This window comes from Dermacentor variabilis, chromosome 5 (genome assembly GCF_050947875.1).
Source record: "Dermacentor variabilis isolate Ectoservices chromosome 5, ASM5094787v1, whole genome shotgun sequence".
Classification (NCBI taxonomy): domain Eukaryota; kingdom Metazoa; phylum Arthropoda; class Arachnida; order Ixodida; family Ixodidae; genus Dermacentor; species Dermacentor variabilis.
Genome location: NC_134572.1, coordinates 63759169 through 63881064, shown reverse-complemented (window position 1 = coordinate 63881064; position 121896 = coordinate 63759169). Strand labels below are relative to the sequence as shown.

Here is a 121896-nt window from a genome sequence, read left to right as displayed (position 1 = left end):
GTTGGCAACAAAATGTGGCAGGGATTGCAAAGGAATGAAGGAAAGAACAAGTCACCTTTTTAGAGGCAATGCTTGTCATATGCCAAATGCAGGTGTAATCTTTGTAATGAGCAGGCTGGCTTACTTAACCTCAATAGGGTGTTGGCGGGCCCCTTTAAGAGATGCATACCTAAAACTTTTTTTTTTAATTGAAAGGCTTTTGGCAAAGTGAACCTGTAAATAGTGATCATCACTTGCAGATAAATATTTAATGTGTGCCCGTAGGCTTGATGCAAGTATGCCATGGTGTGCAGCAAAATAGTTTTTGTAAAGTTCGGGGATTTTGCATGTCAAAGCCACAATCTGATTATGAGGCACACTGTAGTATGTGTGGGAGGGGTGCTCCAGATTAATTTTGACCACTCGGGGTACTCCAACACGCACCCAACGCATGGTACATGGGCGTTTTCACATTCTGCCCCTATCGGTATACGGTCACCAGAGCCGAAACCACCACATTGAGCTCAGCAGCACAACCCCACAGCCACTGGGCTATTACAGAAGGGACTGGAAAAAAAAGAGCCATATACAACAAAATCCACAAATGTGTGATAAGGCATGTCACCATAACTCCTTTATTAAAATAAGGAGGCATTCGAACAAACGCATACAAAAAAGCTACACAATAGGTCAGATCTCTTTGTAAATGCACCAAGATGAGGCTTTCAATGCATGATAACTAAAACAAGTGTGTGAGGAATCTCACATCCAATAAAGCATGTTACATTTCACAACTGTGCTGTCCCCTGGTAATGGTGGTGCTGGAGTTGTGAGGAAAATGAGTTTACGTGCTACGTAAGGCCAACAAGGCATCAAAATCTCAAAAGCCTGCACCTCCAAGACAATACAACATAGACAAGCATTAAGCAAATACGATAAACCCAACACGACTGCTTTAAATGCCGCACTAACATTTAAAAGACACCAATTATGCGAAAAAATGAATAAATTAGTAATACATTTAGCACACGTGCTTGAAAAGGCCAGCCAACACCTTGTTCCCACTAGACGCACCATAAAAGGAAAAATATAGCATAGCAACTGCAGTAGAACCTCTCTAACATGCTTTTCACAGGCAATAGCACCCAGATAACACTATGCAAGCATGCTGCTATACTTAAAGGCATCAGCAAGATCATAACCATAAGAACCTATCAGTAAAGAATGTGCTAGCAGGCTTCTACTGTACAAGTCTAATGGTGACTTCAAGTAACTTTAAGTGCAAGGATATACTAAGAGAGCAGCATTTTTTCAGTGATGAGGCTTGCCCAGTAGGCTACCTTGCTTATGTTAAACCAACCTGCTTTACTATGTAGCCTCAACAATGAAGCATCATCTTTAGTTCCGCAAGGTTTCTCATGTAAACTGGAAGACCATACGATCACAATCAGCCTGTATAAGTCCACTGCAGGACAAATACCCTCTATTATGAATATCCAATCACCCTTGCAATTTTTTAGCAAGCAAAGATAAAAAGGAAAGAAAGCGCTATTAATTCAGGGCATAGAAAGTATCACACAGCTCACTGCAAAATGTATATAGCCACCTAAAGTTACAATGTCATGATTTCAAAATTAAAAAGCATGGCAGGTTTACATTACAGTACTCGCATGTCAACAATGACACCATAAATAAACAATGAAAATTTGTAGTTTGCATTTTTTTTAATGTGATTCTTTACAGCATGAAGAAGGAATGCTTCCACTAACTTCAATATCTTGAGTAAACGTGAAATAAAAGTGCACTGCAGGTGATGAACATTTCTGATTTTGCCTTTTCTAAGGTATTTGCAATAGCATTGGACCCTTGTCAAATGTTTTACAAAATCTCAGTGGTTCACTGTTTCCTCAGTGCACATGAAGCCTCATCACGATTTAGATCATGCCAGTGATAAGCTACATACATTTATGGTAAGACGTTTAACAGAAACACACTGGCAAACTACACTTGTTTCTTAATTGCTTTGCAAGTTCCTTCACAACATGGAAATTACAGTTCTTTCGTTCAGTCAAATTCTGCAAAATCAGTTTTCTCTAACATTTTGTTGACTGTGACAACAGTGGTACATAAAAAAAAATAGATGACAATATTAATACACTTTCACCTGTTTCTTTCAATATGAAACAAGTTAACACCATTGTTTGTAAAAAAGATGTGCTAACACATCAATCTAGGTGCAAAATACTGTTTTAAATAATCACCCTCAAAAGAAAGAAATACTAAAGCTAAAGATGTCTTGCTGAAAGAAGAAAACTTCTTGCAAATGCGCTACGCTGGGGTACTGGAAATGAGCTTCCAATTTGGACAAATAATGAAGGAGAATGATACAAATAATTTAGTTTTTGTGGAGGTAATGGACACAAGAAGATGGTGATTAATTGCAAGGCTGCCGTAAGCCTTCCATTAGTGTGCCTTCTCGGGGAAAATTCCTTCACGAGGCCATGCTTGAAGAATCACGCGAAATTAAACCACTCTCCTCTGCAACAAATGCATCCTCATAAACTTTCTACACCTGGGACAAGGAATGTGCTTCAGTTTGGAAAGGTGATGGAACAGAAATGATAGAAATAAGTTAGCATATGTCACAGTAAGTAACATACAAAATAGTGGTGGGGACAATTGTAATATTGCTCTAAAAATTCCAGGATCACGTCTCTTGGCGCACGATGTCGGTGCCATTTGCAATCTTCTCCGTGAAAAACCTGTGATTCTTGAACAGCCGCCACTCTTCACGGTTGAGACTTTCATCGGCATTCTGCATGTCTGCTTTGATCGCTGAAACTAGCTCATCTGGGCAAGACAAGTCACAGGTGGCAAGACAGTGGAAAAAGGAGAGATGAATGTCACCAAAGAGCAATGAAAATTTCATGACAAGACATATAGCTAAGCATTTTCCTCTCTTCAGCCTTTCAGCCTTTAATTAGTGCAAGTGCAACCATAAGAGCAAAGGAACTTAGGCACAAATAAATTTACATTGCTCTACAGCATCACAGAATCTGATTTCAGAATGACCCAAGTCAACACAATGTCTATGATACCCCAGAATTTATATGTATGATTACACTAATGCACGCTGACTACCAGGCATTTCAGGGAAGACCTTAAAGGCACACAGAGACTAATCAGTTCAAATTTGGAAATGATACCTATGTAAGGTAAATTGTGATTCAGACAGTGATGACATATATCACATGTGCGGCTAGTAAGCAAATTCTGCAAATAGCAGCTGAACTGGTGCACACCCTCGCATTGCTGGTTTGTGAGCACACATGATCAGCTGTGAAGCCACCCAACTATCAGCTTCATGACATAGCAAGGAAGCGCAAACATGTCACAAAAGAAAAGAGGGCAACCAGGCACTGCCCCTTGCCTACTTGTTTTCTTATGTAGTGTGAATGTGGTTTTCTACTATGTAGAGTATGCACCAACTAGGCCCACGGCAAGTACATGTACTTTTACATAAGTTGCAACAGCTGCCGCGTCTTTTGCGGCAGTCATTGTGAAGCAAAGCTAGAACTAGCCACAAATAACTATGTTATTGTGCATTATTAGTAGTCACATCCAGTGGTGCAGCGGGGGGGGGGGGGGGGGGGCTGACTGGGCTTCAGCCCCCTACCCCAAAATTTTTCTGACCGACTCTCCCTGCTCCCTTTTATGCCTGGCATGTCGCCTATGAACAAAGGTGCATATCCTTCGAACGCCTGCCCCAGTCAAGTACAGGATGACACATGCCTGCAGGTAGACCAGGGGCCTGCTGAGGGTAATGGTTGTATCATTATGCACTAAGCTTCGGAAACCTGACGGAGAATAATCGAACCTTAGCCTCCCTGAAAAGTCCTGGCGAAGCGCCTGGTTGCATCGTAGCATTTATAGCTTCATTCCCTAATTACAGTTAAACCTCGATATAATGAACTTCAATATCACAAAATTCTCAATATAATGAAGTATTTAACTTTTCATAACCTCTTGTCCATATAACACATATTTATAACTTAAGTATAACAAAGTGTGTTTGTATGTGATTTTAATATAACGAAATTTCGCTTCCGCCGCAAACGAATGCCGAGACAATAAATGGCAACTTCCGGGACGCAGACGGTCAAATGATTGAATTACAGGCAGCTGCTTGCTAACCCACCTCTCAAATCGCGCATGGCCTGACAAGAGCGACCGCCGAAGTGGAGCCGCATCATGTTCGGTATAAACAAGTGTGATAAGATCCTATCGCGGCCCGCGCACTTTGTGCTTTAGGTGCGAGTGAAAGTGTGCGAGGGGGAGACGAGAAAGATGGTGGCTTCATGAGTGCCGCCTTTCCGCGCGAGAAAAGGGAAAGAGGGGAGCGGAGCTCGCTCGCGGTGACGCGATGAAGCGCGCGGCTGGGGGTGGAGTGGGGGAATAAGTTGGCACTTCGCGATTTCTGGCGCGAGTCTCGGCCGCGGTTGCGCATGGCTGTAAGCACGGCTGAAAGCATACGCAGCCGTGCACCCTGCTATAGAGGTAATCTGCCGCGCGTGCAAAGAGTGAGCGCGCCGAGACGGTGTGGCATCATGTTAGCTGTCTTCCTGCGCGTTTAGTATTGGAGGCTGCGCAATCTCGAGTTTCGGTGACTCGTTGGAGCGAAAGGCCGACGAAGCATTCGCCATCAGCTGCAGGGGCGGAGTGCATGCGAAAGTGTGGTTGGCTTCGTTGCCGATTACCAAATTCATCAAAATAAACTGCTTTCTCATTAAAATTAGCTTTTTCTTTTTTCAATTGGCCGATAATTCCGAAAGTTCTGCGGCTGCTTTCCTTGTAAGAAAAATCGATTGGCGACTGTACTTATTTGCATTAAAGGTCGAATTTCAATACAACGAAATTTCGATATAATAAAGCAAATTGCTGATTTTACCTACTTTTTTACCTATTTTGTTATATCGAGGTTTAACTGTATTATGTGCACAGCGACTAATCAAAGCATAAAAGTCGGGAAACAAAAAGCATGTGTCATACCCCTTTAACTTAATATCTTTCCATTACTATTTCTGAATGTGATTATTCAACACTGGACAGCAACGATTAACCCTTTATCACATGGTGTATCATAAATGGTACACACGTTCTAGAACATCCTCTATCATAACAGAATTGAAAAGAAAAAAAATTATGTATTCACAAAGAATCTTTCTCCTCTCTAGCAATGAAATACATAGCAACTTCAGTACTGGAAATAATTTTTGAGTTACTTTTCTTTTAAAATATGTATGGTGAAGCACAGTTACATACAAATGTAGTTCACACAATGTGTAAAAAGGTCATTGTTTAAATAAACAAGATATTTTCACAAAAGTATGGATAGCTGGGCTAGTTGGTAATGCAATATTAGAAAAACTTAGAGCGCTATAAACACACGAGACATAGAAAAGGAACACACACCACACGGTTTCTGCTAAGCGCATGTGGTGTGTGTTCCTTTTCTGTGTTCCGTGTGTTTCTAGCGCTATAAGTTTTTCGAATAACACATTTTCAGTCTAAGCACTTTAAAGCAGCACGCAAAAAATATCAAGGTGTTTATTTGCCGATTTTTAGCCTACCGAGATGTTTTGATAGAGAAATACATTCGGGTGGTTTTGTGAGGCTAGCATTATTGAAGCTATCATATATGATACAGCATGCAGTTAGAGGTTGTTTTGAGGAGCAGAGTAGAGATTTGAGTAGAGTAGGCCTAAACAAAAGCTTGTATAGCCTTTTCTTTTTAAAGAGAAAATAAGAATTAATGCAGTAAGGGTTCAAGAGATGACTTTTCGGCAACATATAATCACATTAAAGGGACCCTGAAACGCTTTTGACGATTTTATACAAACGTACTGAGTCGTCAGAGTAGGTCCTTCTGATCATTAATTGACACATCTAAGTGCTCTGCGTAAAGCGTGTAATTTATTATAAGGTTTTAAAAATGCACATCGCTGCCGATCGTAGCGCACTGCTCGGCGGAATTTTAAGCCGCCCCTACCCATATGACCGAAATCACCCATATGACGTCAGTGGGGCGAGCTATCCGATTGGCTGACCAGGGCACGTGATCGATAATTTTTCCAACTTTATGGTAAACAAATGATCTTCGTAATAGTTGGAATGTTAGTTAATTTGTTCTTATAAAAAGAAAGTAGCATAAAGAGAATGCACAAGAACAATTTTTCAGTACACTTAAGCACTTCCGGCACACAGCAAGTGTCGTCTGCTTGTGTTACAACGTACAACGACGAGAGCTCCGCGTTTAGAGTTGGTCTCAGTCTTTTCGCGAGCACTATGATTCGACTTTGTTGCCTTGTGGACTGCAAACGTAGCGACTGGCAATATGTCAAGCTGCGACATCGTGTCCCTCTGCAAGGCAGCGTACGAGCGCACTGGCTGCTGCGCATCGGACTGCCGCTATACGATCGGTGCCAGGATTTGCGCGTTTGTGGCCGTCACTTTACACCGGAAGATTACTAACGCAATAGCGTTTCGCGAGTCCCGTATTAGGGCAAATATAAGCGCAAGGGGACAGGGTCTGGCCGCTTGACTGTGCCGTAACGGGATGAGCCGAGATGAGCAGAAGGGCAAATGTGAATGGTCTGCACGGTGCAGCCACCTGGTGGCATAGAGCTCAACCATACACAGTAGCAGCAACGAAGCGTATTCTTCTTTGCTGCTGGTGCGTATTTTTCGCAGGAGTGTAATCATCAACACGTTGTTTTTATAAATGTTTAAAATGTTTTACACTTGGTTACAACAATATTAGCGCTTTGTTTGGCTGGTTAAGCGCTGCGCCAACAAGTGTCTGGACCGTGCAGACCGATCAGGCCGCTCACGTACGTCTACGCCAAAGTTCCTTCAACAGCTTGAGTTCATGCCTCCAGTCATTTGCCGAAATGACCAGCTTGCCTGTGGTTAACGAAATACCAGACACGTTCGGCGCTACGACAGAATGCTCGCAACGCACGCTGCTTCGATAGCTCTCGCTTGGGGTCGACAGCCAAGCGGCTAGCGGAGAGGTTTCGCGCGGGCGGGGGCGGGCTCCAAAACAACCGGAAGTGGACGATGTGACGTCGCATCGTGACGCAGGACCAGTGAAGGCGGAGCTTAGCTCCGCTCGCTCGGTGAACGAGTTGAGGAGGAAAAGCGTGGCTGGGGAGGAGGGTAACTTCTAATCGCTTGTAGCTCCATTAATACGTAACGCTTCACTTAAATTGTGGTGCGAATGTTCTACTTAAGCTGTACCCTACGCGTCTACAAAATTTGTCCGAACCGTTTCAGGGGCCCTTTAATGGATCAGGACGTAAGTCTAATTGAAAGTCTAATTAAAGCATGAGCTAAAATTCATTAATATTTTAGTTCACCCATGAAGGTCCAAGAAGAATGTGCCAGCCAGATTTTATTGTGACAGAGCTTTACGAGCTTCCTGAATTGTGCTTTATTCTTTCTAACGCTAAAACTAATGCTAATGCTTTATAGAGTACACTGGGCACTTATGGGAGCAAAACACAATGCAGTTCTTTGAAGGAACGTTATACCTTGGAGCCTTCTTTAAAGAAATGCTTACAATAGACGAGTCAACACAAACCTTAAACAGGCCTAATTTTCTTTCCAATTTCGTAATTACCATTTTAGTTTTTTATTCTTTGTTACAGAGGTGTTTTGCACCCATTTCAGTGGATGCCAAGTGATCCAGTAAATTAAAGCACCAATATGTGCCCACAGGAAGTCTAAATCAGTTAAGAGACAGGAGGAGAGCAGTGTGGATCAGATGTGGGTAGCCAATATTCTAGCTGACATTAAGAGAAAGAAATGAAGCTGGGCAGGCAATGTAACGTGTAGGGTAGGTAACAAGTGGATTAATAGAGTTACAGAATGAGTGCCAAGGGAAGGGAAGCGCATTCGGGGACAGCATAAAACTAGGTGGGGTGATGAAATTAAGAAATCTGCATGCACAAGTTGGGTTCAACTAGCGCAAGGCAGGGGCAATTAGAGATTGCAGGGACATGCCTTCGTCCTGCAGTGGACATAAAGATAGGCTAATGATGATGATGTGCCTACAAAACACATCTAAAGGCTACAAAACATAGAAATCAGTTAGAACAGGAAAGAAGGCTGTGCTGAAAGCAATAAACCACAGATGCTCACCTAGAGAGCTGAAGTTCTTTTCGGGCCTCAGATAGCCCAGCACTACAACCTTGAGCATTGCCCCATAGAAGTCTTGGTCGAACTTGTGCATGATGTGAGTTTCCTACACCAATGAAATGAGATTAAGAATAAGTGACATTTATTTAACATGCAGATTTGTTTCGCTTGTTTTAAGCAGTGAATTGTGCACACCAAAGTTAAATGGACCTAATGTTATAACTCTGCAAGCGAAATCAAACAAGTGACATATGACATATAACTATGACATGTAACCACAGCACTCATTTAAGAAAAAGAAGAAAAAAAAAGAACGGTGCTTGAAACATATGCCCTCAGATGCTCTATAATTATTTTTGGAGTAACTTACATGATATTTAACGAAAGTAGCATGCTTAACAGAAAATTAGAGTTCAACCCAATTTAAACTTGAAAACGTGTTGGTTAGGTTTCTAAAATTTTGTAAGCTTGGCACAACACCTGTGATACAAGTCGTGGGTGAAAACGACTGGGAGCTATGCGAGTCAGTAAATTTATGTTGTTGTGTTGTTATAAGCTTTGCTCATGAATCTATATGCACCAGTTAGCAGCATCCACTGTGGACTCTCATTACAGTGCTTCCAAGGTAGACTCGATAGCCCCATTTTTTCTTGTTCACAGGCAACAAATAAGACTACTATATAACATCAGAGTAACAAGACTGATGATGACTTAGCTAAATTTTAGCTCATATTTCGCTGCAAAATTCTCAAACACTGCAATACCTGCAGCAGCTTCTTTGATTTCTCATTCAAGGTCCAACCGATTCTAAGCTGAAATCTCACTTTCATATATGAGCAAGGCAATACAGCAAAATAACCAAGATGTGGCCAATACTGGTTTCCCTTCCTACAAGATCAGTTACACAATGAAAAATGTAAATTTGATCCAGTGGCGCTCACATGTTTCGAAATGGCTGTTCAAAGTTGGCTGCTTTGTTGGTAAAAGGTCCTAATACAAAAGTTTTATATGGGCTATGGATTATTATGCAATGCTCTGTGACATTTAAAATTTTTTAAGAGGTGGTAGGAGGAGGAAGCGCGGGCACCAAAGCGCATTTGTTTTGATACTGCTTTCTTCAGGGAATCATAAGGTTTACATTATACAACACTTAAGCTATAACTAATGCTTGAAGTAATCACGGGCTGCCAGCCAAAATAAAACAAAAGAGGTTTTAATTAACTGCAGCTGCAAACCACCCAAGTTCAAATTAACATGTGCCAAAGGCATGCCACACTTAAGGACATTACCTCAGGTCACCATCAACATGGCAAAGTATGCTCGCCTCAATCCTAGACAAAAAAAGGAATAACACTACCCCTGTATATTCCAGAAGGATGTGCAGAAACACTAAAAAGCAGCAGATGGCAGCACCATTTGCCGAGAACAAGGCACAACTGCCGTTGAAAGTTATTGGCATCAACACAAATAGCAGCTGCAGCCTGCAGCTGCAAGCGAAACAAAGTAAGTCACATATGTCACAGTTACTGCAGCCTGTCTAGCAAGTTTTCGTGCCACAGCAGCTGTGAAAAGCTCATTTATTTTCAGTCTGAGGTGATGTATCGTGTGGCTGAAAAGAGCTTGAGAGTCTGCAATTCTATGGACGAGTGTGTCATGAATGTGTTAATGCCACTTCACTTGTGCTGCAATATTTCTTCAGTTGCAAGGAAGCGAAATGAAATAAGAGCAACAGGAACAAAATGTAATATCATTGTATCGCATAATCTTCAGCTGATAAGTCAATCATGTTTGTCACTATATATGCATGATATTTTGGCAGTACATAACAGTAATCATTGGCAATTATCTTTCATATTCTAAATCTAACTTTTTTGCTTGTATCTTGAATACTGCTGAATGTTGCAAAGTAGACACCAAATAAGAATAATTATCGGGAGTGTCATAGCTTGTAAATTACCCAGTGTATCACTAAATATAAGTGATATGTGTGGGCAGAACACTACACTATGGACAACATTTTTTTCAAAATTCTAGATAATTTCTTTCATTTGTAGTAGCCTTATTACAGCTGAATGGTGTAAAGCAGAGGCTGAATGGGAACATTTGCCACGTAACGATTATACAATGACAAACTAGCTTTAATAACCTTAATATAGGAATCCGCATGGATGTTCGAAGCCAGAAAAAGAAAGCCGAGACAAATTGATGCTCGAGCCATTATCCACACACTGGCATGGCCACCACACCACCAGTATTGACGCTAGTAGAATTGTTAATGTTTTTTGCCCCAGCACTCACCACAGACTTTTTCTCATTCTTGTAGTATGGGTTCCAGCCAACGCTCATCACCATCTTGTTGACAGGGCCATCATTGACAGAAGCCCAACCGTAGTAGACTCCACAATCCAGTTCCGCAGGAATTTTTGACACCAGCTCTTGCGAGAAGTTGGCTGTTATGAGAAATCGTATGTGATACCTGTTATTGATTTCGCAGCTTCCTTATATATTTCAGTGAAATATTGCAGAATAAAGCAGAGTAGCTAACAACTTCAGATGACTGCAGTCTTGTTTACAAAAAGAAAGCTCTGCAACAAACAGCAAACTGCTAATGGGCTGATGCAACAGATGCCACATAATAGAAGTCAAGAGCTGTTCTATACCATGTGAGCCCCGACAAAGCACAAGCTGTAGTAATATTTAAACAACACAAACACAATGCCTATTGTCTTGTCTACAAATGTACAATATAAAAGCTGACATATATATACTTCAGAAAACAAAGGTGCATTTTTTTTTTCTTAAGCAAGAAAACAAGAGACAGTCACGTTAAGTGATATCTACTCATATAAATCATAGCAAGTGGTGAAACTGATAAAGATAAGGAATTCAAAATAATCTCCTTAGAGCAGTTCAGTGAAAACAAAAGATAAGGTGTTACAAGAGAAGACCACACCACGAAATGCTTGTGCACCAAAGATACTCAAAACAAACTTAGTAGTAGTGATCAACAGGCAAGGCCAATCATCTACATAATATTCATCAGTCAAATGTGCTTGGGTGAATTACAGCCCCAAAAAAAAGTCCTTCAACAAGTGCTCAAAGTTACGTATCCAGGGAAAACATGGGGAGGGCGGGAGATGGAAATTCAAGACTATGAGCAAAATGAGAACAAGGTGACAGCAGGAGCCAATGTTTCGACAAGTGGACTTGTCTTCTTCAAGGCAAGTCCACTTGAAGAAGAGGAGTCCACTTGTCGAAACGGTGGGTTTTGCTTTCACCTTGTTCTTGTTTTGCTCAGAGTTATGTATGTGACACCGAGTTCACATTCAGTGGACATAGACAATTTTAGCAATTATAGCTTAATTATAAGATTTCAAAATAATTACTGCCTTCCTGTTGTTTCCAAATTTGCATGCATTATATGAAGCACCAAGGCTGTCCTCGGCAAACTAGGCACGTTCTCTTAGTTTTTGCAGGTGGCTATAATCCGCGACTATAGCCAATGAGTTTTTAAGACTTGATTGTGCGTATATTTTCCTAGCTACTTGCCTTTCTTTTTTCTTGCTTAACCCCCCCCCCCGAACGCCTGCACTACTGCCTCACTTCACTCTGGCACAGAGACTGTGGGCGGCTGGTAGGGAGGCAACATGATGCCCCAATGCAATGCACTACCACATTGATGTGGTGATATAAAGGAAAAGTTCAAAAATTGTGTAGGTTAATTACAGCCTTTGCACTATATTACTGATCCCGGTGACCAGGGTAGTTGGAGAAGTATGGGAGAGGCCTTTGCCCTGCAGTGGGCGTAACCAGGCTGATGACGATGACTGATCCAAATGCTCCACAGCATTATAACTGTATTAAGTGCAGGTTAAGTATGACTTTTGGTGAAAATTCAGCAGGTGCTCAAAAGCATCATATATGGGCAACATATTAAGGTGTGTAGTTTAATTAGACAACTGAAATTCTTAGTGCATCTGCACGAAACCTACAGCTTCATTGGAAATTGGCCTATGATTCTGCAAGGTCCCATGACTCTGCTGTCATTTTTTTAAATGCATGCAAACAATGACAAAAATTGCATCATATTATTGAAAATACAGTATTTTGATGACACTGAGATTGCGCAATTGCTCACAATGAAGGAAAACAATAGAACTAAGGGGCTTGCCACAGGTTCTGTGCTGCCCGAGTCCTACATGCATGTAGAGCAAAATGTGGGTAGAGCAAAATGTGGGGAAACGTAAGGACACTGTGTTCCCATATAATTACATGTAAGAGTGACATGTAATCACTCTGCAGACATTTTATAAACATGGAGTAGTGCCAAGAGTATATTTTTGAACCTGGATTAAGCAGCTGTTACTTTGGATATTGTCAAATTATGCTGTCTAATCAAATTTTGTAATGGTGGCATATTCAGCCAGCCAGAGAGGCTGTAGCAGTTCTGTGAGCCAATCAAAGCTGAAGATATGGTGAAATTGTCCAAAGTGGAGTACATGTAGGAAGGAATTCCTTGCTCCATGCCAGAATATCACCTCAGATTAAAGTAGAAAACAAGATGCGCTGGAGTAATTTCAGAACTGGTTGCATTTGAACTTATGCTGATAGTACTCCACTCCTCCGTTTTGGTGCTAGCACAGCCTTTGCCTAGCCAAGCTTTCATTAAATTGCAGTGTTTCCTGTGCTCTTGAGCTTATTGCTTGTATGACAACTGGTGCAGGTCTAAATGCCCCCAAGTTGACAGGCATTTGATAATGCATATGTTGATGAGGCCGCACAAATGGATAGTTACTTATGCAAATGCTCCACAGCATTATAAGTGCGTTTCAAGAACAGCGTAATTGCACAAATTTACTCAGTTTTCCCAGTGAGGAGTAGCAGGCTAGAGACATGCTCTCCGACCTCTCCTTCTTTTCTTCATTAACATTTCCTTCTCAATTTCTTGAAATAACAAAGGTCAAATGAGCACCCATTTACTGATGGCTTATTAGTCTGCTTTTTCCTGTTGGTAACATAATTGCAATGTTGCGATGTGTTATAATAAAGAAACTTAGTAATAAATGCATCTGCATATTATTGTTCAATATTCGTATTAGAAAATTTTGATATTCACACATTCATAGTGTGCGCTGACTTCAACCGACAGTAATCTTCAGCAACATGAGGGAATGTCGATACGATAAATCAAAAAATTTTAAAAAAGACATATTTAGGTTTTAGTGTCATAAAATTATGCACAGTCTGAGGAGTAAAACAGAGCAACGGCAAGTGTGAACAAGCAGTCTAAAGTATTTAAATACGTTGCTAAGTGTTTGATGTAATTGTTCTGCGGAAACCTGCAAGGTAGAGAGAAGTAATTAATAAAGGGAGAATTCGACATTCACCCAATTGTAGCAATTGCTACAAAGGAAACCTATGCGGGTTCCTTGAAAGAAAAGCCTGGTAAGGCAGCTGCCCTAAAAAGGCAGTAGTCCCGGGATAGAGTCTCAGACGAGGACGAATTATTCTTCAACTACGCAGCTTTTCTTTCGAGGAACCAGTATGGGTTTCCTTTGTAGCAATTGCTACGACTGGGTGGATGTCTCATTTTCCCTTAATAATTACTTCTCTCCACCTTGCAGGTTTCCGCAGAACTGTTACGTCACACTCTTGCCTTTGCTTCGAGTTGTTGATAAATTCGACTTCGCCCAGCCATCTGCTAGCCGCCTAGTTAGCTCTGATGGTAGGGCAACTGCCCCAGAAAGGCAGTGGTCCCGGGTTTGAGCCCTGGACCTAGACAAATTTTTATTTAACTATGAGGTGTTTCTTTCGAGGAATCTGTATGGGTTTTCTTTGTAGTGATTGCTAAGATAGAGTGGATGTCTAATTTACCCTTTATTAATGCTGCTTAGTGCAGTACACCATGCCATACGACCTTGTATTTCAAACTATGCAGTTTGTGTTCACATGTCATCTTTGCGGTTTTGGTTTCCTGTATGTGTTGATTTTATTGAATAATGTGGTTGATATGCAAAACAGATTCATTATATCATACATTCCTTAGTTGTGAGCGCAAATTTTTCATTTAGGCGGGCTACAATGTTGTGTATTAGCATGGCTGTTTCACAGATGTCTGTCTAACTTCACTTGTGTATTTTGCTATGCTGTTGTGTTCCAAATGCCAAATGTGTATGCAAGGATAATAATGAAAGTGCAGCAGGAATTGCTGTTTTAAGTACACTTGGAATCAAACCAGGTGCATCCCATAAGTTTGCTCTGACCAGGTTTAATAAGGAGTGGGATCACAAAGCACAGTTTTGCAGCTCAACAGAGAGCAAAGAATGATGGAGACTGAAAAAAAGAAACATGAAAGGCTTTTGCGATGATGGAAAGAAAGTAAAAAAAGGTGTATGCACTCTTAGAGCTTTTCTAACCTTTGTGGTACATGTGCAAACAAAAAACTTGAACAGCCTCAATAAAATCCTGAATTTCTCCTCTTCTAAGTGTGAGTAGTATATTATTTCTTACATCCTGGTAGTATAAACGAAAGTTTCTTAGGCTCCAGTAAATGGCAGTAATATGTCTGTCAGCTTAATTGGTCATCCTGCTATTTGCTTTTCAAAAAAAGACAAATGGAAATCTGAAACTATGGCTAATATTTGGTACATAATTACAAAGAGATTCCATCGAAAAATCTTCAGAAATTTCAGCACCATGTTCAGCATCCCCATTTTGCAGACATTTCAGCATTCCCAATTCAGCGTGCAAAATTTTGCCTAACATACAATAGCTTTTAACACAGAATGCCAGAACCACAGCAACCCTTTCACCCTCCCATATGAAAAAAACTGCAGCTGCCATCTCCGCTTAGAGGCAACAGGGACGCATTAGCCTCTATATGTACTTGTTTACTTGTGCCCATGTGGGTATTATTACTTGCCACTGTGGTTAAAATTACATTCTGGGGTTTTACGTGCCAAAGCTGTGATTTGATGATGAGTCATGTGATAGTGAGACTGCAGATTAATTTTGACCACTTGAAGTTCTCTAATGTGCACCCAATGCACGGTACACAGGCATTTTTGTATTTCACTCCCACTGAAATGTGACCACCACGAACAGGATTCGGTCCCACACCCTTAGGCTTAGTAGCACAATGGCATAACACAATGGCATAGCCACTACACCACCATGGCATGTCGCTGTGGTTCAGCTGCTTTGGCATTCTGTTGCTGATTACAAGGAGAATCCGATCCCCTGCCTCCATGGTCACATTCCAATGGGACAGAAAGCAAAAACACTCATGCACTCAGATTTACGTTTATCCCTCCACTACACCATCCTTCGTAGCCCCCCATATGTGTCTATATAAATCTAGACTGATAAAATATTTTTCAAAGCTCCAGTTTCGGTAATTTCACAGTATTACCTGAGAAAATGAAGGTCAAAGTTCCACATATTGAATTTTGCGTTGTAACCTTGGAGCTAGTACGTCAGTGTGACGTCACAAATTCCAAAGCATGTTTTCGTATTTTGTCCGCTGTGGCTGAGTAGTAGTCTTTGAAGCTTGGTAAACATAATATTCGGCTTGTTTAGAATATTATATAGTCAATTTTTACTGATAGAACGTTATCTATGCATGAGCAAACATTGTCAAAATTTATGACGGTGAGCTGTTGCAGGAACTTCAAGGTGACTTCTCCATATGTCTCGTATTTGAACAAATTCTGGCTTATCAAGCCCTTTTTCATGGCAAGAGTGTCCTTTTTTGATACTTCAGATGGGTAATTTGCTAATACAGCTCAAATGATTTCTCTATATTGACTCTCTAAATCTCATAATTTGATATTGATTTTTGTCTTAGTTATTAATAGAACTCAGCCCCAGAAACCAAATGCAGTAACTTTTGTTTGTCCCACTTTTGTTTTGGAATGTAGAAACATATGAGCTACTGTGGATGAATGAAATGCAAGTAAGTTGTACCTAATTGGAATGCATTCTTTTTGTTCCCACCATCCCCAGTTCCTGTGATGTTGGTATGGTTTTGCCTTGCATGCTTAGTTTTAGGCTTACATAATTACTGGTGAATCGATTTGTTTAGTGATGTGAAATTGTAACATTGGATTGGTTTAGATTCAGAAAGTGCTTTACTTCATAATTTCTCATTCATACTTCATTTGTCCACGGCAGTGCAAGCAAACATGAGCACTCAAAATATTTTGGAACAGTTGGCATTTAAAATGGCCTTCTTGTATCGCCCGAAAGGCGAAGCAGTCGATTGCGAGAGCAAATTATAGATAGCTATAAGATGTAAGGATAGTAGTTTTACCAGCCGTATAAGCTTGTAAACATTCCCTTACTAACTAAATTAACAAGCACGGTGTCACGCACGCACAGGTAAACATGAACACATCTCGCTCGATGACCGCGGAATCTTGCCGTCAATACGCTGGAGCGGCGAATCGAGGAAGCAGCAGCGAGCGAATTTACCTTCGTACATGTCTCGCTTCAACGCCACCGAAACGTCGAAGGCACAGCGCATATGAAGCTACCGGCACTAACGCGCACCCAGCAAACATCGCAGGCCCGCGCGGGCGCGCACTTTGGCTGGCCACATCGCAGATCACTTTCAAGATACGGCGCTCCCGTGGCCGCAGCAGCCGCCACACCCCGTGCCTAGCGCGCGACAGGAGAGGGCGCGCTTTCGGCCCGCCTTCCTCGCTCGCGCACGCGAGATTGAGCCGCGTCGCCGGCTCACCCTCGCACTCAGAATACGGCGCGCGGCGACGATTTTATCAGCCTTGGCGGAAATGCGGCTGGAGTGTCCATCCCAATAAAAAAATTAAAAGAAAAGGTATTTTCATGGGAGAGTCTCGTGGCTAAGTACAGCTGGATGGATCTTGTACATGAGCTGCCTACGGGACTTCCGACTCGGTGTTGAGAAAATAAAATGCCCGCAACGGTAAAGATCGTGCAGGCACTTGTGATTAAAACTATTGTGCAAGATGAGTCAGCTGGAAACAGATGCACCTTCCTATGCTTAATTAAGAAATTAAAACAGTGCAGCAGCAGAACAGCTGCACCCATTGCATGATCGATTTAATTTATTGTGACGTGACACAGCCACAGCAGGGGTTTATTACGTCAGTACAGCCGGAAGGAACAAGCAAACAATGACGAAAGGAACTAGAAATAAATTGACACTTCTACCATGAAAATCAAACACGGCAATGTACAGCATGTGCTGTGGTATTTGATCAGAGGGAGACCTAACTCAAGTAAAGAGAATTAAAGCATTTTATGAAACTTTGTCTTAAACGGCCCCTCACCAGGCGTGGACATTTTGAGCTGACAAGCGCCGTGCATACAATGCGCGCAAACGATCGTGTCTGCTAAGTATTACATCGCTACGCGCCGCGGAGAAATGATGGCTTAGTGGCCTAAGCAGGCGTGCGAATCAATGGTGGGGATCATAAAACAAAGAAAAAAAAGTGGAAAAAATCAAGAATAAAAAACAAAACACCACATGTTCATAACATTCCGGCCAAGCCGGCCTCGCGCATAAACTCCCGCGTAAGAGCCGGGCGCCGTTTGCCCTTCTCCTCGCGGGCGCCGCGCTCCAAGCAGGAGGGATGACGTAGTGCGCCTACGTACATGTGTCCTTGCTGTGACGTCGCTCTCAGTGACTTGTGACTTCGAGAATTATTCTTTGCCTCTTCCTTCGACTTTCCCACTGCTGCTGCTATGGCTGCATGCTGCTGTCGCGCACACCGCTTCGGGGAGGGGGGTTCAGAGATGGCAGGCGCGAGTAAGAGGGGAAACACGACGGGAGAAACTCGTTTTCACCCCACCGCGTCCAATGCGCACAATACCCTCTGGAGCTCCCTGGCCGACGCCACTTTAGCAGCTGTACAGCTTTAATTATCCGTGACTCCCCTCAGAAGCATTGCAGAAACTACAGGCCAGAGGCGACGCAGATGGAACTGTAGAGAGAAGAGGGAGGAGAGGCAGTTCACATACAAGAGAAGGGGGGAGGTGCAGTGAGAAGGCAAGGAAACGCCACTGCTATACGACAGCGGTTGCGGGGACACAGGATAAGCTTAAGTTCAAGGTACGGTACAGTACGTTGCTGCTATTTCTGAAAAATAAACGCCACGAGAATGTCAAGCGGGCATGAGTATATTGCGCTTAGGTGTTACACTGACGAACGCAAGGGACAGAACGCGGACGTACGTAGCGCAAGTACGTCCGCGTCCTGTCCCTTACGTTCGTCAGTATAACACTAAGAGCAATATAATCATGAACCTCCACCAAATAGCCCCGTTCAGTGCTTTACTAAATGTCAAGAGTGCAACTTATGCAGGGCGCGCAGAAGCAGAGCCACATTATCAAAGCGCACCGCAGGGTTCAGGAGACACTACGGAAGCGGTCGACCGTCAAGTCAACACTCCTGTGCCCGCCGCGTAAGCTTTGTGGCTATGGCATTGCTAGAGGTCGTGGATTTGATCCCAATCGCGGCAGCCGTATTTCGACGGGGACGAAATAGAAAACGCACGTGCACTTAGATTTTGGGACACGTTAAATGACATCACGGTGTCAAAATTAATCCGGAGTCCGCCACTACGGCGTGCCTCGATAATCCGAGTGTGGTTTTCGCATGTACAACCCCACAATCCAATTCAAGTTTAATACTTCTGCCACAATGCGATGTGCCATGTTAGGCAATGACAACGCTCAACGGCTCAACCCTCTCAGGGGTTATAAAATATGGCGCACAACAACGCCTCAAGCAAACACCTCTCCCCGTGTGTTCTGTGTACTACGCAGACAAACAGCAGTGGTGCACGCAAGGTAACGTTTAACATCAACTCACCGATCTCTTGTTAGCCTTAACGTTGAATAAATTAAGCTTTAGCCGTCAACATCACTACTAATTATCGTCAATCAAACCATCCAGCACGGAAAGCTTCGCTTACATCGATTGCCACAGTGCGTGGGATCAGAATAATTTTGGTGTAATCTGTTGCATCGATAGACGAATTAAGGTTTAGAGAAATAATAAAACACACAAACCGGATGTCTGCGTGTATTTGTTTTACTTCGTACCGCAGCAAGAGAGATGTACTTCCGTTTCGTCTGCTTGTTCCCACGTCGTGGAGTCGCGCATGCTGATACCGAAACTATGCAATTTCCTACCGTGTTCCAGCGCGCGATCATGCTCTGTGATCAGTTTGTGTCTGCCTCAATGTTCGTGTAGCACTGACTTATACCGCTAGTCAGGTGTTCTAGAGCACAGCGTGCACAATCGCGCGCCACGCGAAACGAGACAAACACAACAGCTCGCGCGCGACACCATCAGCGGAAGACCGCCGCGCAACAAACCGAGGGGGAAAAAAAGATAGAGAGAGAGAGAGGTTCGTGACGTATGCGTCACGCGATCCATGGAGGTCCGTTAGGGAGAACGCAGGGAAGGAATTTCGCTTGCGCAGGCTAGACGTGGCAAATGGAGAGAGCAGTATACTGAGTAGTAGTAGTAGTAATAGTAGTAGTGTCTCGTGGCAGTGGCACTCACCTCCTGAAATGAGTTTGCGCCACTGAAATGTTCCAGTTTGTTCTCCATTCAATAACCATGAGTATGTAACAAATAGTATGCAGACAAGGGTCCCAAAGTCAATGACTGTAACGGGTCCCTCGGTTCTAATATATATATATATATATATATATATATATATATATATATATATATATATATATATATATATATATAACATATTCAATATGAAAAATTCCTGCGGCTGGACGCTCATTAGAGGGCACGTAACAACTTCCAGCGTATAACAAGAATTGGGGCCTGGTGAGGGGCCCTTTAAACACTATAGTGATTAAGTATCAGCACAGCACTGATAGAAATAAGTTCTGCAAGCAGAGCAACATGCAAAATTTTCCCTCTGACATTTAAAAAGGTCAACTAACGCCTCGCACGTTGTGAATTTCATCGGCATGTTGAAACGTACGAGAGCAACGTAGCACTTGAGATTGATGGACGAAGTGCCACGTACTAACTGCTGTGTTTAGTTCAGATATATACCCCCCCCCCCCCCCAAAAAAAAAGAATAATAAACTGCATAATACTCAATAACTATATAGGGGCTCGCTTGACAATCGGGAAGGAAATTTGAGCCTTTTTTGCTGTTATTCTATAACATATATCATGCAATAGAGCCTTAGGGCAATACCTGGCATCCATTTCTCCCTTTAAAAATTTTAACAGTTCACGAGTGCCAGATATGTTTATGATAAAATGTCATTACAATGTTCTCAAATAGGCTGCAAAACAGCAAGGCAATGCCAGGAATACTCCACAAAGGTTCAGCTGCTGTATAATAGCTACTGAAATACACAGAAAGGAAGAGCTATGTATATATTAAAAGATCTATAGTTTTCTGAACTACGTACGCTATATCCTAGTGATACTTATGAATTTAGTGTCAGGACAGAAATCAACTACTGAAGTGGAGTCTACTCAGATGAAAATAATTTGACCAGAGCTCAGTTGTGCGATTTGTAGCTTGTGCCTCTCTCTTTTCGTTGTTGGCTTGTAGTGGCAAATTTAGCTTCAATTATAGATAAATTGAAACTGTGAAATGATATCGTGGTGAAAGTTTTCTCTGCGGCCGACTCATGAAGGAAAAAAAAAAGGGGGGGGGGGCAGTCAGGACCGGCAGGAATTAACCGTTTTCCAGTTTGTAATCTTGCAGAAGTTTAGCCAATATATGTATTACTGAACATTAACAACGGGCCCCATACGCACGTATGTTGCAGTTTTCGCATCTTAAGTAGTTTTGCTAGCATATAAAACTAGTTTCCTTTATCAGAGTTTAAAATTCTGAGAATGTAATGATAGAAGTGCCTCCATGGTGGAGCTAGGTGAAATGAAGAAAAAAAATATATTTTTACGCCGCGCAAGGTAAAGCATCATAAGACGACCTGTTTATTCCGTTTATTTCGTCCATTCAGACCACAGAGTTGATTTTCTATCTTCAATGAGCTCGATTATCAGATCTACATTAAAGATGTTGAGCACACCCGAAGAAAGATCAAGCAGAGCAGCAAGATCTAGGTCAAGTGTGTTTGAAAACGACCATGTGCCAGCAGCGCTCGACGTGCGACGCGAGTTCTTAGTATTAAACTCTACTCGGGAAACGTAATCCACGCGCTATACACGGTACGATCCAGCCACGCAGAAATATCCAGAAAGATTAAAGGAAAGCAGGAAAAAGACATTAAACCGAGGTTTACTCACCTGACGCAATAAATGTTTAATCAACAGGCCCGCGGCGAGAGGCGCACGAATCAATCGAAGCCGAAAGCGATTAACCTTACGCACCATTCCATATCTTACGCAAGCTGCTGAAAGGCCCTACTCCATCGTCTCAAAACGCCGGAAATCTTGTAAGGAAAAACCGCCGGCACAAAGGTTTCGGCTAGCGGAACCAGCGACAACAAAATGCCATACAGGTACAGGGCGCTATCAGATTGCCGGCTTCGAGGAGTGCGCTGGTAATCAGTGCCGGTGGCTTGTAGTACGCGATACTTATATAAGAAACAAGTACGCACGAGGGAGCGCCGGTAAACGCATTTTTCCAGGTGCTTGCCTTGCCCGCACCTTGACATCCATTGAAGCAGGGACGGATAAGAAGCGGAATTAAATCACTCACCGGTGGGTATACCCAACTGCTTGCTGCCTCGGCCGAACCCTTTCACTACGGTGCCACGAAGAAACAGCGGCAAACACTTGACGCCGTTAGGAGACAGCTTGGACGGAAATACTGGCATTGGAGATTTATAGGGTGCAACTCGACAATTGCAGAACCGGAGTACAACTTGGCAGCCAAACGCGAGGCTGGTGCGGTTAGCGAGTGTGTAGTGTGCCGTGTGTCCACAGAACGCGCAGACGACTTGTTTTTGTTCTGTCTTTTAACGGATCGAGTCGATATCTAGTCGGTCATAACCTCCGAAACCGAAACCGAAAACAACTTCATGCTCGCGGAACCTACTGGAATACCGCTCTGATAGAGTACTTGCGAATAAGTTGACATTTTACTTTATTTCGTCCACAGAGTCCAAAAGAAAAGAAGCTAGCACCGCTAGCACTTTCATAGCGCGTGTGCAGTCTCTTGGTAGATGGTTTCACTGGTCACATTTTTTAAAGGTCTCGATGAATTCGCTGCAGTCAGCCACTCTCGGGAGAGGGTGTGTTGAAAAAGCTGATAACGGATCAGTTAAGTGCAGAAATTCAATTTTATTCTGCGTCTCTCGAAAGTGTACAAAGGCCGCTCCTCTCTTCTGCAGCATCAGGGTTCAATGTGGCACATACCATGTATGGACAGCACAGCGTAACTCCAATGCGGCACTGAAAATGAAGGGCAGCTTGTTATTGCGATGAAGGTGACCGTTAACAGTACTTACCGGGTCTCCTTCCAGACTGCAAGGCTTCGACCCAAATGAGTAATCGTAAAACATAGGGTACAAACTTGGATCGTATTCAAAGTCGGTAGGAGATACTTTTGGAGAGCTTTTCGACTTTGTCTCCTGGTCTTCCGCTTCAGAGAATGTGTTAAAGAGCATCAGGATGATAACTGTAAAGACAAGTGCGACGCATACCACGGTGATTTGTATGCTTGTCATAGGGTTTCATTGTAGGAAACTCGTCTATGCGTTTGGCCATTGCTTGGCATAGAGTTGCTTGGCACGCTTAGATAGAGTGCTCTTAGCAATGCTCCCGATGGCATCAGCATCAGCATCATTGTTTAGTTTCGTTTATCGTTTGAGTTTTCGCCTTTACAAGTTCATGCGACTTTTCGGACGCTTAATTTCAAACCCCCAGCCGCTTCGCAGAGAAAAAAACAACACAAGATGACAAATGCATTAAGTTTTGTACGCCGATCGCTCACTTGCCACATGCTTGACGTTAGGTTGTCGATGCAGAGGCGGCTACATGGCGACGCACGCAGCAGTCGATTCCGCATTGTGCGCAAAGCTTCGGCGATTTGCGGTGGTGCCATCTGTCTCGGAATTGGAGGCTACGTAGCGTGGACTCGTGAACCTGCATATTTCCAAAAGGTTCTCGCCTCTTCTCCCAATACCGTGGAATCTCTGAGTGTGAGTGATTACTCGAAATTTTCAAGGCGGCAAGCGCAACTGGAAAACGCGATCAACTATGCTCACGAACTACTCACACGAAAGAAGGTATGTGACCAGCGTTGTGGTCAGACAGATCATGGAACGACAATAATTCTGAGCCGTGTTTCCCACGAATGAAGTGTGATTTTTTTTTTTTCATGCGCTTACATTCCAGGATGAATGGGGTGTACCTGGCATCGTCGTGGCCGTGAGTGTTGACGGCAAGACGGTTTGGACCGAAGGTGTGCTCTTTATAATAAACTCGGCTTCATACCATCACCAGCGCGCGTACGCGCATACACCTCCGAAATATGAAAATGTGCAAATTTTGATATCAATAATTAATTGCAAAAGCGATTGCTTTTGCAAAGCAAGCAAAGTAGTTACAAAAGAAATTTGCCGACGTACCGCGTAGGTTACTTTCGGGGACTTCCCTTTACGTTTAGACAAGTGTTAAAAAAAAAAAAATGAGAAGAAGTTGGCTTCCATTAATTTGACTCCAGCGGGCAGTGCACACCTGGTTCGAATTATCCGAAAATGCGAATGAAGACTGCTCAGTCACCTTTTTGCACTCTTGAACATGGCCAATTAGAAGATATGTCGAGCTAATGGAAGTGTAAAAGTAAATGAAGTTGTGTGACTGGTACTGCCCACAGTTTAAAACAGGTCTTGTGTGCTCTAATTCAGGCGAGTTTGTTGTGGATGGTACGGGTATTGTTTGTAACAGACGTGTGCTGCAACTCTGCTCCTTCTAGGTCTCGGCTACGCTGATGTTGAAAATAGAGTGCCATGTGGTAGCCAAACAGTGATGCGTATAGGCAGCATCAGCAAGCCAATTGCCATGATGACTGTTGCAAAGCTGTGGGAAGAAGGGAAAATTGATCTGGACAAGCCTATTGAAGATTATGTGCCAAGTTTTCCCAAGAAAACATTCGATGGCAAGCCAGTGAGTTGATGTTGCAATCTTGCATATCCAAGGATGCCTGTAGATGAACTTGTTGGGCAAGTTGGTCAACCATTGTGGTGTAAGAAAGTGAGTCCATGCACGCAAGAGAGAAGATGAAGCATTACTTTAGAAGTGGCACTTCGTCTGCCTTTGTATTTCCATACTTGGGTATATTTGCGTGCAGGCCAGTTATGTTGCTATTTAAGTTGCTGGTGTCCATGGTATGTCAGATGGCTAGCTGTAGCAGCTGCTAAAGGAAAGGACTTATTGCCTCGAAACCCTAGCTATATTCTGGTTCATGTAAAATGTGGGTTTTAATGTTTTCTTGCAATGGTGCCTTTGTTGTTTGCTTAGTAATTTACTCAAAGTTAGGGCACAGAAACTATAACTCAGACTAAACTGACTGCAATGTCTTTGCAAGCATTGATTGACAAAGTCAAAGGAACCTATGTCTGAATATATATAGGGAAATAATGAAGGATTCTTAGGATATTTCTTGCCATTAACTGTCTTCAACTATTATGCTGATCTTGCCTCACAATGAACTGAAAAGCCTGTTAGGCTCTATTCAGTCTACTGTATGACATACAAATTAAAGTTGCTATTGAAATGCCCCCATTAAGAGAGACGGATTCCCTCTATGGAAAGTGAAAATTATGCTTTTTTTTATTTTCATTTCATTTAAAAACTTATCAAGTATTACTCTCTTAACAGACTGCCACAGCACAGATAAATGGATCTATATGTGCGCACTTTGTGATTAATACATTCAAAATGATTGCAGGTTGTAATCACCTTGAGAGATCTGGTTTCTCATGTTGCTGGGATACGTCACTATGCCACTTCCAAGAACAGCCCACCTACAAAAGATGCAAGCAGCGTAAGTAGGGCTAAAATGAGGAACTTGTACATCACATGTGGCCTGTAGCCGAGCTGCAACTAATGCTCTCTGACAAATACAAAAGGAGGATGGATGTAAGTGGCCATGGTGATTTATTTGCACACATTTTCAGCCTGTCTTTGTTATGGTGTATTGTAGCTTAACTATACTGCACTTCACACTTGGCAGAGAATGCTGCAGAAGTAGTGCTGTCATAGGAGTCTCACTCTGCGTATTTTGTAGTGTGGTTGTCCTCTATCTGAGGTGATTTCTATGGACTAACTGTTTCATTTATTGCAACTACAGCTTGTGGATGTAAGGTTATGCCAGATCATATTTGCGCACCTTTGCGCTTCCAGTGTGCAACTTGCTATGTTCTGGCCATGGCTGTGGCTGCTGGTCACAGAAAAGTGTTGCTCTGCGTATTTGGTGGTAAATACATTCAGATCTACAATGTCTTCCACATAATAATTACGTCATCTTTGAGATACATGTCAATATTTTTCTTTCATATGTGATGCACTGTTCCTTGGTTGTGAACGTCAGTAGTGAAAGAAATCTTTCTAGCCTTTGTGGCAATTCCTGCTATGTATGAAACAGAGCACCAGCTGAAGACCCTTACCTTGTTCATTTGTCTATTCACTATAAAACAACCTTGAACACAATTGAACTAGTTGCCCGGATCGCCATTGGTATTTTCTGTCGAATGAGTTTCAAATGGCGCACGCTGGCTCACCTCTGAATCATAACTAGCCAATATCTATCTTGTGCATGCCATAAATGAGCTTTACTTAATTTTAGAGAGGGAGCCCTCAGTGATAGATTTAAAGGGATACTAAAGGTAAATATTAAGTCAAACTAAAGTGATAGATTAATGCTTGAGAATCGCTAAGGCGTCAGTATTATTGCGAACAGGGCCTTAATAATTGAGAAACTGAGGTAAATGCAGGACGTGACTAGAGGCCCCCGGGACATTCAATCACTTTCCCAATGACGAAAACACTCTTCCGTTAAATTATGTCACTAGTACTCAACCACTTGTTGCAAACAACATCATTGTATTGTATTAGAAGATAGGTACTTATCCAGTCCTATTTCATTCTTAGAAAAAAAGAACTAATTGAAATTACCCTTGACAATGACACAGGTGGTCGAAAGGTTTCGTTTTCGCTCGACTCTGCGCCACTCCCACTTTCGCATCGTTATCGCGCAGTGCTGCGCTGGTTTTGCTGGCTCGCGAAACTTGCACAAACTGCAAGTAGCAGAGAATTCAACTTCCATGTTATGCCGCGGGATGCCCGAATGGTCTATGCCACTTTACCAAAAAGCAGCTGCAGCAGTGAATCCACCCCTCTGTCTTGGCTCGGTGCCACCGTCTGTTGGGCACTGTTTTGTTCATCGATGGCAGCAAAGGGCAGTGATGGCATATTGACTGGGGGAGTGATGGGGGAGTGATGACGCAATGTCATCACTCCCCCAGTTGGGTGGCAGGAGATTTGAATTTAAAAAAAGGTATTCGGACCCTTCAGATGCAGTTTTCTCATAAACTAAGTCCTTTCTTGGCATGAAACAAGCGTTGCGAGGCTTCTGGAATGGTATTTAGACAGTCCGTGTCGACTTATTATTCGCCTTTAGTGTCCCTTTAAGAGACATGCCTATAAGTCGACTCAACATAAAGGTCTAGCACAGTCTTTCTGAGTGCTATAGACTCTTCTAAAATTTATATACACAGGTCCCAAAAGACCTTTCTTGCCTTCCGGAACAACCTGCTAGATTTAGTGGGCAACGAAAAGAATACAAGTTGCAGTAAGCTGCTAAAAAGTAGGACCCTCCAGCTGGTCAAGTTTGTTATGCAGTTAAAGTGTTGTTTGGCAGATTAATTTTGCTCCTGAACCCACAGGAAAGATATTTAGAACTGAGATTGAACAGAGTGAATAAGACAAGGACATGAGGAAACAAATACCTCAGACAAGCACTGACTGCCAACTGAATGCTTGTCTGTGGTATTTGTTTCCTCGTGTCCTTGTCTTATTCGTGCTGTTCAACCTCAGTTCTAAATATCTTTCCTGTGGTTCCTCAAGATCTTACTAAAGGAAAGATACGTACATGATATTGATGCATGAGAAATGTTTATTATATTCAGCACATCGAAAATTTGTATCTGTAGTCAAAGGTACAAACTGCTTTCTTTTCTTTGGCAAACTTAGGTGCCAAAAAACTTGTGGCCAGAAGTTTTCTGGGATCACAAACACACTGCTACAGCATAGATAATGGATCTATATGTGCGCATTGCTGGAACTATTCCAGAGAGACTCAGAGTGCCCGGAGTTTTATAGCAACAAGAAGTTTAGTACTACTGAAGAGGCTTTGGAGATATTCAAGAATGATCCTCTCCTGTTTGAGCCGGGTAAGTGCCATTGCTTGCAACTGACTTGAATCTATTAGCAAAAAGCGGTACTTGCATGGAGCCATCTACATGCAATTTGGCACTATGTCTTTGGCAAACAGGTACAAAGTACCATTACAGCACGTATGGCTGGACGCTGATTAGTGCAGCGGTTGAAAATGCAAGCAAGGAGTCCTTTGCAAGCCACCTGAGAAGGCTGCTGAAGACGCTTGGCATGAAAAATACATTCCTGGATCAGAATGAGCCTATTATCTACAACCGTTCAAGGTGAGCAGAGAGGGTAGACTGCTAAGAGAGCATCAGAGTGAGCACGTAAAGTTGTCAAGTTAGCACCGTTATCTACTGGTAGAAAGAAAAATACAAACTTTTGTGCCTGCCTGCCTTTGTGCTTACTACATATGATTGAGTACATATGCTGTATAATCTCATCATCATTCAAAGCATTACAACGAAGTGCACTTACTGTGTGTTCTGTCGACTGGTTTGTTTAATGAGGCACTGCAACGATGGTACTTCTTCTTTAATATAAATTTATAGCACCTTAATATAAATTTATAGCACCTTCTATGGTCAGAGAAAGAGTGAGATAAAACAGGGAATCGCAAGGACCTGTTTGAGACCCTGCTCAACTGGCTTAGTGGCAAGAGCCTAAATGAAGGAGAAGGTTCTCCAGCGTCATTTGTTCTTGCAAGCAACCACTTTCTGTTGCTCAGGGCATGCATAAAGCGGAGTGACGAACTGTGGATTAAACAAAATGTGCTGCAATATGAATTTACGACTTTCTTTTATGTCAGCATAAGCTGCAGAAATCCTTTCAGTGGCCACCACATGCCGAGCTTGTATTTAAGCTGAGCATTTGTGCTTCCATCAAAAGGCATACGATGCAAGCTGTGTGTGGTCAAGCAACACAGGCAGTGTTTCACATGCCTTTAGTAGCAGCGAGGCGTTAGATTTAAGTTCAGAATAATATACCTTGTATTTACTCACACTTAAAAACACACGCACATGCACACGCATGCATGCAGGCAGCCATCTTGTTCTGGTTTACATTTTAGCTTCCTTTTTCAAGACTTCTAGGTGCACACTTCTACCGTGCTTTTCTTTTTTATATAATTTTAACAGGTTCTCACACAAGTAGTTAATAAAATAGTACAAGCCTGCTTTATCTAGGAACAGTAGGTAAGGGTAACAGTACCAGTCTTAAGTCATTGCAGCCTTGTTCCCAAGGCTAACCTTTCTGGCTTTTGTCATTCAAACTTCCATCCCCTATTTTACCTGTCTGGACAACTAAAAGCTTGCTCTCGGCAACATTGCTTGCTAATGCAGGTTCTACACCCGCGACAAATCGGGCAGCCTTGTGAACACGCCCAGCGTGGACTGCTCATACAAGTGGGCCGGTGGCGGCCTCCTCTCCACTGTGAATGATCTCGTATGCTTTGGTAATGCCATGCTGTACTGCGCCCAGGCTGATGGGAACAAGCACAAAATCGGCTACCTGCGGCCAGAAACCGTACGCATGCTGTGGACCCCACATGCCAAGGTGCACAACAACTGGGAGAAAACATTCTTCCAGAGCTATGGCATGGGATGGACACTGACGGAAACGGGCGAAAATCCCGGAGGCTGCGTTGAGTGGCCCGCTTTCGCGGCGTACCACACAGGAGGATCTGTTGGCGGCACATCGGCACTTGTGCTGTTGCCTTCTGCCTGGAATCCCGAGGAAACCAACAGCACAACTGGGGTGAACTCTCCAAGCCCTCCTAGAGGTGTAGTTGTTGCCGTGATTGGTAACATCTCTAATGCTGGTTACGGAAACATGGCTGTTGGAATTGCCAGGGAGTTTGCACAACTCTGCTCTTAGAGGGATGCAGTGTTGGGGTGCTGGTGTGACGTGCTCCAAGGATCAATAGGTGATGGGAATGTTCGAGTGGCTGCCTTCATCTCCAGGCTGTCTTTTTTTTATTTGTTATTATTGTCATCATTGTTTGTCAGCCATTTGAAACTAGGCTGTACCCTTTACTTATGAACATCCATAGCAAACGTCACTTTTTTACAAAGGAAGCTTTTCCTTCATTCCATGTGCAGTCTTAGCTTTATAAAGTTCTAATGTCCTAACACCTTTTAAAACACATGAACAAATAACCAAAGTTTTACAAATGTGCATTTGAACATGCTTCGTGCTTGCGAATTTTTATATGCATGTAGTAGGTTCTAAGTATTGCATGCAATATATATTATCAGTAGCTGTTTTATTGCCTTTTGGTTATTTCGTGTGGGCCAATTTATATGCACCACCAACCTGAATACTTGTCAATTGAGTGGCAAAATATTGGCCAACAGTTCTCTCTTAAAGAACTTGAAAGGCAATGTTTCAATGACAATTTCTGACAATTTACGACAATTTATGACAATTACAACAATTTCTTGTCTTATTTCTGCATGCGCTGTTTTCTCACAGTTGCTTGTTTTTGTTCTTTTTTTTACACATGCATGTAGTAATGTCACTGTCTTGTGTGTGACATTATGAGTGGCATTATGACATTCACTTTTGTTATTTTCTGCACGCCAAATTTACACATAGTGGTAATAAAAAAACCTGAGGACACCTAAGCACTGCTTATGAGTTGTGAATGCAAAAGCATTAATGTCCACTTGTATGCAACTGAGCAGTCCTTTGAGTTTTGCACTGTAATTTACCATAGTGGTATGTGCAGCGCTAGCCAGCAACCTGCAATGCCAGCGCCATATGACATCGACATCCTGTGCGATGAGAGACCAAGGAAGCTGCAGCGGCCACCAAAAGCCAGCAGGCAATAGCAGTATGTGGTGCCCAAGCCAGCAAACAGCAGTAGCCTGTTGTGCTGGCTCGGGCACTGCACGCTGGCTTCTGAGAGCGGGGCTGACATGGCATTGCAGCAAGGGCCTCTGCCCTTACGCAACACCTGGCACGCTACCATGGCAGCAGGCGTTTCCTTTCACCTGCTCTGCTTCGTCGAGGTGTGCTCGTGACGTGGCATCACAGCCAGTGGGAATTTTTTTAGGGCCACTGGCTGTGAGCCACTGGCATCACAGCCAGTGGCTCTTTAGGCGCCATTCTGCTGCTGCAGACGCCGGCTTTTTTGATCAATGGGCCATTTGGCGCTTTCGCATCAGAAAGGTAGGACCACTGAGACACATTGAAAGGTGACTTCTTCTCATGGGATTCCATGCTCAGAGGTGCCATCTTTTCACAGTTGCTTTTCCTGGTTGCAAACTAAGCTTGAATGCAAGAGTGCCACGGTAAGTGCACTTGTTAAGTGGTTAAGTGCATTTTCAAGAAGACTTAAAGAGATGCATTCTTAAAAGGCATGAGCGATAACTAAAGCCGGAGCAGGGTACACCATGATGGACAATATCACTTTAGGGAACTCATTACAGCAACATAAAAACGCCTGCTTGCATGCATGCCAGAAGCACGACAGAAGCATGCATGCGATTGTGGCCCAATGGTTTGAGCGCTCGGCTGCTGTGCTTGACGGCGGAGGTTCGATTCCCACATCGGTGAGGCAAGAACTTACCTACTGCAAAGTGCCAAGAATGAAGCAAGGAATGCTTCGCATTAAAACACAGCCTTACTGAAGCCAGTGTTTGTGGTGTGAGCGTCTTCTTGCTTTGGACCATCTTATTTTGTGCTCGCAGCTATAATTCGGCAACCGCCTTCACAGATTTTTGTGCTACTGTAATGTGGCCAGTGACATGAAAAACGAAGGTTCAAGACACAAAACGGTATCTGAACGCATTTATTTTTGCACCGTTAATGCTCTCTGCACTTGTATTATCCCACGACACAGATTAACTATTCAATCAATGTTATTTACAAAGCAAGAAAAAAAAGGGGGGGCAAAAAAAAAAAAGGCCCGTTATGTTCAGGACACTGCTCTCCCTAGAACACAGTGCTATGGAATGGTTGCATTGCGGGCCACACAAATACAGTACAGTCTGCCTCTAATGACTCAACGGCAAGATAGACACAAAGGGTCGACACCAGTTTCTCCCTTGTTTCTTCTAATCACAGAGAAAAATTACAAACATCCTAACTATATCCACTGTATACACTATTCACAGTTGCTCTGTTATCATGTAAGTCACAGTTCTGCCTAAGTTGATACGCCACATTTGAAGAAGTAGCTCTTGGTAATAGCTGCTGTTGCTAACAGGCCTTTGGCCTGCACACTATACCATACGCACACAAGCCTGTGGGCTCTGTTGGTCCGTGCAGGAAGGTGTCAACATGCTGGAACAAGCCTCGTTTCAATGAAAGTACTCCAGTGCCATCGAGTGGTTAGAGGGGCTAAGAGTGCGTCTAGTGCAAATCACAAATTTCACCGCTTAGCACTATTACACTCTAACAACAGGGAAGACAATGAAAAGGCAGTCTACCAATAATTCCAGCTGCCTTTTCGAGAGTGAGCATTTGCACACGTCTGTCGCTAGTGCTAAACAGTCTTGCATCACTGGTACAGGTTCCATTAGGGGTCGCCCTTCTATGTATAAAATAAAGGCATCTATATTTAAAGCTAAACATAATAGATAAAACTAAAGAAAATAAGACTAAAACCTCCCAGCTCATCGAAAAATTTCACCGTAGTAAAGTAGGTTTTGGCAGTTCGTATATGCAACTTGCCTTAAGCTTCCCCTTGCCAATTATGGCCGGCTTGATGGTCATAATATATCAATGCCTGGCAACTTAATGGTCACAAATGTGAACAAGAGTTCAACAACACCGGAACTGCATAACATAGAAATAATTTATAAAATCTATTTGACAATAATATCTTTTGGTACATTGCGGCACCCTATCTTGCAAAGGAAAGTATGGAATCAAACAACGTGAAATGACGTAAATGGGTAGAAAATAAATAGGACTGTCGGGACAATATTTAAGGCCAAACGAAAGGGAGAAAGAACAATAGCACTCAATAAAACTAGACACAGGTCCAGATGTGACGAAAGTAGACCGGGGAAGATTTGAGCATTGAATGACCAGTGCAGACCGAGCACTTGCTGTTGCACGTACCATTGCTGAAACATTTGTTTTGCTTAACAGCAAACGTGAAGTAATAACGGCATGTCTGTCAACTTGCCCCACAGAACACGCATGCAGTGGTGGTCAGTTTTGGCCATTCCTAAGCGAAGGGAGCAGATTCCTCCGCACACCTTTCTTTCTTTTTGGCAAGTAGATGATGTAAAAAGGGAATGGTTGTCCAGAGAGGGGCGGGGTATTCACCGCCGCTGAAGTTTGTATGCAGCCATCTCGGCAGGCGAAGGCAAGTTCAGACGAGATGTCTTGGTGGAAGTTGACGAGATCGTTCGCAGGAGTGAGAGTGTGGTTTCCTCCACGCTTGGTCCAAAGTAGTCGGGAAACATATCGGCAAGCGTTGCCTGAAAAGTACAATACAGATCATAAAAGGCGCAGTCATTTTTACCAAGGCATGCTATGACAGTAGCCACCTTCACAAAAGAAAGGAAGCAGCGACTGAGAAAAAGCAGTGACACTAGACATGTTCTTGCTGAAAGGTACCGCACTTATATTAAGCAAAAGGAAAACAACAAAGCTGTGATGGATCCAGAAAATATATTTTTCTATGATTCTTTTATTTAGAATCAGAAATTTGGAAACAAATACAGTCAAACCCTGATTTGTCAAACACTAATGGGATCTAAAAATGCTGAAAATTCGACACAGAGAACTTGATAACATGGAATGTAATGGAATAGAATTTACCCGTTTGATATATATAGTTATGGAAATAATCCAGCATATCTCTAAACATTATTGACAGACATATATAAAAAACAGCAGGAAATGAATATGTGAGACATCTCTTATCATTCCCATTGTGCAAACAATGATTATTTCTGTGATGCCGATTATCTCAATGCAAGGTCGGTATTTATAACTAAATAATGAAATGATCTTTAAAACCATATCCATATATGTCATGCAACAGATGACTTAAGTGCAAAGAGGAAAGCACAAATAAAGACAAGGAAAATGAATGCAGATACAAAATAAAGCTCAAGCTCTCTTACTGCATCCATTCTCGCAAAATTGGTATAGATAATGACTTTTACCTTTTGCCACCCTAATTTGCATCCAACCATCATGAATGCGCACTTAAGGTCTCTGAAGTAAGGTGCAGGAGCTATGTTTTAACTGCCTTTTCTCTCCCGGCATCATTTCAAAGTGGAACGAGATTCCAGACGCTCTGGTGTCGAAGGTTGCTGGTTGGATGCAGAGTTCTAGTCATTATTAAATACCACTGTTATTGACAGTGTTGTGTTATTTCCTTGCTACATATGTTCCTTGTTTCTTTGCCTATCATTATACTGTTCCACACACAATAGAACCTCGTTCACCGCAACTATATTTAAACTGTAATTACTTATTAAGTGGGTACATATTAACGAGGTTTTACGGTACTAGAATAGCAAACTGAATGCACGCTGGCATTCTGACGCGAGACGGGCAGGCGAGTATTGCGGGGAAGCTGCTGCAACGGGCAGCTACTGTTCTTGATTGCATATGGCTGACAATGACAACACGTTGGCCTTCATATGAAAATAGCAGCCAGAAAACATAGTATGCAATCGTAATTTGGCAATGTACTGGACTTTAGTGCCGAAAGGTTGTGTTTTCTGGGAACATACGAATAGATGAAAAAAGCATAACTGTATTGGGTCATTACTGTGTTCTCGATGATCCAAACGTTGGTGCCAGGAGATCGTACATAATGGGATTGTATCAACAAGGTTCTACTGTATATAAAATAGTTTTATTTTTTATGTTGCATTATCCCCTCTGTAATACAGTCAAACCTCATTAAGTTGCATCTGCAATAAAAATACCTTCGTTATATCCAATATTTGTTGAACACATATTCATTACATGTTTATATCCATGAAAAATAATTTGGATTTGCTTCATTATATCAGACAATTCATTATATCCATGTTCATTATAGCAAGGTTAGGCTGTATAACACCTTCATGGTGAAGAAGGTGTTTCAAATGAAGAGCCAAAGAAAAACATGGTAATGCTGCACATACCATAGAATCAGTCTGCAGGGTACACCTCATGGCATATGACCGCAGCCGACAGTCATGGGGGAGGCGGTGCAAGAACATGGCTGTTGTGTTGCTGGGGGTCCAGGATATCTCCGGTCTGTTGGATACACAAAAAGTAAAGAGAGAAAGAAAAGGTGTTCAACGAATTAAAGAAAGCAGTGCAGCACAAAGAAACCATTGAGACAGAAATTGGACTACCCTGCGTAAGCAATTTCTGAGAGGACAAGAATTCTAGACAATGTTTAGAAAAGCCAGCTTCTATGCTACTCCTTGCACACAGCCTCCTTTTACTCTGTTACAAGCTAATGCTATGGTAGAGATGACCTAGAAATGTCTCTGCTACTTTTTCTCTTTTTTATATACCCTAAAGGCCCCTTATGGCACTTGTAGCAGACATATGCACAGGTGCCACATAGGATTCCATTACTACAAATATTACCAGCATTTTTATTACTATGATTATAAAATTTAATGATGTTAGCAGCATAGTCTACTGGTATGTTAAAGCGCAAGTGAGCATAGTATAAAACGATGATAATGAAAACATCTTGGCTGCTGTATTTTTAATGTGGAGATGAAAAGTGTAAGTTACAGATACAGGATAATCTTTTTTCTTGGGGGGGGGGGGGAGGTTGGAGGGGGACCCACTGCTTTGATGCAGTGGAGCAAGACATTGCAGCCAAGGTACCAAAGAAAATGACCCAGAACAGAATCATCCAAATCAAAGTCACTTATATACAGAATGTCTTGGTTCCATTGGGCCAACAGTTGTTTGTGTGCAGAAAATGAAACATTAGTAAAATGGAACTGATTCACATGATTTGTTGTGCCATGCTGTTACAACGAGAGGCACAAAAGTGAACATCATTGCAGTCCTCACTAAACAAAACATGCCGAGTGAAGAGGCTGCTTGGCACTTGGTAGTGCATACAAAAGCAGCGGTGAATTCCTTCCTCAAACTTTATATCCTCGCAGCCATAGCTAATGATAGCCGCACTACAATATGCACCAGCAGCTGCTATGGCCACGCATGTTTTTGGCAGAGGCTGCAATGAGTACGGCGTTATGAACACAACGCGGTCAAAATCATGGAAATTTACTTTGTTTCACAGAACGATGCCATGGAACCGAGAAACATGGACAGAATGTAGCACAATGACGTAGCAAACAGACCTGGCCGCCTGAGAGGTGCCCTGCATAAATATTAATCACAACAGGGTGATTGCAAAGGTGCTTTTTTACTGTAGTAATGTATGCGATAATGTTCTCATGGCCTACTAGCCAGAATCCGTCAGTTGAAATCGTTACTCCAGACAATACGTGTAGACTTCTTCGCTCACAAATGAACAACACCTTATGGCAATGTTAATGCAGCCCACAAATGCACTTTTCCACTGCAATGAATCATAGTAGTACTAAGTGCTAAACCAGTCACCCTACCACAGATCGCTAAAATTAGAAGGAAATAAGAGAAAATACTTTAATTTTAGATAGTAAATTACAATTCCTGGTAACACAGCAGCCCTTCCTGAAAGAAAAAGCTTGGTAGGGCCCAGAGTTACCACATTACTGCACAGTGATACAGTATTGCACTGCACTGCACTGCAGGCTAATCGAACCAAAGGAGGAAGCTGTGAAAACTTTTTCCTGCACCAAAATGGTCTGAACAGGAGAAGACACTTTGTAATATGTGACGTCACATTGACGCGGATGCAACGAGAAAGAAAGTGCACAGACTTCGTAAGGAGTTTATGCATTTTAGCAGTATAGCAGGCAGCGTAATCAGTATGTTTGTATAGGCCCGTACACCTCGGCAGCATGAGTGGCACAGATATAGCCTTCTGCGGAGAGCTATGATGGAAACACAGGCCCAGAGCTCTGTTTCTGAAAATGTATGGCTGTCTTGGTCATCAAGCACTCCGAACATCATTTCCCTTGAAGTGCGAAAGTGTGAATGGACAGACGCAAGGAATTCTCCAAAAGAAACTGCAGGCATATCGCCGTTCCGAGACCCTATGTGCAAAGTTGCAAGTTAACATGGTGCCTTGCATGGCTTCTGTGTGTTAGCTGTCCAGGTTGCACGTGCCTCACATTGGCACTGAGGTTGCGGCACAGAATTAAAAGAAAGAAGTTCGGCCTCCATTTCCCACAGTAATAAAATTAAACTTTTTATGCCAAATGAATGAAGACAGTTCTGAAACAATGCTTTACCTGTATAAGCTGTGTAATTGTCGTCTTTTATTGCCCTTTTAATCTACGTACTATACTCACGGAATGAAACGCACCGATTTAGGACTAACTAATGAGCATACTTTCATTACTGCTGTCTCGAGTTCGTGTGACATTGCATCATTTTTACTCATGCACTTAGATCAGAGTCCGCTTCACCTTTGGTGACAAGATTCATAGTGACCTGGCAAAGCACTCTCGAATGACTGCACATATGGTGCGTTCTACTTTGCAGGGACACTAGAGAGAAACACTGAATCCGTTTAGATTGACAAAGCATTTCCAAGGACTCTACTTTGTTGCTTTCGTGGAGGTTGATATATTAGAAAAGAAAATTATGGTGAAAGTTTCACATTTAAATTTCACGCCAAAGCACAAGGGCCATTAAGTACTGTCAGGGCGACTAAGCATGGTTGCAAGTTGCAAAGTATTTTTTTCGCATTTTGGCCATTTAACTAAATGTTCTCGAAACTTCCCAAGTTCGATGTTTCGCTCTACTAGAATACAATGTAGTCCATTTTTTCCGATAAATGTTTAACTAGGCCCAAGCGGACGGCATCAAAATCCACGATGTCACGGCAAGCTGGAGTGAGAATTTCACAACAGCGTTGCCACCTGTTTTTCGTTATTGAGTCTTTTCTGGCTTACCAAGCACCTCCTAGCAGCAAGAGTTGCTTTTTTTTGGTATTGTGGAAGGGTTATTTACTAACACAGCTCAAATAATTTTTCTCTTTAGTGTCCCCTTAATGTTTCCCTGACGTGTTTCATTTCATAAGTTATAGTATAGTATTTTATATATAGCTTTTTTAATAATATTTTGGTTATAGTATAGTTATTTGGTATATGCCACATTTGGAGTTTCGTGCCCATCAAGGGTCTGATGGGTCTAATATTTAGCCTTTTTTACACAGACAGCACTCTTGAATTGGTAGTGCACTGCAAGTGGAATGCAGAGATAGAGATAGTAATAGAGAAAATGCAGAGATAGAGATAGAGAAAAGAGATAGTGGTCTTCATTCCTTACCAGTGGCATGTTGTCTACGACCTGTCTTCTTGTTTTCTCACCTTATGCTACCAAATAAGCACGTGGGAACAGCTGTGCAACTTTCAGCTGCTACAAATGAAAGACAGCAAACAATTGACAGTGCTGCTTAATTTGAACCTCTTTCGAGATTGCAACTGCCCCATACATCATAGTGGAACAGTGGGAGGGTGGCACGTTTTTACCCTGAGTAAAGAAGGCAAACACTTGCACGAGGAAGGTTTTTGAGGCATGGGCAGAAAAGAGAACATGATTGGCCCCAAGTGTGGCAACGACAGCTAGGTGATGTAATATGTAATATAATACCATCCTGCATTTAAATACACTAAAACTTCACATAACGAGTGCCAACTCCTCCAGATCTTCCATAGTGCTAGCATGTGACACAAAGAATTTTATAATTCATGTGATTTAACATCTTAAAGCTGCGCACTGGACGATAAGGGATGCTGTAGTGGGTAGCTCCATATTAATCTCTGATTGCCCTGGTTTCCTTAATGTACTCCTGAGCCTAAGCACAAAAGCGTGTTTGCACTTCACACACATTGGAGTATATGAAGAACCCACATCTCCCCTTAGTTGACTACAAAGAGCAGCAAGGACTTACTTGGCACCCACTGGGGCTGTACTGGGCAGAGCCAGTGTGCGCAAATTCATGAGGTGTAAATCACAGGGCAAGGGGCCACCCAAGGGTGTGAACGAGCTCTTGAGGGGCGGGTCAGACATGCGTTGTGGCCGGCTGTGAATCAGCGTGAATAGCGGGTGCAGCAGGCTGAGGGACCCGTGGTGTGCCAGAAGGGATGGGTGACTGACTGATGCCGTCTCCTTCTGTCCAAAGGAATGGAAGGAAAAGAAAAAGCAAAAAAAAAAAAAGTGTTAGTCCCCTCAGCTGAATGTGCAAGTCTTTAGCTTCCAATGACAGTGCAAATGTCCTTTTTGTTCAGTCTGTAAAGGGACATTTGCAAAGTCACATAAAGAAACATGAATGAAAATAACAGATGCTACATACCAATCTGTTGGTTTGATTGATTGATTTTCAATCACAATATTTAAAAAAATTTTCACATTGTCACCATGTGCATCCACCATGCTGTTGCACTGCCTTCGCAGGGCATGTCTGGGCGCAGAGGGTCATGTCTCAACATGAAGATGTTTTTGAACTTCAAGCCTGCCACCACCCATCTGTCCACTTAGGCAAGTGTACAACAGCAAGGCCATAAATACCCACTGCTGTTGACCATTACACAAACCAAAGGCTTTCACCACTCATCCGTTTGCGCAGGATATGTACCCCTTTATTCCAATGACTTGAGTCAGCAGCCAGGAGGACTCCCTGACTGATGAAATGGCACATATTAAACTTCCGTGCTTTCCGGTCACATCTTTGCTCATGAGCTTTGAAAAAGGTTCGAGGCCAACTTGCATCTTTGGTTGATATTTTTTCAAACGCAATGCCAAAGCAGTGTGGTCCACTTCAGGTGCGTGGTCATACTGAATCGAGCTGCCTTCAGATGCTAGTTGACGGTACATTTCTCCCTTAGCATTGCCACTGGGATCAGTTCTCCACAGTTACATGCTGGCACATTCATCCTTTTCCACAGTTGAGTCACAGTGAGCTTCAGCTCACGCCACGTAGATAAGGTGCAACATTTCAATCTTGTAAGGGTAAGGGTAAGGGTAAAACACCTGGTCCTTTTACTCTACGTTTTCTCCTTGTAGCACACTCACTCCCTGTGGAAACTGAATGTGCTTTGGCTTCAGGAACACACTACATGCAACGGAGCTGATCGGCCCATGCAGTCTCACAAACTCAGACTTGAGATGTTTTAAAAAGATTGTCTGCTACTCAGTCACAGGATACACTACCAGTGTTTACAGCGCATACAAATTTTCAAGAATGTTACCTACAATGTAATCAAAAGTAAGCATGAAATCAAGAACTGGACGGAAACCTGTCTGGTCAGGAATATGCATGACAACAATTAAAAGTACTGTCAATGATAACGTAATGCTGTCAATGATACTGTCAATGATAACGTAATAAAGAATGCAGTGTAAATAACAGGAACGAAATAACAAATGACAACTAACTGATTTCTTTGTGATGCAACCTACAATTTTGAAACATACCATAGCAAAAAGGAAAAGACAAGAGAAACAAGATGTATATAAGAATGTGCAATATTGAAGTTTCATTGATCAATGTGATAATTTTAGATTGCAGGAAAGTGTATCTGCTAGTTTTGAAATTGAATGCATTCTATGAATAACACTTGCTTTTTGAAGATGACACAGCACATTTCTGTCCCTTTCTTTTCATCAGAAAATGTCAATATGTCTACAGCCACGTATCTTTGTGAATCAAGAAATAAGAAACCAAATAATTTTGTGAAGCAGAAATACAAAGTAACTACACCATAAATGTTGCTGGTACATTACGAAACATCGAACTTGCTAGGAAAAGTACCTTTAGAAAAGAGAAACACTTCAGCAAAAGCCATCTAAGAAAGCTCAAATGCAGCATAACACTTACCTGAGATTCTGTAGAAAATTTCTCCACCAGGAGCCGGAACTGACTAGGCGTCTTGAGGTTATCCATGACACCTTGCTGCAGGCCGCGCTTGTCGTCCTGGTTGAGTCGTCGATCCAAAAACACGTCCACGAGCCCTACAACCACACACAAGTGAAATGTGGAATGGCAGCTTATGTACTACATTGACAACAAAACTTACGTCATTGTCCTGCCTTTCATTCCCAGCAGACGAACTAAAATTCAATAACAGTGTACTATTGTGCCCTTGTACAGTGCTTTGTACCCTGGTATAGTGCTCAGTGAATGAAACACGATACTTGGTGTGAAGCCTTTTGCACCATTGCTAAGCACTGGGGTCACCAAGCAGATGCACTGTAGTATGTGATGAACGGGAAAGCTTTTGTGACTCACTGTGACTGCATTTGATTCCCAGCGATCACCCCATGCTCTCTGGTGGTGCGAAAAGTGCTGGCCGCCATATGGTCCAAGTATTGTGTTTGAAGTATTGTGTACATTACATTGCACAGTGGCTTCAATCGCTTTGAAAGTTCACTTGACAATGATTACTTAAACTATTCAATCAGAATATGAAGTCGGATGTCTGTGCAATTGTATGAAAGTGGTCGAGTCATTTTTTGCCATCTGCATTTGAGAAAATGGCACTAAGTTGATCTAGACTGTTGTGTCGTCATATACGATGAAAAGTGTCAGTAAAGCAGGTAAAGCACATTTAGAGTAACTCAAGATGACAAAAATCCAGGATGCAATACAGCAACCCACTGCGTGATGTTGCATCTTGATCTCAAAGTGGTCTTTCTCATAACAGACATTAGGAGATGGCTAATTTTTCCATGTACATGGAGATGCTTCTTTCAGCATCTAACTGTGGTGCTTAAATTTCAGTTTTTCACGTTTGTAACATACTAGTCAATAATAAGAACCGACTTTAAAAAGCAGTCATGTCCCTAAGGTGTCGCTGGGTCTCTGGAGGATATGGACACACTGGTACAAATGCACATCGACAAGCCTGTGGTTTACTACAGGAAGTCTTAAAGGGGCCCTGAAACAGTTTTTGAACATGTAGTAAAAGAACATTGCCGATCTGTCATGAAACATGAAACATGAACATAAAAGCCAAATATTACTATACCGCATGTAGCATGAGATTTACCATCTTGTGTCAAACACAGCGAAAAATCACTTGCCTTCGCTTCCGCAATGCTGCCACATCGAAAGTAGCTGGTTTACCAATGCTATTGCTGATTTCGTGATCACAAGAACATTCTTGATAATACATAATTGCTAACTTTAGGTTAAATAAATGAAAAATATACATGTGGGTGATCTCAAAAAGACAGAAAATAATTTCATCTTTGCATTGCGCTTAGCTGTGTCAGCTGCGTGCAGTGTTAAAACTGGTGTCATTATAAGTGGGTTTGACTAATTTCTCAGTTGAGAAATTAGTTGTTCAGCCTTGAACTAGGTGCAAATAAAAAGTCGGAAAATGATTAATGTCTATATGACAATCGTAAGCAAGCTTTAAAAATTGGGCATATCTGATAAAATCATACAAGTTGACAGGTCTAATGTCAATGTCTAACTCAGTTAAATGAAAACAAACAGCACAATAATGTGTTACTGAGTCTCACCAGTGTACAGACTCGTCGTGCCGAGTGGTTGGCCAGACAGCAGCGACAACCTTGTGCTGTTGTCTTGAATGAACATCATACTAGGCATTGGATAGACATTGCCTTGCAGCGTCAGCTTCGCCAAGGTGTGTCGCTTTGCCATCTGATGAAAAAATGCAGAAGAACTGTCGCTCAATGCAAATTTACTACTGCAAAATGGAATGGTTACAGGTCAGCTGCACAAAATTTTGGGTCATGTAGAAAGGTTAGCTTCAGTTAGTGTAGGTACAGAACAGGCTCCATGCAAAATTTTGCATCTGAAAAATGAGTGGATGTGTCATGAAAGGCTCGCGGAAGTAGCTTTGAGTAACAAATGACTTCTAGATTGCACAATTTTGCATGACCTCAGAGATTAGGCACTGCCTGTGGCTCTCTGTGGTGCACTGAAGAATCTTGGAGGCAATGTGCTGGCTACTTACATCATGGCAGCTAACCACCAGGTGTGTGAGTCGTCTACTTAGGCGCTATTAAACGGCTGCTAATAAAGAAATAAGGCAATCACTAGCCCTGTAGCTTTGCCAAGATTGCTTCAGAAGTATACTCCATTCATTTACTACCAATTTTGCCAAAGTAAAATTTTGTGGCAGTTGTCCTTTAAAGACATGTGCATAAAATACGGTGCTTGAAAGGAGAGCCGATTCCTGCACAAAAAACCACGCAGAGGATATGGCCGACACTTTATACACTTTACAGTATAATAGGGGAGAGAAGCTGAGTAGAGGCTCTGTGTTCCAAGAGAAGTGAGAGCAGAGGACCGGGCTTATTTCATGTCTCACTTTCTTGTCCCATTTCATAGCAATGTGTTAAATTTCGGAAGCACACAGTGAAAAAGGGAGGTTGAGGATGCAGTGCATGCCCAACTTTCAGCAACATGGTCATTATGTCACTTGTGATGATAGCAACAGAATGACTGATGTGTATGTGAGTGGCTTGTCATACCGTGCGACCGTTATAACTTCGACTTTTGTGGTGTACTGGGAGTCCTGCTCAACGCGCAGCGGCTGCCAGGTACTCCCTGTCGGTCCCAGCGTGGGAGACGCCCACTGCGCGCTGACGTGCGTCTTGCAGGACCTCTATTAAATAAAGTTTGTTCAATCCAATCCTGCTCAACGCACCCTACACCATAAAGGTACACTGCACATGAAAATCATTTTGAACTGCACCATACTGTTAGGAGAGTTTGCTGTTGGGATAGTTATAAATGATTTCGAAATTTTATGTGTTTCAGTTTATTGTCCTATTTCCTGGTGCTGTTCTAAATTTCGAAACCATACTGTTGTTATGGAGTTGGTAGCTATTTATTATAAAAGAAAGAAATTGAGACCAATATTGTGTGTCAGTAGCTCTAAGAAATATAAATCCTGTAGAAGAAAAGTAAATGAATATTTGGATTCAGCACATCAAACTACATAAGAAAGGCAAGTCTTATCTATATACATTCATAAATGAATATACGGTATTTTTTCTATGCTATACTCATTTATGAATATTGTATACTAACCTTACCCACCATTTTACTATGTGCCCACCCCTCATGTAATGTCCTGTTTTGGGACCTTTGACATATCATGAATAAGTGAATTAATAAATTGTAGTGTCTCTCTTTTAAAGTGACATCTAAAGAAGTGAAGAAAACTTTGTCTAAGCATTTGATTGTGTATGGACTCCAATTGAAGCTTTGTGCATGTGAAGCTGTGACCATGTCAAGACACGAAGAACTGATGGAATTGAACACATGACATTTGAATGAATAAACACAGACCAGGAGTCCGTTGACATCAGTGTAGAATTCAGGTCCCACGTTGTGGACACCTGACCTGAGGCGCATCACCAGTTCCTCGTTCACCGACTTTGTTATGTCCACTATGTTCTGGATGTCAAGGCCGATGCCGTCAATACCTACAAAAGAACAAAAATCCATACAGTCCAATTCTAATAGTATAGCTTCGACTCTATGCTTTCCTTTAATGACAGTTACTCTCATTGCTGAATGGCTACTCATAGAATTTTGCAGAATATAAAAATTCTTGAGAAGCAGAATTTGCTTGCAGTCTAGATATACAGTCTGGGTTAAAATACTGTCACCACTCTGCACAGTATCGTGCACCATGCCTTTGGTGTTTTTGTTTTTTTCATCGTCAAGTTACTTTTACGTCCAGTAGATATTCTATACAACACACAACATAATTGATATGTACTGCAATGTTTATGGTGTCATTTCCAGTGTTTTAATGTGTTTTTTTTTGTAAGCTGCCATTAAACTGAAATGCATTGAAGTTGAATATCTATGATATACAGTTAAACTTCGATATTACAAAGTTGTCAAAATTGGCAATTTGCTTCATTATATGAAAATTTCCTTACATTAAATTCAATGTTTATGCAAGTAAGTACAGTCGCCGATCAAATTTTCTACATGGAAAGGGCCGCAACATATTCTGAATTATCGGGCAATTGGAAAAAGCAAATTTGAATGGGAAAAAAATAATTTTGTTGAAACTGGGAGTTATGTTGTGTCAACAATATCTTCACATCAGGGGTACAAAGCCAGCCACACTTTTGCGTCCACTCTGTCCCTGCAGCAAATAGTGTCACACAAGATGGCGTTACCATGAAAAGCACCAGCAGCGAGGAGTGAGCGTTTCGTTTGCTTCTCCCTAAAATGCGCCTCCAAAACTCGAGATTAGGCAACCAAGACAGCGCATGATGTGGCATATTATCGCTAAAGCAGGGTGCACAAGCTGCATACGCACTCAGCCATGTGCGGCCACGATCACACTAAAGAAAGGAGACAGGCACCAACCTGCCCTTGCACATTAAGCATACAGAGCGTAGGGCGTGATAGCAGCTTATCACACTTGGACTTTATATGGAACACAACTAAGCTGCTCTGCTCACTTGTGCAGTGTCGAGTGACTTGATAGGTGCGTTAACAAGCAGCTGAATGCAATTCAACCATTTGACCATCTGCATCCGCGAAAGTTTCCATTTATCATCTCGGTATTCCGTCACTGCGGCAATGAAATTTTGTTACATTAAAATTGTACGTAAACACACTTTGTTATGTTTAGGTTCAAAATACATGGTGTTCTATGGACAAGAAGTTATAAACATTTGAATACTGCGTTATATGTAGAATTTCGTCATATAAGTTCATTATATTGAGGTTTAACTGTACTATTCCTCAGTGCAGTGCTGGTGACTTAGCAAGAAAGTCGCTAAATTTAGTAAGTCTCTTTATTAATGACAACTTTGGCCTTCTTTAAGTCTGACGTAAACTGCTCTGGAACAATCCCTCAAGGGATTCTTACTGATTTCAATGCCTAGCACCCATTTTATCCCATCCGGGGTGAATGCACCTCCATTCCCCACTACTTCTAAATGCATATCAAAGCGCTTATACCAAAGAGCATACCAAAAAGTCTGGGCTCTTCGAAGTACGTTTTCTATGCAAAGCACAATATTGAGGTGTGATATTGTAGTATTAATCGAGGGCTACCTTCCCTTTTCACATTCTGACCTGTGACACTCCACTACAGCAGGTAATTTAAAGCTACAGGCTAAAAATAATAAGGATGACGTCTAGGAACAATTACGTAACAGGCAAAATTCCAAGCAAGTCATCATTATCATAATCACTTAGAAACTTCTGGGAGTGTTTTGGGCTGCAACCTAGCAATTCTTTTGCTTCCTTCCATTCCACTCCACCGTCTAGAAATAGGTTATTGACACAGCCTCAGTGATGTTCTCCCGGTTTAAACGCTAACAGCAGGTTTGCATAACATTTTTTCTGGTTACTGTGCTTTATTTCTGTAGTTTCATGTAAGTAGTATCAGGATGTGTTCTGCCATATTTTGTAACAGATATTTTAAGCCCTCACTTCTGCTTAAAGCTGCGCACTTGGGCTGGCAGCATCTACTAAATAAAATAAATGGAGAGTTGGTGGCTGTGGCTGTATTCTTGCACAGGTGGGGCTGTAAAGATCGTCTTCGATATTCTGAAAACTTCCACGAGCACCAGCACAATTGTACATGCAAGTTTGTAAACACACCTGGAGAGTTTTTGATCCTGACAGAGAAGTCAACATGCGGCAGGAAAACCACAACTTCTGAATAGAGCACACCTTCAGTGACACGAATGTAAGGTGGATCATAGACCAGTTCCTAAAAGAAAGCATTAAAATGACACATTTTAGCCAGTATCCATACAGAAAGCAGTGCATTACAAGAAGAAGCTAAAATAACAGGGAAAAAATTAGGAAGTTTGAGTAGCGAGCAACCACCACCCAAAACTTCAAAGCTATGTGCGAGCTATGGTGAACATGTTACAGAGAGCTACAGGTAACCTTCAAATTTAAGAGCCAATTTACAAGCAACTGCTACAGCAAAATATTCGATTCCGCATCTAAAGATGAAATTACCAGGAGTATTAAGTACAGTAAGGTCCACTAATAATGTGAACAGCCAACTGTTAATAAATGTGCTTAACACATATCTCAGGTGTAATCTATGACTGAATACTAATTGAGAGTTCTCTTAACAGGGAACTAGCATACAGGACATCAACAATACACTCTTGAAGCATTTTGTTTAAACTTGCTATGGAAGGATCACGGAGACACAACTTCCGTATTTCAAGACATGCAGCTGCAATCTAATATCCTTCACCTCCATTTCTTCTGCCTTTCTTCTACACATTGCGGTAAAAATATTAAATTAGTTATTGTTTTATTATAAAGGTTTCCTTCCCACATCTCCTCTAATTCTTATTCCTTTTAGTTTACTGTAAAAGCATGCCACGAGCAGCTGGGTTTGTAGGCAGTGACAATATGCTTGGCTGATGCATGGAACCTACTATTAAACTGGCTGACACATTTGTCACTGTTGTAGTCACTGCATCAACAACAACTTCTATGCCACAGCTTTCCTCCTTCCTTTACTACACCACTCCTGTTTCCCAAACTTTCTCACCTGCTCTTTTCTTCACCTTAAAGCCAAAGTGTCTGCTTATTTGTTTTGACATAACCACATTTTGGTGTACTCAGTAAATTGTTCAATTTTTTTTTCTACTTCTTAGTAAAGAAACCAAGATGTAAAGACAGTGGCCCTTAATCTTCTAGTTGTTGTGCACCTCTTAACCCTTTAGTCTCCAATCCAAGCCTGAGATGTGAATGTCCTCCTGCCAGTCCTCCTGCCAGGACAAAACCTACTTGCTCATAGAGCAATTTGCTTTGCTTTGCGAAAATGAGTGATGCCTACCAACTTGTTGCCAACGTTTCCTCCAGTACACTAGCAATGAAGAAAAAGAAGGCAGCATATGTGAAGTAACAAACAGGTTCGAGACACGTACTTCGTGCACATAGACGTGCGCTTGCTTCCACAGGTAACCGCTGGCTTTGGGCACACATGAATATTAAACTCTGGAGTTTTACGTGCCAAACCCACAATTTGATTTTGAGCCACACGGCAATGGAGGACTAATTTTAACCATCTGGTGTACTCTTAATGTGCCCCCAATACATGGTACACGGGCATTCTTGCATTTCGCCCTCACTGAAATGCGGCCTCCGCAGCTGGGATTTAATCCTGCAACCTCGTGCTTAGCAGTGCAACGCCAAAGCCACTAAGCAACCATGCTGGGTGACTCACGAATATAATCTGTTTTGCTGCCATGCGTGAAGCGAATATTATTGCAGACTTTTACCTCTCTACTGACATATTACTCTATGTTTACATTGAACACAAGGGATAAACCACACAATTGACACTTTTTAAATGATAGCATCACATGCAAAAAATCAATAAAGTAAAAAAAAAATGTATTTTTTAAAATTTTGTATACTTTCCCAAATTGTGGAAGTTAAAGGGGTTAATAAGGGGTAAAAAAGTTCAGGAATTTCCGAACATAATTCCTGGGCATGAAATTCAAGCAAAGGGCTGCCTTCATTTTTTGCACCAATACGGTAGATTACCTCTTTGGCAAAACAAAAGCAGAGTGTGTTTTAATAATATTAACTACCAGTTCAGCCTAATTTATATGCTACGGTGCAAAAAAGATGAGGACATGAAGACATATGAAATGCACACTTTAGTGTTTCACATATGCTTAAGCAAAGAGCTGTTCCAAAAACCGTGCATACCCTAGCCTTCTCATCAGGAAGGAAGAGGTAGGCTCCACTGCGATCCTTGTTCTTGGGACGGGTGCCATACTTGACAAACACAGACTCAATGTCTAGGCTCACGTTCTGGTCTTTCACTAGAATGTGCTGAAGAAAGAGAAAGGCCGGTTAGTTCTTAATACTACTCAAAATGTCAATTTATACTCCATGATAGAGCAGTGCAAAAGTGTGTAACGATGAAAGTACCCTGTCTTTTCCTTAAGCCAGTAAAAAGAGGCTTTATCTCAATAGTTCCTTGATATAAACAACACAGATATAATGAAGTAAACCTACAATTTGGTTTGCTATGTAAAACTTAAATGAGTTTTCTAGCACTGTAACGAGACTGGAAATGCAAACTGTGAGACAATTATGTTATAGCGAACCAAATATTAGTTCACTTGCAGCATGAAATATGTGCTCTGGTAGCAAAAATGTCAAATACTCAGCAATAGCAATTTGAAATGGCACTTCTGGACACAGGTGCACATTCTGGCCAATGGCTTGGCTTGGCTAGCCTGCAGCTGGCAAGCTAACATGTTGATTCTGTGTAACCAAATCATTTGCACATTAATAACAATGCAAGGCACGTCTGTAAATTAGTGTTGTTCACATGCCAAGTATCAGCATGACAAGCCACTCGCGGATCATCTAAACCTTTGCTGAACTGTTGGAGGTGGCATGCTTGCATTCCTTTCACATAGAGCTGATTGCAATTTCTTGGGTAATATCAGTGTGTTTGCTTAAATACCTGATATAGCAAAGGTATTTTTGCATCTGATGCGAATTCGTTGCAATGAGGCTGATTGTATGAACTGACACCTCTACCCTGACATGCTGTAGTGCGCCGTATGGCTCGGGACACTGTGTTACACTGTCCAGATTAAGGACAGGAACCTGCAGAGAACTAAGACTTAGGAGATATAAGATGTACAGATACACGAGCCCTGGTCCTTTTGTGTCTTCTGCCTTAGCCCTTCACAAAATCTTGTCGTAAGTCTTGAGTCACAGAGCACTGTTCTTAAAAAAAGACTTTTACCATTCCAAATTTAATTTAAACTGGTTAGACATTCTCTAATGCAAACATAATTACTGGCAATAAATCAGCTTTGGAAAAAGCAATAAATATCTGTGGCTAATCGATCATTGTTTATCAACATTTAAAAATGTTTGCAATAAAGAAACGTACATAAAGTGCTGTGAAGCTCGATGATGAGTATAAATTGTATGTATATACATCAATAAATTATGGGGTTTTATGTGCCAATACCACTTTCTGATTATGAGGCACACCGTAGTGGAGGACTCCAGAAATTTCGACCACCTGGGGTTCTTTAATGTGCACCTAAATCTAAGTACACGGGTGTTTTCACATTTCGCCCCCACCGAAATGCGGCCGCCGTGGCCAAGATTTGATCCCGCGACCTTGTGCTCAGCAGTCCAACACCATAGCCACTGAGCAAAAACTGCGGGTATATACGGTATATACATCAATATCAAGTAGTACTAGCTCAATAAATGAACTGGTAGACAAAAGTGTTTTACCTGTATAATAGCCAGAAATACCTGCACTTTATTATTTGTTTTCAGAGCAATAATCACGTGTCTAGGTAAGTTCTTTGCCATTCAAGAACTACTAGATGCCCACATGCTCATAGATAAAAAGAAAGGAAATTCCGTTACATGAATATACAGGTGCACAAGTTGTAAGGGCCATAACTATTATCCACGTTGAAAATAATTTGAATGAAAGACAAAGTAAGAAAATGTTCACAAGCATGGGAGCTACATACCTTCAGCATTCCTGTGGTGGGCGAAAATGTGGCTGCTAGATATGGCGTCTGTATCCGAAAATCTTCCCTAGAATCTGAGCGCGATATTGGAAAATATCTAAACAGAATAAAAAAAAGAGAGAAGAGAAAAGAAAAGAAGGTCAAGCCAATCTGCAAACTTGACAGGTCAGGTCTGGCACACAAGAACCATGTAGAGGACATTCACCATTTTATAATCAATCAGCCAATCCATTTGCTCTGATGGCTTATAGTAAAGAAGCCTGCATTGATATCCTTTAGGGAAAAACCATATTTTGCAAAAATCCACAAGGTGCAGGCATTTCATTTGAGAAAATTTGTCACTCACATGGAAATTTACCAACACGCTGAATCGAACACAGAACATGTAGGAAAAAAAAATACAGCTAAACCTGAATACGATGAAATTCTTGATATAGTAACGAAGTATTTAACTTCTTATACATTCTCATCCATAGAACACAATGCATATAAAACCTCAATATAACGAAGTGTGTTTAACCTCATTTCAATATAATAAAATTTCTCTGCTGCCACCAAGGAATACTGGGACAATAAATGTAAACTTCTGCAGACGCAACTCTCGAATTGCACCGCGACCAAGAGCAACCTCTGAAGCGGAGCAGCATCATATTCTTTGTAAAGTCCAAGTATGATAAGATCCTATTGTGTCCCAGGCGCTGTACGCTTTGGGTGCCAGTGAAAGAGAGCGAGGGTGAGCTGAGAAGGTGGTGGCTCGATGAGCACCAAGCAAGAGGAAAGGGGGAGGGAGGGGAGCATAGTGCAATTACGTGCACGCAAGGGGTGGTGGGGGCAGCCTGGTGTGCGCCTCCTTTTCCAGTGCAGCTGTGGCTGCTTATGGCTGTCAGTGTGGCTGAGTGCATTCATGGCACACGTGCCTTGTTTTAGAGGTAATCTGCCCCGTGTGCAAGGAGTGGGTGTGCCGAGATGGCGTGGCATCACGTGCGCTGTCTTTCCACGCATTTAGTACTGGAGGCAGCATAATCTCGAATTTTGGAGATGTGTTGAAGCAAGACTCAGACAAAGCATTCGCTGCCCGCTGCTGGCGTTTTTCATGATAGCATCATCCCACCGGGGGCTACACTATCAGCCACGGAGACAGAGTGGATGCAAAAACGTGGCTTGCTTCGCTTTGTACTGCCAATGTTAAGATATGGCATGGCATGAAACTGTATCTTTCGTCACCGCTCAGATTCAACAAAATGAAATTTCTTTTCATTTAAATTTCCTTTTTGCTATTTCCCTATAATTCATAAAATTTTGTGGACCCTTCCGTGTAAGAATTCAACAGTGACAACCTACATTTTGATATAATGAAGCAAATTGCCGATTTTGCCGACTTCGTTACATCGAGGTTTAGCTGTATTTACACAGTAGATAGCAATGCAAAGCAACTCGCGAAAAAAATCACGCAGCATAACCTGTACAAAAGAATTGACCAAGTGTCTATAAACTAGCTATGCAAAAGTGTTAAATTATCTAAGAGTTCTAACACTTGAGAAGATCTGAAGAACTCTCAGCAAGTGCACACTATAGGCAATGAACAGCTGCTTGTGTCACTCAACTTCTTTCACTTGGTTGCTGGTTTACAGCTGTTTACAGCTGCCTCATGCGACATGACACTGATATGTCTTGAGCCATACGCTGATTGAACAACTGAAGAAAGAATATGTTTATTTAGCGTTTAGTCCTTTCACACGCTTTTCCCGTGATGTCACTAGTACTTGATATCACACATGAAAAGCAGGAAGGTAGTCGGGGATTGCTACACAACAGACACGACACAGCAAGGGCCTTACATGAGAGTACAGAAGGTGAGTTTTCAAGGCATGCACCGAACATACACTACATTGTCGCAGTGTGCACCAGAGGCAGGTGTTTGCTGCGAAAGCTTGTGCCTTCAAAGGCTGCTATTAGATAGCATGTGATTGAGCAGCTGCCTAGGCAAAACACAAATGACATGGTATGTTTACTTACAATGTGTCAGGGGATGAAAGGGAATTGTAAAGTGTGACGGAAGCACGGAACACCATGCCACTGATTCCCTCAATGTGTTCCACCCGGTACGTGGCCAAGCCGAGAGGTGGGACATCGACCAAAAAGGACAGCTGGAAACAAATAAACGCACAATAATTAAATGAGGAACTAGGAAGCGTTTGAGAGAGTGCCTTAGTTTTGGACAAGTCATTATTTTTTTTCATACTAACCATTCCTACACATTTTTTCCCCTCTCCATTCCACATAAATTGTCATAACTCATATTGCCAAACAACAATACAAGAAGTGATTAAACACGTTTTCCTTTTTTTCTTTCTTGCAAGAATTGCAAACAGCCCAAGTGCCAAAATGTACTGAACAAAAATGCGTGTGCAGCAATCTACTGACAGAGCTACCACAACTGACAGCTATGTGCACCTTTAACAGGTTTTCTGCTTTACAGTCAGCTGACTAAAATGCACAATGCTGCGACTTGTGCACAGGCAATTGCTTGGGTTACAATGCCGGGCAAGCAATCAGTGGCACGGAAACTATCTCGCTCATGGTTCCAAGTCTACTGACTTATTTCTATGAAAATCAGGCCAAGGCATTACATGACTCATGTGATGGAAAACTTTTGCACATTTGTTCATGAAAATATCACCATAAATATGGAAATAAAACAAGAATGATCCTGTGTCAGTTCATATTCGTATGACATTTTTAGGAGTACAGGGAAAACACGGGGAAGGCGGGAGATGAAAATTCAAGACGATGAGCAAAACGAGAACAAGGTGAAAGCAGGTGCCAACGTTGCGACATGTGGACTTGTCTTCTTCAAGGCGACATGTGCTTTCCTCGCCACAGTATGTATAGGTGGTTTTCTTCTAAAGGGAAGAGGGCGTAAGGTGGGTGGGTGCGGCAACGAGCGAAGGTGTGTTAGCGGCGAGGGGTTTGAATTGAGAATAAAGGAGTGCTGTGCACAAGCAAGGCCAGGGACACGGCCGTCTGTCAATCACGTGTCAACGACCGTGTGTCAGCCGGCGTGCCATCGGCGTGCACAGCAGCCCTATATTAACTGTTTCTATGGTGGTGTGGGCTATCGTGTCTCTGAAAGAGATAATAGAAGGAAGGGCAGAAACAGGTGCACGTGGGAAAAAAAAAAACCAAAATGGAATAAATAAAGAAATAAAAGGAAAAAGAAACAGAAGAATAATAAGAAGAAGAACTCTAAGAAACCAAACTAAGTGTTGTTGCCTATAGCTTGAAATTTAGGATAGCAAATAGATTCTAAAGCTCCCTTTGAAATGTTTATGCCTAATAGTTGCATTGTCTTGAACTTATGGATAAGATATGATTCTCTGTATTTTCTTTCTCGCTCAGAACATAAAAACAGGTAATAGAGGGCTGCTGTGCACACCGATGACACGCCAGCTGACACACGGGCGTTGACACGTGATTGACGGCCATGTTCCTGGCCTTGTGCACAGCAGTCCTTTATTCTCAATTCGACACCCTCGCTGCTAACACACTTTCACTTATTGCCGCACCCACCCACCTTACGCTCTCTCCCCTTTAAAGAACCCCACCTACATATACTATGGCAAGAAAAGCATATGTCGCCTTGAAGAAGACAAGTCCACTTGTCGCAAAATCGATTCCTGCTTTCACCTTGTTCTCGTTTTGCTCATTTTTAGGAGTAGCCATTTTTAAAAAGCAAGCACATCATATAACTTTTCATGCAGTCTGAAAAAGGGTACATTCATGCACTGAAAAGCTTTTGATATCATTTTTCTTTCGTGTTAATGGATCTTACGCGTCAGTGGCAACTGCGCTTCCAACCCAATGGAGACGTTCGCCATGCATATAATAGGAAAAGCATCAGAACACGTGCTGTTGCAAGCAAGTATAGAAGGTAGCCCAACCCAAGGTAACTTCTATGCAAATGAGGGGGGGGGGGGTCTTTACTAGTACAAATGTGAATAGCGTCCACCATTCGCCATAAAAATGTGTAAAGCCACAAAATAGAAATGAAATAAGGTGTATTTTACAGGTAAGCCTGTGCGATACACCTCTCCTTTACTTGGCAAACAAGGAACTATGTCAAATGGACTTGCACAGAAAAGCGCAGGAAGAACACTGCCAAGAACAAGCAAAGAAGCGAAAGTGTAAAATAAAGATTACTTTAGTAGAGTACAACTTAAAAAAGGAACAGCAGTTGGCAACCAAGGCACACAAACAACGCGGAGTTGTGTTACTTCGCCAGCCAATCGCAGAAGCAAACAAAATCGTCGTCATGCGGCCTTTTCAAAATGGCGTTGTGCTTGATAACTCCGGAGCACCTGCTGTTCTTGAAGAGTCTTTTCATCGGCGGAAGCAATGAGGTGTGCAACAAGCATGGGCAAAGTGTATGGAGTCTGAGCATTTCACTCTTCAAAATTATGCGGTGCCGTTCATTTCACTGCTGAACCCGTTTTACTCATGAAACTTCACTGCCAACTGAAGTGAAACTTGACAATAAATAGTTGCAGCAAAGCAAGCATGTTATCTCAGTTCAATAAAGAATTAGGCTTTGACCATTCCACTATAGTAGACGAGGCAAAAGATATAAAATTACGAGCTAATAATCTTATTTTTGTGGTTACCGCCTTATTTGGGTAACAGGAAAAATTTTAAGTACGAATTATTTGCAGCCTTGTGGAGGAACAGTGGCTGGCAGTTATGAGGGCATGGGCGGGCCTTCACTGCAGACTTAATTTGTATCCGGCTATAGTAGCGTTTTTTCAATTAGCTCTGGAAGAATTATAGAGAAATATATATTTGCGGAACAATCACAGTTCTTTTGCATCCCTCGTTTATGCTCTACCAAGCTAAGTGCCACAACCGACTCGTGTTGTTATTTGGGAAGTTACGTAACGATGCGTGGCTGCCAGTCCCGTACAACTGCGTAGGGTGCAGGACACTGCAATTCTAGATCTACTATGCCCATCGCGGAAGGTTAGAAAAACACTTGCATAAGCACAGCAGAGAAGTGGCTACGTTAGGCGGCTCGAATGATAACTGTAGAAGCGTCATTCAGAACACACAGAACTGTTCTCCACTTCCTTTTTCTGTTCTAGCTATTTCCTTTATAAGTAAAAAGATGCTGATCCATAAATATTTTCATAAACAACGGTTTTATTTGTTAATTTTTGCTTTTCCTTCCTGCTTGGCTGTTGCCTTGGCTCTCTCCCTTAGTGGATCGCCTCATTTTTCAACTCCTTGAGACTCTTGTTTCCAATTGGCAATCTTCCACCAGAAGAGCTCTACAATTAGGGAAACGCCAGACAAGTTAACGGGTGACAGTCATACTGCCTATGGATTTAAGGGTTATTGCAGGGTTTGATGATGGACGCTGTCTCGTATACTTTTATTTTCCACCTTATCTAACCCATATCGCACGTATATGGTTCCGAGAATCTGTCAGCGTCGCTGCGAGCCATTACTCGAGGAAATAATGAAGCAAAAGGAAAAGTTAAACGCAATTGGTGTTTTCTCTGGCCACAACTTGTTCCACGTGCATACAACCAGCTTACCACGAACCGAATCCCTTTCTTGGTCCCTGAATAAGTCTAAACATAGAAGGTTGAACTAACGATGCAGCAGCGATGCATGTGACCGTCGAAAAGACGGTGATAACTGAATGCATCTCGAGTTAACCGCGTGGGCACCGAATCGATGAGGAAACTGGCCTTCACACCCCAGCAGATGCCGATAACTATTGCCATCCAAAAGGAGTGAAAAAGGCAGCAAAATGTTGACCGCCGACTAGCTGTCAAGTTTCAACATTGATTTGGCTGCGCTTTAGGAATGTGTGTGAGAAGTGGGGACGTAGGCGGGGGGAGGTATGCTTCTTAATTTGGGTACGTGCCAGTTCCCAGTGCTTTCAAGCACTTGCTCACATATTCTTGTGGCAGTTCAGTGTGAATTTGTGTAGGCCCATGGTTAGCATTTGTTAGAGAAGTCTATAAAGGAAAAGTATGCTCGAGGATTCAGTATTCCAAACAAGAAATTATACTTGTACAGCAGGGGGTTGCAATCTCACTTGCCATGTTAACAGAAGGCTTTTTGAGCAGCTGGAAGCAGCGTGCATCCCCTTGTCTAAAACTTGCAAGCTTGACAGTTCCACATGATGGAGCTCTCAGGCATGACCTAGTTCAGCCATGCTGCTCACCTCAAATGTGCCTCTGATGAGCTCCTCTTTGTTCCAAACAGGAGAAAGCTGGCTCGGAACGACGCTTCCATTGGCATCGATCACCACAATGGATGCAGTGGAGACCTGTAGACTGACCATTTCGTTTCTTGGCACAGTCAGGGAGTTATAAAATACAATGTACCTGAAACACACACGCACATAAGGCACAATGGAAATATCTTGGGGATGGGCGTTGAATCGCAGTATTGCAGTACACGCAGAGGCATAGCAGATCTGTTACTTTACCTAATTCGCCCTTCCCTGGTAAATGTGAGAAGCTGCTTGCGCGGCATTCCATCATAAGTGTCCCGAACGTCATCCTAGAACAAAGTTCAACAAGCAGGTTATGGCACATCCCACTTCGAATTTTCAGCTCACACTCAGAGGAAGTCACAGGGTTACGAAAAACTGGAAGAAGAAAAAAGACAAAAAGACTCACGAGGCAAGATAAGCAACACAGCAATGAACTGCAAGTATAACTTAACAAGCTCCAATGCACGTTATTATACTGTATTTTTGCCCATTTATATAATCTGCACTGAAAACATGGTACAAAGTGAGGGTACTAACCACAGGCAAACTGTGCCTATAGGCACTGCTTCGTGGCAATCATGACGTGTTTTTGTGAAGCCGAAGCTAAAGGCAAAATGTGCATTGCCGCAAAGCCGCACCAAAACCCAAAACAAATTCACATGCTGTAAAGATGCACCCAAAGGCAAGATTGTCTCTGGAGGTTTGCTTTGCATGGAAATACATAATTTGCCATGCTGCTTCTTTAAAGATTTGAATGTTGTGTGGAATTCAGTGTGCGAGTTCTGTCCCCTTTCTCCTAGGATCCTAGGATGGTAACTGAAGGTGTGCATAATACACTGGGACACATTATATGTGCATGTGAAAATATGGTAATCATTAAAGGCGATATGGTAGGGAGAGGTCCAGTACAAAATGGGGACAGCAATAATAACTACCAGTTAGGATACACAGACACTGTATGCATTTGATGAATGGGAAATTTCTTGTACTTCCTTCTTTCTGTTTCTTTCTTTCCTTGCTGTTTGTCTTTTTTACATGTCCGTTATTTTTGTGCTTTAGTGGGTGGATCTGAATTAAGTTCAATCATTCGGGCTTCTAAAGATGGGACACTAAAGAGGAACACTAAATCACTTTAGACTGAGAGAGTTTTTTTTTAAAGCTCTAGTCTTGTAAATTTTGCAATACGGAGTCTATTACCAATAAAAAAGAATAAGAATATCAAAATTGCATTTTTAAAATTTTGTGCTTAAACCCCAGAGCCAGTGTATCAGTGTGACATGGCAAATTTTGAAGAAACTCTTCGTATTTAAGCCACTGTGGCTCAGTAAATGTTCTTGAAACCTGCTAATTTAACATCCTGGCTCGTTTAGGATACAATACAGTACATCATCAGTGATAAAAATTGAACTAGGCTAAACTCCATGACAGCGCGACGAGCCTGTGTGGGAACTAGAAGGTGGCCTTGCACCCCCATCTTTCATTCCTGCATTTTTTTCGGACTTACGACACCTGCTGTCACACCAAGAGTGGCTTTTTTTGGTGTTGTAAAAGAATAATTTGCTAATACAGCTTAAATAACTTCTTTTCTTTAGTGTCCCTCTAATGCGTACCTAAATCTAAGTGTGTGAATGTTACCGCATTTCACCCCTATTGGAATGCGGCCACCGTGGCCAGGAATCGAACCTCTACCGCCATGCTCGGCCTACACAACGCCCTTGAAATGCACAATGCACAGGGACATAACACTTAGCTGGCTTACCATCTGGAGAACAAAGAGGTCATCTTCAATACCACCTTGAGAAGGCGCATTAAAAAGCATATACAGAGCACCCTTGGTGATAATCTCTCTCAGATGCTGCAGAGACTTGAATAACCTAACAAGAAAATTGCATGAATGCATGAATAGAAGAAGATAACAGAAAGATAATATAAATGCAGTCAACTTCCGTTAATTCGACCATGACGAGGCTGACGAAATTCATCAAGTTATCCAGTGGGTTGTAATAAACAAGATGCAGAGAAAAACCCCAGAACACACTGCTGATTCATATGGCAATATGTGCTCGATTCTAACATGCCCCTGAAATAAATGCGTACCCACCTTCTATACTCAAAGTAGTAAACTAACATAGAAATAACATTAAAGCTTCTAAACAAAGCAGAAATCTAATGCACACACAATTTTTTAGCAAAAAATTTGTTTCAAAATGAGATCTGGTTTCCTAAAGTCAGCTTTATCACAGTTCTTTTTTTCTTTAATATTTCGTCGCAACATGTCCTTGTTATGCGGCAAAGCATGTGAAAGTTACAAAGGCAGTTTTAGTTTTGCGACTGATTGCATCGCGCAGCAAATTTTCGGCCCAATTTTCTTTTTTAATAAAGGTGTGCAGTATAATAGGGTAAATACCATAATCATACATTGTGATCTATGGTTATTGCTTGTAAATCTTCCTAGGGTGGGTTGAAGATAGGCATTTTTAACGAGCAATGAAGTGTGTTGAACATTTCACTGTTCCATAAGCTTTGCCAAGACAGACATTGTCACTAAAGGGGTCGCTATCAGTGTCACCATAGGGGTCAGCATGTTTGTGCTGAGTGGTCAAGTTCAAATTATCCATCAAAGGCCAATTTTAGGATAGAAATAACAAAAGTTTGGGAACATAAAAATGCATGAGTGCTGGAGAGGACGTTCATCCAGGATATAATTAATTGAAAAATTAAATTAACCGGAGCAGAATTAACGGTACCCTACTATAGAAATAAAGTTGCATGGATGCTTAGCCTATAGACTCTAGAAGGCCTTATGCTGCCTGCAGACTAAGTTATACATGGTCTATATATATGAATGCAGTTAAAAATCATGAAGAGGAACAACTACCTAGACGCTTTCTGCCGTCCATAATCTTCTGAAGATTTAACTATGAAAACATGTTCCCTACTTGGTCAGCTGCGTCACTTTCTCAATGGGCTCACCATTTCTGGAGAGTTTCTTCCATTATCACCACTCAATAACCATCCCCATAATTTCTTTGAGCTGAAATCTTTCTCAATGCTGTTTGAACAGTTCTGCTTAGGCTGAGCCCATGGTCAACTGCCACTGCCTTTTTGCCAACATAGCTTCCATGTCATCATTACCAAACGATTTCAGTCTTTCCTCTAAGTTGTTGCTGCAATGTTCATGGCCTTGATTGTTTCTTTGATGTGGTCGTTTGGAACAATTATCTTTCCAAACACACCTTGCAAAGTCCTCGCTTAGTGAAATGACTGACAAAATCATTGGAAATAAATTGCTGGCATTACTTACTAAATGCTTTGAATAATAGACTGATTTTACACAAAACAGTTCCATGAATTTTGTAACTGCAAGAACGAGTAAGATAGCAAGTGGCTGACTGATTGCGTACAACAACAGCCTCACCTGACTCCATAGTCGATAACAACAGGGTTCTTGGCAGTGCCAGTGATGCCATCATGGTGCTGGAAGAGGCCTAGGTTCTGGCGTGCAGTGACTAGGCCATTCATCATGCTGTTTACCAGCGGCATGTAGTCATTGGAAATGTAACCCATGCGTGCCCATACAAGGGAGAACATGATCTCGGCGCCCCTGCAGAAAAAAAAGAGAAAAAATGAAGTCCACTGAAATCCCAAGCATGTACATGACTGCTGCTCGGCATCCTATAAGATGACATTCAGCAAGAATAAACTAGCCTGACAACACGTTCCAATGCAAAGTAGGTCCAAGCAGGGTGCGTTGACTTCATAACACGCACAAGCAATGTGTGTGTACAATTCACTTGTTCATTTGTCTTTCTTTACTTCATTTTTTCTAGTATATAAAAATCTAACTCAATCTAACTAAATTGTAAATGACATTAGCTTAAAATTATGACCGTCATTTACAATTTATTCAGTCAACTCCTATTAACTCAAACCTGACAGGACCAATGAAATTGATCTAATTAAATCAATATTCAGAAAAAAGCTTAGAACACACCGCAGATTAATTCGGCAGTATTTGCTTAGCCTAACATGCCCCCGAATCAAGCGTGCCCACTTTCTATGTGTTCAAAGCAGAAAACTAACACAGAAATTACCTTAAACCTCCTAAAGAAAGTAGAAATATAGTATACATCAAATTTTTTCAGCAAGAAAAATGGGCAAGGGTCTACAGTCCATGCTCGTTACAACGGACTTGCGTACAACAGTTTTTGATATAACAGACAATATTTTAACCTTAGTTTGCTCTACCAATTTTATTAATGCAACGAAGTGCAACCATGCTACAACAAACTATTGGCTACAGCGGACGAAATTAGCGCCAATTTTTGTCAAAATCAGGCATATAAAACGGACTTTTGCCGTGTCGACAAGGGTTGGCAACCGACTTGCGAGGGTCAACTGACGATCGCGGCTCAATATCGTGTGGGCGAGGGAGGGAGGAAAGCGGGGCGGGAGCGCGCCGTCATTTGTGCGGAGGCAAGGCGAGGGAGAGGTGTTTACTCTGGTGGCTGCTGTTAACGGCGTGGCTGCGCGGGCACCGTATTTTGAAAGCGATCTGCGATGTGGACAAAGTGTGCCCAGTGCCGGTAGCTTCGTGTGGGCTGAGTTTTCGACGTTTAGTTCGCATTGAAGCGAGACAGCAGAAAGGTCAATTCGCTCAGTGTTGCTAGCGCGCTTCCTCACCGTTTCGACAGCGACTTCCTGCGGTCATCAAGCAAGATGTGTTCATGTTTATCTGCGTGCACGTGACATGGTGCTTGTTAATTTAGTTAGTAAAAGCTAATGTTTACGCCTTTATACGGATGCTAAAACTACTATCCTTACTTCGCATAGCTGTCTACTAATTTTTTATCGCAATCAATGCTTCGCCTTTCGAACGAAATTGCAACTTCTTCTGTTTGTTTGTTTTACTTTAGACGTTTGTCACTCACTCTTTGCAATAACGTCGTTACACACCGTGACCAATGTTTCAGAAATGAGGCATTTTGGGTATTATATACTTCAGATAAAACAGACATTTTTTGCCGGATTACCATGGTCTGCTGTAACGAGTAGACTTTAATATGTGTTGCCCCATAGTGACTGGGTTCCTAAACTCTGCCTCACCGCAGCGCATTAGTGTTATGTGGTAAACCATACAAATGCCCCGAAGGCAGTTTTGGTTTTGTATCTGATTGCACTGCACAGGCAATCTTCAACACAATTTTCTTTTTTTTTTCTTTTTTAAGAAAAGGCACGAAATTGGGTAAATACTGTAATTGGACATTGTGAGCTATGGTTACTGCTTGAAAATCTTCCAAGGGCAGGCCAGGCCGAAATAGGTGTTTTCGACAGGGGATGACGTGTTTAACACATTCACTGTCCCCTAAGGTCCACCGAGACAGATGCCACTAAAGGGGTCACTACTGGAGTCACCATGGGAGTCAGCTGCGTGTGTGCTGACTGGTCAAGTTTAAATTATGCGGCAAAGGCCAATTTTAGAATAAAAATAACAAGAGTTTCAACCCATAGAAATGCACAGGCGCTGGGACCTTCGGTCGGGAACAAATTAACTCAAGAATCGAACTAACTGAAGCTGAATTCCTGGAAGTCTACTGCGTTTACGTTTTGCTGTATAACTTTGAAAAAGGAAAGTAACCTGCTAGCATATTCTGCACAAATAAACTTCAGATGAAAACTTTCAAGGCTTTACACAAGCAACCCGGCACAACTGATGGCAGGAAGCATAGTTCTGTACATACAATTTTACTTAAGCTGCTGTTGCTTGAATGCATATGAATTTGCACAAAATTACAGGAAAAGTTGAGTAGCTCACCTAAGGTGCGCCTCTACGGTTCGGTCCATGTTCTTGTAAAATGGTCGAGACGTGTAGTATCCACTCCAGTAGTTGTCATCACGGTCAGCATAAGTGAAGAAATCTCCGCTCAATGATGGAAAACCTATCGGCATGTTGCTGCTGTCCACTGTGCTCTCAGCACGAAGTGCTACAAAGTAGTCTTCAAGGGTGCCAAACTGTACCTGTTAATACCGCGAAGAAACACTGCAATTACAAAGGGAGGATGGCCAAGGAATACGCTATTTATGATAAGTATTATGTTTTATTTTAGTCTACACAGTGCATTAATTAATTTGTACATTAATTCAGCCACTATGTAAGACAGCATCCCTGACAAGCAATCATCTTGAAGAAATGAAAGCAGTGAAAACTGCAGAAATTTTGAGTGAAGGCAGTAAGAAAGAATGTGGACTTTGCACCAGTGGAAAGAAACAAAGGACAGTGAAAGTAGGATGGGAACAATTGAAATGACTTATAAATGACAATTTCTGTTTGTCACCTAAGTCTAACACAGATGATTCATTCAAACATTCGTGTCACACTCACCATGCAACAAAATTTCAGATGACCCTAAACTTGAGTACTCAATCACTAAGGGAAACCAAAAGAAATAGATAGTGTAATACTACTGCTCAATCACAAGTCCAAATCGATGTGGAACGGTGACGTGGACATAGGCCTCTCCCTAAGATCTTTGATTACATGCTGCTGTCCTATATCAATCATATCCATTTTGCAGATGCAAATTTTCTAATCTCACTAGTGTATTCCCCTGCCAACCTAAACAGCATTCTGTTTCCTTTTGTTTACTATAATTGACCACTGTTATTCTGCTGCTCACACTATGCGACCTGTCACACTTTGACTCCCTCATCTCAACTAGAACATCCCATTCACTTTCAATGTCTAACCCATACTGCCATTTCTTCACCTCTCAAGGTCATGCTTATCACTTTCTGTTTCACAAACTCTGCGTAGTATCTAGCATTCTTTCAAGTTATCCAACACCCATTCCAACACTTAGCTGCTACAGAAGCAATTGGCTGATACCTCAGCATGTAGACGTTCATTGGCATTGATGTAGTCAAAAAGCTTCTGGTAGTTGTTGAACTGGTTGTCCCATTCTGAAGATTTATCGAATCTGAAGTCATCTCCGAGCGGCACCAGCACGACGTGTGTGCGGAAGAGTAGCGACTTCTTGCGGTACTGGTCCAGGAGGAGCATCGCTCTGTGGGAAAGCCAGCATAAATGAAATGACTGTCCTTCACAGCTGTGCAGCAGGACTAGTCTGGAACACTGTCGCTAGTTTCAATTTTGTTTCACAATTAAATTCGTACCTGCTGAAGGAGACTTAGAAATGAAACACACAGCAACAACTTGTCACCTTGAGGGTGCTCAAAAGCGCTCAAGTTAGCGAAGCTCTACGTCCCAAAGCTGCACGTTAGGATAAGAGACACCCTGTACTGGTGAGCTCAGGAGTAACTTCGAGCACTCGAAGACTTTTATTAAAACACACCTAAATCTGAGCACATAAGCATTCATGCATTCTAACCTCATTGAAGCTTTAAATATTTTAACTATGTTTAGAATGAGCCTCTTTTCATATGATAATGCGCAGATTGTTAATATTGAAGTGCAATGCTTTCATTTTTTTTATACACCAGCCCCATATGCATACAATATATTTTAAAGGGCACCTCACCAGGTCTGGCCATTTTGAGTTGTCAAGCGCAGAGCATACAATGCGCACCAACGATTGTGTTTGCAAAGAATTACATCGCTACGCACCACAGAAAGGCCCGAAATTTAAATCCGAATGCTGTTTCCCTCTTCGCTCGCGGTAAATCTGCCCGGAGAGGGACGGTGACGTAGTCGGGCTCCTGCGCTTACGTAATTGTGTCCACAGTGTGACGTCGCTAATGGCGACACGCGACTTCGAGAATTATTCAAGACATCTGTTATCTGTGCGATCTGTTGCTTGAATGGACGAATTGAAGTTTAGAGAAATAATAAAACACACAAACGGAATGTCTGCGTGTTTTTTGTTTTAGTTCGCACAGAAGCAAGAAAGATGTACTTCCGCTTCATCTGCTTGTTCCGACGGTCGTGTGGTCGCGTGCGCAGGTACCGAAAGTATGCCATTTTATACCGTGTTCCAGCAGCGTGATCACTTGTTCTGCCTCAGTATTCGTGTAGCAGTGAATTATACTGCTAGTCATGTTTCCTTGTGCTCAGCGTGCAAAATTGTGTGCTGCACGAACGAGACAACAGCTCGTGCGCACCGCAGTCAGTGTAAATGCGTTGCGCAGAAAAAAAGAAGGGGCAAAAAAAAGCAAGGAGAAAAAAGAAATGAAGGCGGGGCCTGTGACGTATATGTCACGCGATCCTCGAGGTCTGGTATAAGAGAATGCAGGGAAGGAATTTCGCTTGCGAAGGCTAGACAGGGCGAGCGGAGAGAGCGTCTTGCTTGGCAGTGGAGCCTGCCTGCTGAAATCATGGGTTCGCACCACTGAAATATTTCTATCTCAGCTATTAATGAATCGATTTGAAAAATTTTTGCATATACTAACCAAAATTTGCTATGGGGCCTGGTGAAGGGCCCTTTAATAAGCCGAAGTTTGAACTCTTGCAAACAACAGAGGAAATACCAACAGCAATTTGTTATTGCACAATAAAAATTCTGAATGACAAGTTTTCATCAGAGGCCATTTTTTTTTTCGAAACAGAGCAGTAAATTTCATCTTGGAAAATTTAGGGTCAGACAATGTGACAATTACTTAGAGGCCTTCGATATTATTTTCCAAAATCCATATGTTCACACCGTGACTTTGACAAGATGCCTGATATTGTCTAAAGCCTTACATTGAGTAAATGTATCCAAATAGTGTGTTGTAGTTAATATCTTCGAGCAGTTATGACTATAGTAGCTATTAGTCAAATATGTGTTGAAATGATTTAACACCAATAAATTGCAACATATAGTGGACATTTCGTAGTTCAATTTGAGAAGCTCTGAGGATCCTGCTCATTACCTTATGAAGTGGCTGATGACTTTTAACGAAGGATAATGCTGTCACATCATTATCGAGAAACAAAGCCACAATATCATTTCAATGAATCCAGCCTAGTCCTCCATAACCATGAAAAAGCCAGAGCTATAAATTTAAGGCAGAAATTCCACACAAGAAATTTCTGGCTTAGAGAGACACTAAAGCAAGATATTAAGTCGAGCTAGATTAAAAGATTAGGTTTCTGTGATAGTGAATTAGTCATTTGCAGTGAGAACAGAGCTTTTGTAAGTGAGAAAACAACAAAAATGGATAACCAGAGTGGCATGGCCTATATTGGACTATGGTCTCTGTCAAGCAACGTCAGCAGTGGACGATTCACAGAGGGCGGCAGAGAGAGATGTCACGTGAGGGTTGCAGGGCAATTCAAATAGAGAAGCAGCAGTGGGACCTATGGTGGCAATTATCTATGCAACAAAGTCACATATTGGTGCACAGAAAGTGATTATAGACTTTTAGGCTAATAACCTATCAACCTAATAGGCTTAATATTTTACTTTAGTGTCCCTTTAGATGTTTCTGAAGGTCTTCAAGAAATCTACAGGAAACTGTGAAGGTTGGTCACTAAAATATTTTCCTGCGGTTGTCACCTCCTAAATTGAAGTTATCTTCCTGTCAAAAGGAGGCCCACCGACAAGGTGAAAACATAGGATGCACAAACCAGGAGAGAGAGAGAATAAGTAGAAAGCTTACCGATCAGCTACATTGTGGTCAGTGATGGTCACAGGGGGCACTTTCCAGGGACAGTTGATCTTATTGCCCGGAAGCCGTTTGAAGTCGAACTGGCAGCAGACCTTGGGGTCAGGTCCACACGTGTGTGGCACATCGTAGCTGTAGAATGGCATCATGTGGCACAAGATGTCAGTTGTCTTGTTCTGATCTGTAGCCAACGTAGAGGAAGAGGACTATCACAACAGGGCAGCTGTTCGACACTTATTTGAGACTTAGAGCAAATGAATGAAAGGGAGCGGGCAAGAGCAAATAAAGCCAGCTGTTGTGACAAATTCACCCAAGTTCTATTTAGTTACATTGCTAGCCTCAGGACCCAAAGTAAATTAGAAGGGGTGGGCACATATGAGCGAGACACAACAAGAATGTATTAGTGTATGCTCGATTACCAATAAAAGGTAATTATAGCTCTGAAGCAAACTATGTGTCCCATTATTGAAATGATGGACAACTGACCATCAGCTATCACGTTTGCACAATGACATAGTTAAAAAATTATATTCAGTTTTGATAACAAAGAAGAGGTAGGAGGCTGCTTGATGCATTTTCGTACAGCTTAGGTAATGCCTTTACTGGCCACATTGACAATGCTGTTAAGGAGCATTACATGCAACATTAGATTGCACTGGCATAAGCAGGCTTAGTGCTGCAAAATAACTGCCTCGCAAACAAACTCAGAACAGTGCGTTGCTTTTTTTACTCTGGCACAGCCCTAACCACCAAACAATTAAAACAAAAAAAGCTCGAATGACCAGAACAGCTTATACAGATGATTAGAGGTCTAGCAAGGAATGTCGCTGGAGCCAACGTTTCAGCAAGGGAACTTGTCTACGTCAAGAGGATTTGTCGAAACATTGGCTACGGTGACATTCCTTGTTGGACCATTGCTCATAATATAATGTCAAGCCTCCACTTTCCCGAGAACTACTGTCTTGTTCAGCACAGCTTATATAGCACACAGCAGCAGTACCTGAACCATGGCTCACACAATATACAGCTTTCAAGTGCACACAAAAAAAATGTTTGGATGAACAAATTCCAGTTGCAAATGTCTTTTCGAGAAAGAGATTATTTTCGCAGCACTTGGATCAAACTAGTAGCACATCATGCAAGCCTCAATTCCTGAAGCCTGTACCATCCTGCTTTACATTTTGGCTATCACGAACAATACCTGGGAAATAAAATGTGCCCATAAGATGCTAAACTGGATAATTGACATGCTAAAGGAATTCTCAGAATAAACCTACTGAGGAAAAGAAAGCTTCTGCAGCATTAGTCGCCAAAAAACGCTGCTCATTACAACTCATTGCTCAATGCAATGGGTACACTAAATAGAAGTAAGCCTTCTTCATGTAATGATCATGACGGAAAAGACACACACCCCAAGGCTGACGCCAGATAAACTCAAGCGCTCTTTGCCGAGCCAGATATTTTTTCACCGAGTAGTGGACTCTCTGCACCACCATGTTGGTGAAACCCATTCGCTTGAGAAGGTATGGCATTGTAGAAGAAAGGCCAAAAGGATCAATGGCCCAACCATTTCTTGGCCGCACCCCTGCGTTTCGAACAAGACAAAATAAAAGCACTGTAAAGCCATTATATAACATCTAGTGCATCTAGTCAGTGTAACACTACTCCAGCACCTATTAAATTATGTTTCTCTCTCTGTGTAACATCCAAATGGACTCAGTGTGTTAACACCTAATGCACCAAGATGCAACTAGTTCATATGATGCAGTGCATCTAGTATGTCTGCCCAGTGCACACCTAGTGCGTGTAAAAGTTCCTGCCAGCGAACAAGAGGCTTCGTCAACCATTAGAGAAGGGTCACTTTCTTGGTTTTATTTTCTTGGACTACAGACCGTCTCTCACATCACATGGGGGTGGGAACTGAAGAATAAAGGCTAAATGCACGCCTATATATGTACCATTTTTGCGAAAAGTGTACGGGCTATGTTGCCTGAAATCGCCAGGTCGTTTACAGGCTATTTAAGGGAGTTTCTGCTGCACTAACTCTCATTCTAATTCTAACCTCATTTCTCTCTCATTCTAACCACGCAGTGGTCTGGAGCGTCAGGAGTGCTACCACTGGAACCACATCACATAGCCAAACAATGTATACAGTGAAGGCATAACCCATATACTTTTGACAAAGGCTTTGCCATGTAAGTTCTATGGTCTGGATTATACTTATAAGAAAGTAAATCAATGAGAGCAACATAATAGAACTCCCAGTCACAAAATTGATTGGAATATTTAACCCCACAAGGCCCAATATATAATAATTTGCCACATTGAGTTTGATACGTCAAAATTCTGAACGAAGTGCGGGATACTTAATGCAAAGTTCATAGTAGTGTATTTGATATGGTGGAATGAATTTTCAGAAAACCACCAAGTAATCTTACTAAAATAATATTTCGTTAGTTCTTTTTTTGTATTAATGTACACAATGGGCAGAAAGTGAGGAGAACAAGTTTTTTTCTGATTTTTATTTACGTTGAATAGTGTTTCGTCTTTATGGAGCTAAGACAGTGATGTACTATTAGAAATGCTATTAAAGAATACATCAACTAGAAAAAAGTAGCATGAAGAAATTGGAGATGCTTGTACATATCAGCTAATGTATAAATAAGGCATGACAATTAACAAGATAATCAAAGTGGAAAAATATGTGCTGCATTACTCAACTCACATGTACAAAGTAACCATTTCATGAACAGTGCAAGTTATTTTGAGATGCAGCTTGCATAAGTATGATGCTTCCTTCTGCCAGGGAGCCACAGGTTTGTGAACCTGATGCTCCAAATTTTTTCAAACGCGATAATTTGTCACTTCTAAAGCTTTTGCGAGTCCTCAACAAATATCTGCTCTTGACAGTCACCGTAAATAATAATTTTACTCAGAATTGCAACAAATTTAATTCATGTTGCTTCAGCAGTTGCCTTATGAAGGCATTTCCGTGTCTCACAAAGTTTCAAATATGGAGTGTCCATGACTGTACACATTACATCTTCCCTGCTTGGTACTTTACCTAGGTTTCGCTCCACCCATTGGTGTCCCTCGACCATCTGTTCCAACATTGCAAACACGTGCGTGTTGGCTTCGTCATTCATCACCCAGCCACCCGTAACGATCTCCAGTTGACCAGACTGCACATAACTGCAAAAATGTATTGCACACACATGTGCCAAATGCCAGCACCAGCTACAACACAAATATAGTGTCAAGACTAACACACAACAATATTATGCAGTTTTCATGTCAGGCAGCTGGAACACCTGTGCACATAATGAGCAAACAAGCTCTCATGGTGATGAACATTGGACATTAGACTGCAAAAGAAAGGCAAGTATTTGACACTATATCGCCATATTTCTTTTTCAATGCATCACTCAAACTAGACTTTTCCTTAGTAGTGCAATTTCTAGTGCATCGACAAGAATCTGCAAACAACTTTTTAAAATATATTTAGTTATGGCATGGTACTGGCTTGGAAGACCAGCAGTTAATTCGAGTAACGTTGAACGCAACAAATAATAAGCAAAAGGAAGTGCAGTAAGGAACAGCAGAGAACCAGATGGAGTGATTCAAGTGAATGATGCTGGCACAACATGCAGACAATTGCTGTTGTCCTGCAGTGTGATAAATTTGGAAGTCCCTGTAATATTTCTGATTAAATCTGCCCTCCAAGTTTAAAGTACTCATATATTACCTGAGATGGTTGTACTCTTGCATAAGGAAAAAAATAAAAGGCATTCAAGGACCTATGTGGAACATCATCTGTTATTTTAGAAGCAAGAACACACAAGAGAGACGAATTTTTACAGACTAGGCCATAAAAGAATACTGCATATCTAGCCATTCAGAGCACCATGCTTACCTCCGCACTTTGGACTTGACGTCCTCACTTTGTTGGTCAAACCAGTGAGAGAGGTAGGAAGTCTCGGCCCAGATGAAACGCCGCCGTCTGTCCACACCAAGCTTAGCAGCCATATTATCCAATATGTGTCGTGTTTGGTCCAGGTAATACTTATCGAATGTCTTAAGCCAGCCTACAAGAACGACAGACAAACTATAATCATCAGTAAATCATTGCCACACCAACCCAGCTATGCTTCTACCACTTTGACAGTGCCTAAATGCTCAATATGGTGAAAGAAATGTATAGAAAACAAGGAAGACCTTTGGTTTGCCAGCACTGCTACTGATGACCCGCTGCGTGATATAGATGTAGTTGCTGTCACATGTCACTACTTGTTGCTGGGCTAGTTAGTTCATATTTATTATGGTGAAGATGATGCGGACCAAAAGGGAAAGTGCATTACAGATGCTCTCTTCCGTCTGGTAGTTTCATTCGCACCATAATTTAATGTCACACGCTATGTGGCCTTTAAACTTTCATCACAAACAGCATATACTGCATGTAGGTGTTCATCTGGAGTTGATTGTGAAAGTTTACGGAGCATGGGTGCCACCAGAGAACTAAATATCAAGTGAAAGCAGATGCGAGTGTGACTACGACAGCACAGTGTTCAATTCCAGATTGTCCATTGAACCTGAGAGAAGTTAATACTTTGTAAACTGCTGAAAATTACTTTATATGCTCCACAAGTGGGAGTATTGAAATTGTGCAGAAACAAGCGACACCTCCTAGCACCTGTCTGGCTAATGGAAACTTGACATGCAGCATGTACTAATGTGTCCAACACAGGAGCTTACAGTGTTTCTGAGAATTACCAGACCTTATCTGGCGTTACCCTCCTTTGAAGCCACCAATTCGGCAGTGCAACCAACACAGGAAACAATGGACGTACATAGGTCTTGACAAAGATGCCCTCGAATGACTCCCTCTTCCCCTAAACCTCTTGTACTATTAATCTTGGAGCTAATTTGTCGTCATAAGTTCACCAAAAGACAACCGCCTTAAACGTCCAACTTGAGCCTTTAACAGGCGTTTCACAGGAACAAAACATTTAGTGCACTGCAAATGACAAATTTTTGCAAACACGATAACAGTTGATGACTAATTAGTGACACAAACACCTCCAACCACTGTTTAGCACATGCACTAAAGGTTTCTCTGATGTACGTGAACCTCAAAAATAAACCCTGGATCTGCCCTCTAGTAAATAGATATCACCATTATGAGCTTTAGCTTCATACCTGGATCATTGTGGGAATGAGGGACTACAAACACCCTGAGTTTCCGGTCTTTTGTCCACATTGACTCCTCATACTCAAGTTTCCAACCTTGTTTCCACACCCCACCATCTGGGTTGTCAAATGCTATCTTCTCATATAGGTCATACACCTGGTGGGAAAGCAAAAGACAACCAAATATGTACATGATGGTTTGCTTGGACACATATTCATAATGCACAGCGCATGGTGCACAGCCAGGTATAATAAATGTTCAAGTAAAGAACCTCAGATGTGTGCATATGTGAATGGCTTAAAAAAGTCATACATAGTGGATTTGTGCTTCAACTCCAAGCAGTCATCTTTGCGGGGTGCTCCACAATGCTACCCCATCATCCATTATGCTATACAATAAAATTGCTTTGCCACTCTGCCTTCCTAGATGCATCCATCAAGGTATGAGGGTCATTCAACAAAAGACATTAAATTATTTTTAAAATAATTTATTCAGTGAATGAGAAACATTTAACACCATTTTCCTACATCTCTTCCACACTCAATACAGGTTTGCAACAGTGCCTGAATTCCTGCGGAAAACAACAAAAATTTGTTTGGCTGTGCAACTAGTTATGCACCACTCAGTGTACTTCATCATCTGAAAGACATTTCTTCTCCAGTACATCCTTGAGCAATCTAAACATGCAATAACCACTAGGTGTGATATCTTGTAAGCAAGGAGAATGTGGCAGAACATGAAAATGCAGGTCTTGAAGGGTAACAACTGTTGTAGCACTTCAGCAGCGATGTTGTTTCCTTTTGAATTGACATAACATCCCCGAAATGCCAACCCCGGAGCATAAGTTTGTATTTGACAAACAAACAAACAAGTCACAAGGGGTTAAATACAGCAAGCAGGAAGGCTGTTTCAGCACAGTGATGGAACTGCATGCAAAAAAGTCATGCACTGTCAATACTGAGTGCGTAGGGGCATTATCGTGATGCAGAATGCAGTGCCCATCTCTAGACAAATTTGGTCAGATGTGGCACACACAATCTTTCAACCACTTCAGGACCTCCGAGTGGAAAGCTGCATTGACAGTTTGACTTCAGGCACAAACTCATGGAGCACAATTTCACGACAGTAAAAAAAACTATCAACATGACTGATTTTCACTTTGTTCTTCCATGCTTCTTTATGGCCCTTGGCTCATGTTTCTTTTCCCCCTCCTTGCCCTGTACTGCACTCAGTGTTGGATTTATAAATCCAAGTTTTGTTGCTGGTGGCAACTCTTCGCAAGAATTCATTAATGTCATATGAAGTTTTTCAACCAATAGAACATTCTTTTCATTGCAACTTTTGCTAAGGATTCAGCAGTTTGGGCTTCATCTTGGTAAAAAAAAAACTTTTTTTAATTTCCAAATTTTCAGTCAGAATTTGGTGAACATAAGATTTTCTTAAACCAAGTGCTTCTGATATCATTATAACAGTCATTCGGCAGTTACTGAGCACAAGAAAACAAACACAATCAATGTCTTCATCTTTGCAAGAGTTGGAAGGACGTCCCGATCTTGCATCGTCTTTGGGGTCCTCACGTGGGCTTTCCGAAAAAGAAAGCACCCGCTCAAAGACAGTTTTTCCTTAAGTTTAGGGCATCCTTTCTATAGGCCTTTTGCAACATTTGATGGATTTCTTCACCATTCTTGCCCAATTTCAAGAGATATTTCATACTGATCCTTTGTTTCACCTGTTCGTCGAATTCCATTTCAACAAAGACTAAAAATGGCTTGCACAAAAAGTACATGCATAACATTCTGCCTTGTCATACATAAGTACGGCTTGTACTAGGCTTGTACCAGGCCCTTTGAAGCTGAGAGAGCGGCAGCGCTACATTCCCTCGCATATTTTTGCTTAATCGCTGCATAGTTTAATGGGACAGACCTTGTACAAATGGACTGTTAGGAATGCAATGTGTATAGAATAGTACCAGAATGAGACTGACCGATAGAAACCTGACAAAACACCCTTGAGCATGAATGATATCACAGCCAAAGAGCTGAGAAGACCAAAGAAACAATAAGTTGAAGTTTATTGTGTTAATAAAGCTGGATACATACAAAGGAAACAAAGGACCAAATCACCGATTGTGTCTGTGAAAGAATGTGGCATATCTCAGTAACAGCGAATGCAAAACAGCAATGCAGACTATCTGGTTGCAATGCAATATGTGGTGCAGCTGAGTGATGTGATGCCCATCTGCAGACTGAAACAGTGACATCGGCTGCATAAATACAGCTTAAAAGCTAACTGAAATAAAATTTTGGATTGCATAAAAATTTTAATCTCAAATAAAGCAGGTACAGAGCAATTTCCGTGCAAAATGTTATATTTCAAATATGAGTAGTTGAGTCATGAAAAACTTGCAAAAATAGATGTTTTCGTTACCGAACCTTTAAAAGAAAATGCTGTCATTACCGTTTGCTGGAAGTGACGCATGACAGAGAATGCGAAACCTCTTGGCAGGAGCTCCGAGATTAGGAGTTGTCAATAGGCTGGTGAAAAATCTCAGAGGCGACATACTGGGACTTGCATCATATCCGCTCACTACCAGGTTCATGTATTATCAGCTTAGGTGCTGTTTCAGGGCTATTAACAAGAAAATTATACAACTACTAGCCCTGCAGCTTTGTTAAGATTCATTCACTAGTATAAACAGCGCCCCTGTAACCAATTTAGCCAGAGTTAAATTTCATTGTAGTTGGCCTTTAATTGGGAATAATAGCGGAGAACGGCTGTAAGAACAGTGCACTGAAGCTTTCAAGTGTTTTAGACACATGGCAAGACTCACATTGTAGTCGATACTGGCAGGAGGGGAGCTGCAAAAGGCGCAGTCGGCTGGTGAGAGCGCAATGGCTGTTCGCGATACATTCTGCAGTGCTGGCGGTGCCTTGGGGATGCCCTTCCAGCCCGGACCAGGGCCACCAGTGAGGAAATTGCGGACTGTGTCGCGGATTTGGGTCAGCATTACATGGTTGTTGCGAAGCTCCTTCTCCAGCCGCCGAAGCCTCTGCTCCAGGGCGGCCATGTCCACCTGAAGTTTTGACACCACAGAACTGTTACAGGCCGAAAAGATACAATGCACTTGATGACATTCACGTTAGGCAAAGCTTTGTTGAAAGTCAAGGCAAATAATGGTTCATTTTAAAATTACAGCTTTTATCAAGGCATAAATTTAGGGTGCTAATTCTCAAAATTAAAATTTTTCCATATTGTCGAATTTGCAATCTTGTCAGCTCTGATTCGCTAACAGCACAGTGGCTATGCCGCCTCTGCTTAACTCAAAATGCCAACATGGCAAAATCTGGCCACATAGAGGAATTTGACAGTGTCCAGACAATGGTCCAGAACAGCTGTTCAGCAGGACATTCTGAAAAAAGTACAAGACTCTCTGCTTTTGAGAGTGAATAAGATGTAACGGTGATAGCCAAGGGGAACATCTTTGCATTTAAATATGTAAACATGAGTCTGCAAACATTTTACATGAGCACTTCACAATGTGCTTAAGGCCTTTACAATGTGTTGACACCATATTACTGCTCATAAACTCTTTCCTACATCACATAGGAAATCTGGCTACACTCACAAATTTACTGGCTTTTCGCTATCACAAAAGAATTTAACTTTGTTTTTCTTTTTCTTCTTTTGCATTAGTTGGCACATGGTACAATAGAATGAAATTATATCAAAAGAAGAAGGTCCCGGTCATTCCATGCAGACACAGCAAGAACAACTCATGATTTGCATTGTCCATTAGCCATCACTCATAATCACACTGGTCACTTCTCAACAACCCGTAGCGAGCCATAGACAGTCTTTCTCACTCGGCATGCCCGAGGTAGATGATCTGTATCCACTGTAGACGCAGGAGAATAGGGACTCGGGGTTCGAAAAGCCAGGTTATAAGCATCCGCAAAGCTTGCATAAGGTGGTGCATCTAAATGTCTTGCTACACATGTGTCGAACTGCATAACCTGCTCCTATTATTCTGTCACTTTAATGGAACTGGCATTGTAGAACACATGCTAGGAGCCAAAAGTCATGAGTCTGAACTTCACAAAGTACAAAAATTTTTTCCTACAATGCAATACAATTCAATACAATAATTTTCTTTTGTAAAACATTTCCCAACGTTTGGCCAACCGAATGACCAACTGAAGGAAGGCACTACATGAAGACTCATTAATGATCCGCAGTGTGGCTATCACCATTCTATAGGCTAGCACACAACCTAGATGCCTAAGTGAACCCAGTGGCAAATTTAACAAAGAAACACAGAGCACTTTTTGTTGACAGACTGAAGTGCACACAGTAATATTGTGCAGCCCAAATGTTGCAGTCTCGTCTGCCTTACTGACCTACTTCTCATTTCAACAACTTTAAGAGAACATTTTGCATTTACGGCTGCTTTGCACATACAGTCAGACTCAGTTATATAACTAATGAGCAGGCCTGTGTCCTATAAATAATTTGCAATATCAAGTTATTCAATATACACAAACTCACCTATAATGAACTGAAATGGACTCTTTTGAAATGTTTGCTATATACGTATTGGTTATCTTCAGCAGTGAAAAGAAGCAAGAAATTAAGTAATCTATTGAAAATGATACTATGCATAGCAGGCGGCAATGTGTGCCTGTGTCTTCAATTTTCCCTCAGCATCCACAAATACAACATTCTCGATGCATAAGGTTGCTTAGGCCTACTCTTATCCCTAATACCAAGGCAAATCCTTTGGGCACTGCATTGGAAAGATGACCAAGTTCCTCCCAGAGTATGGCAATGCAGTCAGCATCTGTGCTGGGGCAGCGATCAATGTTTCAGTGCTTTTGAGGTAGAGGCTAGCATGGCAGAAACAGTCACGTATAATGCCCAATGAAACATCAAACCAGGCATGGTTGAGCATTGCTAGCACATCAAGAAAGTATTTAAATCTTCTCTGAAAAAACAAATAACAATAACAACTTCCCTGAATGGCAAGTTTATGGCGCGCAAGCGACTTCATGGCAATGGCAGCGGACGTCTCTAGTTTGATATGCCCAATGTCCAAATTGTCATGAGGGAATTATTTTACGTGAGTGTTAGTAAGTAAGTTTCGTGTGTTCAGTATAGAGAATAGTTTTCTTTACCCACACTTGTTACATTTGGGTTCAATTGTGTACAAATTAAGCAACAAGGTCAAACTTCTGGTTCGCATTGTCCAATAAAACACTTGCCATTTTGCTTTCCTGCTTTGTCCGGAAGAAAAAAAAAACAAGAAAAACAAACATAGTCATATACACATCACTATTGAAGAAACAAGCTGCTGCCGAGACGGATTTGTTTTGCTATCTGTTGGTAACTAAGTATAGACAAACTATGCAAAAAATGATGCCGAGTGTATTATTAAACAATGTGGGCCAAGAAACACAATCTTGTTGCAGCTCTTAAGCAAAAGCAAAGCAGTGATAATCAGCGACTCTTCTTTTAAGTTCGCCAAAATAAAAGGGTAGGTCACTACTTCTAGAGTCCCCACTATTAGTGACCTTAACTCTCACCTGTTCAATGCAAACAAGAACCAACTAAAGAAAATACCACCGTAAGTTAGAGCCTGGAATACGCATTCATTATGTCTCAGCAGCACTGTGCAGAAATGGCAATGAAACTCACAGCTGTACTTTATCATGAGCAAGGCATTTTGAATGCTGTGAGACATATAGCAGGCTGCTGACTGGAGTATGAAAATAAGACACCAATGCACAATATGAGGCATTTATCTAAGCATCAAGGCAAAGAGAATAGCTTTACCATTATCACACATGAACAAAAGTAAGGAGATAGCTCAGTTTGCACAGATCTGACAATGATGCTTAGAGAAAATTAGTTTCTAAAGACACAACAGCCAAGTCATGTTAAAGACTGGTTCAATAGGGCATTGTGTTACTGCGATTTTTGCCACGTATACCAAAAGTTAAGAAAAAAGAGTGCACTGTTATCACATGTTTGACTGACCATTTCAAAGCACTCCGGCAGTTCTACAAATTTCAATTAGAGATGTCAGTTGGGCGAGTTAGTGTGTATTACACAATTCAGGCATATTTAACTACACTAAAATGGCATTGAGAAACACAAAGGACATGACGCTAGACGTTAACTGGATCTTTACCATGCTGGAATATGGAAATTATGGGAGGTGCAGAATCTAGATGCCGAGAGCAAGATCGCCCTTTTTTCCTCTTTTGAAGACTCTTTTGTGGTGAGATGCAGCAACATGTCCTGTGTGCTACTTGTTCTTATACTAAAAAAATTTAATTATGGGGTTTTACGAGCCAAAACCACTTTATGATAATGAGGCACGCCGTAGTGGAGGACTCCGGAAATTTAGACCACCTGGGGTTCTTTAACGTGCACCGAAATCTAAGTACATGGGTGTTTTTGCATTTTGCCCCCATTGAAATGTGGCCACCGTGGCCTTCTTATCCTATGTTCTTTTAGTGCTAATTATGAATAAAGGGAAAATCAGACATCCACCTGTTCGTAGCAATTGCTACAAAGGAAACCCATACGGGTTCCTCGAAAGAAAAGCATTCAAGGTATTCGAAAGAAACATTCAAGGTGTATTAACAGAATAAACAGTGCTTGCTCATACCTTGCTTATAAGCGAACATATATATTCGCAGCAAAGCTTCACTGGTGTCATATAATATTTGAAGTGCTGCTAAAGCACAATAAAATTTTATGTGAAGATGAATCATTGCCATACAGGTAGGTTAGTGGCACTGAAGGGATCTGAGAGCAGTGAAGCGCACTGACAAAACTTTTACGCAAGTTCGCCTTCGTACAATCAAATGTAATATTTTAGGTATTAAAGTTAGGCATTAAAGGGCAGCCTACCTAGCTGTTTAAACCCCTGTGCAGCAAATTGATAGGTGGGAAAGCTTGCTTGTCTTGATGCTTTATTATTTATTTATTTATTTATTTATTTATTTTCTTTGCTCTTCAACAAAAATAAGCGACTCAGGGTCAAACAAGCACAGAAGTAGAATGGTGTAGATGAAGCCATCAAGCCAGAGGCGAGATATTTAAATTTATTATGGTGACGTGTGGTCAATGATCATTTGGTAATTAACTGTGCGCATCTAACGACAGAGGCGCCGCAACAAAATGAATATATGGCACTAAGAGAACAACAATGCTAACGGAAATTGTTGAGCATTTGGGATGTACTTCAGAATGCTGGCAAGGATTTCAATGCAGCAAGCAGTGCGGCCTACGTGACCCCAGAGGAAAAATAAAACTGCTTCGAATAACCCTCTACAAGCCCGCCTTTTTCTTCCTTTTCTGCCAGGAACGTTAATCGCTTTTAGAAAAGCTGAACGTACAATACTCGAAATCAAGCCAGACGTAACGCTCGCTGGGCATCAACACAAACCCTACGCGTCTCGTTTCGTGACATTAAAGAGGAACAAATCTTGCCGACATATGTGAGCCACTTTAAAAACATGAACGGTCGATCGAACACTACGCTATCATACGCGAATTCTGTGCATATGCGGCACGCAAGCGGTGCTCACGGTCGGAAGACCGGGATCAAAGGTGAATGAGTACGTGGGATCCGAGACGGGTGCATTCCACTTTCTAGGCCAGTAGGTCCGACGTGCTGCAGCGGCGTTGACTATTACTAAAAGGTAAAAGACGATCGTCCGTACCTTGCCTGGAGGCCATCCTGCCAGGCCAGTGGAGCTCGGTAGGAGCCTGCTGAAGTAGATGTAGACTGCTCCGAAGAACACGAGGACACAGGCGGCACCGATGCAGACCGCCGATCTTCGAACTTGTAAGATGGTAGTCCCGAACCGCAGGCGTATCATAGCGCCCGTGTCATGCTGCCGCTGGGTCGTTCCAAAAAGAAATCAAAGAGCCGCTTACGCTGACAGCCACCGAAGTTAAACAAACAGGTGCTAAGCGCAACCATAGCAGCACTGTCCCTCAACGAGCGCCGCGACCAACGCAGCACGCCGATAGCAGGGTGTATGTGCTCAGCACCTATTGTAATGGGACCGTTAGAGCAGGTTCATTACGGTGAGGAAATCACGCTGGTCATGCAAACAACACGCCAGAGCCATTCCTTTTCAGTGTGCGCCACACTGTTTTTTGACGGACGGTACGGGCCACCGCGCAAAACCACCTACACACACATACACAAACACACACGCACTACACCGACCAACGCAAGAAAAATAAAAGTAAAATCAAATTCGGCTAGGAGAAGCCCAGTGGCAAGCGCAAACGGGTACCCTTTCCTCTGCCGCTTTCACGCCGCGGGCGCCCTCTGAGCTTGTTTCGGTTTCGCTAGCGCGAAATTTTAAACATAATACTACAGCAGCGAAGCAGAATCGATAAATTATGAGAGAGAGGAAGCTCTTTATCGAAAATGCAGAGTGTTTAGTTAGCGTATTTTCGCCTACATGCTACTCTGCAGGGAAAGGAACGAAGGAGAAGAAAGGCCCTAGAAGAAGGTGGGCAGTAGAAAAAGGAAAACAACGTTCGCAGCTCCTCAAAAACGTCTTTAGCTCAGTTAATGTCTTCATTCCCTGATGTATAATGGCTTAAGTGAAACGAACAGCCTCGTGAGTTCTATTGCGCTCTATATTTTGCAATTATAGTTTGTTACTATATGTGGGCACAGAAACGACCCACGAATGTCTGGGGAAAAAAAGAAGAAAAAAGGCGGGGGGGGACGGGGGACGGGGGGGCGTGGCAGTCCGTTCATGTCGAAAAATAAAAACAAACTAAAATTGCAGGCATGATGCTACTTAGGCAAAAATTATAATTTGCTGATCGTTTTGGAGTGTAACAACTGGGTAGACGTCAACGAGCTCGGCACATCATTCGTGTCACCTCGATCATTCCAACGTTTTTCATCAAGCGCACGATCAAACCACATTCCCTTTTCTTGACAGCGCTAGTTCATAAACAAGTGCACAGTTCTTCAATATACCAACCTTTACGAGACCTATTATGGGCATATCAAATACTCAAGAAAGAATTGATTGAAATTTGATGTGCAAGCTTGAAAAAAAAAATGCAATGTTATACTGTTATGTTGTAACAAAACCAGAACAGGTAGAAACAAAATCGTGATAGAAAATGTCACACTTTTCCCATGCACAAAAGAAAAGAAAAGAAAAAGGGGGGGGAGGGGGAGGGAACACGGGCACATAAAAAATTGGTTGTCAGTCCCTGCCACTGCGCATTCTTTTTCAAGTTTTAAGCCGCAACTTTCAAAAGCGTAAAAAAAAAAAAATAACTAGGGGAGATGTAGCGAGCTGGAAAATATTGAGTATGATGATTTCCATACTCGCGGACAACTTTCTGTGGCTATCAAGAGGAAGGCACGGGCGCGTGGCTGCTGCACACGTGTTACCGCGCCAAGTAGTCCGGCAGCGTTTGACAGTGCTTTTGGTTGCTCGGAACAGGCGATGAATCGACGCAGCTTCCACGTGCAACGGTTTCGCGTTTCCGCAGACGCGGAAGGGAAAAGTCGCAAAATAAGTAAACCTTTACACTCAGTGGTGTGTTCGGTCTTATATATCTGTTGCTAATAAGGTATTGGTGTTTTCTCTTCCTCAGACTAAACGAACGAATATTGAAACTAGGGTCTCTTTTCAGAAGCGCTCTCACTTGTGCGCGCTTCGCCTTCGTAGCTTTCCCTTCATAGCCACAGAAAGTTGTCCGCGAGTATAATGCGATGCGCAGTTTGACATTCGGGCTTATATAATTAGTTAATTATAAATTTAGGTAATTAGCTTATACTAGTTGGCTAATCAATGATAATACAAAAATATAGTAGGAGCAAGGCAACTGCCAGCAAAACACCGTTGGAGCCGTCGTCGTATCTCATACCCCCTTTTTTTAAACAGCTTGGTCCGCGTTAGCTGGTACACAGGCTACAATATTATATCAGTAGATGCATACATACATTATGTGACAGGATTGCCACACCGTTAGTGCTGCATATTTATTTAAAACGGAAAGGTATTTCCGGGACGTCGATTCCAATAATCTATTTGTTTCTTCGTGAAACGCCCAGTGAAAATGAAAATTAAGTAGATAAAATCCAAAAATTTTGAAAAAATGCTCAGGAAGGGAGGTAGAAATACAGAAAGATATGTAGAAAGAACTGCGAGATTTTCGCTTACTTTTCATGGGACGTTTGCAAATGTGAGCAGTCCACGCGTGCCTTTCCTGCTACCACTCGTCTATCTTCAGGCACACAATTAATGCTCTTTCTTTCTTTCTTTCTTTCTTTCTTTCTTTCTTTCTTTCTTTCTTTCTTTCTTTCTTTCTTTCTTTCTTTCTTTCTTTCTTCTGAGCACAGGATCGTCGACAAACTGCCGAGTCCGTACTGTATTACCACGCTGCAGAGTGCAGACATGCATATCTGTTCGCCTGACACAGCGGGCAGATTTATATTACAGCTTCAGCCCGGAGGAGGCAAGTCTCATCTTCTCGCCTCGCCGTCATGAAACGCATACTTCCCCTCTTGCTTGAATTTTGAAATTTTATATTTGTTTATCTGTCCTATTTTTTTTTTCATACCGAAAAGATTTTGCGCCAAAAAACAACACACAGAAGAAAGACGACGATACCACGGGCGCTACTTGAACTGTTTAATGAGGGTGAAAGCACTGGACATATATAGCCCTCCGAAACACCGCGCATGCGTACAAGGCAACATGGAGTACAAAGTTTTATCAGAGTAAGCGCGATAGAAACTTCAGTTCAGCCTCGCAAAGAAAAACCGATGTATCACTAACACAGTTCGGACCCGCTTTCTTGATGTAGAAGGCTTCCAATGTTTCACGCGATGTCTGGTCTCTGCCTCTACCCGAAATCCTCGCATCGCGGAACCGTGGAAAACAATCGGTGCAAGCCCTGCAGTGATCGACAAGTCGCTCACCTTCATTATTTTTTATATCTTTTGCATGTTCCCTAAGCCGGTCGTTCACACAACGCCCCGTCTGTACAATGTAGGATTTCCTGCAAGACAGAGGAATTTCATATATGACGTTTGTGGCAAACTTTACGAAACGCTGGCCGTGCTTCTTCTGACAGCCAGGCATTTGGCTTTCGCAAGTTATGCGAATTTTTTCAGTATGCAAGATCACCAACTAGCCCAGCAGCTAACTCTTCTATTTTTTTCCCTCTGTAGAGAGTGGCGAAGAGATTAGATAGATAGATAGATAGATAGATAGATAGATAGATAGATAGATAGATAGATAGATAGATAGATAGATAGAACCCGGACTTTATAAAATAATGATCAGATTTTCTTTTTTCTGTTTCACAACATGTAACGAATAAACAGTTAAGTAGTCGAAGTAGTGTTGCCTTGACGCTTCGAAACTGGGGTAATCTTGCTGCTCGCAACGGCGCATGCGGCATTACTTGGAGGCGTACGACTATATAAAGGTGCAAGCGATAGTACCGCGATGAAAACATCTTGCGACGCTGTGCTGACCCGAGGCGCGCAGAACCGGTTGCATTTTACTCATCTGCTGGCGTAAACGTGCCCATTGGTATCGACGCGCAATTATCACTAAGGCATTTACAGTTCCCTCTCTCACATACAAAATTCACGCGGCGCAGTAACGGTCCTAGCGCGTTGTGGTTGACGTCATCGTTATAAGGTGTTATAATAATAATAATATTTGGGGTTTTACGTGCCAAAACCACTTTCTGATTATGAGGCACGCCGTAGTGGAGGACTCCGGAAATTTTGACCACCTGGGGTTCTTTAACGTGCACCTAAATCTAAGCACACGGGTGTTTTCGCATTTCGCCCCCATCGAAATGCGGCCGCCGTGGCCGGGATTCGATCCCGCGACCTCGTGCTCAGCAGCCCAACACCATAGCCACTGAGCAACCACGGCGGGTCGTTATAAGGTGTTGATACAGACCATAGAAGCGCTGTCGTTCCCGGGTACGCATTCCCGCATTGTCTGCGCTAGTATGTCAGCGTTACGCTAAAACTCTCTAATACCGTGCCTATCAATCTCGTGGTTCCAGAGGCAAGAAAGTTATCGTGTTAACGACAGAGCATCTGCCGCGTTTTTATCGGTATGGATGATTAAAAGATAACATATTTATTCTCTGTCTCGCAGTGGTGTGGAGGCAAAAAAAGAAAAAGGTTTTTCGACAACGTATACGAAAATAATTAAGCCACACAGTTGGTACAGTAGGTGTGATTAGTGGTACTGGGCACTACTAAAAAAAGAAAAAAGAAAAAGAAAAAAAGAAGGTGCCAGCGAAGTTCAGTCTCTCTCTCTCTCTTTTCTTCTTTTTTTTTTGCCCCGAACGAAGTCGCGTCTTCAATTCGACGCTGCGTCGGCCGCGTTTAGGTGGATTCGAAATGAACAAAAAAAAAAAAAAGATAATATAAAGCTCTCGGTACTTAGGTTCGGGATCATTTAGTCAAACACAGACAGTCAAAATTGATCTGGATCTCCGCTACGGCTTCTCATCCTTGTTGTGCAACGAAATTTGTACGTATAGAGAAAGCATAGGGGAAATCAATTATGTTTAAGTGAAATGTAGGAATACTAAGTTAAAAGGGAAATGAAGGTGGACGAAGGACAACTTGCCGCGGGTTGGAGCATAATAAAAAAAAAATTAAGCCCGGAAGTCGATTCTCAGACGGGAAACAGGTGCACTTGTACCCCAGTGTGTCTGCCTCCTTGCTCGCAATCTTTTACAGGTGTGGGAAGTCTGTCTTCGGAGGATTCGGGCTTGTGTGACCCTGGCACCTGCTGTCACCTGCTCCTGGAGATCTGCTAGCGTTAACCGTACAACGTGTTCCAAGTGTCCGGCACCTGTGCCTACAGCGTACAGTCGTCATCTTTCGTGGCTATATGTCCTGCTACTAAGGACATAAAAGTCGTAAGGTGCTCGGGGAGGCCAAAGTAAAGCAGCATGTCCCAGACGACTTTACCCGATGGATAATGATAAAGTGAGCAAAGTACGCCTGTTCAATGGGCCAGACAATAAGTGAGTGAAAATGCACAAATCCGCAGCTGTCTTTGCTTTATTGCCCAACAGTCTCGCAGGCGGTCACACTCAGACTCTTGCAAACGAACTCCTACCCAAATCCAGCGTCACTTAACAGCATATATCCCGAGATTTATCCGAATTGTTCTTGCGTAGCCTGTGGTGAGGTTGCTACTTTGCCTCATATACTCTGGGAGTGCGGGTCGCTGGGCCCGAAGTTCACCAAGGAAGAGTGGGACGCGCTCCTGCGAAGTCCCGTCTTGGAGGACCAAACCCTGGCCGTCCAGCGCGCCCGCGATCGGGCCGGCAGACTAGATCTGGCAGTCCCGTCGTGGGATTAGCCGTGTGCGCGTTTTATCGGGTTTTGCTGGACCAAATAAAAGTTTATTCACTCACTCACTCACTCGGTGGACCGATATATATATATGACAAGTTTCTTGCGGCAACTGCACCAAATAAAATTAAAAGTAAGAGAAGCATCTCGATTTGAAAAAATAAAAGAATCATGTTTATTTTTGTCTCACTGTATTCGAGCGTTGTTTTGCTATGGGAGCCATGTATTTAGAGAGCTTTAGTAAAACGCGTTGAGCTATCTTCTATAAGCATGATTAGCGGCTCTTCGACCACCACTCGAGAACGCGTCGCTTATTTTAAAACCGTGGTAGCACTGCCGCGCAAAGAAAACTGCAAAGAAAGCTGCAAGGAAAGCTTCGATTTAAAGGAATGCGTCTGCAGATATTCTATATATAGATTGTCTACATGTATTATTGTGGAAAAACAACACATACCTTGGGAATAAGGTTACACCGCGGGCTTTCGAACGACCGGATGATATAAAATGTGACAGTTAACCGACCCCTTGTATTTTGCGTGGTGCCATTGTCCCACCTCACTCTGTACCCGCAGATTCAGAAGAGGCTTGCACTTCGTCGGAGGATTGTCACAGGTTTACGCAAAGGCGCAGGCACCGAACCGAGCTTATTGATGCAACTGAAATGTCTCAGAAAATTCGCAACGAGAGATATTCTAACAGCCTTCCGCGCTGCCTGCAATGTTTGGCACAACAATACGCAAGAGCAGAGCTTGGCCGTGTGCTGCATAGATGCGCTGCTGTGTATATATGCGATCCCCTTACCTGGGCAAACGAACGGAAGAGGTTGTCCCTGCACGAACACTTTGCCAGAGGAAACAAAACGGAGTGCAGAATTAAAATTGTGGAAGTCGGGAATTCCGAAAGTCGACACGTGGTAGTAACCGATACAGCTGGCATCCGTTCAGCGGTATACAGGTGACAGTGTTTGCCCTATAGCATCCCGCCCAGCTGCGCTTCGTGCGTGCATCGCTAAAGGGGAGGTGCGCGCTCTTCCTCACGCTTTCGCTGGCAACATTTCGTTTCTTGTTTGAAGTTAGGAGGACGGCGTCATTGAGGCATACACGGCCAAGATACATTGAACAACATCAGCCTGATCCCAGTATAAAAGGCTGCGAAGGAAGCTTCCCACACGGGCGCACATAAGGGTCGGAACAAGGAAAGGTTTCCAGCAGCAAACACTGACCTGGACCGCAGGAAAGAAGACACGCGACACACCGCTGGCTAACCACTGAACGTTTAATATTCGTTTTGACGCCTAATATAGCACAACACACCAGCGCAGACACCATCTGTGCGCCGTGTCTCTTTTTCCCTGCTGTTCGTGTCAGTGTTTCCTGTTAGAAACCTTTTCGTTCAATGTGCCCAACCAACGAGCTCAGGCATACACTATCTTCAAGGATCTTGAAAGGCCTGAACGGAGCGAGAAAAAAAAAAAAAACACTATATCGCTGTGGTGTCCTTCATATGTGTTTTATTTGTAAAGCCTTTCTATAGCATGCTGGTTCTCCAGGAAGCAAAAAAAAAAAAAAAGAAGTCAGACATGTGCTAGAGACAGAGAGACTTCAATTTAGATTCTAAAAGAGAAATCTACATTGAAATATGACGTTTCTCGTATTGTCCATGCTTAGATCTGAAAGTGAGTGGAGGTTGTGTCATAAATAGGCGAAAGAAAAGAAAAGGAATATCTCTGGCGACGCCTTATTAACTTTTTGAACAAGCTCGTCGTGACGTCGCAGGTTTCGCCATGTAAGCCCAGTAAGCGGTGGTTAATTCTTCACCAATCACACACACACGCACGCAGACACGCACACACAAATTACATTAGATTACATCCGAAAGTCAGAGAAAAACTGAACCTCAGAAGTTTGGCGAACTTTCCTCTTAAAGGAGCGCCTATATAGACACAAGAAGATAACTATGGAAATCTGCATACCATGAGGAGCTACCTTCGACTCACAAAGGGGGAAAAAAGGGAAATAAAAAAAAAACGAATTGATAAAGTGGCTCCTGAACATTTAATTCGGGTGCCGCTCAAGGCACAGGAAGCTCTATTGACCCTTTTCACGGTGATCCTGTAGGTGCTGCCATGTTTGATCACGTGGTGAGGCGTTCATTGCTTGCCTCAGCTATCTCCGTTGCCTCTGTGTTTACAATGGATGTATATGACGCCGGCGCGGCTCTACAAACCTCTGTTTCGGCAGATATCGTAGACGGTGACTGGGTGGACGACAGGCGAAGCTTTGGCGACAGCTTCAAAGGACACGTAAGCGCGCTTTCGAAGCTCATTACGCTTTGTCAAAATGGCGCGAGCAGAGTATCGGCTGCTTGTAATAAAAGCGGGGCTAAAAATGTATTCCGATCTATACTAACTTTCCGCATAAGAATTGAATCAGTATCAGTGTTTAGCTCTTCGTTCTTTATTTAGCAAATACTTTTAAGAAGCGGCTTGTCACGTTTCTGACTCAATAAATTTTCCCGGGTGGTCTCATTGCTTATTTTCTGCCTGATCGTTCGCTGGTGTGCTCAGTTGCGATAAATTTCTTCTTGCTGGGCATAATATTTGTAACGTAGATGTTCTGTGCATTGTAATAGCTTGTATCAATTACGTATTATCGCCAGTTACTCGCTTACTGTGTGGACTGCTACGAAACGCTCAATGTCGAATATTAGCGTGCTGTCGGTGTAGTCGCGGTCACGTTCATGCTTTGGCGAATTGATTCAAGTGTGCGTCCATTCATTTATTCTTGACACGTTGGTTATAGAGTGGGCGTAAGTTTGCTTGTGAATTGGGGTGGATGTGCGTGCTTAACGTGCGAGAAACTTGCTGTATGCGAAGAAGCGGCGCTAATCCCTTTGTCACCGTATAACGAGCGGTACTCACGCGTGCAGATGTTCCGGGGTTGACGTCCTTTCCTTGGCGGTTAGTGCTACAACGCTGGCGGATGAGATTTTTTTTTATCCTCGAGGGGAAGCCGTGCATCGCGAAGAACCACCAACACAGGCAGTCCTTATGTAGCAGCAGTCCCTGAACTTGGACGCATAGATTCATTCCATTGCTTATATGCCAGTCACAGTTCTTCCAGCCAACACGCGCAGCACACGTCTTCACCGCTCGATATATTGCAGCATGAATGGAGCAAATCGCGTTAGCGAAAACCCAGTTGCATTTCCGATAGCTTATCGTACAGAAGCAGGGCAGAAGAGGTAATGGTTTCGTACTCGTGCGCTTTCGCTGAGGCAACATGCGGCGCGCCGCCGAAAGCGCCATCTCGTTTCTCTAGAGCAAACTGCTTCGCGAAAAGGGTCAATACTCTAAAAAACTTGGGCTTCCTCGATGCGCGCGTCGAGGCACCGATACAGAACTTGTCATACAGTGGTCACAACGGACGCGTGCGCTAAGGCAGCCAGAGCGCTCCTTAGTTTCTTAAAGTTATGGGGTTTTGCGTGTCAAAACCACGATCTGATTATGAGGCATGCCTGCAGTGAGGAACTCGGGAAATTTGGACCACCTGGGCAGCTTTAACGTGCACCTAAATCAAAGTACACAGGTGTTTTCGCATTTCGCCCCCACCGAAATGCGGCCGCCGTGGCCGGGATTCGAACCCGCGACCTCGTGCTTAGCAGTCCGTTTCCTGCGGTCGAAGGTCCTGCGAGGCAGGATGTGTTAGTGACGTGTGCCGCTTCAATTTTGTGCGCCGATATTCGGTTGGATACTCGTCTTTCTCCCATCCTGTCACTTTGAGCTCTTTTCCCCCCGTGCAGTGTATACCATACCGGAGTTATTCAGGCCTTTCCTTTGTTCCTCCCTCCAGAAATGTAACGTCAACGAGATCGTGAATTGGGATTGTAAACTGGTTAATGGAAACCATACAGCCTGCGAAGAAACATGCGGAAAGCAGGCTCATTAGGCGTTAACTACAGTGGTGGCATAAGCACCGCACCACAATTGAAAGCGCAGCGGCGCTCCAGTTTCAACCACGGTTATGTCAAATGTGCCCCGGCGTGGCACTGCAGGTAATTAGCCCCGAGATCTTTGAGTGGCGCCCTCTCATGCGTGACGTCAGAGGGGGGACTCCGCTGCCGCGCCGCTCGCGCGCTCGCTATGTGAAGCCAACTTGGCGCAGTCGGCCGACCTGCTCTGTTCGAGTGTTTGAAATGTGAGTCCACAGGTTTGCAGAACAGTACATAGGGAATGTTCCAGGACACTATTCCCTGCGAAATCGAGCGGTGTCACCTCCGTCATCACGCTTAGTGTGGATTGCTCCTGGCGTCGTCTGCTATAGTCGTCAGTATGCATACGCGGGTGTACGGCGTTGGTTACTCGTCAGTGCTGTCGTCATTGCATCGAGTGACACTCTTGTTTATTTCGCAGCACTTCCGGTTCACATTAGACGCCAGGGAAGAAAATTCAAATAAATCAGAAAGTATTAAAGAAAGAAACAGTACAGTACAAAATTTATGGGTTTCATAGGTATGATGTCAGACCATAGGTTGAGTTACAAGTTGAGTTATTGAAGTGTCCGGAACAATTAGAATTTATGAGAAATCATTGATTACCACACACCAGAGTACAGAATCGTAGACTTTAGAGACTTGCCACGTGAGCACGATTTTGGCGAAATTCCTGGAAACCCGGAAATAGAAATCGCAAGTAATGTCGTCACTGATGACGTCACACACAAGGAGGTGTCACGATATTTAAACGGCTAAATAATGGAAAACAGTAGCCTCCGTGTTTGGTTCGTGCGTTGCGTTCGCCTAAAGTTAAACCTAAAGAACACCAACGCCGAGATGCGAGTGCCGCTAAGAGACGGCCAAGTCAAAGATTAGGGTCGCCTGCCATTTTTGTTTCACCACAGGCGCTACAAATCTGACGTATAATAATAATAATATTTGGGGTTTTACGTGCCAAAACCACTTTGATTATGAGGCACGCCGTAGTGGAGGACTCCGGAAATTTTGACCACCTGGGGTTCTTTAACGTGCACCTAAATCTAAGCACACGGGTGTTTTCGCATTTCGCCCCCATCGAAATGCGGCCGCCGTGGCCGGGATTCGATCCCGCGACCTCGTGCTCAGCAGCCCAACACCATAGCCACTGAGCAACCACGGCGGGTAAATCTGACGTATCGACTGCGACTATCGGCAATGGTTTGTGGTCGAATCGAACAACGTTTGCTCGTGTCGGAACGAAAGCTTTCGGCTGTTTTCTCACGTCTTGTTTGTTTTTTCGACGGTGTACAGCAGCACCTGGCCTTCGACTACTGCGTCTGCATTGTAATATATGGTGTTGGGCTGCTGAGCACGAGGTCGCGGGATCGAATCCCGGCCACGGCGGCCGCATTTCGATGGGGGCGAAATGCGAAAACACCCGTGTGCTTAGATTTAGGTGCACTTTCAAGAACCCCGGGTGGTCAAAATTTCCGGAGTCCTCCACTACGGCGTGCCTCATAATCAGAAAGTGGTTTTGGCACGTAAAACCCCAAATATTATTATTGCATTGTAATATACTCTGTTTGTTTGTGCAGCACGTGCTGCGCGCTCAGTTTCTTGCTCTACTTTCAGGTAAATTGCATCTTTGCCTATAATTATTAACTTTTGTAATAACTGCCTTGGCCCAGTTTAGTATGGCCCTTTTGTGACTTCGTATGGTAATTTATGACCAAAACGCTCTTTGCTTGGATGCCTGCACGAACGAATACTGCATCGTCCTTTCTTCTTTCGGAGCGCGAGTTTACTCACGTGCGCCATTTTTATTGCTCACGTTTACTTTTGTGGCCTTATTTAAATTGATACTTTAATTTTCGAGCCTCGAGGCACATAGGGCAACGGAAAAGCTTCGCAAAAGCGCTCCTCCGCAGCATGTAATCCAAGCCGGCCGCCGTTTACACTGCCATGGCAGCAGCGTCCCCCATTTCAGGCAACCGACGACGTACGAAACGGCAACCACGGAGTTGGCAAACGCGTCATGTTGCTGCACCTGGGCTCCTTTCCCACATTATCGCCTGTACTGTCACAAATGGGCGCGCAAATCTAAGTATACACGGGCCTTCTTGCCAAATTCCAGCGGTGATGGCCGGTATTCGAACCCGCGACCTCTAACTTAGCAGCAGAAAGCTATAGCCACTGAGACACCGCGGCAAGCATGGTCGCGACAATGGTTGCTTTCCCCGATAGATAGCCAAGCGATCGGTGCACATGGAAGCAAAATGGACAAAGTCATGCAATGGACAACTGCCGTGACATCTTTGATCGCTTAAGAGGCCAGGGTGTCCGCGAGACCTGAAAATGTTCAGGCGGGCACGCTCCGCGTGACTTGGACATATTCGTATAATCGAGATCAGCAGAAGGGCAAACATTGCTGCACTTGAGCTCGACAAAGCTCGGCGCCTAACAGCCAGACGAGTGAGAAAGCATGCGCGGGTCGTTGGCATCTGAAATGGCATCTCACTTTTCTTTCTCTTCTTCGATCTCTCCGGTGTCGGCGACGTTGCCGTGATAAATGAAAGCACCTTGCACCGCGCTCTGGCCGGTGCAAGATGCCTATGAGCCTGCAACTCCAAGGTGTTTTTATGCGGGTTAGTTCTGCACACCTTGTACGAACATGGGCACGGCAGGTTTCTTTTTCAAGCGACAGAGAAAAAGAAAATAGCAAGTTGAATGCAACAAAGGGTGTGCATAGCCCGACAGCGCAGTGCTGCAGCTGTTCGTCTGTTGTCTTTGTGAACCGTTGGTTTTTTTATCAGTGTTTTGCTACGTTGTCACGGTGAGGCATCGAGCAAATATATGCTGCGCTATGCAGGGCCTGTAGGCTGACATTTTTGCATGAGCAAGCAAAAGCGTCACGTCTGTACGCTCCCGTATGCCGCCGCATCCTGCACTGAGAGCAACTGTGCTTACTGACAAAAATGCCGTCGTCCGATTAGTACCCGACACGACTGCTGCACAGACGATCACAGCTGCAGCTGTTTGCCGGCTTAATAGTCCGTCTGAGCGCGGCTTTGATCGCGAGCTTGCGGTTGACTTATTGCGCAGAAATAAACGCTATGCTGCTTCCTCGCAGAACAATTACGAGCGTGGTTTACACTTTAGATGCTGTCTGGATGCGAACAATTCCTTAGCTATTGTTAACATAAAAGCACAACACTTTAAACATATAGAATAACCAAAATCAAAGTAACAAAGCTGCTTAATTAAGAAAATAGGTAAGAACACAGTTGAAACATTTACCTTAGGGCGTCGTATACGTAACATGGAAGAAACACGGAACCTCATGATGAACACTGACCCGCACCCACACCAGGACAATAGTGACAAAGGCACCGAGCTCTCTTCCCACTGAACGTTTAAGTTCAGTAGTGCCGGATTATATACAAGGGTGACCAAAAAATTAAGGAAGAAACGCCAAAACGAAGTAAATGAAAAGAAACACTTCCGTCCTCTGTGGACAGTGTTGTATTTTCATCACGCATGTAGCGATCGAAGTCATGTCCGCATCTTTTGTTATCTCCCGATGCGTCGTATACCATCACTGCGCACTTTCCAAAAGTGATGCGCTTGCACATTGATATCAGTGACATTGAAAAGTGGCTACCGCTTTAATGTCCTGCAGCGTTACAGAAAAAAAAAACCGAACACGATAACTCAAAGATACGGATGAACGCGCGCGCGAGCTCACACACACACACATACGCACGCACGCATGCACGCCCACATGCACGCACGGACAAACACAGATGCAGGCACACATACAGACGCACGCACATGCACAAACACAAGCACAAACACGCACAAACACACATTAATACATACACGCACATAAACACAGACTCGTACACACACATACATACACACGCACGCGTATGTACGCACACAAGCACGCACATACACGCACACGCACCTACACGCATACGCACACAGATGGACACGCACACACACAGACGCACATGCCTGCCCGCACATCCGCATACACAAATACACGCGCGCATAGACGCACGTATACACACACACGCACACACATGCGTGCGCTCAGCCGTTGCCCATAAAGACGTGGCCCACAGAAATTTGCGCAATGTCAAGTAGACAGCTGTTCAAATCTGAGAGCGAGATCGAGGTAATAAGAAAGCTGAAGTACTGGCCTCTTGTTCCACATCAACAGAGCCCTCTCTGAATACCTGGAGGTGGTGACTATAAGCATTAGCTAATTTCTCGGACACTAAGGACTCGGCCAGAGCCTCAGGTGTAGTGCAGTTGGTGGTAATACGCAGAATCTGTCTATCGAATTCTACAGACTGAAATGGGCTGCCCGACCCGAACGGGTTGTTTGTATACCACGGGAAGCGAAATTATAACAATTGAAGCTGCTTTGGCGGAAACTTAAATCTCGCCCCTTGCAACCAGTTGTAATAATATTGGACTGCGAGGCAGCGCGCCATGTACTCCAGCGAGGATTTCCGCAGGACATTTGCCTACAGCCATCTTTACGCAGCATCAAGCATCTGCGAAGTTTTGGATTTCACCTGGACTTTCACTAACTTCCACCGCGCATCGACGCACCGGAAATGAAGATGCTGACGGTCTTGCACGTGGTACACTAATTCACAGACCAACGGTGAGAGTACCGCAAAACATCGAGCGAGTACCACAGACGACCCACCATATCAGTACTGCGTGACCAAGGGACTTAGCCGATCGGATGCGACCTTACACTACACTGTGTTCGCACCCGCTCAGCGAGAACGACGGCGTGGCGACAGCAGATAGGACCGTCGCACACACCAACGCGTCCCTTCTGCCACGCCCACGGCGATAGAAGGCGTTACTTGCTGGAGTGCCCAGAATTGTTGGAAGAGCGCAAGACTACTTGACGGACTGAAACATAAAGTGCCTCCGGGCGCTATCGTGGATGAATTGATCTTCCCGCAGACACTGGATCTTTAGGGGAGAGGTGTTTCACCTCCTACTGCAGTACTTTTTTTTTTTTAATTGAACTATCCAACGAGTGGTGAAGTTTACCAAGTAATGCCAGAACTTTCCCAAACACGTAATGCAGTGGATAGCTTGCGATTAGATACGGACTGAACTGTATGTTGCGACGAACTGCTTGTTCATATGCATGTTTATTCCCGCACGCGTTGTAAGGCTAAATCCGCGCGTAGTTTGCATGCTCCTCCTCTTCCTTCTCCTCGAGAGAGAGAAAGAGAGAGATAGCCGTTTGCTGGTGCTTATATTCACCTAAAAGTTGATGTGCAGGGAAAAAAGAATAGAGAGGCCCCAGAGAAATGTGGGCTGTAGATCGAGATCACTAAGTTGAAGGTGCAGGACACGTCACTTTCATTGAGAAAAAGGTCATGAAGGCCAGGGGTGGCTTGCACGACAATTTAATAATGAAAATAATAATGAATTTAAGAACGCGTTCTTTTGCGGACTGGGCGTCGTCACTGGAACATTTAAAAACGCGCTCTTAAATTCGCAATTTTTTTTTTCGTTATTAAGCGTTCGTGCGAGCCACTCCAGGTCGCGGACAATATAAGGCTGGCACGAAAAGGTAACAGTTGGGAAATTGAACAGCAGATATATATATATATATATACATATATACATCAATGAGCCGCTGAACTATGAAGCTGGCAGCAACGTCTTTGTAGAAGTGAAATAGCTCTGCGTATACGTTTCCTAATGCGTATTTTCCGAATGAACTATATCTCTGTCGACGTCTGCGATGGAGCCGACGTAGAAGCAACAGCGTGGGCGGATTTTCTTTTTTTTTTTGTCAGTCGGTACTGCAGCTACTTGACGTATTATCGGCATACATTAAAAGACGAACTGGAAATAACTGATCAGAACGCATGTTACCAGTGTAACTACACGGAAGTGCGACGTGTAATGGCTATGTAGCCTGTGTGCAAGCGCGGAGCAGCGCCAAGTGCACGTTTCCGACTCTGACTTAAGCCACTGTTAGAAATGCACATCACCTGAAAACAGAATAACGCATGGGAGCGTACTTTCGGAAGCGTTCGCTTTCCATTGTGTGCGCATTGTACACAACGTCGCGAGCCTTTGGAGCTCCGCTAGAGAGTTTTCGCCCTGACTCTTCGCCGTCGTGTAACGTATAATATCTTAACGGTCGCATGGGGCAGTGCCACTCTTTCCGCCATTTGCCACAAAACCAACCAGCAACGGGGCATATGTTGACAACGGAAAGGAAGGCACACTCGGGCCCTTTATGAATGTAACCATTGAATTGGAGACAGCTTCTGCAGACGAAGAGTGTACTTTTAAACTGCTTAGCAATGGTAGATTTTCCTCTTCACCAGGCATAGATTGTAGTTTAATTGGTACCTTAAGAGCACCGATGCGCATTCACCTGTCTTTAGTTTGTTTTTGTTTTGTTTTCTGGTCTTACTTTTTCGGCTAGTCGTTCGGCGCTGGCCAGCGATCGGGAAGTAGTCAAGGTGATTCGAATCCACAAGTCTAGTGATGCTTATAATACTTTGATCTATTGGCCCTTCTCCTTAAATTATATTTAATGCAAGTTACTTGAACGCATGACTTATTGCAACCTTGTTAATCTTTCTTCTCGGGAGGGGGGTGATGCGTTTTACCTTTTTCTTTATTAATCAGTTGCGCAGTTTTCGCAGGTATTATTCTTGCGAGACTCAGTTATCAGCATTTACTAGAAAACTGTTTTCAACATTACAGCGATCCTCAGCAAATGATTGCACCTTCCTTGATTTCGCTAAGGCATCAGACACCGTCTCACACCCGCTACTATTATTGAAACTTGGAGCACTTAACATCGATTTAACCTATTTAAGTGCATTGAGTGCTTTCTTTGCAGTATAGGGACTCAGTACGTGTCAGCAAATGGTCGCTGCTCCAATAGTGCCGTCTAACATATGGTGCGCACCTCGGCAGTCTGTGCTATAAGGCCTCTGCTATTTCTCATTTACATTAATGGCGCTCCTGACCCTGTGAACTCAAATATAAGGCTCCTTGCTGACATCTGAAGTTATATATCTGGAAACTTCTAGCACGTCAGACGTTCCCATGCTTCAATCTGACCTTAACAAGGTTTCATCTTGGTGTAAACCTGGCTTATGAAACTTCATGCTATAACAAATATAAAACATTGCTGGTGTATGTTTCGAATGGGTCTATCAAAGGCTAGACCCGCCCGTAGCTTGCACCATCCTGCTCCCAATAAAGAATTACCAGCACAGATCTCATTCCTATAATTCGACCATTAATTTCTGTAGTTCACTGACAGTCGTAATTATTCAGGCTACCAACAAGCTATCGTACGCGGAAAAAGCCAGTTCAGCATGTTATTAACAAATCTTACGGTATACGGTCGGCTTTGTTCGAAGGAGCTTCTGCGTTGGCACATTTACGCTTGAGACAGCTGCAGTCGCGGGGGAGCAGACGCATTGCCACATATTTGAAATAAATAAATAAATAAATAAATAAATAAAGAAAGAAAGAAAGAAAGAAAGAAAGAAGAGATAGATAGATAGATAGATAGATAGATAGATAGATAGATAGATAGATAGATAGATAGATAGATAGATAGATAGATAGATAGATAGATAGAAGAGGAGGAAGAAAAGAAAAAAGGGGAAAAATCGCGAGCTTTGTTTCTTCCTGGTCGAAAAAAAAAAAACCGGATAACCCCAGCTTGCTTTAAACGCCTACATCGTCCATTCTTCAACATCAACCATAAATTTTGCAGTGACACCCTTTCGATTAAATGAGTTAGCTTGAAGCTTGCTCATTAACCAAAATGAATAAGTATTTGTGCGCATTGCAAACATACTTATGACTAGCATGATCAGTCTGTCTGTCTGTCTGTCTGTCTGTCTGTCTGTCTGTCTGTCTGTCTGTCTGTCTGTCTGTCTGTCTGTCTATCTATCTATCTATCTATCTATCTATCTATCTATCTATCTATCTATCTATCTATCTATCTGTCTATCTGTCTATCTGTCTATCTATCTATCTATCTATCTATCTATCTATCTATCTATCTATCTATCTATCTATCTATCTATCTATCTATCTATCTATCTATCTATCTATGTGTGTGTGTTTCTGTGTGCGTGCATCTGCGAGATCTTCCACGCATCGCACTGACGCATCGTTAACTCAAGGCGAGCGCTTTACAAGCAAGAACGGACTGCTCTACGAACAAAGCATCTTGCATACCTTACTTTACGAAGAGAGGTTGCTTGTCCAAGACTTCGCGGTATGCTTCTTCCGTTTGAAGAGATGGACGGAGAGAAAGTATAGTACAGAAAAACAAACAAACAAACAAACGGAAACGGCAGCGGAGGAAGAACCCTGTCCGCCGAGCATCCACCAGGCGCGGGCACGTAGCGAAATAAGAGGCTTCAAGCATAGCACACGTCTTAGAGCGGATAAACGAACATTAATGACGTCGCAGCAGCCGCAGCGGCAACAGGTGCTTTCAATCGTGGCAGAAATATTTCGCGGACGCCGAGTCGAGCAGCACGATCCACATGTGTGTCGCAGCCGTGTGAAAGCACGGAGGAGCAGCAACGGGCGCGTGGCCAGTAGAGCAGTAACAGCTTATAGCGAGTGCTGCTGTTTCTGGCTTATACGTAACCGAAGAAGGATCGAGCCCCGCTCCCTTTCGGTCGCCGGCCCCTGCTGTTATTGTGTAACTCACGCCTTGCGTCATTCGCCCTCGCGACTTCAGGCTCCTTTAAGGAAGCAGAAAATGTTTACGTTTCCCGAAACCTGGAGTTTCCCAGGTATTCATTGTTTCCTCCGGTTTTGTGAGCATCGCATTTTACAGCATTATATATATATATATATATATATATATATATATATATATATATATATATATATATATATATATATATATATATATATATATATATATATATAATGCTGTCAAATGCGATACTTACAAAACCGGAGGAAACAGTGTCTTTCATTCCTTTTATTCTCTAATTAGACAGTTCTTCCAAAAAAATTCATTACTCAAACTATATAAATATATATATATAGTTTGAGTAATGAGCTTTTTTGGGAGAACTGTCTAAATAGAGAATAAAAGGAATGAAAGGCAAGGAGGTTAACGAGGTTGCACGTTGTTTGACACCCTACACTGGGGAAGGAGAGAAAGCGGGCAGGGATAGAAAAAAGAAGTAAAGGGAGGAAGGGGAGGAGGAAAGGGATCCGAGGCGACGCGCGCTCACCTGCAACAGCGTTTGCCGTGCATTCAGAGTGAGTCGCACAGACCAGTCGTCTTTGAAAAGTACAACAGTACCGTGGCGGCTTTGTGTGGAGATGACGCTCAAATCCATAGTCCCAATGTCTTCTAAAGGATGCACAGGGTGTGCATATATCTAGAGGACCTATGCACGAGCAGGGTCTAGGCATAGGCCTAAATACGTACGAGAAAGCAATGACTTAACAGGATTTGGACGGGCTGCCGAGATGAGCCCGCTAACTTCATTCACGATAACAAATTAGCAGCGTGATAGAAAGACGGGGACACAGAAAGCAGACAGGAACACCGCTTTGTTTTATTGTCTGTGACTCGCGCTGTTAAATTTTTTTACCGTGAATTGAGAACTAGCCCGAACCCACACTCTACTTCATCTCATTGGAAACTGACTTAAAGGAGAAGCTAAATGTAAATTATGGGATTTTAGGTGCCAAAACAACGATCCGATTGTGAGGCACGCCGTAGTGGAGGACTCCGGAAGTTTGGACCACCTGAGGTTCTTTAACGTGCACCTAAATCGGTGTTTCAGCATTTCGCCCCTATTGAAATGCAGCTGTCGTAGCCGGGATTCGATCCCGCGACCTCGTGCTTAGCAGTCCAACACCCTAGACACTAAGCAACCGCGGCGGGTAAAGGAGAAGCTGGAAGTGTTAACCTCGTTGATCCCTTAGCATGGTACTCAGTGCCTTGTCCATATGTATACAGAAACAATCGCTCGTGTTCGCAAGAAACTGATTCTCTAAAGGTTACCATGAAATAAATGTATACGAATGAAAAAAAAAGCGCCGCAAATTGCGGGGCGATGAGATGGTACAGCTATGTTATAATATAGCTGCAGCATTTCATCGCACCCTTTTTTTCTTATATATCTATTTTTGCCTTGATAAACATGTGGTGACTCCACGACAAGGTTAGGTTTAACATTTGCGAACCTTGTGACACAACTGCACCTACGACCTTGTCGCGTGATCGTTTAGTCAGCGAGTGCCTAGCTCACTGGTTTAGATCGGTCTTTACCGACGTCGTGACGACATTCAGCCACATGCAATAACGTCACGTGCTTTTTTCATTGTCATCATGGTCGTTGACGAGAGCCTAGATTGATATCGTCCCCGAACTTAACTGCGCCTTTTCCACGAAGATCAGCAGGCAGATTAATAGAAGTTGACGCACATCACTAATCAAATTTCTGTTCCATGAAACCCGCTCCCATCCACTTGAACATCGAATGCCAATTTGTCAACATAACTGTGATTGTTTATTCGATCGACGTTCTGACACTGCTAGCTGTCGATCAATTCATTGCCGTCCTGCCAAGTGCCTTATTCCTGGTTTTCGTTTGCTGGTGCAACTGTCTATAGGAAAGGCGGTGGTGTCGGGTGTAAGTCCCCGCACAAGAACACATTTACGTTCAACTGCGAAGCACATTTTGCGAGAAATACGCATGGGTTTCCTACGCAGCTTCGTGCTAAGTTCTTGCTGCATATTTTTTTCACCCCTAATGAGAACCACGTGCGTCATCTTAAAGGTATTCACGCTGTGAGATCACCCTTTTTTTTTTCTCACGTTTCTCTGTTATCTTTCTTGATACAACTTGTCGTTCAGAGCACAGGGTATCCCAAAACGAAAGGTGTGTTTCGCCCCAGCTGTTCAGTGAGCGAATGGGGGCTCCAGCTAGGAAACCGGTGCATTGTGAGAGACAGTGTGATTGAACGGTGCTCTTACAAATAGTTCCGTTCCCGGATATTAAAGGCAACGATGGCATTAAGACAGAAATTCTTGTTTTCGCAAAAGTACAAACTGAATACAACGTTCGCACCACTTTCCTTTCGGTAGTGGCTATGGCGTTTGGCTGCTAAGCACGAGGTCGTGGGATGGAATCCCGGCCACGGCGGGCGCATTTCGATGGGTACGAAATGCGAAAACACCCGTGTACTTAGATTTAGGTGCACGTTAAAGAACCCTCCGGGCGCCCAAATTTCCGTAGCCTCTCACTCCGGCGTGCCTCATAATCAGATCGTGGTTTTGGAAGGTAAAACCCCATAATTTAACACCCCCCCCCCCCCCCCGTTTGGGATGCGTTAAATTAGAGCGTTCCCGGTGTATTGCTGAAAAGCCCTGAGAGAAACAAAGTAAATGCTAAAATAAGACTAGCTAAGAAGCGCTACCACTCAGGCAAGTTTGCAGCTTGCAGTCGTAATACCGGTAAAACATGGAACTTGGTTAACACTCTAATAGGGAGACCTGCAAAAAAGAGTGATGATAATACTCTTGCGGACGCCTTTCTCGAGTCACCTGCTGTTCAGATAGCGAATGATTTTAACAAACACTTTATCGAATCAGTAAACAACATTACAAATGGGTGCATACCGGCAAATATCCGAAACAATGTTACGTTCTCTAACATTCATTCTGCTTTTCTGCCTACTGTTGATGAAGCAGAATTGTGGGATATTATACGATCCATGAGTTTAACAAAATCTCCAGGTTTTGATAAAATTAGGGTAAGAGATATAGCTGCGAATTTCGATGTACTCAAATCAACACTACTTTACATCCTAAATGAAACATTAAAAACCGGTCAGATACATGAAAACATGAAAGTTGGCATTGTGAGACCTCTTTACAAGAAAGGATCTCGAAAACTTTACGAGAATTACCGACCAATTTCAATTCTTTCGTCTTTGGCAAACATATTGGAAAAAATAGTCTATGTTAATATGGCCTCATTCTGTGAAAAGTTTAGCCTTATTAACCCAACGCAGTTTGGCTTTCGCTCGGGACAGAGTACTGTGGGTCTGTTGGAAGATTTTAATGACTATATCTGTAACGAAATCGATAAAAACAATGTTGTTTTGACTCTTTTCGTTGATTTACAACGAGCATTTGACACATTAGATCATGAACAGTTACTATCAAAACTAAGCAGAAGTGGTATCAGAGGCCCGCATTATTCATTTTTTAAAAATTATTTAACAGGCAGACAACAGTGTGTCCGTGTGGCGGAGTCCTATAGTTCTTTGTTGCGTGTTAAATCAGGGGTACCGCAAGGGTCCGTACTGGGACCGCTTTTGTTCAACATTTACATGAATGATCTTGCTTGCTTACCACTAAAATCAAAAATTTATTTATACGCTGATGACACGGCTTTGGTTGTATCGAACAAACTTTCGAACGAAGCCGCTAGAGTGTTACAGTATGATGTCTGTAAACTACTTGATTGGTTCATTAACGACAAAATGTTCATTAATAAATAGAAGACTAATATGGTACGTTTTCACAGCCCATATAAAGCAGTCGCGGATATTTCCCCTGTTTATCTCCACAACAGTGACTGCCTTGCATGCGCATGTCCTCCGGTAACTCTGGTAAATAGCACAAAATACCTGGGGCTACACTTCGACGACACGTTGTCATGGAATGTCCACATTGAAGAGCTCGCAAAGCGCTTAATACGTGCTGTGTGCGCTCATTTGTAGGCCCTAAAATATTTCTGTGATGTAAATGTTCGTAAAATTGTTTACAAGGCACTTGGGGAATCGATCATAAAGTACGGAATAACAATTTATGGCTTTGCTTCTTCTAGTAGACTCAAGATAATTAACCGCATCCTAAAAAAAATTGCCTATAGCCTCTCGTATGGCACACTTGGTCACGGGGAAGATCTCTTGCTGAGCATGTACCAGTCTGACATGTTGTTTGTCGAGCAACAAGTTCTGTTCGACGCCATGTGTAAAAGTTATTTTTCTACTAAATTCAAAAACTTGAACGGGAAATCTCGCAGCTTACGTCAGACAGAAAAATGTGTGGTACCTCGGTGTACACAAACTACGGCAAGAGAACTCGTGCTTTCTACGTGTCGGCTAATTTCGATAAATTGAATGAGAATGATATCGGGGGAACATTTAAACAAATAAAATCACATTAAAGGTCATGGGTGATACGTAATGTCCATATTCTTTGAAGTTTTCTTCAGGATTTGAAGCATGCGAACCTGATTGCGAAGTCATCTCTAATGTCAATGTGTCTTTTTTCCCCTGTTGATGCAATAATATCTTTTGTTCACTTTTTGCAATATCATTTTTTCCTATATTTTTATTAATTTATTTATTTGTACACATATCAGTACTACCAGCTGACTGCCCAGCCTCGCACACAAGCAATGTTGCTTATGCGGGCTGGGTCTATAACCATGACATGACTGGATGTAATGAAGATATATATATATATATATATATATATATATATATATATATATATATATATATATACATATGCAAACTGATCAGCGCCTGTGCCTCCGGCTCCGAGGAGCACGAAGTAGAGAACGCAGTTTGCAAGCGGTGAGCCTGCAATGTAGCGCGCGATATATGCAATATAACCGATGCCGAAGCGCGGAACTTATCGTGTTGCAAACTCTGCGGTGCTTTAGCACGTCCCATAACATTCGCTGCGACGCATAGACTGTCGGCAGAGAGCCTATAGGTAGACACCTGGCAAGGTTATAGTCCACCTTGCCTGTCTAACTCACTGTCCAGGAGTGCAGGAGCCGTTATTTGCAAAAATTTTTCATTTCCGCGAGAAAAAAGTCACCAGAGTCACAAAAGTGTTGCTAACCAAGCTGTAAGCCACGAAAAAATACGATTATCCATGCGAGATTTGAACGCCGACGCGGCAGATGCAAGCTTGGAACAGTTACGCATTGTTGTCAGGGTGAATGTACGAAGACCATTGTACAAGTGCACAAAAAGCCATCTTGTGCTTCATGGCACGTCTGAGAGCGCGGAGCTCAGTGTATCTCGCTTAAATACTCGACTCGATGGGCATTCGAATGGATTTAAGAACACGGTTCGTCACAATGTCGAATAGACGGACAGACGCAGAGCGGTGAGACAAAGTGCAGTTGCCGCTTCTTGTTTTTCTCTCCCAGCCCCACTCCGTGCAGACAAAGCGTGTCGCTCCAGCTGGTCGCTGACGCGTGTGCAGCACACAAGTGTGTGCAGCTCACGGAAAGAAATAGAAGCACCCCCCCCCCCTCTCCCCATGGCGCATGCGGGTTTTCTTTACGCTCCACAAAATTACATCACGCGCTCGAGTTACAAGATACAGGCATACGCCGCCGCACTCAACAGCCGCTGCGTACTGTGTGTAAGTCGTGGCTCCAGACTGACGAAACAACACCGCGTTTGCAGGATCGTGGCTCACGTATAGCTTCGTGTATGACAAAGTACCGCAGCTGCTTCTCGTTCTTTCTCGTCGGACACAGCTCTCTGCACAACTTTCGAGTTTGAATTATCGATTTCCGAGTGAGCGCACGCGCTCTGGAGTCGATCTTGTTAATCGTTAGCTCCGACGCGCTGTGCTTGAACGAGCTCGAGTCGCAACGTTTTTCTGCGATACCGCCGGTGTTTCTTCTCTCTTTGTCACCCGTTCACACCAGGTGAAAGCAGCACTTAAATGTATCTATAAGAGAGGGCTAAGTGGTCTAGTAGTGCCAATGGAATGCACGTAAACTTTGCCGCTGAGGTCAGCTTTTTTACGCAGTAGGACCTGCAGAGCACAGCCGGCGCTTTGACGAAAGCCTTCGTGCGTTTCATACAAAAGAGCGAACACGCATTCAGCTTTCCAGACCCTGAGACGCGGTTTTCGCTTGCAATGCTCCTAAATGTTTCGAAATGCGTGTACAAGCAGCGTGAGCGATGCATCCGGCCCACCTGCTCATCTAAAAAAAAATAAAGAAAGCACAGAAGAGAGCGAGAAGTGAAAACAAAGCGCTGTCAGGATATGATATTTCGGCGGACGTTAAACGATTGTGCGCGTGCGCGCACAAGTGTGTTCTGAAATGAAAGAGCACACGGATGTGACAAAATGCGCCCATAAACGTATATACAGAACAAAAAAGTCGTCGTTACGGTTTTCAGCTGCGACATATAATAGCCATCCTGCCGAAAGGTCTGCAGGGACATTGTTCGGCGTAAATTCCAGAAAGGCCATCTGCGTGTATCCGGGCCACGGCCGCTCGATGTCGAGTCGCCGTGCACGGGCTCGCGTTCTTTATGCGCACGTTGCGCATGGATACCAATGCGCATGCGCATGTTGTACACAACAACAAACAGTTTCCATGCTTCAAGACTATAGTCCCGAAGTAAGGAAACTGTTTGTTGATGCGCACAAGATTGTTTTCCATTTTATCTACTTTCTGCACATGGCGTCAGAAGTTGGCCGACAGGGACGTCTGAGAAATTGACATTATTTCCGCATTCCGCGTATGCGGCCCGGCATTCAGATTTCCGGCGTGTACGCAATATTATACAGGGTGATCATTTTTAAAACTTTAAGCGAATTTTTCAAAACAGCCTGTTGCATATAACACAATTATAGTTTTTGAGCTGGATTATATTAAAGGAGGCGGACATTACTTGTACGGAAGATCAAAGCACATATTCAAATAATCAAGAAAAGTTCACCAATTATATTCGGGATTAATTACATTAAGGGGCATGTTGCAATTTACGAATTGTAGCCGGTGAGTTTGCGAGGCGTATCCACTTGGAATGAATTTCCAGAATGACGCCAGTTCGGAGATATGCGCCATCAAACTCGCCATCCAAAATTCACTACTGTGCCACTTATTTCTTCAACAAAAAGCTCTTGTATGGATCTAAGCACAAATGTAACTGAAACGCCCATGTATTTTGTCCCAAACCTTGGGAAGTAAAAGTTATGCAGACAGCAACAGCTACGGCAGCAGCAGCAGTGGGAAAGTCGAAGAAAAGGGCAAAGAAAGCTTCGCTTTGATAAAAATTCGAAAGGTACAATATCACACCTGGGTGTACCACTCAGTCAAGGACCCCACGAGCCATAGCCGCACGGCGCTTCCTCCTGACCAGATCACGCTGGTCCCCGGAGTCGACGCTGGACAGCAAAACTTCCCACTGTTGTGCGGTCTAGTTTGTGGCACGAGATATTGATTTTGTTAACCGGTCGGTGCGTTGTAATCGGGAAGAATGTGTGGATACCTCGCGTGAGATGGCATGCGACGTGGGAATGTGTTTGCGATTGCCTCCAACGACACTGCCTCGTCACACGTGAGTGACGCGTGAGGCGGGGGGAAGTGGGTGAGAGAGAGAGAGATAATATTTAATGGCAGAAAGGTGGAGAGGTCGGCCTGAGTGAAATGCCTCTAGCCTGCTACTCCACGCTGGGGAAGGGGTTTGGGGAATAACAAAGACAGGATGTGAAGAGGAAGGAAGGTGGTGGTATGGTGAATATGATGAGGGCTGCACAGCATAATGTTTCTGTGTAATACGTACGTGTACACTTCACAGCACAGCACAGGGGGGGGGGGGGTGAAGATTTCTGTCTTTCGAACCCGAAGTGTTGCAGGATGGCGTGAAACTGTTCGCGGATGGGTTCTAGTCTTTCCCATTCATCTCGCTCGTCTCGCTGAGCTGAGGACGTACACACTCGAGCCGATGCATGGGCCTTCAGATTCCCAGCGAGAGATTTGTGGCCGGAAGTACAGATGTTCGTGGCTGTTTTCAGCAGGGTATAGACTTTCGTACGATAGAAAGCGCCAACTGCGAGATTCTACCTGCAGCGTAATTTCTGCTTGGGCAAGAGCCAGAGGTTTCGTCAATCGTACTATCTTCGCCGCCGCAGTGATCTTTTCAGCGTCGCATTTTCCAGAGGAGCCTCAGCAGGCGAGCTGCAAGCCAATGGCGGATGCCACCAGGCCTGCTGGTGGCATCCGTAGACGTTATCACTCGGAATTTCGCCTGAGAACCAAGGAAAAAAAAAGTTCACCGACGATCGCGATAATCTCGAATGAGAATTTTGAGCGCAGCTGTTTAGGTGTTTTGCATTCGCCATATATTGTGGCAAAGAATTTGACTTCGAGCGACAGGGTTCTCTCGGCGGCGGCACCGAGCCTCTGCTAGGGTAGCTCGTTTAGCAGCTGCGGCAGACGAAGCACTTCCGCCGGTCGCGTCGCTCATTGTTTAGAAAGAAAGTGGGAACACTGGAACGCATGGCTCGCGTGGAGCGCATTCTCTAGCGGCGGCGGCGTAGACGAACTAGCGCATTCGCAGTGGGTCCGAAGCCCACGCGAGCGCTTTGTTTCGGTACATGGTAGCTGTGGACGCGCTCGCCGCCTGACTGGTCGCCGCCGTGAAGCACGTCTCGTGTGGCACACCGATTTCCTCCTCGCCCTTCGCTATACTCTCTCCCGCTTTCCTCCTCATGCTTCCGCTGCACCCTCCTCCTTCGCTTTTCTCCTCGCGCTCTCTCCGCTCTCGCCGTCTTTCATCCCCCGCTGCGCTCCGCGTTCGCTCTTTCATCCTTCGCTGTGCTCGTTCGCTCGGTTACGCCGAGGGACTCCCGACTTCGACGCTCAACGCAGGAACGGGCACCTAAGAGGTGCGATCTAAAATTGAATGAAGAGAAGATGAAAAACTATAGACGCCAAGAAACGAGCCTGTAGTTTTCAACACCCTCCTTGCTGCTCGCAGGTGGCCTCGGTATGTGTGCGATACCTGCCCGTGGTTGCTTAATGGCTCTGGTGTTGGGTTGCTAAACGGGAGATCGCGGGATCAAATTCCGGCCAAGGCAGTCGCATTTCGATGGGGGCGAAATGCGAAAACACCCGTGTACTTGGATTTAGGTGCACGTCAAAGAAATACAGGTGGTCCAAATTATTCTTGAGTTCCGCACAACGGCGTGCCTCATAATCAAATCGTGGGGTTCGCACGTAAAACCATATAATTTAATTTTCATGTGCGCAATAAGCATTTTTATGGCTTAAAGATATGTTTTGCAGTACGATTACAAATATCGGCATTAATTTAGACTCTAGTGCGAATCAGCTTTCGTGGTCTTTCAAGTAGGGTCATTCTACGCCAACCGTGGCGCTCGAGAGAAAGAATTTCTCTCAAATAATTACGAAAAAAATTACAGGGGGATAACCATTATTTCAAGAGTCTTCCCGAAAAATATTTTGAAGGCAAAAAATTTTTGGTCACGTGAGCGCAATTTGCATTTCACGAAATTATGGAAAACCAGGCGAAAAAAGAAATTCCCCCAATATCGACCGTCTTGCGCATTATTTCGAAATTTGGAGTTTTGCGTTGTCTGAACACTGTTCTTTCATTATAAAACCGTTTCGCAAAATAACCATGCTTTTTACTCCTTAATACTCAGGTGAAAATGCGCAAATTCTAGTGTTTTGTGAAATTTGCCACGAAAAAAGTCGGGGGAGGAAACTTGGAATTACTTTTATAGAACTTTCACTAAGGCTTACTATCTTCTAAAATATTACTTTGCCCTGTGTGATGCTCGCAGACTCCAAAATAAAAGGCTGAATTTTGACTAAAATGCTATTTTGGCCTATTTTAGACGTTAGTAACACACTAACGTGCTGCATAAAAAATAAGCAGAAGAGCGGATATCGTTGAGAAGAATAACAGCTTTCGCCACGGAAATTTTAATCGAAGTAATTTGCGTTTTCATTGAGAAACAAATTTTTGAATTTGAGTCCCACCATTAGATACTTTAGTTTGTGCTTCCACTTCACCTGACAGCATGTTGGAAATACAAACCAGGGTTGGTGCACAAGGTGGTCTGTGTGGTGAGGAATAAAAGCCGATATCACCAGAAGTTCGTAAAAATTCGAATCTTGAAGGTAGGCTTACTTAATGTAGATCGACACTGCACACTTCCATGCTACTGGAAGTACAGACACTTACAGGACCTTACAAAGGCTTACAGAGCCCACTCTGATAACATTCACAGACGTTTACATATGATTGACCCAGACGGTAAATTCTGTTTGCCCCCGAAGCTTGCACGGAGCAAAACATCATTGCTGCACAGGATTCGGCTCGGCGTTGCTTTCACCCGTCGCTACGCACACCTCATCGGCCAATCGAACAGCCCTGATTGTGTACACTGCCAGATGCCCGAAACACTGCAACGCGCACTGTGCGACTGCCCAGCATATATGCTGGAGCGAAGGACGTTAGTTTCCTAGCCAGCGTTGGCAGACAACTACTGTCGGAGGAAGCTATCCTCGGCCCATGGCCTGACACTGCAATTTCAATGCGTGCAACAAAAGTATTGTTGAAGTTCCTGCAGGACACCAAGCTCGACGAGCCGCTCTAGCGAGGCAACTGTCTCATGTACATAAGCACTCACCACTTCTCTTATCATCATCATCCATCCCAATACTTTCACTCCCCTTCCCTCTTCCCCAGTGCAGAATAGTAGACTAGAGCGCACTAGCTCAGGTCGACCTCTCTGTCTTTCCTATCAATAAATTCTATTCATTCATTCATGCACTGTTTACGAATATAGGCCCTGGACGGCTTCCGGTTTTGCTCATTGACGTAGCCCGCCAAATTTAGCGAGCAAAAGAGGCATTGGCTACAATATCGAGTAGCAGAAGTGCGTTGAAATATAAGCTCGCCGATTTTCAACACTTTTCCTCTGCACATATCGACAATCTTACAAGCGAATGTTGCCGTATGTTATACAAATATTTTTTGTATTAGTTTTGAGGCGTGATGCGCATGTTCTTTTTTATCTAAAAACTTAAATATAAACTTTCAGAGCAGCAAAACGACTTAAAAACACACTCTGTATTCTGGCGCAGTAGGCTGATAAGGCCCGTGACCGGAAGTTTCTCGAAGCCGCATTCTCGCTGCAGCTGTTGTGCGCGAGTGAAACCGCTTATACACATGCGGCCGCCTACGCATGAAGTGTTAGAGCGGACCACAAATCATTTTCATGAGCGGGAACTGAAAGCACCACTTGCACGAAACAAGTTCAGTCACCCCAAAAGAAGGGAAAACAGACCAGTTATTTAGTGAATATTTTTGATTGGGAACATTGTTGAGCGTATTTCACTGGTTCTGTGATGTCTATACTATTCTTCTTGCTACTTCGGGCCAGATAGACAGTAGTCGGCAAGGTTTTTATTGAGACACGAACCACAGGGCCTCTGTGATTTCGCGCCTCAGGAAACCATTTTCTCATACTACATTTATAAAAGCAGTCTGAGGAAATGAAAGTGATTTGTGGCCCGCTCTAAACACTTAACGCGTGTACGCGCCCGCATATGTGTACTTCCAGTAGCATGGAAGTGCACATTGCCGATCTACCTTAAGTAAGCACACCTTCAAGGTTCAAATTCTTACGAACTGCTGGTGATGGCGGCTTTCATTCCTCACCACACAGACCACTATGTGCACCACCCTGGTTTGTATTTCCCGACAACATGCTATCAGGTGAAGTAGAAGCACGAACCAAAGCAATGCAATGGGGGGACTCAAATTCAAGTTTATTTTTCTCAATGAAAACACAAAATTACTTTGATTAAGATTTCCGTGGCGAAAGCTGTTATTCTTCTCAACGATATCCGCTCTTCTGCTTAAGTTATATACTTATGGACGACCTCAGTGTGCTACTGACGTCTAAACGTAGGCTAAAGTAGCGTTTTTGCCAAATTCAGGCTTTTATTTTGAAGCCTGTGAGCATCACATAGGGGAAAATAATATTTTACAAGATAGCAAGCCTTAGTGACAGTTCTACAAAAGTAATTCCAAGTTTCCTCCCCTGACTTCCTTTCGTGAAAAATTTTGCAAGAACGCTAGAATTTGCGCATTTTCACCTCCGTGCTAAGGAGCAAAAACATGAAGTTATTTTGCGAAGTGGTTTTATAATGAAAGAACAATGTTCAGACAACGAAAAAACCCCAAAATCTGAAATAATGCGCAAGACGGTCGAATTTTGGTGAATTTCTTTCTTGCACCTGGTTTTCCATCATGTCGTGAAATTCGAATGGCGCTCACGTGGCCAAACATATTTTTCCGTTCAAAATATTTTAGGGAAATACTCTTCAAGTAACTCTTATATACGTGTAACCTTTTCCTAATTTTTTGAGAGAAATGATTTTTCACGAGTGCCATGGTTGGGACAGTTGTCGTGGAATTACCCAATACGAATAGGAGATATAAATGTTGGAGTTCCATGACATGAGCAACACAACACCAAAACGATTCCGCCACGTTTTATAAATACGATGGAAGACTACGCCAAAGCCGGACCAAGAATTAGTCACCATATATATTATCGAAAAAGTGATCGCCTACGCCCCGCAACCGCAACTGCGGTCAACTGCGGTATGTAACATTTCTTGTTTGCATGTATGCAATGAGCTACAGAAAGCATAGATCCTCCATTTCTCTCTCTTTTTTTTTTTCAGCGCGGTTCAATCGTCGATGATGGTAGCTGCAAGGGAGAGCTCAGATGCAAGCGCGGAATAACTGCTCCGAATTGCACCTCTGACCTTTGCGAGAAAGTCAATATGCTGTACACCAACTCGGCGGAAGCGTGAACCTAAGTAACGCGCACTTCATTTCCATGCGACGAAAAAGAAAGAAAAAGAAAAAAAAAGACAGAAAAAGATTATGCCGAGATATGTGTTCTGACGCTGTTGCTGCCGCTATCGCCATTAAAGCGGCCAGGTGCCCGTGGTAGGCGTGCAGGCGTGTCGTCCCCAGCTGCGACTAATAATAATAATAAACCACGCGCAGCTCAACTGGATGTGTTGTCGTCCGTATATATATATATATATAGCCACAGCTAACTAGATTGTGAACGTGTTGAATGATTTGTAAGACAAATACTTAAATTACTTTCTCGCTTGGTAGTTTACTGTGCTGTGTCACGCAGCTGCGTGTTAGGAAAGCATCAAGAGGACCAGGAAAAAGCATGGAACAACGCTTGACGCCTTAAACGTGTTATGTAAATTAATTAGTATGTGGCCCAAATGCGATCGTGCTGCAATATCCCGTGTGGAAAGAAACAGACACGTGCTTCTTCTTGGCGAAGTTTAAGTTGCCAGGCAATTAAGTAAGAAACACTGACTGTATCGAAAATTTCAGATGGCTTCCAGCACGTAGAGGGGCTGCGATGTATTTGACACTTCGTTGCGTTCATTTATGCACGAAGGTCCGTATAACGGAGAATTCATTTTTCCTTTAATTTCTGATTTTAATTTCCGAAAGACGGTGATGCATATTGCGCGCTAATAAATGTCAGCAAGTCGAATAATGATATTGAAAGAGAAGCCAGCATTTTCTCGACGAACTTACTGCGTGTTGAGGCATGAGCAGAAAGGCCTTCGGGTGACGGAGCCGAAATCTTCGCAGAAAAAGAAGAGATAGATAGATAGATAGATAGATAGATAGATAGATAGATAGATAGAGAGAGAGAGAGAGAGAGAGAGAGAGAGAGAGAGAGAGAGAGAGAGAGCGAGAGAGAGAGAGAGAGAGCGTTGAGTAAAACTAGTGACGTCAAGGAGAAAACTTAGAGTAAATAAAGAAAGGTGACAGGGGCCTGGCGAATTGCTAACGCCTCGAGAAAATTTAACTTTGCTTTGACTTTCGTTGGTTTGAAAATGTGTGGCAGTCTGGTTTACATAAATAGCTGATCTCCAAGAATTCGTATTGCGTTGTAACTCCTCGCCTGGTCGAGAAGAACCTATACTTTAGGAAAAAGTTAACAAAGATTGCGGAAAGTGACACTGCGTGTGATAAATGCGCCTATTGTGCGTACAGTTTGCTTCCTCTGGTATATTTCGTTCGTGCAAGAGCGTTCGGCATTCCGTTACATCTGCAAGATAATTACTTGCGAAATCGATTCAAAGAAAAGTGAAAATACTGGCGACGATTGCCATGCGCTCCCGGCGCAAATGGTAGATGAAAATAAATTTAATGATAAAAAAATGAAACAAGCCGGTGGAGCAGCGATAACATACAAGAAAGCATTATACCATAGCACATTCGGTTAAATAACTTGTAACATATCTTACTCAGGAAAAGAGGTCCCCCCCCCCTCTCTCTCTCTCTCTCTCTCTCTCTCTCTCTCTCTCTCTCTCTCTCTCTCTCTCTCTCTCTCTCTCTCTCTGTGTGTGTGTGTGTGTGAGAGAGAGAGAGAGAGAGAGAGAGAGAGAGAGAGAGAGAGAGAGAGAGAATACCTTTCTATGGCTGTATCATTCAATTGAAGTGCAGCCAAACTGGGTTTGCCTTGCTATGCTACGTGATTATAAACCACAGCTTCGATTTATCAACTGCGTATTGGCATAGCTAGCTCTGATGTACCCTGCCTTCCCGTTCCTCAACAGTTAGCAAGCAACAACAAAAGCCCCCTCTACTTCAGTAGAGGGCAAATACTACATCGGAGAAAAATGAACACAACAGTTGAAAAGATTGCAACAGTTTGCGTCTCTCCCTCCCTCCTCCTCATCATTAGAGACCTATAGAAAAAAACATTCAAAGAGCGTGCTGTTCAGGCTTATTCCCGCATTCATTAAGCGCTACCACACTTGACTTCTCGACTTCTGGGAGTGAAAGGCAGCTTCGGGCCAAGACTGAAGCGGTCGCTGCGGCTCCTTGACTGTCATGGCTAAATCCTGAGCTACAGTCCAGCGCCTCTTCAACTAACGCCTCTATAAGAGGCCTGTGCAATGAAGGATTCTGCTTGTCCCGGCCAGATTACTATCGTTCACATGTATTGTGAACACCTCTACAGCAAAGACTACTGCCGCAAATTTGCCTGCACATCGAAGAAATTCAAACGTCCCCGACGGCCGATTTGTTGCTCTACAGCGAACGCACGAAGCGCCTAAGGAGCACCGTTCAACACCACAACAAACCGTCGACATTGTCGTTACCTGGTCGAATTTTCGCGGCAAAGGAGATAATACTGGCACTTTACCAACTGTACACACTGGCACCCTGCTTCATTCCCCGGTTTCGCCCCTAAACGTGCCGTTAAAAGCGATGCCATAATGTCGGGTGCAGTCTCACATTACGTAGGCTAAAGTATGCAGAAGAAAATTAGTGACTTTATTGAGTATCTCTTGATTGCATGTTTAATTAACGTTTTTTTTCTTTTGCTGAACGTGCTCAGCATGCTCTAATGCGAACGGTGCGGTGGAACATCTTTACAACGAAGTGAGCTGTATAACGAAGGATCTTGGAGGTCACATGAGCTTCCTAATGAACGGGCTCAACTGTATAGTTTCGTTATCCGGCACTTCAAGCGTCTACTTGAAGGCACTGAAGTAAACAAATGTTGTTCACACAATTTCTTATAGGAGGAACCACCGGGCGTAGTCAGTGAAGTACAGTTAAGTGCTAGAAGTGAAAAGATGTACTAGTTGGTTCTGGCCGAAACTAAAACATAATTCCAGGGGAAAAAAGGAAAGAAGGAGCGAAGAGAAGACGAAAGAACACGTGATATACTTTGACTTGAAAGCATAGCGTGTTTACTACTTTCCTTTTTCCGCTCGAAAGTCTAGACCGAGTTCACCACGTTTAGAATGCATCCACAGTGGCGATGTCGGCACTACGGTGACAGTAGTCCTTGCCGCCGTCCTGCTGCACTTGGGTTCAAGACAACATTGAGGGGAACGCGTAGGACAATGCACTTGTGGACTTTTACACCAATTTTTGCGGGAAGCGCGTCTTCTTAACTCAACTCTTATTGTAGATTTTTTATTACGATTTTCACCTCCTTGCCTTTGTGCTCGAGTGGTAAGCGCGTTTGTCGTCGTTCAAACACAACACGTTTGTTATCACCTCTGCTCTTCGGCCCACTAAGGAGAAGTACTACCAGCATGCTTTTCGACAGTAGTGGAGTGGTGAATCTGGCTGTGAACTCGAGCCGAGGGGTGATTTGCAATCGATTTCTCTTAACAGAACTTTTTGAAAGTCGTTGAGGTGCAGTGAGCAGCACATACCCAATAGTCATGGGGTGGCCCCAAGTTAAGAAAAAGAAAAGAAATAACGATGCAGAAAGAAAGAGGAAAGGGATGTGAAAAATTCAAGGCCATTCCGCCCTGCGAAGGTGGATGACGCCAGCAGAGCTGTAAACGTCGTGGTAAGAAAACTTGTGGCAAAGACTTTATTGCATCACTCATTGTCGCTTAGTAAAGACGGTCACTATGTCTTTGTGGTCACTATGATATACACTGACCGGTATACTTGCAAATGCAGACACATTCTTTGATAATGTCAAATCGATGCACGTACGCCGCTGGGTAGTCGATTGGGTCGGATCAGTGTGGCATCGCAGGCGATATGTCTGCAACACGAAACGCGTAAACCACTTCCATTCCGGTCCCGACACATTCGCACTGTAATCACCGACAACGACCACAAGGGTAGTGTCGTCGCAACTAACCAACGCAAAGTGAGTAGCCACGTACGAACCTTTCGACATCGCATTTCGACATCGAAGAGACTTTAGCGTCTGTTCGCCGCGTTCTCCGATTCGCGACAGTCGTCCCGTTTGGCCTGCCGCTTACGGTCGGTCTCTAGGGCACGATCCTCGGTAGTGTGTGCCGCGCCGCCGTCGCGTACTCTCGTCTAAGTTCGCGCCGTTGCGCTTCGTAAGCCAGCTGCTCTCCGGGAGTCCTAATCACTAATGTTGTAATTTTGAACACATGCTCTGGCTGTGCCCAGCCTTAGAAGCCTCTTCACTTCAAACCAAAGACTTCTGTGAATCCCCCCTCAAGTGTCCAGAACAACTACAGCTCCAGGCCGTCCAGAAGGCCCATGATGTTGTGGTGGGTATCGGCCTGCCAGTTCCGTCATGCGTGAAGCCTTCGGCTCATCCCGGGTCCGCCCGGACGTGAGCTCTTCGGGACCTCAATAAAGTTCTTGTCATGGCATGTCCCCCACCACAACTCATACTCAACACTCAGTGGCGTAGCTAGGTCGTCTGGCACCCGGGGCCCTTAGCTCTTCTGTCACCCCCCCCCCCGGGTGTAGTCGAGGAAGGCGAGGATATCGACAATTTTCGGGTGTTTTCAGACGTATATGACACCCCCCCCTCCCTACTGGCCCCGTGCACCCGGGGCCCACGGCCCCCCGCCCCCCCCTGTTGCTACGCCACTGTCAACACTACTCAGGTTTCTCCGAGGCAGCCGATGAGAGTTTACGATATGTTGTTCTGTATGCTGTATGCATGATTCTAAAGAATGTAAGAACTAAGAATGTAAGCACTTCGCTGAGTGCTTGTAGCCTTTGTCTGACGGGGCTCTGAGCAATTGCATTTTTTGCTTGCTTACGGGGAATTAGTGTTTACACGGTTATGGGCCATTGATGATGATAGTGCTTGGGTGCGGACACGAAAATTCTATGCTACCCTAGCCATATACAGTTCCACTGTATAACAAGAATGGCTTCCAGTTTACCAGCCTACGCTGAGAGAGGGGAAATTGGTGTAGATGAAGGAGCGAGAGGGACAAAGTAGGGAGGAAGCTCGGCACTTGTTGCGCTTGGAGTTTGGCAGGGCTGTTATATTACCGATCAATATTAGGATAAAAATGGATAAATTTACATTGTATGTATGTATGTATGTATGTATGTATGTATGTATGTATGTATGTATGTATGTATGTATGTATGTATGTATGTATGTATGTATGTATGTATGTATGTATGTATGTATGTATGTATGTATGTATGTATGTATGTATGTATGATGGTCGCCCCCGTGCTGCTTTTGCGATGTTCACGTTCATTATAGATCACTAACGAGCCCAGTCAGCCACCTTACTAAGCCATTTTATAATGTATTTCACTTTGTGATTTCCCGTGGATTGTCGTATATTTCTGCCTCTCAAGTGAAAAACCCGCCGTGGTTGCTCAGTGGCTATGGTGTTGGGCTGTTGAGCACGAGGTCGCGGGATCGAATCCCGGCCACGGCGGCCGCATTTCGATGGGGGCGAAATGCGAAAACACCCGTGTGCTTAGATTTAGGTGCACGTTAAAGAACCCCAGGTGGTCAAAATTTCCGGAGTCCTCCACTACGGCGTGCCTCATAATCAGAAAGTGGTTTTGGCACGTAAAACCCCAAATATTATTATTATCAAGTGAAAAGGGCTAGCCGACACGACCTCTTGGTGCCAACGCCTCCTGGTTCATGCGCGCGCACAAAAAAAAAAAAAAAAGAAGCTTTGCAGGCTTATACGGGTACAAGGAACTGTACAGGATTGTGAGATACGTTCGTAGTAGCCAGATCTGCGAAAGAATCGTTGAAAAATACGATAGCCTAGTTTATTGTAGGCAATGTGCTAGAAGAATATGGGAACCTGAGAGGCTCGATATCGTGTTACAACGATACGAAGAAAACAGACAGTGAAGCCAGAGGAAGAGCAGGGGAAATTAATTGTTACGGTTAATTGAAATGTAGAAGCAACAAGGAAAAGGGTGAACGAAAGTGGACCAAAATACAACTCGCCGAAAGTGGGAGAACGATGTTCAACGTAGAAAATTGTCTCCTCTTCGGAGACTTTTCAGGCAAATTTTGGGCGAGAAGGAGATTTTCATGAGACCACGTGGAATTGTCAGAATCTTGCGGAAGGGGACGGAGAGAAATCACTCCAGTGAGGAATGTACTAAAACTACAATGTTCCTTCTCCCCGCTGCGCCTTAGCACGGAAGCTGATAATGAACCATGTCGCTTTCGGCCAGACGGGTCTAGGGCGTCACCATCAATAAACACTGGAAATGCTACTAATAATGGCAGAACCCAAGAGCACGCTAACTTCGTGGACTTGTCATTGAGCTTTGAATTATTGATCAATTAACATTAAATTGATCTGAATTGATCTCTGAATCAATTTTCATTGATTTCGGAAAGTAATTCGATCGCGTTGGTCATAGCGCTTGGGATACAAAATGAAGTTTAGTAAATAGAAAATAGAGCCATCGAGTGGGTTCATGAATATTTATGCGACAGGCCAAACAGTATTTGTTGACGCCGTTAGTTATAACTTCGAATAAGACAACCAAGGATACGCTGACTTCGTAGACTTGTCATTCTTTCAAATGACGCAATTGATCTCTGCCCCAACACGTGCTGTTGCGGCCCTTGATTTGTTGCTTACAACGCATCCTGAACACGCTGCCGTGAACTTCAGGGAGCGCGCAAGTGATGCAACTCAGGGAGCGCGCAATTTGTTCAATGCCAAAATAAAAGAAGGAAAGAAAAAAGGAAACGCTCCCGGACGAAAGAGATATACGAGTTTACCAAGAGTGATTGCAACAAGATCGAAACCGAAATCAAGGAATCCAATTCAATTTTTTCTTGTGCGCGTACGAATATCGAACTTTGCATTAAAACAGAGCGCTATTTCCTAATCACGTGAAAAGGTTGCAGGAGATATACGTTCCAAGAAATGTCATCACCAAGACTAAGCACAAACAGTAGCTCGCTGTAGATGTCAAGCGACCCTTGAATAAGAAAAGAACGACTAAAGCGAACCACTCTAAAAGAACAACAACTAAAAAAAGAAAAAAAAACGATTGCATTTATTTCTTGAATTTGCAAATTCTTGCAATCAAAAATTAAAGAAGCCAAAACGTTTTTGATACCGATATGCCCAGCTTCTTAAATATGACCCTAAATAGTTTGGAAAGTGATTTCTCCTGAGCATATGAGAAAATTGCTTCATGTATATTCTCGCCACGGTTCTCCATTGGATGCTGCTGATTCGTCACGCGCATTTAATTCATATTTCTGCAGTGTTATTCTGAAAGAAAGGCTTCTTGGTGTTGAAAGTTAATACACTAATAACAATAATAATGTATTTGATTATGATGCCTCTTCAATGCCTCGCTTAATAACCTCTAATAGAGTTATAAAAGCTATTGAAGTTTTTTTGATCATACTCAAGCCCTGGTCCGGATGGCATTGGCACGAAATTACTAAGACTTACTAAGAATTATTCAGCGCTTACACTCATTTTCCAGCCATCGGTACTAGATAACACTCAGACTCCGGATGAATGGAAACTTGCTGATGCAGTGCCGATATTTGAAACACATGATAAGAATAAGATGACCAATTATCGATTATCGACCGATATCCTTGGCAGCCGTCACTTGTAAGCTGTTTGAACACATTCTGTCCTCTCAGACTATGACAGTTAATTTGCTAACTGACGTGGCTTTCAGCATGTACTCTCTTGCGATACACAGCTACTCAAACTAATGAGTGATATTCAAAGCGAGCTGCATGAATTTCTAAAAACTGATGCAATTTTCATTGATTTCGAAAAGTAATTCGATCGCCTTGGTCATAGCGCTTGGTATGTAAAATGATGTTTAGTAAAAAGAAAATAGAGCCATTGACTGGGTTCATGAATATTTGTGCGACAGGTGAAACGGTATTTGTAGACACCGTTAGTTAAAACTTCGAGCACATCAAGTCTGGTGTGTCACAAAGTTCAGTATTGGGGCCAATGCTGTTTCTAGTCTACATAAATGATATTCACATTGCTACAAATTCAAGAATTCGTCTATTTGCCTACGACTGTGTTATCGGGCTGCTACTGACCTTAATGATCGCTGTGGACTAGAAAACAATTTGTAGAAAATTGGTCAATGGTATTTTGATTGGCAGATAAATATTAATATTTAGAAGACAAAGCCAATGCCCGGTCTACTACCCGAAATAACTTTCGTGTTGCAGACTTATGAAATAAATAATGATGAAATTGAACCAGTCAAGCTATTGAAATACACAGGTGCCCATTTAAACAAGTTCTTTGTGTGAAACACACATATCGACTTTTTCCTGGGGAACGCAAAAAAAATGCTTGGTTTTCTCCGGCGCACACTTCGCCAAGCTAACAAAGACATAAAACATTTTGCCTACAGTTCAATTGCGCAATTTAAACTTGGATATACGTCAGTCATTTGAAATCCTCATCACGCATAGCTGATGAAGATATGGTTGCCTGCCAGCGTTGGCAGGCAACCACTGTCGGAAAAAGCTATCCTCGGCCCATGGCCTGACACTGCAATTTCAATGCGTGCAACTAAAGTGTTGAAGTTTCTGCAGGACACCAAGCTCGACGAGCGGCTCTAGCAAGGCAACTGTCTCATGTACATAAGCACTCACCACTTCTCTTATCATCATCATTCATCCCAGTACTTTCACTCCCCTTCCCTCTTCCCCAGTGCAGAGCAGCAGACTAGAGCACACTAGCTCAGGTTGACCTCTGTCATTCCTATCAATAAATCCTATATATATATATATATATATATATATATATATATATATATATATATATATATGACGTAGTAGTTCTGCGGAAACCTGCAAGGTGGAGAGAAGAAATGAATAAAGGGAAAATGAGACATCCACCCGTTCGTAGCAATTGCTACAAAGGAAACCCATACGGGTTCCTCGAAAGAAAAGCCTCATAGTTGAAGAAAAATTCGTCCTGGTCCGGGACTCGAACCCGGGACCACCGCCTTTCCGGGGCAGCCGCTCTACCATCTGAGCTAACCAGGCGGCTAGCAGATGGCAGGGCGAAGTCGAATTTGTCGACAACACGAAGCAAAGGCAAGAGTTTGACGTAGTAGTTCTGCGGAAACTCGCAAGGTGGAGAGAAGAAATGAATAAAGGGAAAATTTATATATATATATATATATATATCGTATAAAGGTTATATAAAACGGCATAAGGTGCTTCAGAAAGGCTGGCCAACACTCGATAGGAGACCTTTGATGACGATAGGTCCTCCTATCGAAACGCTACAGCCAACCTTTCTGAGTCATCTTATCCTTGTTTATAACATTTATACCAAAGTGTGCTACTCCATCTGTAAGCCCTTTTCTTGATTTTGGATTATAGAGAGATTAGAATCCCCAGAAAACAAAGTCACGAGGTACACCGCATCGGATTCTTATGATTATTGAAGTATATGTAAAATTAAAAAACAGCCTTGACCTTGCATTACTAGAAACGAGACGGAAAGCCTCTCGACCAGCATGCTTTCACTTTACCCTTTACACTAAAAAAGTAAATAAGTAAATAAAAAAATAAAGGCGTCAGCTCCATCTTTTCCGCACTTGCATCACTCTTTCAAAGTAACCCAACCTTTGGCTCGCACTAACTTCGTTTTTCGGGGAATCATTTGCCGAGATCAGTATAGCTGATATAGCCAATGCAGATACACCTTCAGAAGCACTGAGCGAATTTCTCTTGCTGACCAAGAGACCAATAACGTAAACGCGAAAATGTTACCGATTGTTTTTACCCTCTGCAATGGCACATGGTATTGCAACTGGTGTCATGCTTAGTTTAATTCTTTTTTCTTACTCGTTACAAGTATATTTCTTATACTTCTGCACATGCATTTTTGTGCACCTTGTAATGTAAATATTTTCTATAATGGTTTCTATCATTGCAAATGAAGAAGTGTGTTCTTTATTTCGCAATCTGTCTTATGTTGGAACGTTTTGCACTGTACAAAATTCCAGCACCTTTACAAGCTTTGTTGCGCTGATGAAATTTTAGTAAACAGGGCGTTGCGCGTACATATTGTGAGAATTATTTTCACTATTCATTCGCGTCGTCTTACGTAATTAACTCGTAACTCTGCACGTGCGGCCACATGCGGCGCTACGAAAGATAAGCGATAAATAGAATCTACGCAAAACGATAATCGTCGGGAAATAGGGAAAGGCCGTTATCGATGCGGCAGAACCTTTTCCAGTCGCGAGGCTGGCGACAGCAAACGAAAGAACCCGGAATGTAGAGCTCCATTGTTCGTGCTCGTTCACATGTCGCGGTGGATCATTGACTCGCTCTGGGGCTAGGCACGAGGTCGTGGGTTCGATTCCCAGATCCGGCAGCCGCATTCTCATGGGAATACATCCGCTATGCATTTCTGTTGAGCTGCACATTAAACACCAGCTGTGCAAAATTAATCCGGGGACTCCACTCATAGGGCCAGAGTTGTTTTGAGAGAGAGAGAGAGAGAGAGAGATTCTCTCATGGTTGCTGGAAGTATTTTCCGGGCCACAATACCTAACAAGCTAATCCCGATGATGAGGGTGACATATAAAATGACCATGTTGATAGAAAGTACGGATGTACACAACAAAAGCACACGTTAACAAGCAACTACAGTTTCTAGTCGATACCGGTTCCTTTGAAGAAGGTTAATAGCGCCTACGCGGCGCGCAAGCCAACGCATTTAACATCCGAACGCCACCCTCTGTTCCTTGAAGTTGCACCATGTACTTGGACTTTATGATTGCTTTGGGTCGTTGAACATGGTCAACGGCTGTTCTCACCAAGGCCTGGCAACCGGTCTACGCCGAGAAGAGCTCTTACCTGTCGTAATGTGACAGACGTGTCGTTGCTTTTGTAATCCGTCCCCGTATCGCTTGGAGGACACAGACCTCCCGGCTTGAGCGTGCGCGTGGTTGAGCGGCACACTTTTGAGACCTCATCGACGTCGAAGGAAACCAGTCTGCCTTCATGCCGGAGAAATCCTCGCTTGTAGTGGAAAGCTCATATCGGCCGCGCCTCTCAGTACGATATTCACCCAGCTGCAGTCAAGCCGTGTTAATTGTATCTTATCGCTTCGATACCTCCAGTCAGCGCTGCAACGGTGCTGTAGTCGGTGGGGAGGGAAAGAAAGCAAAAAAAAAAAATCGATTACACTTATAAATGTAGCACAAAAATGGTCAGACAAAAGATAAAAGAAACTCGCTGTCAGCATCAGCTGCCCGTTGAAAGTTCAACTTAACAAAATGACGCTGTCTATCAGTACGTTTTGGCGGAGCACTTATATGTTTCTGACGCCACCTTAGAAAGTTATCCAGAAGTGTCGTAATTTATTCCCCCGCAGCCACTATTTTTATGGCTCTGCTTTTATGACCACACAGATAAGGAACGGCAATGACCTATATACTTATCCTTATGTCATATTTTGTGATAAGAATGCTCGATTAGTGCTTGTCAATGCGAACGAGAAGCTCACAGATAAAAAAAATGAAGGAAAAATGAAATTGTTGCACTGCACGCAAGCTAAGCAAAATGTGCCTGTTCTGAATAAACGTTTTAGTCTTCCCTCCATAACCGATGCAATGTAAGAAAAAAAGATTCCTAACGCCAACTCCTGGGCGGC

At 43.1% G+C, this 121896-nt stretch overlaps 3 protein-coding genes across 4 annotated transcripts; 1 reads left to right on the top strand and 2 right to left on the bottom strand.

Moving 5' to 3' along the window:
- Window positions 1–576: 576 nt before the first annotated feature.
- On the bottom strand, window positions 577–22120 carry Rfk (Riboflavin kinase). Its single transcript, XM_075692623.1, has 4 exons — window positions 21879–22120; window positions 10477–10628; window positions 8182–8284; window positions 577–2829 (listed from the first exon to the last, which is right to left on the bottom strand). The coding sequence occupies exons 1-4, from the start codon at window positions 21994–21996 to the stop codon at window positions 2687–2689; spliced, it is 516 nt and encodes a 171-aa protein (XP_075548738.1). The 5' UTR covers window positions 21997–22120; the 3' UTR covers window positions 577–2686.
- An 840-nt stretch (window positions 22121–22960) lies between these two features.
- Window positions 22961–32177, top strand: LOC142582680 (serine beta-lactamase-like protein LACTB, mitochondrial). Its single transcript, XM_075692621.1, has 7 exons — window positions 22961–23409; window positions 23519–23585; window positions 24099–24289; window positions 25074–25169; window positions 27477–27576; window positions 27678–27843; window positions 28903–32177. Exons 1-7 carry the CDS (start codon window positions 23077–23079, stop codon window positions 29435–29437), a joined length of 1488 nt encoding a protein of 495 aa, XP_075548736.1. The 5' UTR covers window positions 22961–23076; the 3' UTR covers window positions 29438–32177.
- alpha-Man-IIa (alpha-mannosidase 2) lies at window positions 31338–97067 on the bottom strand. Of its 2 annotated transcripts, XM_075692618.1 has the most exons (25): window positions 96842–97067; window positions 82181–82260; window positions 78930–79109; window positions 74030–74272; window positions 71208–71355; window positions 69925–70096; window positions 69076–69203; window positions 67423–67596; window positions 66006–66192; window positions 63295–63472; window positions 62224–62426; window positions 59827–60012; window positions 58168–58282; window positions 56622–56695; window positions 56355–56517; window positions 52142–52272; window positions 50126–50222; window positions 48315–48440; window positions 46227–46338; window positions 43938–44074; window positions 42137–42278; window positions 40488–40621; window positions 38562–38782; window positions 34666–34780; window positions 31338–32997 (listed from the first exon to the last, which is right to left on the bottom strand). In XM_075692618.1, the coding sequence occupies exons 2-25, from the start codon at window positions 82184–82186 to the stop codon at window positions 32839–32841; spliced, it is 3531 nt and encodes a 1176-aa protein (XP_075548733.1). In that variant the 5' UTR covers window positions 82187–82260; window positions 96842–97067; the 3' UTR covers window positions 31338–32838. The 2 variants fall into 2 exon arrangements, with proteins under 2 accessions (XP_075548733.1, XP_075548735.1); XM_075692620.1 differs by lacking the exon at window positions 82181–82260.
- Window positions 97068–121896: the final 24829 nt, after the last annotated feature.

Excerpts from the sequence above, each read along its gene's own strand:
- Rfk (XM_075692623.1), bottom strand. The coding sequence starts at position 21,996 with ATGCCAGTATTTCCGTCCAAGCTGTCTCCTAACGGCGTCAAGTGTTTG. Across the intron at positions 8,285-10,476 it reads AGAATGAGAAAAAGTCTGTG|GAAACTCACATCATGCACAA; the intron begins GTGAGTGCTGGG and ends TCATTGGTGTAG. Across the intron at positions 2,830-8,181 it reads AAAGAACTTCAGCTCTCTAG|ATGAGCTAGTTTCAGCGATC; the intron begins GTGAGCATCTGT and ends TGTCTTGCCCAG.
- LOC142582680 (XM_075692621.1), top strand. The coding sequence starts at position 23,077 with ATGACAAATGCATTAAGTTTTGTACGCCGATCGCTCACTTGCCACATG. Across the intron at positions 23,586-24,098 it reads CAAGACGGTTTGGACCGAAG|GTCTCGGCTACGCTGATGTT; the intron begins GTGTGCTCTTTA and ends TGCTCCTTCTAG. Across the intron at positions 27,844-28,902 it reads ATTATCTACAACCGTTCAAG|GTTCTACACCCGCGACAAAT; the intron begins GTGAGCAGAGAG and ends TTGCTAATGCAG.
- alpha-Man-IIa (XM_075692618.1), bottom strand. Across the intron at positions 67,597-69,075 it reads ATGGGTGGAGCGAAACCTAG|GGGTGCGGCCAAGAAATGGT; the intron begins GTAAAGTACCAA and ends TTCGAAACGCAG. Across the intron at positions 46,339-48,314 it reads TTCCTGATGAGAAGGCTAGG|GAACTGGTCTATGATCCACC; the intron begins GTATGCACGGTT and ends GCTTTCTTTTAG.